Genomic DNA, 143,308 nt, shown 5'->3' on the forward strand with positions numbered 1-143,308 from the left:
ACCAGCACAGACCAAAGGAGGCACGCGATAAATCAGAGGGAACCTTCGAGGGGCCGGAGAGAGAGGACAGTGGGCAGGGCCTCTGCTATTGCACCTCTTCATCCTGGGTTAGCTCTTGAGGTCTCCCTAGAGCTAGGGGGAGTAAACTCTGAGTGCTTCTGGGTGTAGCCCCCTCCCCCAAACAAAACTAATCCCCCAGAGGAACTTTCTAAGCCATGTTTCATGAGGGTCTGTGGAGGTACAGTGACCTCCCCATTACCTGGTTCCGGGCTGCACTTGGATATATGTCTTGGATATATGTCTGTTTGCTGTGTGACCTGGGGCTAGTCACTCTCCCTCTCTGAGGCAGTTTCCTCGCCTGTGGTTTAGGACGCCCCTCTCCCCTTTCTTCACTGTGGCAGGAGAGAGCAGGGCTGAGGGGTGGCGGGGGGGGGGGGGATTTGTCCTAGAGAGGGGGAAGTGGACGCGAATGCAGGGTCCTGGGAGCCCTGGCGTCTGGTCCCCGGCCTCACGGTCTCTGTGGAGGGTCCTGTCTTGTCTTGGCCTTGGTTTCCCCGGCGGGATCCCAACCCCGGGTCTCCGCTCTGGCTGGACCTCGCTTCCTCCCCCATGGCTCCGTGGTGACTCATCCTCGTCAGCGCGCTGTGTGGCCAGGCGGCCGGGGCGGCCTGGGCGGGGGGCCAGCCAGGAGGAGGGGGTGGGCCCAGCTGGCAGGTGGCGTGCGGGCGGGGGCCCTGCCCAGATGCAAGAGTCCAAGCAGGGTCCCCCGAGCCCGACGGCAGCCCGCCAGGCTCAGACCCCAGCGTCCCCACCCCACCCCAAGGATGCTGCACCCACCAGCTTTGGCCGCGGCCCCGGCCGGGAGGGCAGGTCTGGATTCTCTGGCATGTCCACAGCGCGGCAGGGGGCTGCGTGGGAAAGGGGTCTCCCCAGGAGGTGCGGCCCCTGCCCTGCCACCACCGGGGCTGTGTGGCCCAGGGCACTGCCGGGCCCGCCACGTGGGGGCACCGTGAGCTGTCCCGGCCTCCGTGGATGCTGAACCTTCTGGAACCCCAAGGCCTCCCACGAGTGGCCCAGCCGCCCCTCTTCAGCCAGCTTCTCCTGCTGACCGAGTGGTCTCACAGCCAGGAAGGTTCTGGTCCTTCAGGGCTCAGCGCTCTTGCCCTCAGGGGTGGTCCCTCCAGCAGCAATGGTCCCCTCCCCCCAGCACACAGCAGCCAGGGCCGAGGGTCTGCGGCCAACAGGAAGGGGCAGAGAGCAGCCCCCCAGCCCATCACTGAAGCCCCTCTGAGGCTCTGCTCAGCCCCGCGCCCGGCAACGTGTTCCCCTCGCTCTGGGAGGGGCGGCAGGTAGAGACATCCATCCCAGACCCCGTGCCTGCTGTGCTGGGGGGTGTGCCCCCTCGGAGCCTCAGTTTCCCCACGTCAAACAGGAATAGGGATGATAACATCTGCCTGGTGCGTTCAGAGTACCCAGCACGGGAAGCGGGCCCAGCGCTTGGTAACTGCCCGATCCACGCAGACCCACGCTGTGATCTCCTCTGGCCAATGGGGAAACTGAGACACAAGGTGGGGGAGCCCCACCCCGCCCTGCCCCTCAGTGCGGGCCCCGAGGTTGGGTGAGCAAGTCCCACACTGTGCAGAAACCAGCCCCCCTGAAGTGCCCCGTGCCCACCGGGAGACACCCCCCCCCAACCCCTGCACGGGCGCAGAAGGGAAGGGGCCGCGTCAGATCTGTACATTTATTTACAAGGCACAAGCTGAGAGCAGGCTGGGGGCTGCCCCGCCGCCGTCCCGCTCCTCCTGGGCCCGCTGACCCCCACGGTCACCCCGGGAGAAAGGTCCAGAGTGGCTTGGCCCTCGGGCAAGACTGGGGGTGGTCTCCCGAGTCCCCTGGGCCGTCCCCTCCCCACTCCCCCAAGCCCGGGCTGGGCGTCCGTGCTCTCTCACACCGAGTTCCTGTGTGTTGGTGGTCGCGAGGAAGGTGGGCGGGGGCCAGGCCCGGGCCAGATGGTGCTCGCGCGCGGGGGCCTTATCTGCTGGGCGTGGGGCGCGGGCGGGGGCTCGAGGCCCTCCGCACAAAGCCGCCTCTGTCTCCCCTGCCAGCTGGACTCAGGAGGGCCTGGCTGCCTTCCTGCCCTGCCCCGAGTCCTCCTGCCCCGAACCACAGCAGCCCGATGTGCTGAGTGCCCCCGCCACTCCCCCACCCCAGCCGGGAGCGTGCCCAGGCCGGGGCTGGGGTGTCCCCGGGCGCGCCACAGCTGGGGGTCGGAGCGAACATCAGGTCCAGGGCCCCCACCCAGGAGGCTTTAGCGGGATGGATTCGGGCCACATCCGAGGCGTCTCTGTCGGGGGAAGCGGTCCATGCGTGGGGGCGTGGGGAGCCCCGAGCCTCCCAGCCTGGCGCTGCCTTGTCCTGGCCAGGCCGCGCTGGGGATCCGGCCATCCGCTCTGGCCTGCGGGACTGTGTGGCCTCAGCCCCGGGCCCCATGTGGCTGCGTCCAGGCTCCAGCTGCCCCGGGGGGGCTCAGACCCCCAGCGCCATCAGGGCCCCTGAGCTGCTGATCTTCTTGAAGCGGTTGGCAGCGCTGACGGCGATGAAGTTTTTCTGGAGGGGAGCAGGGCGGGGGGGTGGAGGGAGAGGGGGTTGGCAGTGGTGCAGGGACCAGGTCCCCGTCTATCCCCCAGGGCCCAGACAGCAGGAAAGGGGCAGGGCTGTCCCCAGAACAACCACCAGCAGTGCCAGGACACCACCACGATGCCAGGGGCTCCCATTTCAGTACCTCCAAGGAAAAGACAAGCCCCTCCCACGTCTGCCGTGTCTCTCCCCACCCTGTCTCCCCCCCCCCACCCTCCACCCCAGCTTACCCCATCCCAGCCTGTTTCTCAAGCTCCCAGTCCAGCACCTGCCCCAGGGCTTTTGCACTGGCTGGCCACCTTATTTCGAGCACTCCCCCTCCCCTGGACCTAACTGATTTGTTTTGGTCCAGAGCCTTTGTTGATAGCTTTTAATAACTACCCAGCCCCCACCCAGAGAGTCTGAGCCCCTGACCCGTGTGTGTGTGTGTGTGTGTGTGTGTGTGTGTGTGTGTCCTGCTTCCCCCAGGCCTGCAAGCAGTGGAGGGAAGGGAGGCCGCCTGAGAAGGGCCAGAGACCTCGCCCTGAGCCCCCCCCCCCCCCCGCTCTGCGGCCCCCTGGGGCTTGCTGCCAGCCATGGCAGAGACAGAGAGTGAGCCCCGTTTTCCAGTTCCTTGGCCTGCTGGACAGAACCTGCCCAGTGCGTGCTGGTGAGCCTGGGCCAGGACCAGCCACCCTTCTCACCCTGCAGCCCTCCCCCACCCCCGCCCCGAGCCTCCCCCAGGCTGCAGTACCTTCCAGCGCCTTTTCATGAGGTATTTCTTAAGCAAGATCTGGGATTTGAGGCGTCGGTTGCAACGTTTGGCTTTCTCTGCCAGGTTGTTGAGCCACGGGTGGGCCAAGCACTGGGCAGCGCTCATGCGGGCCCTGAGGGAGGGGCATGGCGGGAGGGTGAGCAGTGTGCCAGGGAGCCCCCACCCGCCCCCAGCCGGCATACGCAGGGCTGGCATCCCGGGGCGAGCCTCACCCCTGGTCCTTGACGATCAGGTGGGAGACAAAGTCTTTGGCCTCCTCCGACACGGCCTCGAAGGTCTCCTCGTCAAAGTACCAGTTGGCAGAGAGCACGTTGTTCAGTGTCTCCGTGTCGTCGTCGCCCAGGAAGGGGGACAGGCCACTGAGCCTGCAGGGAGCGGGACAGAGGGCAGAGCGGTGAGGGGGTGACTGGTGGTGGGCACGGATCCTAGGAGGCAGCACCGTGTGCCGAGAAGACCCCCAGCCGCCCGAGTGGGACAGACCTGGCTTTTGAATCTGGCTGGGTGACCTTGGGCAAGTCACTTCCCCTCTCTGAGCCTCACTCTTCTCATCTGTAAAATGGGCGCAAGTATCCCAGCTTCCCAGGGTTACAGTGAAGAAGAGGAATGATGAGTGCAAAAAAAAAAAATCGTCCCTGACCCTCCGTCCTCCCTCCCAGGCTCAGCGGAGATCTGCTGTCCAAGGTCCAGGGCTGCTGGCACGCTCCGCCTTTAGAGGCCTTGATTTCTCCAACTCTAAAATGGGTACAAAGCTCCCCGTTCCTATTTCTCCCTCAGACTCCCAGACCCTTTGCAAAGCCCTGGCTGGAAGAGTGTGAGCTGGTGGGGGGGCATCCACCTCAGCAAGACCCCCAGGCCCAGCTTGGCCTCCCCCCACACCCCCACCTGCCCCAGTCCTCCCCAAGCCCACGACCGCCAGCCCCCGGGGGCTCACAGCATGTAAGTGATGACCCCCATGCTCCACATGTCCGTCTTATCGGAGATTTGGTCGTAGTTCACCACCTCGGGTGACAGGAACTCGGGGGTTCCAAAGTTCACCTTCAGTTTCTCGTTGGGGTTGTACCTGCAGGTGAGAGCCGCCCGCTCAGCTCCGCCGCCGCCCGCCGCGCCTCCCTGCGCCTGCCCACCCCACCCCGACCCCGCCCGGCCCTCCCCACCCACCCAGGGGGTACCTCCGTGCCAGGCCGAAGTCGATGATCTTCACCAAATGGCCCGTGGTGTTGACGCACAGGATGTTCTCTGGCTGAGGAGAAGGGGGTGACCTGGGTTGGCCTCTGACCCGCCTCACCCTCCCCTCCCCGCCAGGTCCACCCGGGCCCGTGCTGGCTGCCAGGGCCGCCTCCCTGACACCGGCAGCACCAGGCTTTTCCGGGCCCATCACAGACAGGGGCTCGGAGGAGGAAGTCTGCGGGAGGGGGGGTGGGGGGGGCGAGCCTGGAGTCCACCCCAGAAGGCAAGGAGGGAAGACCCTGCTTCTGGCCCGCAGAGGAAGCTGGACTCCTTGGACGGTGCTCCCGGTCAGGAAGGACACCCCACTGAGGAGCCTGGGACTCTGTGTCCACACGCCATTTCACAACCGGGGAAACTGAGGCACAGGCACAGAAGTGACAGCTCCGGTGTCCCAACCAGTTGGTGGTGGGGCCAGGACTGATACCAGGACTCTGATCCAGCCCTGGTCCCTTGATGCCACTCTGAGGACCCACAGAACATTCAGGGCTGGGGGCCGGGTCTTCCCAAGCAAGGACCCTCTCCCGCAGCCTTCTTGCTCCTGGCAATGCTCAAGGAAACAGACAGGGTGCCAGGGATTGAGCCCGGGCTGGCTGCCGGCAAGGCAAGCGCTTTTCTCTCTACTATCCCTCGGAGCCCTCCCTTGCCCATGTCTAACAAAGGCACCCACAGGGGCTCAATCCCAGCCCTGGACACAGTGGGTGGCCGGTGGTTGAGCAAACGCCCTGCTGCAAGGTCAGAGAGACTCTCCCACCAGGCCTCCCTCTGCTCTTCACAGATCAGGAACCCGGTCCTAGTCGGACCACGGAAACACTTTACTTACTTATTTATTTATTTTTTGCTTTTTGGGTCACACCTGGCAATGCACAGAGGTTACTCCTGGCTCTGCACTCAGGAATTACTCCTGGCGGTGCTCGGGGGACCATATGGGATGCCAGGAATCAAACACGGGCTGGCCGTGTGCAAGGCAAACGCCCTACCCGCTGTACTATCACTCCAGCCCCTCGGAAGCACTTTAAAATCGCTTCACCATGCTCTAAAGGAAGATTTCATACAAAAATGGCAATTTCCTGATTTTCTGCACCTCCTGAAAAGGCAGGCACCAGGCCACATGGCTTCCCCAGCCCCAGACTTGGGGCCTCAGAGCCCCCATGATCCTGCAATGCCTGTTGGTGGTCTGGCCTGCTGGACCTTTGCCTTGGAATCGTTTGTAAAATACTTTCTAAGGTCCTTTTTGAATTGCTCCATTCACTCAGAGCACGATGCTAGTGGCTGAGGAAAGGAAGGGCACAAAGGCTTGGGGAAACAGGACACACGAGGGTCTCCTCTGAAGGCAGGAGAAGCCCCGCCAGGGACATGGTTCCAGATGGTTCTCCTGGCTCACTGGACCATGCAACCTTCTCTGATGAAAAACAGAGAGCTGTCCTAAATACGGACTCTCTCTCTTTCTCTCTCTCTCCCCTCTCTCTCTATCTCTATTTCTCTCTCTCACACACACACACACACACACAGACTCTCTTCTCTCTCTCTCTCTCTCTCTCTCTCATACACACACAAAAATTCACTCACACACACATTCACACAGGCTCTCTAATACACACATTCACCATATACATTCACACTCACACACCTTTCACTCACACATACATTCACACATGCTCTCTCTCTCATACACACACGTAAAAATTCACACTCTTATACGCACATTCACCCATACACATTCACACTCTCACTCACATTTACACAGTCACACACACACATTCACACACTTTCAACATGCCTTTCATTCTCACGCACACATTCACACACATACTCACATACACATTCACACACTCTCACACACATTCTCTCACCCTCTCTCACATACTCTCTCACACACACACTCACTCACACATGTTCTCTCACACATGCTTGCTCTCTCTCTCTCTCTCTCATGCTCTCTCCTTTCTTACCCATGCTCTCCCTCACACTCACACATACATTCACACAATACATTCACACACACTCTCTCTCACTGTCTCTCTCACACACTCACACTTTAAGATACACTTTAGGTGTTAGTATGACTCCTGCCCCTGGAGTTACATATTTCTCTTTTATTTTATGAGGAGGGTTGGCTCACCCCTGGCAGTGCTCAGGGCTTAATCCTGGCTGTGCGCTCAGGGGACCGTATGCAGAGCCGGGAATTGAAACAGGATTGGGGCCCTGAAAATCAAGCACCCCCCTGTCTCTCTGACCTGCTGGTATTTGTAATTGGGACCCTAAATCCCCCCCCCCCAACAACAACAACAACAAAACAGACTTTTCCAGAGGGCTGGCAGAACTCCACAGATTCAAGCCAGAAACTTAAAATTCAGGGGCTGGAGCGATAGCACAGCGGGTAGGGCGTTTGCCTTGCACGTAGCCGACCCGGGTACAATTCTCAGCATCCCATATGGTCCCCCGAGCACCGCCAGGAGTAATTCCTGAGTGCAGAGCCAGGATTAACCCCTGTGCATTGTCGGGTGTGACCTCCAAAAAGCAACAAAACAAAAAAATCACCTCAACTTTGGGGAGGCCAAGGAAACAGTACAGTAGGTAGGGTGTTTACCTCGGACATGACGGACCCAGGTTTGATCCCTGGCACCCCATATGGTCCCTGAATCCCACTAGGAGTGATCCCTGAGTATCACTGAGTGTGCCCACGCACCTCCCAAAAAAAGTCCCAAGATAAAATAAAAAGTCTTTATCGGGATGAAACACCTGATTTATATACCCATCTTAAACTCCTGTCTCCCGATCACACAGAGAGTGGGAGAGTTGCCGGCGCTGCTCCAGCCTGGCCTGCGCCCTTCGCCTTGTCTCTCCCAGGACTCCCTGTCCTTTGTAACAATGATGACTTCAAACCATCTGGCTGCTCAGTTTCCCCACTGGCCTGTGGAGGCCAGTCCCCCTCCCGACTGGTCTGCTGGCTCCCAGGATGGGGCGGGAGGTCCCTGAGGCTCCGGCACACCTCCGTCCAGGGAAAGCATCTCCATTCTCCCGAGGCCCTGACCCCGGACGCCAACCCCCAAATGCTAACACTTGCCTGGAGGACAGTCTGCCAGCCCCAGCGCTGGCCTCAGCATGGCCCAGACTCGGGCAGATCTGGGGTGCGGCCTGCCGGCTGCAGAGGTGGATTTGCCCGCTCTGACCTGCTGAGTGCAAGGCCAGAGCAGGGTGAGGAATTCACCTTCTCTTCCCTTTCCTTACCCTTCCCTTACCCTTCTCCCTCCCTCCCTTCCTTCCTTCTTTCCTTCCTTCCTTCCTTTCTTCCTCCCTCCCTCCCTCCCTCCCTTCCTCCCTCCCTCCCTCCCTCCCTCCCTCCCTCCCTTTTCTTCTTTTCCTTCCTCCTTCCTTCTTTCTTTTCTTCCTTCCTCTCTCCCTCTTCCTCCCTCCCTTTCTTTCTTCCTTCTTTTCTCGCTCCCTTTCTCCCTTCCTCCCTCTTTTTTTCCTCTTTGGTTTGAGGGCCACACTCACTTGTGTTCAGGGGCCACACCCTCCTGTCAGTACCATGGGGGGGGGTCGGGGACCCAACCCCAGGGCTCTTGCCTGCAACCTGTGCTCCAGCCCCGAAAGCGTCTCTCTGGCCGGACATCATCAATCACTCTTTCCACCCTTTCAGCTGGTGCCCCCACACCCACTGGCTGTGCTACCCGGGGCCTCCAGCAAAGTGTTGAGTAAACAGACAAACATCCCCAGCACCATCCCGGGCTCAGCACTCAGCAAACACTTTCGAACCTCCTCCCTTTTTGGTTTTGGGGTGATACCTGACAGTGCTCAGGGACACACGATGCTGGTCCAGAGAGCAAACTCAGGACATGGGGATGCGCCCCGGCCCTTTGAACAGCCCCCTGGTCCCATTTTCACACCTCCTTGGGTGAGGCGACAGACACGGGCCTCACGGGACCACAGGGACCCCTGGCAAGTGCTTCATGCCAGGCCGGGTGAGCTGGAGGTGGGGGACGGTCTCTGCTTGTAGCCTGGGATGCCTGTGGCGCTCAGTGGCCCCTTTGGGGGTGGGAGAGGAGGAGGGCAGGGAAGAGGAGGGCAGGGGAAGGGCATGGGGAGGAGGGTGGGGGAGGGAGGGGGCGGGGGTCGCCCGGGTACCTTGAGGTCCAGGTGAAGCACGTTCATCTTGTGCATGAAGAGGACCCCGTCGCAGATCTGCCTGACAAACACCATGGTGTCCACCTCAGTCAGCTGGTAGTCCTCGTCCACGATCCTCTCGAAGAGCTCGCCGCCCTCGATGCTGCGTGCACAGAGCCATCTGCGGCCTGCCGGGCCCGGCCCCTGCCCCAACCCCAGGCCCCCAGCACTCACTACTCCAGGAACAGGATGAGGTCGTGGGTCGTCTCCATTGCCGCGTACAGCTGGATCAGGTTGCGGTGGTTCAGCTGGTTCATCACCTCGATCTCCAGCATCACCATCTCCTGGGGGCAGGGACCGGCAGGGGCTGTCCTTGTGTGCTCCCTCCCGTCCGCCCACCGGGCCCCCTGGCCCCCTGGCCCTCAGCAACCCCCTGACAGTCCCGCCGGGCCCCTTCCTCCCATGCCCCGGGATGGGGGACCCCCGGTCTCCCACCTCCTCACTTCCCCCCTCTCTCCTCCAGCCCCCGAACTGATGTGACATGCATCTTACAGGGCAGGGCTCCCAAACGGGCTCCTTCCTGCAACCCCACTCGCCTGCCTCGTGGCCATTCATTCCTAAGGAGCGCCCTGGATGCCTCACACCCCACGTCCCCCTGGGCAGATGGCCCCGACATGCCCATGGGCCAGAGGACATCGCTCTCCCCCAGCGCGGAGGGCAATGTGCTAGGACCCCTGCCCCATGACCCGAGCTTCGTTCCTCAGCCCCACATCCGGTGGCTCCGTCCCAGGACCCAGCCCAGTCCGAACCCCACGCTAGGGGCCACCTCCAGAAAGTGTGGCCCTGGGGTCACTGTGGGACCTTGAAACTGGCTGTGGAGGCGAGATTGGCCCCTACGGTGCTGGGGGCTCCCAGTTAGCATCCCCGGAGCCTGTCGCCCCACAGTGTCTCCCCCTGTCTGCCCGGGAACCGGCCCCCTCCGCCCGGGGCCCTTCCCGTCCTGGTCCTGCTTGCTGGGACCCCTCTCTGCTCACTCGCCCTCTCCCCCGTCCAGACATCGGTGCTGGCGGCTCCCGCCTTCCCCAAGGGACATGGCATGGGACATGGCACGGGACATGGCAGCCTCAGCGTCACTGGCCCCAGAGACGCATCCAGGCCCAAAGGAGGGAAGAGGGCAGGCGGGGTCCCCTGGAAACACGCTGCCTCCCCTTGTGCTGAGCCCACGCTGGACACCAAACAGGTCAGTTGGAGCTCTGGCACGGCCCAGAACATTCGGAGTCTCACTCTGGGCCCTGCACCCCCCTCAGGGGTCTCAGGCCTCTTCCCAGCCCCCACCTGAAGCGCTTTCCTGCCTCAGCTACCAGAAAACTTTCCCTCTTCCTCTTCCTCTTCCTCCTCCTCCTCCTCTTCCTCCTCCTCCTCCTCCTCCTCCTCCTCCCCTCCTTCCCTCCTCCCCTCCTCCTGCTCCGGCCCCATTCCCTGAGCAGAGACGTCCCTGGTAGGGGCCCTCGCCACTCCTCACCCTCACCCCCAGCTCCAAAAACCCAGCCCTACATTGTTTATTCATTTCTTCACTCCTTTCTTTACTCATTTCTTCACTCAGTCCTTTGTTCCTTCTTTCATTGCTTCTTTCGTTTTTTCACTTAGTTATCTGTTTTTTTTTATTATGCTCATTCATTCCCTTGTCCCTTCATCCTTCATCACTCCATTCCTTCATTCTTTCATCACTTCCTTCCTTCCTTCCTTCCTTCCTTCCTTCCTTCCTTCCTTCCTTCCTTCGCTCCTTCATGCCTTAGTTCCTTCATTCCTGCATTTGCTCATCCCTTCGTTGGTTCATTTCTTCATTCGTGTGTTCAGCCCTCTCTTTCATTCACGTGTCTGTCCATCCCTCCCCTGAGCACAGTGGTCTCTCAGCCTCCCGGCAGACAGGCCTGGCGGCTACATGGGACAAGATCTCGGACCAGCCTCCTCTTTGGCGCTTCCCTTTAGGACCCCCCAGCCCCCCAGGCCCCGCAGAGGCCCTGCCTGCACCTCCAGCTTCAGCATCTCATGCGGGGGCAGGGCGAGTCAGTGCCAGGAGGGGAAGTTTCTGGAATCAGCTTCCTACCCAAGGGGTCAGGCTTGGGCGGGACTTGGCCTGCTGTCCATCTGTCCCTCTGCGGCATCTTCCCGTCACAACATTCACCCACCAGCTCCCAGACACGGGGTGGGGGGGCACCATTCTGGGGACCCTCCGACGCACCTTGTCCTTCGGCGTCTGTTTCTTGATGACCTTGGCTGCCAGCTTGAGGCCCGTGGCTTTCTCCACACAGGTACAGACGGCTCCAAACTTGCCGCTGGAGAGAAGCAGGGAGTGGAGGGGCTGCCAGGTGCGGGGGGCGGGGGGCTGTGCTCTGTGAGAGGTGGGGGCTGCAGGGCTGAGGGGCTGTGCACTGTGAGGGGGGGCTGCAGGGCTGAGGGGGGCTGTGCTGATGCCCGCCCCCTCCCTCCTGAAGTTCCGAGCCAGGCGCTGGGTGAAGGGCTGAAGCAGCCAAGCAGGGCACAGGAAGTGGAGGCGTGTGGAAGGGTGACCCCCCTATGACAGCTGTGTGGGCCCAGGAAAGAATTTTAACAGAGCAGGAAACCCCCCAGGGGTGGGGTGAGGGCCGAGGTGCCGGAACTGGGCCAGACAGGAAGACACTGGGGTGTTTCCCACTGGGCTAGTGGAGACAGAGAGGGACAGTGGAGGGACAGTTGGGATGGGCAGGGAGGGACCGGCAGGACCTCAGCAGGCAGGTGACTGCATGACAGGTGTGACGCCCCTGCCCCCCTCCAGACACACAATGGAGTCCGCCTGAGCTGTCAGAGAAAGCGGTCACCTCGTCTGGCCTTCCTTGCAGCAAGGGGTCTGAGGACCGAGGGGCTCAGGGTTCGGCCCGCCCCCCGCCGGCCCAGGGCCCCACGCTCACCCGCCCAGCGCCTCCTTGGAGTTCATGCTGAACTCGCTGCTGACGCTGCCACTCCTCAGCTCCACGATGCGGTGCGGGAAGGGGGCAGGGGGCGGCGGGCAGTCATCTGGGGAGCAGAGCGGGAACAGTCAGCACCAGGCACTGCGGGGGTCCTCCCAGCGGCCCTCTCCAGCCCGGCCTGGGCCCCCTCCAGGGGCTTCCCAAGAGGTCCCTGGGGATCACTCCCTCCTGAGGCCAGGAGTCATTTCCGCTCTGCACACAGGTGTCCACGGGCTCAGCTTCCCCCTCAACAGTGGGGATGGTGGCCGAGAGAGCACAGCGGGGAGGGCATTTGCTTTGCACCCCGCTGACCCGGGTTCAATCCCCGGCCACTCCATGTGTTCCCGTTGGACTGCCAGGGGTGATCCCTGAGTGCAGAACCGGAAGTAAGCCCTGAGCCCCACTGGGTGTCACACACACACACACACACACACACACACACACACAAAATAAATAAATAAATAAATAGGGATGAAGTAATGGACTGCTTGAACCCTCTTATTTCCACCCCTCCCCCACCCCCCTCCACAGGGAAGACTTAACCGCAAACTCTTTGCACGGTCACAAAAGAAAATTATAAAAAGGTCTGGAGAGAGAGCTCTGCAGGGTGAGCACAGCTGCCCAGGCTGGAGCCCCGGGTTCGATCCCCAGCACCAAGTGGTCCCCGGAGCACTGGGCCGGGAGTAGCCCCCAAGCTCTGCCCCAGGTCCAGCTCCAAAACTAAGGACGGGGAAAGAGAAGGAAAGAACAAAAGGAAGGAGGAGGGCAGAACAGAAAGGGAAAAGACGAAAAAGAAAAAGGCGCCAGGGCGGTGGGTGCCAGCCAGCCCGCCGCACTGCACCGCTGGGGGAGCAGCTCGACCACCTCGCGCCAACGCGCCGCCGCCCGCGGCCAGAGGCCGATGCCCGCGCCGGTGGGTGGGGAGAGACTGCCACCCAGTGGCCGCTCTGGGGCAGCGCAGGCTCTGGCGCGCGCCGGGCTGAGTCATCGAGAATGGAAACCTCTTTATAAATAGCCAGGGAAGCCGGCGGGTGATAAATCAGACAGCGCTTGGAGGCGGCTCAGGTCCGTCACCCGCCGGGGATGTGGTTTCTGGGCGGGGCGCGTGGAGGTCTCTGCGCCCGGGGAGAAGACAGGGCGTCTGGCTGCCACCCCGCCGCCGCCAGGCGCTCCCACCCTGTCTGGGTGGCCCCGTGCCGCTCCCCGGGCCGGCTGGGCAGAGGAGAAGGAGGAGGAGGAGGAAGAGGAGGAGGAGGGGTGGGGGGAGGAGGAGGGGGTGGGGGAGGAGGAAGAGGAGGAGGAGGAGCTTCTGACCCCGTCTCACCCCGCCCCCAGCCCCTTCCTCCGGGCCTGTGGTCAAGCGCCCCTCCTCCCCGGGGGGCTCTTCAGCGCAGGCCATGCCAGCCCCAGGTACTGGGTGGGGAGTGCTCCCTAGTCCCCCAGGATGGAGCGAACACCAGAATAATCTGGCTCCAGGCCCTTCTACACACGCAACTCAAACTCAACTGCCCAGAGGGCTGACTTCTTCTATTTTTTTTTGACCCCCATTTTAGCTCAAGAAGAAAGTCAAAAGTGAGCTCTGGGGTCCGGCAGTGCCCACAGGTTCAAATCCTGCCAGGGCTGAGGACTTGGTGATAAGGGAACTTCTCTTCTCCCTTTCTCTCTTCTAAGTCTCCAGTACCCATCTATCAGAAGAGACTAGGAACACAGCTACCCCCCTCCCTTTGAGGGGGGGTCTCTCGTACAGACCAGCCTCTCCTCAGAGCAGTTCCATCCTCCAGATGGGGGACAAGGGGAGCCCCGTCCCCCTCCCTCACCCCAGGGCACCACCTGGCCACCCCGCCTGCCCCGCCTACCCAAAATCTGGAAGCAGTCCTCCTCCCGGGCTGTGAGGGCTTGCCCCACCTCGGATGTCTCCAAGGGGACAGCCTGGGGCGCCGTCCCCCTCGAGGTGTCCCCTTGCGCCTTATCCTGGCCAGCCTGACCCGGGGCCTTCTCTCCTTCCTTAGAGCTGCCTGCAAGGCTCTTCTCTCCCACTGCCTTGGCTGTGCAGGGCTCTGCCGGGCCAGGGGTCACGGGCACCCCTTCGAAGATGAGTTTGGATGCGTCACTCAGGGGCTTCTCCGCCACCAGCTTCTCGGAGCTAGAACATGAGGACACAGAGCTGTCAAGAAGGGCCAGAGCGTCCTCCGTACCTGGAGCTAACTCCAGCCTGCTGCCCGCCAAAGAGCACAGAGTCGTCACCGAACTCTGCAAATCCAAGGCATGTTCTCACAGACACCATGAGAGTCTTTGGGCGCTCACTGGACTCTCACCGCACTAATTACTATTGACTCTGAATGAGGTTTTGGATTTGGTAAATACTATATGGATGCAGGGAGATGATATATATTGCTTTTGATTTCTCAAGACCACGGTGATACAATTGATATTAATGCGTAATTCAAACCAAGAGGGTTAGTATTCTCATCATGGTTCGCCATCGGTCATTAATAACCCCATTCATGCAATTATTGTATTATGGTGATGAAAGCATTAGCAGTAATCTGTCATTCAGGCTGTTAGAAACCTTTCCATATTCTACTGACAATTACGTCATATCGAGACTTCTGGGGAAGAACTTGCTCTTGGCTAGAGTCCAGTTGGTGAAGTTAAGGGGAGCTACAGACTTCAGTGAAGGGCCCCTACCGCAGGCTTCTGAGAATAGCCACAAAGTCTTACTTTCTGCAAAGGGCCGTGGGAAGAGGGAGCCCACACGGCAGCAGCCCAACCTGCATGGAGGGTGATGGCAGACCCTCCGGGAGAGGTGCTTGGGGCCGAGGGAATGTCTGAATGGACTGGGGAGCAAGCTTTGCCCAAGGAAGCCCCAGGCGCCCTCCAAAACACAAGACCCACCCCCATCTCCCACCCTCCGCCATTCCTGGACAGGGCATTCACCTGGACACGATGGCCGGGCAGCTGGGGCTATGCAGAAAGGCAGGGGAGCCCCTCCTGGCTGCGTGGGCCCCTGCCTCCTTCTTCCGGGCACTGGGCTCTCCGGGGCCCTGGGCCGCGGCCGTCGGGGTGCTGGTCTGCTGAGGCAGGGCCGCAGGCTGCCCGGCGCTGCCCTCCGCAGGCTCAGCACTAGGGTCCTTGCTGCCCCCTGAGGGCTGGGCCAGCCCCGGGGCCCCTCTCTTCAGGTTGGGGGTTTGGGCATCTTTCTTCGAGGTATTTGGGTCAGGTTCTTTCTTTGAGGGGCCAGATTCTTTCTTTGGTTCTGGGGCAGAAGATTCTTTCTTTGGTTCTGGGGCAGAAGATTCTTTCTTTGGTTCTGGGGGGCCAGATTCTTTCTTCGGTTCTGGGGGAGACGGTTCTTTCTTTGAGGGGCCAGATTCTTTCTTTGGTTCTGGGGCAGAAGATTCTTTCTTTGGTTCTGGGGGGCCAGGTTCTTTCTTCGGTTCTGGGGGAGACGGTTCTTTCTTTGAGGGGCCAGATTCTTTCTTTGGTTCTGGGGCAGAAGATTCTTTCTTTGGTTCTGGGGGGCCAGGTTCTTTCTTCGGTTCTGGGGGAGACGGTTCTTTCTTTGAGGGGCCAGATTCTTTCTTTGGTTCTGGGGCAGAAGATTCTTTCTTTGGTTCTGGGGGGCCAGATTCTTTCTTCGGTTCTGGGGGAGATGGTTCTTTCTTCGGTTCTAGGGGGGCAGATTCTTTCTTTGCTTCTGGGGGGCCAGATTCCTTCTTCGGTTCTGGGGGAGACGGTTCTTTCTTTGGTTCTGGAGGTCCAAATTCTTTCTTTGGTTCTGGGGGGCCAGATTCTTTCTTTGCTTCTGGGGGGGAAGATTCTTTCTTTGGTTCTGGGGGTGCAGGTTCTTTCTTTGGTTCTGGAGGTCCAGATTCTTTCTTTGGTTCTGGGGGGCCAGATTCTTTCTTTGCTTCTGGGGGGCCAGATTCTTTCTTTTCTTCTGGGGGGGAAGGTTCTTTCTTTGGCTCTGAGGGGGCAGGTTCTTTCTTTGGTTCTAGGGATCCAGGTTCCTTCTCTGCAGTGGGGGCTTGTTCCCCCACTGTCTCTGCGGGGGGCTTTTCTGCCAAAGGAGCAGAGAGGCTGGTAAGTGCAGGCCTGCCCTCCCTCCTTCCCTGAGCCTCCGCAGCACAGGGCCGCAGCCCCGGGCTCATTGGGAAGAGCTTGTCCTGGGGCTGAGCTGGGCTGCCCCCCGCCCCCGCCCGAGGCCCCATAGCTGGTGGGCCTTGCTGCCCCCAGCCCTGGTCCTGGGTGCAGTGCCACCCACCAAGGCATCACATTTCCCCATTTCCCATCTCCCAAGGGGAGCATTATACACTAGCCAGCGCAGCCCTACTAAGTGAGCTTTCTGACCTCGGGGGTCCCCCAGGCACCCTAGGGATGGGGGCACAGACTCCCACTGAGGTCTACCCCCCCCTTCCCGAGCTCCCCTCTCGGGCCGCCCCAGTGTGGCACCTGCCGACTGGCTCGGGCCTCCCAGCGCCACCGCTCCGTGCGCCGCTGCCATGAGGAAGCCTTGAGTGTCCGCTCCTCGAACCCGCTTCTCTTGAGCTGCAGAAAGCAGGCGGGGGGGGTGCCAGGCTGTCCGGCCCGTGCCTGGAGCGAGCGGGATCCTGGAGGCTGCGTGTCCACCGGCCGGCGGCTGCCTGGGCAGTGGTGGGGCCGTGGTACGGAGGCGGGGATGAAGGATCTCTTACACCAGGGGCCGCACAGCCTCTGCCACCACCTGTCACTCTTGGCCCCCGTTCAGAGGACACGGCATTCTTCCATGGAGCGAGGGGGTGGAGAACGGTGTTGCCACAGCAGGAGAGAAAAGGGAGGGGGCGCTGGGACTCTGGAGGGGGAGGCAGCCTTCTCCCCCCCCCCACCCATCACCCCAGCCAGCCCCCTGCTATGCTTCCTGGCCCTGGCAAGGGGGAAAAGCTTGTCTCCGAGCCATTGCTTGGCGTGCTTGTGGGCCAATCACCTTTTCTTCTTCTTCTTCTTCTTTTTTTTTTTTTTTTGCTTTTTGGGTCACACCTGGCGATGCACAGGGGTTACTTCTGGCTTGTGCACTCAGGAATTACTCCTGGTGGTGCTCAGGGGACCCTATGGGAATCAAACCCGGGTCGACCACGTGCAAGGCAAACGTCCTACCACGGTGCTATAATTCCAGCCTCCCACCTTACGCCCAGGGACTACTCCTGGTTCTGTGCTGGGGGGTCACTTCCGGTGGTGCTCACGGCAACTTATTTAGTGCTGGGGATTTGAACCAGGGCTGGTCGCATGCCTTACCTCCTGCGCTCTCTCTGGACCAAACTTTTCTTTCAAAAAAAAATGCCTTTTGCAGAGGCTAGAGAACTAGTACAGTGAGTAGGGTGCACTTGCCTTGCATGCAGCTGACCCGGGTTCTATCCCCGGCATCCCGAGCACTGCCAGGAGTAATTCCTGAGGGCAGAGCCAGGAGTTAAGACCAAAACCAAAAATGCCTTTTGCTCAGGGTCCTAGGGAGATGGGGGCTGCCATATGGCTGAGGGGACCAGTCCATCAGTGCTCCTGGGGCCCCTTCTGAGATCCCATCCACGGCCCTCCAGTGGCCACCTAGAAGGGGGCAAGGGCCCCTCACCATGTGAGCCCTGGGGGTTCTAGCTGAGGAGGAGGAGACATTGGCACGGGCCAGAGGGTCTCCATCCCCAGGGGTTGTCTGTCTCAGGCCCCAGTCCTGGGGCACAGAGCTCCTTGGAAACAGCTGCGGGCATGTCCAGGCTCAGGTGCCCACTGTGGCAGGTCTCCCTCCAGCCATCCCCACCCCTTTCCCTGGCCTGAGTCCTCTCAGTGGAGGAAGCAGCGAGTGAGTGCCTCTGCAGGGAGTCTGCAGGGCCGCTGGGGAGACTGAGGAAGCCTCTGATGGGCTGAGCTGAAGCAGATCCAGGCGGGGGAGCCAGGAGCAGGCGGGGAGTGTGAGAGCATGCATGCGTGGGTCTGCGGGGGCCGGTTCACCCCCAACTCCACGGCTCCCCCAAGCATGTAGCCCCTGACCACTGCCAGGCCTGGACCCCAAAAAAAACAAATGAACAAAAAGTTAGGCTTAGGACTGAATCTAGGGTGTACTCTCATTTGGCAAAAGGGGTTAACATAGATAGTAGTCTGAAGTATAATATACACACTTTGCACACATAAAAATTTCCATGGGAGGGGCTGGAGCAATGGCACAGCGGGGTAGGTGTTTGCCTTGCACATGGTCGACCCAGGTTCGATTCCCAGCATCCCATATGTTCCTCCAAGCACCGCTAGGAGTAATTCCTGAGTGCAGAGCCAGGAGAAACCCCTGAGCATTGCCAGGTGTGACCCAAAGAGAAGAAAAAAAAATTTCCACAGGATAAAGCAAGAAACCAGGACCAGAGGCCAGGGAGAAGTTCAAATAGTTGAAGTGCGAGCACTGCATGTAAGAGTCCCAGGTCTGAGTCCCAGTATCACACAGTCCCCTGAGCAACACCAGAATGCCATGCTGCATGTGGCCCCTGAGCTCACAAGGTCAGAAGGGATGGGAAGGGGAAGGGAGGAGAGGGGAGGGGAAGGGAAGGGGGAGGGAAGAAGGGAGGGCAGGGAAAGGAAGGAAGGAAGGAAGGAAGGAAGGAAGGGAGGGAGGGAGGGAGGGGGGGAGGGGAGAGGGAGGGAGGGTACTGAAGAGAGCGCCATGGACTGGACATAGGCATTGCATATGGGTCTGGGGCACCATCCCCAGTATAGCATTGCGGCCTGAGCACTGTGGAGAGGGACCCCCACATAGCATAGAACGGGGAGCAACCTGCAAGCACTGCCAGGCATGGCCCTGCCCCCCAAAAGGAAGTAGAGGACACTGGGACAGGGATGGAGGGAAATGTCACTCTCTGCCTGTTCATGTTTTAATTTAAACCAGGAACTCTGCGAACAGGTGACTCTTCAAAACGAGACCTTTGTAAAGTGAGCCGGGGCAGGGGCTGCTGGTGGGGGCGGGAGCTGCTTCCTCTCGGAGGGCTTGGCTGGACCTGCTCCGAAACTCATCCTTCTCCGTTCCCCTCCCTCGCAGCTCAGCACCGAGGAGCAGAAGCTGCTGCTACTGCTACTGTCCAGGCTCACCTCACTCTACATGTACCTGTGGAGTCACACGGCTGTGGGTCCGGTCGAGGGGGTAGCTCCAGCTCCCAAGGATGGTGGGGGAGAGGCACGGAGCGCCACTGACTCACACAAAACTCGGGCTGGTAAGCGTCTGTGCTGGCGCCCAACTCTGAGCTCCTAAGGGAGGGGGTGCGCATTTTCTGGAGCCAACTGTTAGGTTTATTTGTCCTGCCTTTCAACCACATCTTGGTAAGGACTATGGGAGACTCATTCTGTTGTCTAGAAAACGCGATCAAAAGAACGACTTGGGATGGGGGAGGTGGGGGTTGGGAGGGATACTGGGATTGGTGGTGGTGGAAAATGGGCACTGGTGGAGGGATGGGTATTTGATTATTGTTCAATTGAAACCCAAGCACAAAAATTTGTAAATCTACAACTGTACCTCATGGTGTTTCACTAACAAAAATTTTTAAAAAATGTAAATGATGGAGAACGGGCACTGGTGGAGGGATGGGTACTGGATCACTGTATAACTGAAACCCAAGCACAAAAATTTGTAAGTCTACAACTGTACCTCATGGTGTTTCACTATTTTTTAAAAGAAATAATAAAAAAAAATTTTTTTTTAAATGAGCAACTTGCCTGAAGTCGGTTCACCAGGCAGGGAACTGAGTCAGAAGTGTCCCTCAAAGCCCAGAGTCTCTTTAAGTTCCTTAACAGCCACAATCCCAGAGACACACAAACGAATCTCAGAACCGAGCAGCTCTTGGCTCAGAAATGCCTCCGGACTTTGCATTAGGCCACCTTCTCCGGGCCACCCCAGACGGGAGCAGGTGCTGTCCCTCCGCCTGTTCCCCAAGAAGCCCAGTGGCCGCCATCTTCTAGAACTCAATGAAAAAACCAAGTACAGGCCAGCAGTGACGACACATGCCGAGCCTCAGGGTATAGGGGAGGAGCTAGTCATTCTCCTCCCCCGCCCCAACGGGACCCTGAGATGATGCCCACGAAGGGCCCCCAGCTACTGATTAAGCTCCTTAACAGGCATGATCCCAGGGACACACAAACGAATCTTGGAAACGAGCGGCTTTCTTTCTGGGTAAACATCCAGCGATGCTCAGGGCTTACTCCTGGCTCTGCACTCAGGAATTACTCCTGGCAGTGCTCAGAGAACCATATGGGATGCTGGCATCAAACCCAGGTTGACTGCGTGCAAGGCAAACACCCTCCCCGTTGTGCTAAGGCTCTGACACCTGTCCCCTGCCCCCAGCCTTCTTTCTTTCCTCAAATGGCCCCATCTCCTGGTCCCCTCTCCCAGAGCCCCACTTTACGGTTCTCTAAAGGGAAAGATAATTCCCGCCCATGCCTATTTGGAGAAATCCCTGGCCCTCTATCTGGCGATCTCCACACCATATCCTGGTTTAGCTTAAAATGTTGACACGAGCCAGATCGAACAGAAAGGGGAAGGCACTTGCCTTGCTCATGGCCAACCGGAGTTCAAGCCCTGGCAACCCAGACAGCCCCCTGACCCTGCTAGGATGATCCCTAGGTAGAGAACCAGGCGTGAGTCCTGAGCATGCCGGGCGTGACCCCAAACAGAATGTTAGACAGCCTCCTCTGGCCGCCTTCCGGGTGGTCGGCCTGTGGTCTACAGGGTCAGAAGGTGAAGAAAGGCTGAAACCACAACATCAGTCACTGCCTTAGTTCTCAGGGCCAGCACACAGGTCGCTGCTGGTCTGCAGCTGTGGAAAGGTTGAAGAGTGCTACTCTAGGCTGTCCCCATCACCGAGTGTCTGGGAGGCCCCTAATGCAGGGCTGGGGACTGCTCACATATCCCCAGCACTAAGTGTCCTCTGCCTTGTTTGTTGAGTAGATAACTGGGTGACCAACGAGGCTCTGGCCTGTGTCTGTGGGATCCCTCCGCCGTGGCCCTGTTGCCATCCTGGTTGGAGTCAGTCTGCTCATCAATGCCTGTGGTGGATGAAGTGACCACGGGCAGTCTGACTCTGCCAAGGCCTTTGCCCATCCTGCCACGGGGGCTGGACCAAGTGTCGGGTCATCCCACAGGGCAGCAGGCAATGCTGAGCGGCTAAGAGGCTCGTCCCTAAAGCCACAGCTCTTGGGGACCGAGAGGTAATACAGCAGGCATGGCGTTTGCCTTGAATGTCGTCAACCCGGGTCTGATCCCTGGCACCCTGAGCCCTGCCAGGAGTTAACCCCAGAGCACAGAGCCAGGAGGAAGTCCTCCATATAGCTGGGTGTGGACCCCAAACAAATAACAACTCCAAAAATAAATTCACATGACGGCTAGAGCGATAGTATGGTGAATAGGCCAATTGCCTTGCCTGCGGTGGACCCGGGTTTGATCTCCAACATCCCATCTGGCTCCCTGAGCACTGCCAGGGGTGATCCCTGAGTTCAGAGCCAGGAGTAACTGCTGAGCATTGCCAGATGTGGCCTCAATGCCAAACATTAATCAATTAAAGTTATGCAGCTCTCGGGCTCCAAAATACTCAGATGCAAAGTCTGAGCGCCCTCCCCAGGGGAGACGTCTGCAGTCCTTTCTTCCCTGCTGTTACCGTACCCAACCCCCCAGTAACCAGTAATGGCAAGCTTTCTCTGCTCACCAAAGGCACCAGCTCTCGGCTGAGCAGCTTCCTGAGCAGCCTCTGTTCCCTCTGACAAGTCCCCTGAGCGCCAGGATGTGGTTCAGTGGGAGAGAACACGCTCCACAGACATGAGGCCTGGGTTCAGTCCCTGGCCCTACCCCTTCCAAAATAGGAAAAAATGGGAGCTGAAGAGGTAGAGGGGGTTCAAAGGACGGTGTGTGTGGTGGGGGTGAGAATATATCACTGTAGTGGTGGACATAGATGGTAGCACTGTACCTGTTCCATATAAACATTCACGATCTTGGAGCCGAAGTGATAGCACAGTGGGGAGGGCATTTGCCTTGCATGTGGCGGACCAGGGTTCGATCCCCAGCATCCTTTATGGGTCCCCCCACCCCAGCACCACCAGGAGTAATTCCTGATTGCAGAGCCAGGAGGAACCCCTGAGCATCACTCGGTGTGACTCAAAAACATAATAATAACAATAATAATAAGAAGAATAAGCATTCACAGTCTTCCAAAGCAGTGCAATCTCAAACACAAACACTGTCCTCCCCTTGTTCATCAATTTGCTCGAGCAGGCCCAGTAAAGTCTCCATTTTGAGACTTGTTGTTACTGTGTTTGGCATATTGAATACGTCCCGGGTACCTTGCCAGGCTTTGCCGTGCAGGCGAGATACTCTCGGTAGCTTGCCAAGCTCTTTGAGAGGGGCAGAGGAATCGAACCCGGCTCAGTGGGCTGGTTGCGCGCAAGGCAAACGCCCTACCGCTGTGCTGTTGCTCCAGCCAGTGCAATCTTAATGAAAATAAAATAACAGAAAAACCCAAAGTTCCCCAGAGTGGCGGTCAGTTAGGAGGGCCAGTGACACGCTGAGGTCCACAGGAGAAGCGCTGGAAGAACACGCCCCTCACTCAAGGGGCGCTGTGGAGCGCTGTGCATGGGGTGCGGTGTCTAGACCACGTACGACAGGGAGTGCAGGGGTACAACCTGGCACAACATGGCACGGGGGTGAGGTGTCAGCCATTGCACCCCCATTTCACAGATGTGGCAGGAAAGCTGAGCCACAAGAGCCAGGCACCGGCTCTGAACTGTCTAGCCCGAGGCTTAACTCCTCAACAGTCTCTGCACCTTGCCTGCCTCCATCCAGGGCGGCCGTGTTAAGTCTGGGCGCGTGTATGCTGAGTGCTTGGCCCCGTACCTGCGGCCCCGTGGGGTCTCAGTCATGGGAGCAGCTTCGCCATGCTCTCCTGCTAGGATGAGGCTGGCCAGCTCCCTGGGGCTTGCCCGCCCTGGCCAGCTGCTCCTGGGAGTCCCAGCTTCTTCTCCAGGCTTCCTTGGAGGCATCAGGGTGGAGCTCGGAGAAACCCTCCTCCACCCAGCTGGGGGCTGCCAGGCCTCTGCCCACCCGGAAGGGGCTTTCCCCGACCTGCACCAGCTGCGCTGCTGCCCTCTGCCTCTAGAGGGGCAGGACAGGAAGTGGGTCCATGCCAGGACCAATTAAAACGGCCAGGGGAATTAAGGTCAGCAGGAGGCAATTGTGCCTGCTGGGTTTAACAAGGCAGGAGGGAAGGTTCCCCGGCCAGAGTTCACGGCTCCTCAGGCCTGTTGCCCTGGGTGGCTCTGCATTCCAGAAGCCCGGGCGGCGGGCTACCCCATGCTGGGGAGGATTCCTTGGCAGTGAAGGGGTTAACCCCTCTGGGGGCGGGGGCGGGGCGGGGGAGGCGGGGTGGCAAGTGCTTCTCTGGCTCCTGGGAGGAAACTGATCTAGCCAAGAGGCTTTAAAAGGACCTGCCTGGAGGAGACATTTCCCAGCCTGACCCTCTCCCTGCTAGGCTGTGATGGAAAATAAGAGTTGAGCAACAGCCTTTCCAAGTCCAGGAGCGGCCAATTCCCCCTCACGACTCTCCCTCCGGCCGGCCCGTCAGGAGCAGCATTTTACCTGCTTCCCAACCGGGCCCCTGTGTCCCCGGTTTTAGCCGGACGGTTCAGACGCCCAGGAAGCCTTACAGCAAGGGGCCAGCACCTCCCTCCAGAGATGGGAGCAGGGATGCATGACGTAAACTCCCGCAAGCCCAAAGACACTGTTCTGTCCAGGCCATGCTGGGCTTTATTATGAAAGTTATTTATTTATTAGTTCCGGAATGTTCTGGTTTGTGGTAAGGATAAAACTGGTTATTTTGGTGACACAGATGACACTGGGAATATAGAATCTTCACATTACACTTTCGTTTAAAATGTGGGCTGGAGAGAGGACAGTGGGTAAGGCCTTGCACACAGTCGACCTGGGTTCGATCCGCCAAGCCCTGTCAAAGGTGATCCCTGAGTACGGTGCCGGGAGTAAGATCTGAATACTGCCACCAAAACCAAAAAATTATAGGGGCTGGAACGATAGCACAGCGGGTAGGGCGCTCACCTTGCATGCGGCCAACCCGGGTTCGATTCCCAGCATCCCATATAGCCCTCCAAGCACCACCAGGAGTAATTCCTGAGTGCATGAGCCAGAAGTAACCCCTGTGCATTGCTGGGTGTGACCCAAAAAGCAAAAAATAAATAAAATGTGACTTAAAAAAACAAAAAATTATAAAATCCTTCATGTAGTGGGATACTTTTTATTAAAAATACTTAGGAGGGTCTGGAACTATAGCACAGCGGGTAGGGAGTTTGCCTTGCACACGGCTGACCCGGGTTCGATTCCCAGCATCCCCTACGGTCCCCCGAGCACCGCCAGGAATAATTCCTGAGTGCAGAGCCAGGAGTAACTCCTGTGCATTGCAGGATGTGACCCAACAAGCAAAACAAAAGAAAACAAAACCCCCCCAAAAAAAAGCTTAGGAGAAAATAAAGGGATATAAATAATGCAGTGACAGGTGTGTGTGGGGAGGTCTAGAGCAACAGTCACGGTCCTCCTGTTGTTCATCGATATGCTCGTATGCTCGAGCGGGCCCAGTAACATCTCCATCGTGAGACTTGTTGTTACTGTGTTTGGCAATAGTACAGAGGGTAAGTTGCATGTCTTGCACATGGCCGACCCGGGTTCAACCCCCAGCATCCGATTTGGTCCCCAGAGTCCACCAGTCAGGAGTGATTCCTGAGTGAAGGGTCAGGAGCAAGGCCTGACAACCACTGGGTATAGGCAAAAATTAAAAAATCAAACTAAAACAAACAAACAAAAAAAGGTGAGTGAGGAAAACTCTTTGGATTTTCTTTTTCTGAAACAACATACAGCAAATAATCATTTGAAATATGTTGACATTGGCCGGGGTCTGATTCCCAGCATTACATGTCTCTGAGCAGAACCTGGGGTAGCCCCTGAGCACCACTGGCTGTGGTCCTCCCACCCCCCAAAAAAAACCCAAAAACCAAATAACAGAAAGTGAACCTTGCTTGGTGGGGAGTCCCAGAAACTATCATCAGCATTTCACGTGGTTTCTATTTTTTGGGTCACATCCAACAATGCTCAGGACTTACTCCTGGCTCTGTACTCAGAAATCACTCCTGGAAGTGCTTGGGGAGCATACGGGGTGCCAGGGATGAACCTAGGTCGGCTCAGCGCAGGGCAAACGCCTTCCCTCCCTTGGGTGGTTTTCATGCACAATTTATAGGGTAAGTTCTGAGCTGCTGCTGAGGCCACGTGTGCCCCGGTGGAAGGCTTCCACGAGTCCCATCCCTGAGCAACCCCGGCTGTGCTTCTATAGCTGGGCACACCTTGGTCTCGCATGCAATCAGAACGGTGGGAACCTGGGGCTTCAAATCTCTCCAGAAGCTTCCGATGTACCATCAGGATCAAGAGCCACTGCTCTGAGGCTTCCCCAGGGCAAGAACATCACCTCGTTTCCCTGAAAGTTCCCCGCAAGTTGGGAGCAAAGTGGTGCATAAGGCAGAAGTGCTGTCCTAGGTGTAGAGGGACCTGGAGGCCAGGTCACAAGAAACAAGGACCGGGCCGGTTAACTTCCTGTCTGTCCCCAGGACTCTAAATCAGAGTGCTGCTGCCATCAGTGTGAATGCTCCTATTTGTACGTTTACCATCTAGCAGACACAATATCCCTCTTATCATCTCAGCAAACTGACAGGTATATACTTGTCGGGGTCCTGGCCAGTCGACCCTGACACACTGGAGTATGATCCCCCTGGTCGCCGGACTTACTCACTATAGGAGAGGGAGTGGGAAGGGGAGAAGCCTCTGCCCTGGCCCTCGTGCACCGTGGACTCCCGCCGCCACCGAGAAAGAACCACGTGGAGGGGGAGAAGCTGGTGGTCAATAGCAATCCGTTTATTAGCTCTCACGCAAGGGTTTTTGTACACACATTTCAGGGGGCAATCCACGTGTATCACATTTAACTCGTCAGGCTCAATACAGATGTTCATGATTCACATCTCCCGCTTTCAGGGCCGGGTGTATTAGCTCGGGCAGAAGGTAACTGTTACATCCCTCATCCTCACATGCGTGGAGTGGTGGAGCAAGCCCCTGGGCCCCTGTAAACAGGGCCGGCTCTTTCTTTCAGGGGCAGGGGATTTAGTCAGTGTCAGGCCGGCTACTGAGACGGCAACATATACTATCATCACTCTCATTTCCAAGGGAAACTGAGGCACCATGGGGCAACCTGCCCAAAGTTTCAGAGGTGATTCCTGAAGGGCCAGAGTTAACTTGAGCTTCCTGGCTCTGCAGCCCTCGCGCTTAATCATCCTCCACAGCACAGAGCAGTTGCCTGCTGGAAAAGCTTCTGGGAGTGGAGAATACATAAACTGTCAGCAACGCTATCCAGCGCGGGAAAATAAATTTCTCCCCTTTGCTGGGGGGGCGGGGGGGGGGGTCCTGAGACAGGAAGCCACACCCGCCCACCCCTTCACTCTTTCTCCCCCACCCCAGCCCAACTTCTGTGCAGCATAAACAGCAAAGCCCAAAATAGCCATCTAATGACGTCAGAGGAACAAGGTCATCTGAAAATTGCCCACAGCCACTGGACACCTCCCTATAGGATCAAGTAGCAAGAGGGTACCCCAGGCTGGTGCAGCTGTTGCAAGAACAGGAAACGTCCCAGGAACAGACTTGGAAGCACCACCTCGGAAGGCAAGCCGGTGGAGGCGGGGGGCAGATGCAAACACAAAACAGAAATCAGACCTACATGCAGAGCACAGAGCTGGAGGTGGAGAGTAGCTAGACTTAATGCAAGGTCACGTGACGCCAGGAATTGCCTAAAAACAAGGCAGGGAAGTGCATGTTTGGTCTTGTTGCACAGGACAGCTTCCTAGCCAATCACCGCGCTATTTATAAAACCTCAGGTATGTTTGTTAAACTGGGTTACCATAAGAACCAGGGGGTGCATGGCAAGCACTGGGAGGTTGCTGGGAGACGGGGCCCCTCCTGGGATGGTGAGCGACACCCAGGTGAAGAGTGGGGAGTGGTCTGGGGCAAAGCAGCTGCTGGCCAGACTGCCTGGCAGCCTGGCCCCCTTGGCTGTCATTCCAGCCTGTGGAAGCCTGTAACGAAACTGACTGGCGGCTGCCACATACCTGCCACAGGATCCCAGCATCCAGCAGTCTGGGAGAAGTCTGCGGCGAGAAGGGGAGGAACAGGGGCTGCCACACAGCCTCTGGAAAGCAGAGTTGTAAACTCCCAGGTCAACAGCTCATAGGCACTTGTTCCGGAAGTCCCGAGTTGCTTGCGGGCCCCCTGATGGTTACAGAACTACATGAGGTTCTACAAGTACAAGAACTAAAGGATGCTCAGGGTCCACTCCTTGTGGTGCTTAGGGGACCATGTGGGGTACTGGGAATCAACCAGGGATCGATTCCATCAAAGCAAGCACCTTACCCGCTGTACTATCCTTCTGAAACCATCTTCTCTTAGTGGGGTTGGGAGGTGCACAGAGGAGAATTTTTGATCAATAGAACTCAATTTTCAAAAGCCAAGGTCCTATTTGCTAGGGTTCCTGGGAACACCCACCCAATAAAGCTGGCTCTACTCAAGGAATGCGAATGGTGTGATGGAACGGACACTCAAGGGCAGATTGACCTGGGGCCAAATCCTGGTTCTGCCACTAATAGTGTCACTTTGGCAAAGTGACCATCTTTGAACCTCAGTTTCCGTATCTGTCATATGACTTATTGGAAGAACAAATGTAAAAACATTCTTCCACCTTCATTTTTGGCTAAGGAGACAAATACCTTCTCAACCAACTCAGCAGCCCTATGTCACATAAACAGACTGCACAAAGGTGACTGCAGGAAACCTGGGGACACGATTCCTGCCCTCCAGGCTAGCTTGTCCGGCCAGGGTACTGAGAGTCACAGATTCTTGGATTCCTAGGGGCCTTCTGAGCTGGGAAATTGTAGATCCCTCTTCTGGGACTGTGTTACTAACTTTTGGGCATGCATGGGTTCTTTGATGTTTGGGCCACACTTCAGACTTTGGCTCAGGGAGTCGGGAGCAGGGCCAGAGAATTTGCATTCCTAGTTTCGGTGATGTCAATCTGCCAGTCTGCAGAACACACACTAAAAACCACTGCCTTGGAAACCAGTCCCCCGGCCCAATCTGCTGAGTCTACCACCTGCCAATTCCTCCTATATTCAAGAGGCCACTGAAGAGTAAGAGTTCGGTTAAGTGTGTGAGAAAAATACAGACCAACTCAGACCCAACCGTCAGCTGAAGTAACGTTTCCAGGAAACAGGAAAGCACAACAAAGCTAAGTCACTTAATGATGGGAGTGGGTGCGCTAGCTGCAAGCTCTTTCTTCCGGTCTTCATTTTCTACTGCTGCGGTAACAATGGCCATAAGACAGAAGAGAGCTAATGTACAAATAAGAATCAGTGGGTTTACAGTGTAGACACCAACCTCTGGCCAGTGAGAGAGATTTCTAGAGTCTCGCTCAAACCCCTAATACCTCGCTTACTTACACTTCCCACCCCCACCCCCGGCCATCCCTATGCTGGCCCTTGACGAGCAGTTGCTGACCGTCTTGGGAGGTTGCTAACTTTGGGTAAAACAGCCGGGGATTCTAGCAACCCCAGGACACTTACCCACTGACGATACTGAATATATGACCCAAAGCCTGATCACGCTGAGTCACACTGGGCAGCAGGGATAAATAAGTATCTGATGTGACAGTCACCATGCATGTCCCAAGTCCCTTTGAATCCTGTTAGAGCCAGGAACAAACTCTCATCTCTAGAGCTGGAAGAATGATCCTTTCAGAAATATATCATATGCACTCTGAGAAGAAAGTGAAGTCCAGGGAACTCAAATGATATATTCAAGAGGGAAAGTCAGGGCCGACAGGTGTGGCTTGAGCGGGAGGTGAGGCTCATGTGCTCTGCATGTTTGAGGTCCTGGGTTTGAGCCCAACATCACTGAGTATGGCCGTGAATATAGTCCTGGTCGCCGAGAGCCATTGTGTGATTGTGTGATTTCCCCACTCCCCAAAAGAGCAAGTTAAAAATCCTTTTCCTACTTTCCAATCTAAATTTGGTCCATTAAATAATCTGGCAAATAGCTAGGTCCCCCTGAGCCCTGTGACAACCCTCCCACACAAGGCAAGTCTCTCTGGCAACGAGTACCACAAGGACTGAATTATGAGGGAGGGAAACCGAGGCACAGCAAGGGTAGTTTGACTGCAGTGTCCTTGAAGTGCCTCCAGCAACAGAACCTCCACCAGATAACCACATCTTGGAAAAACCAAGGATGGGAGCAGTGACTTTCTTGTAGTACTGGGTAAGAATTCAAACGTTCTTGTAGCCTTTCCCCAGTACCAAGGTCAAGTGAAACATCAGAAAATATGCATGTGTGTCTCAGAGAACATTATTCAGGGATTTGTACCCTGGAGAGATCTGGGCTAGATTTCCATTTCCAGAACAACCCTTGGAAAGTGCTCAACGAGACAGTACACTGTCCTCCAACATACTTCATTAAGTTCAAATGGAAATCTGGGGGCAATCAAGTTTGCTAGAGAAGATCTCGTGGTGATTGAGCAGCTGGCCATAAAAAAAAAAAATCATAGTAAATATGGCTGGAATGGTGAAAACAAATCGCCTATACCACCCCCACCAAAAAAGGGAAAATCTTCAAGCTGAAAAAAGCTTATTATCTTTCCAGCTCAACCTCCTCATTTGATAAATAGGAAAAGTGAGGCACAACAAGCAACAAACTTGATGATAAAGGTCACCCAGTGTGTCAGTGACAGAACTGAGATTATAGTCCCCGACTCTACTTCCTGAAAGACACGTGACATTCTCAGTGAGAGTGAAGAGAGACAAAGGGCACTGTCCTCTTAAATCAGAGCTGATGGTTCAGAGACAGCAATCCATGTGTGATTCTACCTGAAAGTGCAGACGTTCAAGACTTTAAAAGAGTTCTCCCTATATAAATGCCAATAAACTTCTCATGGTCATGGGTAACAGTAATGTCAAAAAGCAGCTTTCCAAATTGCAAATGCATATGCCAGAATCTGACTAATTATAAAGACTATTAAAGCACTTCAAGATTAGAGACAGCCCAAGGATGGGTGGCAGCTCTGCTTAGCTCACCCACCAGTCATCCTTCTGCTGCCAGTCACCCCTGAGTTCCTGGTTCATGTCTCTCTCCTCCAGTTTCTGAACAGAGGTTGTGAGATGCCCAAATCCTTCATCCTTCTGTCGTTTTCTTTTTTTGCTTAAAACACAAAATTCTCATGCTAAAAAACAAAACAACAACAAAAAACCCCAAAAAACACCTGAAAACAATGTTGCAAGACCCAGCTGAGACTTTTGTGTGGACAAACTCAGAGTCACTTTCTAGTCACTTCCTTGGCTGTCTAGGTGACAGTGTGTGCAAGAGAACCCTCTCCTTGCCACCAAACCTGACTGCAGCTTCAAACTGATTTTCATATTACAGTTTATGACCACAGTCTATTTAATATCTAGGCCAACGCCATCTCCCACCCTTCTCCTAAATAGCACCCGAGAGCACCATGAATGCCAAAACAAGCTGGGCAACAACTCAGCATAGTCACACACCTGCCCGTAATGCCCCCAGTAAGTGTAAGTGGTGATTGCTTGTCTTTAACACATCAGAAAGGCCAAGTTTTTATTTGCTAATGAACTTGTAAGGAGCAGGACAACTGATTTCTTCAGGCTGAGCATAAAATGTAAGATATTTCTTGATAAAACCTGTTATTTTCCCAATTGCCCCTGCAAGTCTGTTTTTTTTTTCAAGTGAAATATTAGCACTTGCCAAGTCTTTGCAGGAAGCTGATACCTTTAGCACACAAAAGCCATGCTTTGGCCTTCTCCAGTCGTTTCACTTCCTTGCAAGAAAGAGAATACCAAATACTATCAAACATTCTTGTCATTAGGAACCCTCCACCATGTTAGAAAACAGAATGGGGGTGCATGAAAACAAAGGAATGGGAAAAGCATGTTTTTACTCCCAGGCTGCTTTTATTTTTTTTATAGCAAGTGTAACTGGCTTCAGCTGGTTAACAAATTGTCCTGGAATTCTTGGCATTGCAGCAAACATGTCAGCTCCCTGGTTACGCCTTCGTCACTGCTCAAAGGACCACATGCTTTAACCTTCCTGCTCTTTCCATAGGCCTTGGTTTGTCCCGTACCCAGGAAACTTTATATGTTGTCTAAACTGAGAACCCCAGCAGGTCGCAAAGCAGACAGCAGACAGGATTCAGAATGTTGACCCATTCCTACCTGGAGCCACACCATCAAGCTGTAACTCAGCCTGCCTGTGTAGAAATAAAAGAGCCCAGCCACGTGGCTAACAGCTTTTTTAACTGCTACTCTCAGCAATGAGGAACTTCCCAGCAAACAAGACTCAGTGAGACAGCAGTCCTCAAGAGAAGCAACGTCAGTATTTATCAAAAGGATCCGGAGATTTAACCAGATATTCAAGACAATCAGCCCCTAAGGCTCAAGTAAGGTAGGACGAGATTAAAAGCCGGTGCTGCACACCTGTCCGTGGGTCCTCGGTTCACTATGCAGAAATGGAACCCCGCTACAGGTCTCCTCCCATAATACTAGAGACATCACACAGTCAGGAAAGGCACCAGAACATGCCCAACACAGCATCTGACTCAATGCAAAATACATACATAAAAAACGCAAGGCAGAGTATACAGTATGACCCTTCGGTGTAAAATAAAGGATGGATGAAGGAGAAATAGAGTATGCAGAGGCCCTTTCTGCAATGAAACACACTTGGCAGCACTGAGAGGAAGTGTCAGCAATCAAGAGAAAACTTAACCTTCACAGTTTCTGAATTTTAAACCATGTGAATTTATGCTCTTTGAAAAAAAATCTGAAACTTAAACACAGGACACTATGATCTGTTGTTTAAAAGAAAAAAGTCTCTAAACATCTGTGTTGTACATGATAAAACATTCTAGAATAATACATAACTGTCAATGATAGGTTACTCCTGGGAAAAGAAAAGTAGACTTTCTAATTTTATTTTCTATAGTCTATTGTTTCACTTGTTTTCAAAAGACAGTACTACTTGTATAATTTCTACTTTAAAAAAAAATGCAACCTAACCTCCAACAAGAATCCTTAGCAGATTATTGTTTGTATTCAACAAACAATACAAAATAAATTATTTCGGTTCTGCTTTGGGGCAGGGGTTCGGTTCAGTATGGAAACATCCAAATTATGGCGGTGAGAAGGTGTAATGGTGGTGGGACTGATAGCAGGAGCAATAGCACAGCGGGTAGGACATTTGCCTTGTATGTGGCCGACCCAGGTTCGATTCCCAGCATCCCATATGGTCCCCTGAGCACCACTAGGTGTAACTCCTGAGTGCAGAGCCAGGAGTAACCCTTGTGCATCGCCGGTGTGTCCCAAAAAGAAAAAAAAAATGATGGTGGGACTGGTGTTCGAATATTAAATGTAATCAAATATTGTGAACTACTTTATAAAAATAAAATTAAATTTTAAAAAATAAAAAAGTTTCCATAGAAAAAAAAAATCCTTAAACTTCAATGACACATTCATTTAAACTCACCCTATGTTGGGTTAGAAATTTTTGTGTACAGGTTTCATCTTTGGAGCAACTGCAACTTATCTACAATTCTGAATTATAATAATGAAGCTTATCTATAATTCTGCTCCACCTGCCCAGGAAAATAACACTATTAATTGGTAAAGAATAAAACAAAACTTGGGCCTGGAGAGATAGTACAGTGCCTTGCATGCAGCCAATCAGTGTTCAATCTCCAGTATCCCATATGGTCCCCTAAGCATCCTGACCCATAAATAAAAACAAACAGACAAAAAAAGGCTTCAAGATGGCAACAAAACAATTACATAAGAACAAAACCACCAAGCCTCAAAAGTAATCTTATAAGGAAAAGACTGTTAGCCATGGGAATCCATGACCAAGTCAAAACAACATTGAAATTGTGGGAATTCCAACAATCTGCATGCTTGCATGGGCTAGGATTGTTGCAAAATTGCCAAAGTGTAGCAGTCAGATTTCACAGAATTGTAAATTCCTATCAGAGGACATGTTCTTTATTTAGGCAAATTCCAGCATGATCTGAGTGTTTAGAGAGCAATTCCCTTAAGGATATGGCATGAATGGACAAAGAACAGGAATTTCTTTTTAAGTAAAAGCAGAGTTGAATATTAGGGGATCTGGGAAGTTGTGCCTGGGGGTAAAAATGACCATGTGAGGTGGTCCAGGAAAGTGATTCAATATTAGATGAGTCTATGCTAGGAGAAATATGCAGCCATTAAAATTGAGAAGGGACTCCGCGCCAGGCTGTGGAGTGGGTGAGAGCCCTGCCCAGCCCAAGGACCCAGCCCTGGCAGCTGACCTCCACTGCCCAACCACTGTCACACTCCAGGCCACTTTCTGGATGCTCTGGCTGAGCCTCACCCATGAATAAAGTCCCACAGAACCCAGATAATGCGGAACTTTGTGACCTTGGACTCTGGACTCAACAGACCAGAATAGAGATCCTCTGCCTGCTTCCCCCAGTCTCCGGGATCACACCCATAAGCCACACCCTGCTGGCACCAGATAATCTCCTCATCGGTCACCCTCCAGTACTCATGGATGCTCCTCCCAGACGGGAGTATAAAAGGAGGCCCTCAGAACCATGCCACTGGACTCCGCGCCAGGCTGTGGGGCGTGTGAGAGCCCTCCCCACCCCAAGGGACTCAGTCTGTCACATTCCAGGCCACTTTTCGGACTGTGCGGCCGCGCAACACATTTTAAGAATCTTCCTACCCATTTATGCCTCTCGGAGAGCCTGGCAAGCTACCGAGAGTACCCCTGCCCGCACGGGCAGAGCCTGGCAAGCTCCCCATGGCATATTTAATAAACCAAATACAGTAATGACAATAGGTCTCATTCTCTGACCCTGAAAGAACCTCCAATTGGGAAAAGACAAGAAGAGGCTGCTAAAATCTCAGGGCTGGGTGGAATAGAGATGATACTTCCTCCCCCCCCCACCCCCCGCTCAAGTAAATCAAAGATCAATGGGATGACAGTGATACAGTGAAAATTGAGAAATTCGTGGGGTCGGGTAGGGGGGAAGCCATAGAGGTTTGCATCTCAATTTTTAGCTCTGAAGAAATATAATCCCTCTCTGTTGGCTTAAAGAGACTGTCACACATTACTGTCCTGATGTGGTTCTGTCTGAAGGGGGTAATCCAGAATGGAGCAAACAGGGTGGAAAAATGTCAGAGAGTCTACAATGAACCTCCTCAGTAACAACCTTTTCAAAACCTTCATTTCAGAGGATGGATGTATTCCCTCATCTGAAACAAAAACTAAACAAGGAACAAAATGTAAGGGTGAAAAATGAAACCAGATGGAGATAGTGAAATACAACAAACTGTTAGAAGAAAGTGGCTTGATACAAAGTAGGAGGAAAGGCACCTAGGACAGACACAGACAGGGACTCTAAAGATTAAGGGGAAGCTGGGGGGTGGTGGGGAGGAGAGGCAGAGAACAGAAGAGGTAACCAGGAAAATAAAATCAAAACAGAAAGCTCTCCAAGAGTGCAGAATATATGATATACTGGGGAAATCCAGTTCTGCCCAACCAGGTGGGCAGAACTGGAATTCCCCAGTATGAGGGAGAACTTTGTCTCTGATACCTGGTTGCCCTCTTTTACTCCCTTCCTTCTCTTTCCACATTCAATCTGTTAGCAAATCTCAATTATAACTTTGGAACACATCAAGAATTCAGGAATTTCTCACCACCTCCATTGCTACCATCCTAGACCCAGATAATATCTCTTGGGGCCACAATGAGGGCATAGCAGAAAAGTAATTTGCCTCGGATGTGATCAACCCAGGTTTCATCCCCAGCACCATATGGTCTCCAGAACACTGCTAGGAGTGATCCCTAAGCACAGAGCCAAGTGTGGCCCAAACAAAAAAAAACCAAAAAACAAAACTACTTAGGGGTTGGAGCGATAGCACAGTGGGTAGGGAATTTGCCTTGCACGCGGCCGACCTGGGTTTGATTCCCAGCATCCCATATGGTTCCCTGGGCAATGCCAGGAGTAATTCCTGAGTGCAGAGCCAGGAGTAACCCCGTGCATCACCAGGTGTGACCCAAAAAGCAAACAAACAAAAAAAACCCCACACACAAAAAAACTACTTAAACTGTAGCACTGTCCTCCTGTTGTTCATCGATTTGCTTGAGCAGCACCAGTAACACCTCACAACAAATTGTGAGACTTGTTGTTACTGTTTTTGGCATATTGAATACATTACGGGTAGCTTGCCAGGCTTTGCTGTGCAGGCGAGATACTCTCCGTAGCTTGCTGGGCTCTCCGAGAGGTGTGGAGGAATCGAACCTGGGTCGGCAGTGTGCAAGGAAAACGCCCTACCTACTGTGCTAGATATTCTCACCTTGACAACAGTAAGAACATCTCCCCCCACATTCCCATTTCACATGCTCCAATCTCCTCACCTCTCTCTGGGGCAAAGCAACACTGATCACCATATAGAAATATGGTTGTATAATCTGTTGCCAAGCCTAAAGGAGAACTTCACAAAAGCAAGACTCTCGACTCTCTTCTCTCTCTCTCTCCCTCTCTTACCCCTGCCCTTTCTCTCTTGAGTCAGAAAACAATGATGTGTCTTTTTATTCGTTCGGTGTAACTTCAGGTTTACAGAAAGATTGCAAGAATACCTAGATTAGGGTTTCCATGTACCCTTCAGAGGAATTCTCTAAATGTTAATTTTTCAACCATGTTTGCTTTGTCAACTGAACCTCTTCCTGTATATTAGAAGTGCCTCGTCTCGACTAGTTTGTGAATGAGCGAAGAGGTATGGTTCTATTAGAACACTGGTTCTAAAAGAAACACTGGGGAGATGCAAGGAGGAAATGCTTATTCTTACATAAGTAGATTAGGGAGTCAAAACAGGATTGATTTAAAAAAAAAAAAATTCTTTACTTGTGCTGAATACCAGCCGAAGAATTGACCTGATGAAGAAAAAAGGCACATTCAGGGAAGAAGGCCGTCTGTGCGAAGCCATGACAGCTGTCAAGCTGCTCCCTGGAGGGAGTGAACTAAACATGGGAGGAAATTCAGGCCTAAGACGGAGAAAAGTTACAAAGCACTTGCCTCTAATGACAGAGCTTGTACTTTCAGAAGCTCCAGGACCCATTTCTCAATGCTTCCATATTCCCTAAAATATCCTGATTAAAAAAAACTGAAAACATGAAAATACAAAATCAGAGAGTTTGGGGAAGACAAACATTTATTCCAGTCAGGGGCACTGGAGGACTTACAATGCATGCTGCACCATCCCATTTCTTATCAGTGTCAACAAGGAAGGATGGAACATCACAGGAGCTTTGCTTGAAACTGCCAGTAGCTGCTGAGAGGTCACCATTAGTCTATGACATCTTCTTCTTCACTGGTGTGGCTCAAGATTTTCCAGCCTCATTTCCAGTGCTCAGTGAAGACATGCTCTTTAACTCTGTATTTACTTTGTGCAGAGAGAGGGTAGGAATCTGATAGACTAACTAGGCCTCTTCAAGTCATGACTTAAGTTCTATTTTCCTATTTAAGTTTATTTTCTGATTAAAATAGAAAAAGGGGACAGGGTAAGGAGAAATAGAAATTACACTATTGATACAAAGACTTTAAATTCTAGTAGAAATTAAGATCCATATTAAAGGTCAACTCTGAAGGGACCCAGGAGATAGTTCATCAGGTTGAAAACATGCAATGGTCCCTGAGCACAGAGCTGGGAGTTGCCCTCGGAGACTCACCCGGTGTGGCTAAAAAAAAAGAGAAATAACAATAATAAAATAAAGTCAACTGGTGGTTCAAAGCAAATAATGATGTGAGGTCTGATCAAAACAAACGAAGCTGAGTCTCATTCGCCTCAATAATGTAAGCAAACAATTCTCTAATATTGGAGTCCAGAGTTGTCACTGATGCTCCACTGGTCATGCAGGTAAGTTTGTAGAAATGAGCTCTTCACGCAGGGTAATGTTGAAAGCTTCAGATAGGATGTGAAGAGCAGCTCCTGCTTCCAGATAGTGTCTGCAGCTCACAGTGGGTTTAGCACTGGAATCGAGTAGAGAACTTGGGAGACACAGGCACAGTCAGAGGCTGGTCACTTGACTTTATTTCCACACCCTGGTACTTTCGTATTGGATTAGCTTTGTGCACCTGCAGAGTAGAAAAATAAAAAATCACCACTGACCTAGAGTAGTGACATTTTTTTTTTTGTGGGAGAGGCAGGGGGCAGGGGGCAGTGGGAGGATGCTGGATCACACTCAGTGATGTTCAGGGGTTACTCCTGGCTCTGTACTCAGGAATTATTTCTGGCAGCACTCGGGGACCATATGGGATGCTGGAGAAGGAACTTGGGTTGGCCATGTGCAAGGTAAATGGCCCTACCTGCTGTACCCCCAGAGTAGTGATTCTCTCTTTTTTTTTTTTTTGGCTTTTTGGGTCACACTCTGCAATGCTCAGGGGTTATTCCTGGCTCTGCACTCGGGAATTACTCCTGGCAGTGCTCAGGGGTCCACATGGGATGCTGGGAATCGAACCTGGGTCGGCCACGTGCAAGGCAAACGCCCTACCCATGGTACTATTGCTCCAGCCCCCAGAGTAGGGATTTTCAACCTTTTCTACCTACTACTTGTGGTTGCAAACCATTGCACTAGTTTGAACCTGAGAAGTGGCTTTCAAATTTTCACACTATTTTCAACCAGCAGATGAAAAACATGATCTAGAGCCCAGTTTCTTAAACTGTGAGGTACAGTAGTTTGGAAAAGTCGCACTTTTATAAAGATTATCTGAAGTAGAGGGTCATACTTTTTTTCCCTCATCCAAATAGCAGATGGCAAGTAGAATTTTTCCCTTGAACAATTTGTACCTCGACCCACCATCACCTCTGTCAACACATGTATCAGCAGTGAGTCTAAAACTTTTAGACTCTCAAGTACTTCTATATTTCCAAAATCATTCTTTTAATAATCATATGAAGTTTTATTTAAAGCTGTCTTTTTTTTCCTCATTAATGCTCTAAAACAGTTTGTATCCTTCCTACTAATGAAAAAAAATCATTATTAAAAATTAAGCTTCCTGGGACTGGAATGATTTAGGGCGTTTGCCTTGCATGCAGGCAACCTGGGTTCAATTCCCAGCATCCCATATGGTCTCCCGAGCACAGCTGGGAGTAATTTCTGAGTGCAGAGCCAGGAGTAACCCCTGTGCATCGCCAGGTGTGACCCAAAAAGAAAAAAAAAAAATTTAAGCTTCCTGGGGCAAAAGCAATAGTACAATGCATAGGGTATTTGCCTTACACATGGCATATCTGGGTTAGATCCCCAGCATCCCATATGGTTCCCTGAGCACCGCCAGGAGTAATCCTTGAACACCTCCGGGTGTGACCCAAAAGGACAAAAAAAAAAAAAAAAAAAGGAAAAAAAGAATTAAATTTCCTTTTTAATAATACTGGGCCCGCTTGAGCAAATAATATCTAAATTATTACACATGCATTAGCATGTACAATTACCTTGACTGATATGCTCTATAATATTACAGAATTTGCATAGAGTATTAACAAAAATAAAGTTACAAATTCTCATGTCCTTTACTATCTCTATATACTCTGTATACTTGACTAATTGTAAAACACATTGACTTTTTTTTTTTTTTTTGCTTTTTGGGTCACATTCAATGAGGCTCAGGGATTACTCTTGGCTCTGCACTCAGAAATTACTCCTGGAGGTGCTTGGGATGCTGGGGACCAAATCCTGGGGACCATGTGCAAGATAAATGCCGTAGCTTCAGTTCTAATGCATTGATTCTTGACTCCCACAGGAAATACTAAAAGCTAAATTAAAAGAGATCCGAGGAATGCATTATTTTGAAAAGTTAAATCACACAATATCCTCCAGATGAAGACACCTCAAAGAAATTCAATCTGAATCCAATAAGATATTTTTAAACTATTAAAAAAAATTTTGCTTTTGGGTCACACCCAGCAGTGCTCTGGATTCATCTCTCTGATCTCTATGCTCAGGGATCACTCCTGAGATGATGGAGATCAAGCCCGGTCTGCAGACTGCAAAGCAAGCACAGCACCTGCACCTGTTATACTACGGCTCCTGTCCCACAATTTTTTAGATCTTATGAAAATTTTTAGTTTTCTACCTTTGGTTTCTAAAAAGGGCTAAAATCATGATATAAGTAGCAAGTACAACGAGTACAATGTATATACATTTTTAGCCTTATCTGTGGCTCAATTGTCACCATCTTTGGTTTATTGAAGAGAACACCATAAATTTGTGACTTCCCCCTTACACTTGACTTTGATGTGCCTTGATAGGACACATCCTCTCTGGAAAGGGGCAAGAACAGAGAAATTACAACAGAGAATCTTGGGTTAGTCAGTGCTTGGGTGCCCAGTTACCATTGCTCTCCGTATCCTCGCCAGCTCTTCCTTCTCTTGCTCTTCTTCCTGTTGTCTGGCCTCCTCCAACTCCTGGGCTTTTTTGGCTTCGACCTCTGCCATTTTCTTCTCCAGTTCCTGCCACTCCTTAGCTCTCCTCTCAGTGGCCAGCTGAAATGGTTCCTGAACTAGAGAACCAGAAAGGCCCTCTGAGTACAAGAAGAGAGAAAACATTGATACACAAGCAGGATGTGTACAATCCATGCATTAGTGGAAGTAGCAAGTAGCATAGACATGCAGAGCAAGCAACAGAGAAGCTGAGCAGCTAAAGAGTCCCAGTGGGAGACAGGATAAATCACACATAAAAATGCCTAGAATTTCAATAGCTAGGAAGATCTAGTTAGAAAAAAAGCAAGACTTCTCACAGGTTGAACAGCTTGCTCAAAATTACAAGGCTAATTTGAAACAGATGTAGGAGATGCATCCCATTTTCTGATACCTTTATCTGGTATAGAAATGTACTGTATCTAAGGTTTGCTTCTAGATAAACTTCAGAAACAGGTCCTGCCCCCTCCCACCTGACCCCATCCTCCATTTAGGTGCTATTCTTTGGGCAGGAAAACATTTAACTTACTGAAATGCCAGATGTCTATGCCCAGGTTCTTGTTCTATGAATTTGGCACCAATGAATTCTACATTTCAATGTAACTACTGAGTTCAAGAAAAGCAAAAGAATTGTACCAAGGAGATAAAAAATTAGATCCTCTCCTATAAAGGCAAATGTTTCTGTTTAACACAACTGAACCCTATGCACAGCCCTGGGAAGTCTGACAATTCTGTCATAATTCCCTAAGAGTATATATTATAATACCAGAAAGGTTTTTTCTTTCTTTCTTGGGAACAAAGGGCTCCTGGGAGGTGACGTTGTTTGGTCGAGCCTTGAAGCAAGTTGCTTCTTTCTGCTGTTTCAGCTCTTCTTCCAGCTATTAGAAAGAAAGACCAACAGATAAACCACTACAGAATTTCCTCGACTACCACATTAACGACTCGAGTAATGTTTTTGAAATACTTATCAATAAAGATCACTTAATCTAAATTTTCTTTAGATTAGATCTGCAGATGATTTGATTTAAACCTTAGCTAGAAACCTCCTATAGGAGGACATCATGCTGACAAAATCTAAATGCTCTGAGAACTAGAAGATATAAAGACTTATTTTGTATAAAAAGGGGGAATGAGCCTATGCTGATTCAGAGACAATAACATCTCTTGGGTTTCGGCAGCGGGGACAGACCATGCAAAGCTGGGGATCAAATCCAGGCTCCTAAATGCAGAGCGTCTGCTCCAGCCCTTTGAGCCATCTCCCCAGTCCCTTAGGGTGACTCTACAAAGATCTGCTCCAATCTCCAAGATTCAGGGGATTCTTCTTTCTAGATAGGGCACAATTAGATTCCAATTTAACTAGTCAACAACAACCAACCCATTGTCTTTAATTGTCTGGCAGCTATATAAATAGCACACTATATAAACAGCACAATTTATCACAGTATCACATTGAGAATCCTGCATGAGAACCTATTCTCCTATTACTGCTTCTACTTGATCTCAAATAAACCAAACAGGTGAGAGCTTAAATTCCTATGAAGTCAGTTCTCACGTTCCTCAGATGATTATATAAGCAAGGATCAGCAAAGTTCAGCAAATAGATAAAATCCAACTTATAGCCTTTATGCACATTCCTTGAGCTAAGAATGACATTTTTTAAAAATTATCCCCTCTTATTAAAAAAAGTCTTCTCTTTTTCTTCTTTGATTTTTACTTTCTTAAAAAGGTCACACTCTCACACACACACAAACACAGAGAAATATGTGACAGAGACCAAAAGTTACCTAGAAAGTCTAAAATATTTACAGATAAAAACTGCTGACTCAATTTTTAATAAGAACGCCTGACATTATGTAGTGTGTTAACTCCCAGGCAAATTTCAGTGGACTGGGACTACCTAGTGTTAACAACTCAACAATCAAACAATTAATATTAACTATTCTCTTCAACTCCTACCTGATGTTTCCAAGTCTGTGCCTTCAGAGCACCCCTTTTGTCTGTCTCCAGGGAGAAAGGCTCAATCTGGGTCGCGTTCTTCACCTTTTTCTCTGGTAGATTAACAGTGTCAAAATGAGGCACAGGAAGTGCCTTGAACTTGGGCATCTAAAAAGGGGGAAAAAAACCCTTAAATTAAGGCCTCTCTGAAAATAAATCAGTCGATACTCTAGACATCTGAAAGACTAAAAAATAGGATCGGTCAGTTTTCAAAGCAGCATGTTCTAGCAGAAAGAGTAATGCACTCAAAGAAAAATATTTTCTCCTCCCAATATTGTCAATAACTGGCAGCACTGTTATGAGCAAGTCATTTAACCTCTTTGTGCCTGAAGTGATTATTAAAATGAAGAACCCTGATTATACTTTGTAAGGTTACCAAAGGAATCAATGTAGGGTCTAATTTCACATAAAAGATTATCTTTGAGAAATCAAAAAGCAGCTTTTGACTACTTGTAGATATGAAAACACCTACCTCCTCCCCTTTTTGCAATTCTTTAATTTTCTTCTCCTTCTGTAACTGACGTTCCTTGTCTCGAGAATCAAAAGAGAAAGGGCACATTTCCACAGTTCTTGCCTCTGGAATTTGGGGTTTAAAAGGCACCCCATAATGAGGCACAGGTTGAGCTCTTATTACTGGCTCCTCTTCTTCCTAAGAGAAAAATTGTGCTTTAAAACAAACATTCCTGGACTGGGGATATGGATCAGGCCCTCATTGATGGAAGGCCCTGAGTTCAATCCCCAGCACTGCTGATGTGATGCTATACTGGTCCTGGAACCACAGTATAGCCCTATAACAAAAAGAAATCCCTTTTCTTTCTCACCTCCTCAGAATATGAAGTCCAAGGTAATTAAATGAGGCCTGGGAGATAGCCCAAAGGGCAGGAGCACATGCCTTACATGCTAAAGGCTGGGGTTCCATGTCCCCCAAACACTAGTAGTGATCCTTGGCATTGAGCTAGGAGTAGCTACAGGAAACTGCAGGATGGGGTCCCAAAAGACAAAACAAAATTTTTTTTTTTAAAAGACATACAGGCTGGAGCGACAAAAGGTTTATCTTGCAATGGGCTCAATTGCTGGGACTACATATGCTCCTCCAAGCCCACATGAAGTGATCCCTGAGCACAGAGCTAGGAGTAAGCCCTGAGCAATGCTTACTCTGGTGCACCCCTCCCCAAAAAGATTTTTTTAAAGACATTATATGAGAGAAGTCAATCAATGTCTTAGGAATTTAACTTTCTTTTCTACCAAAACAGATAAAATCTAAGCCATCTACTGAATCAAAGGAAGAGACCAATGTAAAGAATGATAAAGGATGACAACAATTACTCTAGGTTTTGTTTTCTGTGTGTGATGGTAGGGGTCTGAACCAAACTGGAGGTGCTCAGAAATACTCCCAGCTGTGTTTAGGGGACAGACCAGGGTCTGCTGCATGTAAAAATAAACACCATAACCACTTTATACTCTCTGGTCCCCATAATAACTCTAAAAGGAGCTGAAGTTTGGGGAGGTTTTTTCTGTTTTAGTTTTTTTTTTTTTTTTTGGCTGCTTGGGTCACACTCAGAGGTGCTTAGGGGTTACTCCCGGCTCTGCACTCAGAAATTACTTCTGGCATTGCTCAGGGGACCACACGGGATGCCAGAGATCGAACCCGGGTTGCCACTTCAAGGCAAATGCCCTCCCCGCTGTGCTATTGCTCCGGCCCGGAGCTAAAGTTTTTAACAAGAAGGTTGTAAGAATCAGTGTGAATAAAATGATGGGCATAAAAGGGTAATACCCAAGCTTGTATCTTAGCCTCTTGTTTGACCTGGCCTCTGACTATGTTAAAACATGTGACTGAGAGACAGAATTGCCAAATCCAGTAAAACAGGATCAAGTTGTTTGGGTTCCAACTGGTAACATGAGAGTACCATGCATTTAGTTTCAAATGAACCTCTAAAAAGGTTTAGGCTTGAGATTTTATATAAAATCACCCAAACTTCGGGTATTTATAGATAAAATGAAAGATGTAACAAGAAGATGGACTGATCAGTGACAGTTTATGTATTCAATTTTCATGACGATCACATCATTAACTTTGCAACCCTTGGGTTAAAGGACCTAGGTCAAGGTGAATCTAACTGCCTGCTAAGAATTTTAAATCCCCTCACAGAGCAGGGAGGTACTTCAGGGGGAAAAAAAAAAAAAAACAAAAAACAGGAAGGGGTTTGACAACTTTTTTTGACTCATGTAACAAAAACACATTTTCAACTCAATAATAACAAGTCTGCAATAAGTCATGATCTGTTACCCCAAAGGCCAGAAGATTCATACTCTTATCAGCTACTCTGTTCTTAGAAGAGCAAAAACAATGATCAAACATTCATACTTTGGCTGAATACAACTCCACACATGATTGCCTTTGGATCCCATTAAAGAAAAACTATGTTCATAGAGTGATTAACAGATAAGAAGTTCTACTATGGACTCACTTCAACTTCTTTAGTGGGCATTCGGATTCTGTTCTTCAGTGAAAAGGCTGGTGACTTGGGAACTGTGATTGGAAGGATTTTCTTTTCAGGAACACCCTGGAAAGAGTAAGCAACTCTATTAGATATCCCAGAACAACATCAGGGTATTTTCAGATTAAATTCCCTTTTTAAAAAGAAGTACCCATAGCACTGTAGCATTGTCCTCCCGCTGCTCATCAATTTGCTCGAGCAGGCACCAGTAACATCTCACAACAAATTGTGAGACTTGTTGTTACTGTGTTTGGCATATTGAATACGCCACAGAGAGCTTGCCAGGCTTTACCATGTGGGCGAGATACTCTCGGTAGCTTGCCGGGCTCTCCGAGAGGGGCAGAAGAATCGAACCCGGGTCAGCAGCGTGCAAGGCAAACGTCCTACCTGCTGTGCTATCGCTCCAGCCCAAAAAGAAGTACCTATATCAGAAAAAAAATGACTAGTAGTATTTAGGACATTGTTGTTTTTATTTTCGGGGGGAGAGAGTAGAAAGAGGGTGCTTGATCTATATCCAGCAGTGCTCAGGAATCACTCCTAGCAGTGCTCATTCAGAGGGCTATACGCAGTGCTGGGACCAAATCAGGGTTAGCAGTATGCAAAGCAAATGCCTTAACCCCTGTACTATCTCTCTGACACCTGGTTTAGCTTTTAGGTTTATTTCAATATAGCTTTTTAAAAATAATGAAACCTGCAATTATTTGTCACGAAAGGATCAATTAAATCCTTTAAATTGTGGTATAACTAAACAGCAGGCTATCAGTAATTTTAAACAGTGTTCACAATATTGAAGGGGGGTAAAGAACAAGTTACTGAAAGAGACTTTTTAAATCTTATGTTTATGGTTTTTGGATCACACGTGGCTGTTCTCAAGACTTATTCCTGGCTCTGTGCTCAGGATTCCCTCCTGGCAGCAATTAGCCAGGGATCGAACCAGGGTCAGCTGCATGCAAGGCAAGCTCTTACTCAATGTACTATCTCACTGCCCCAGAGATTATTTTGAGTTTTACAAATTTATATATAAGGCTAAGGAGACATCAAGTGATAGAACACATGTGTAATCTGGGCTAGGCCCGCAGCGAAACATCTGCACATCCTTTAGCAAGACCATTAGGACCACATTGGGAGGGCAGGCAATATCCAGATTCCCCAGCAACTACTGAAAATTCCTCTAGTAGAAATGCATATTTGGAGACCAGAATATATGAGCTAGAGTGATAGCACAGTGGGTAGGGCGTTTGCCTTGCATATGGCCAACCCGGGTTCGATTCCTTCACCCCTCTTGGAGAGCCTGGCAAGCTACCGAGAGTATCTCACCCGCACAGCAAAGCCTGGCAAGCTACCCGTGACATATTCGATATGCCAAACACAGTAACAACAAGTCTCACAATTTGTTGTGAGACGTTACTGGTGCCCGCTAGAGCAAATCGATGAACAACAGGAGGACAGTGCTACAGTGCTACAGAAATGTATATATAATTAAATAGAAAATAAAATCTGAACCATTTCTTGGCTTTTTGGCTAAAATCAAGTGTAGAAAATACAATCCAGAAAGAACAACAAACAGCTCATCTCTGAGAATGGCTTGAGAGACATTCACTTTCTGTAAGTCTAACAAATAAAACTACTCTGAAAATTTGTCCTTATTCACTTTCTATCTAGCACCAACTTAGAATCCATGTGCCAATACGGTACACACCATTCAAAGTAGTTACAATTTAGGAGAGCTCTCCTTAGAGCACAGATCTTGTCAACACGAGGCCATGAGTTCAATCCCACCTGGCCTCACAGAGCTGACCACACCACAGTTAAGTGTATGCAAGCACTGGGGTATAAAAGCATCACAACTAAAAAAGATATGGAAGCACCGTGGTCAAGAAGTTTGACCTTGGTATCAAGGCAACTTCTGGTGCCCACTACTGAAACGTGCATAAGCGCAAATGTTGCACAGTCCCTAGTGAGCACAGCGGCTGAGTCTGGGCGCAGCCTGATGTTGGAGATGCAGCAAGCAGCACCACTAACTCCTTTTTTATTAACACTTATCCATATGTGTCTGGACCAGTCTTAGGTCCACATTATCTATTGCTCATGACATTTCCTTTATCTCGTCTTCAAAAAGTCTTTCAGTGTCTCATCTTATTTTTCCCATGCATCTTTACAATATAGTTAAAACTACATCTAAGACTTCTCACTTCCTTCTCCTTTGACCCCCTTCAGAGTAGTGAGAGTACAGTGAATAGAATCGTGGCCTTGCATACAGAATCTGGAACTTGAGGAATAGCTTGACACACAGCACAGAAACAAATTCAGTGTGCAGCTGCCCCTAGATGTTCTGCAAAGGCAGCAGAAAAATACACTTTCCATAATTGCTTCCCTTTGGAAAACAGGTCTTTTCCTAAATATGTGTATTAACAAGAAAATGTGCTTTGAAAATGAATTAGAGCAACTTCTTTCTAAGTAGATTAATAGGGGGCTGGAGTGATGATACAGTGGATCTTGCATGCGGCTAATCCGGGTTTGATCCTGGCATCCTATATAGTCCTCAGAGCACCGCCAAGAGTAATTCATGAGTGATTCCTGAGTGGAGAGTCAGGAAAAAGTCCTGAACATCGCTGGGAATGACCCAAAACCAAAACTAACTAAATGAATGAATAGAAGCCAGAGAGAGAGCTCAAATGTATATAAACCTGAGTTCCACTGGGAGAGATTCCCAAGCACAAGAGCCGGGAGCTGCCCCCAAGCACTACCAGGTGTGGTCCAAACACCATTTCTAAATAAATTAACAAAATAATATTAAGTAAATAAAACACATCCAATTGTGGTACTTTCTAAATTTCTCATCTCAATCCTCTGCATGTGTTCTTGCTCTCCGATAAGCTCAAGTGCTCTGAAAGGCCCTAACTCATCTTTTCAAAGTCTCCACTGAAGATCTGCCTTTTAAGAGAGGCTTTCAAAAGATTTCTCCACTCAGAGAACTGATTTCTCTTTTCTGTATAGAACTTTATCACAGTTTATATAAAATTTTATTGTACTTACTTATTTAAATATTCTTCATCTGCTAGCGTGTGTGTGTGCTTCAAGAATAGGGACAGACTTTTATCCCATAAATCCCTAAGCTTGGCAACCCCAGACCTTGGCACGTATAAGGCATTCAGTAAATGTTTGTTGAATAAATATAGTAAGATTGAATAACAGAATTATACCTTGGACTCTTAGGGCTCTTGGTTGGACTCTTTAACTTGGTAGGCTACTTCTTAATCCCAACAATGCAACAACAATGCATGTTTGGAATATCTTCCTGAGAGTGGCTTTTAAAGTCAGTTTTAGGAACTTACAGGTAGTCACTCAATCTTTGAATTAGAAAAAAATTGTTTCCTGTTCTTATTTAACTATTCAGAAGTTTAGTTTCAAAGGATTTTAGATTAGCTTCAAAAAAGCAAATTAATCTTTAAAATATAAAAATCTACCACACTGAAGGAATATAAGACACATGTTTTTTCCAAACTGTCATCAACATTATCAATAATTGGAAATAATTTAACCTCTCCCAAGGTGGTGGATGCTGTGAAAGTTCTTATTTTCTAAAGAAAAGTGTGTTGTGTTTGGGAGTAAGGAGTTGTAGAGGTGGGTCAGTGAGATAGTGAAATCTAACATAGTAGGACTCATAATTAGAAGACATTCGTAATCAGAAAACCCACTTCAGACATTCATAAAATGGGTTTTCAGATCATGTTTACCATAAAACAATAAAAATCTGTTCCCCAGTATACTTGGACAAGTGGACAGTAACCTGTTGACACAGGAGAAGGAACTCTGGGCAACAAGTTGGGGATATGTTCTAGCACAGCTCCTATTCAAGCTGTGTAGCCTTAGGCAATGGTCTCAGAAGTCTTGAATTTTATTATTGTTTTTCCATTAGAAAACAATATTGGGGCTGGAGCGATAGCACAGCGGGTAGGGCGTTCGCCTTGCACGCAGCCAACATGGCCGACCCGAGTTCGATTCCTCCGCCCCTCTCGGAGAGCCCGGCAAGCTACCGAGAGTATTCGATATGCCAGACACAGTAACAACAAAAGTTTCCAATGGAGACGTTACTGGGCTCGCTCGAGCAAATCGATGATCAACGGGAGAGCCTTTACTTTACTTACTTACTTCCATTAGAACAGTAACAATACACATCTAAAGACTCAGTTTTAAAATAATTCCTCCTTTTCTACCCTGTATCCACCTAATAGAAAAATGTGCATTTGACTATTTTGTGGGTGTTTGTGGGGGGGGGGACACTACACCCAGCTATGTTCAGAGATCACTCCTCGTGGTGCTCAGGAAAACAATACGGGGAGCTGGGGATCAAACCCAGGTTGGTCATGGGTAAGCCGGGCTCCCTCCCAAGCAGCACTATCGCTCCAGCCCCCAGAGAAATATGCATTCGAAAAGGGAAGTGCTGGGGAGGAGTGACAGTACAGCAAGGAGGGCATTTGCCTTGCATGCGGCAGACCCAGGTTCGATTCCTGCACCCCACGTGATCCCCCAAGTCCACCAGGAGTGGCCCCTGAGCACTGACAGGTATGGCCAAAAACAAAATTAAAAAATTAATTTAAAAAAACTTTTTATAAAGATCAAAAGACGACCAGAAAGATAGTACAAGAGTTAAGGTGCTTGCCGTACATGTAGCCAACACTAGTCCAATCCCGAAAACCTTATATGGTCGCCCTAGCCTCACCAGGCATGATTCTGAAGTGCAATGCCAGGATTAAGCCCTGAGCACAGTCGGGAGTGGCCTACAACCCAAAAATAAATAGTAGAAATTTCTCAAAAGGTAAGTCATGAGATATTTACAAGTAGGCCCAATCCTAATGAATTGGAAAGTGATTTATGAAAAGCACTTTACAGCTGCTATCCATCCATACTTCATCTCCATTACTATTATGAAGAAGTCATTAAAACATAAAGGAAATTGAGCTCATAGAAACAGAAAAAGCTCCTTGCTTTGCTATTAAGGTTTTTAAATTACAAGAGCTTTAAGGGCAGAAAAAACATTTCCTTGTATTACGCAGAACAACTAAAAAAAGTGTAGTTTTCAAATGTCAATGGACATATTGCTGATTAATATTAGTGTCCCTATTTAATATTAGTATCCCTATTTGTTTAGACATCAATCTGCTCTACCAGACTATAAAAGCTTTGAGCAAATAGGCTACATCTCTTCTCAATTTTAAATTATCAATATAGTGATAGTATAGTGGATAGTACATTAGTACCCCATATGGTCCCACAAGCCAGTCAGGAGTAATTCCTGAGTGCAAAGTCAGAAGTAACCCCGGAGTACCACCACATGTGGCCCAAAATCCAAATAAATCTTAAAACATTAACTACCAATACAGGCTAGAACATAGGCCAGTGCTTTTCAGTTTATACTGTTATCCATTTATCCCATACCACGCCCACACTGTGATTCTAGGTACTAGGGCTACAGAAGGGAACAATAAAGACATACAGCCTCCCTGCTCTCAGGTAACTCACATTCTAATTGGATAGAAAATAAAAAGGCGAAGGCCGGAGCAATAGTACAGCAGGTAGGGTTTGCTTTGCACACAGCTGACCCGGGTTTGATCCCGAGCATCCCATATGGTCCCCTAAAAACACCACCAAAAATAACTCCTGAGTGGAGAGCCAGGAGAAACCCCTGAGCACGGAGCATCACAGGGTATGACCCCAAAAGAAAAATAAAAAGATAAAAAAGGCAATGAATCAATCAAATGTTTCCTGATTTTCACTAGTGCTCTGAAGCAGAACATAGAGCTAAAGAATCATAAAGAATCATGGGGGCTGAGGGAGGGAAACCGGGAAAGATATTAGTAAACAGGTGAAGTGTCCTTAGAAGTGGGAAGTGTGAGTAGACAGGTGATACATTTAAGAAAAGTATCCAAAGGCTTCCTTTTCAAGCCTGTGCTCTCCCTCCAAGGAGTATCTCACTTTCTTGTCTTTATGTTGCTTTGCTATTTCCACTCTGGAGAAACCTGTGTTTTCCTCAACATTACTCCTTCCTCTCCCCTCACATTCTTCTAAATTAGTTTCAATAAAAACATCCTTGCTTCACAGAAATGGAGGGAGGGAGGGAGGAAAGCACCCAAAGCTATGCTGGATAAAACAGTATAATGCGTAGGGTACTTGCCTTATACATGGCCCAACCAGAGTTTGATCCCTGGCACCACAGTCACCTGAGTGATCCTTGAGCACAGAGCTGGGAGTAAGCCTTGAGAACAGGCCCAAAAAACAAAAATAAAGAACTCAACTGGCTGAGTGTCTGTATTCAATCACCAGCACCGCATGGTTCTGACCATAGAGTGGGAGTGGCCCTCAGCACTGCCAGGTGTGGTGAGAGAGAAGAGATTGATGTTGTAAATGTTCTAAATCAGCTGTGATGATGACTTGCCTAGCTACTCTGAAAATACACTTTTAAAAAGCACTAAAGACGACGACCCAAAAGAATCTCAGAACCGAGCACCTTGCTGCCGAGATGCCTCCCGACCTTGCACCAGGCCGATTTCACCAGGGTGCCTCACGTGGAGCAGGCATTGTTGCACCACCTGCCCCCTAGGAATCCCGGCAGCTGCCAACTTCCAGAACCCAATGACAAGTCCAGGTATGCAGGAGCAGTGACTGTAAACTCCGGGTCTCAAGGGATAAGGAACGGGGAGCAGCTTGCTGCAGGGATTTCTCCAGACCCTAATTATCTAAAATTTTAGAATTCTAGGAGTGCGCGGCCGCTCTCATGGCCATGCCACATCTTAAACTATTCATAACAAGCAATACAAAATAAATTATCTAGCATCTGCCTGGTTCAGCAGGTTTGCATGGTGGCAAGTAAGTTCAAAATAATGGTGGGACTGGTGTCAAAATATTGAATGTAATCTATTATTGTGAACTTAATGAAAATAAATTTTTTTAAAAAGCACTAAAGACTAGAAAGATAACAGATAAGGAAATCTGCCTTACATACAACTGACCAAGGATCTATCCCCAGCAACGCTTATGATTGATCCCAAGTGTACAACCAGGAATGATCTCTGAGCACAGAGCCTAAAGTAAGCCCTGATCACAGTTGGGTATGGGGACCCTTCACTGCCCCCCTCCAAAAAGAAAGAAAAAGAAAAGAATGAGAGAGAGAGACAGACAGACAGACAGACAGACCTACAGACAGACAGGGAGAGGGAAAGAGGGAGAGGGAGAAAGAGGGAGGAAGAAGGAGGGGAGGAGAGAGAGAACATAAAAGGAGCCTAAAATAAAGCATGGGAGTGTTAGGGGTGAGTTCCCCAAGGCAACACAGTTCTCAGGTTTATCTCAGAGCTGTTAGGAAAATCACAGTGAAACAAGGTTAACTCAGGGAAGAGAAGAGATGGAGAAAAAGAGGGTAGAGGAAAGGAGAATTAAAAAAGAGAGTGGGGGGTGGGGGAAGGAGAGGGAAGGAAAGACATCACTGATATGCTGATCCCTAAGTCACATCTAAAATATTATTGCTAAAATTACTCACTGGCCTCATGACAGCACCTCTGCCGCTGTGGTGCCCCAGCTCCCCACTAGATGTCGGCATCAGGTTCACATTTCACACCCCTGAGCTCAAAGCTTTCATCACTCCACCTCTGCCCCGTGCATCTTTTTTCATCTACGGCCCACTGCTGCCCAGGCCTGTCTCTCATCAACCCTGCTGTCTCTTCACCATCTATCAACCACAAGTGGATGAGCACAAGAAACACGGTAAGGACGCATGGGATGGAGCTTCGGCATCAGGAGGACAGATGGGGACGAACCTGACACAGGCAAAGCTTCATGTGGGCTCTAGGAGGAAGGCTTTTCTGTCCTGCTGTTAAGAAGTCCAAGACTGGAAACCAAGGCATCAAGTCTCAGGTCTGCCATCAAATTTGAAAAACATTTCTATGGCCAAGCCACAATTCTCCTTTTAAGCTTTCCTTTATGAAACCCTGAGAGGGTAGATGAGAATTCATCTATGTTTTGCTTTTCTAAAACCAAGAGCTAAAGTGAAATCACTAGGAACTTTAGTAGGGAGAGCTGTGAGCAGCTAGCATCAAATTCAAAAACCACAAATACTGATATAAACAATAGCGGCGTAATAGAATAGAATAAAATGATGAAGGAGATGAAAGGTTCAGATCCTTGCTCTGCATACTAAATAATTCTTAATGACTATTTCCACATCTGAAAGGTAGGAATAATATGAGAACCTACCCCTTAAAAGAGTTGTTATCAGAAATTAGGTAGACTACCTACAACCATAATACAAGCGAAAAATGACAGCTACTACTAATATTACCAAGTTGTCTGCTTATTGTGTTCAGGTTGTACACTGAATTCTTCACCAGGTTCACAATAATCTGTGCAGCACCCTACAAATCAGTACTCCAGAGCTGAGGCCCAGTAATCTGTGTATGTGCTAAAATCCCCAGAGGATCTGAGAACGACTTGGATTTGGCACATAACTTCCCGACAGCATACCACATCATATTTAACACACCTGACTTACCCACTACTTTGTTGTAGATCTGTTCACCCATAAGTCTCTATAAGCATAGGTTTTGTTTGAGCAACTTCTGGCTGTACTCAGAGCTTACTCCTGGTTCTGCAGCCAGGGATCATTCCTGTGATGCTCAGGGGACCATAAGGGATGCTGGGGATTTAACCTGGGTAGGCAACAGTCCCTCAAAAAGGCATAATCTAAGATCTTACTTTACTCATCTTTTTCCCTTTCTTCATTTCTTTCTTTTTCCCTTCTGCCCTGCCAACCTCCTAATTTTTTTTTAGCAGCACTAGGAATCAAACCCAGATCCTATCTGAACCATCTACCTCAACATTCACTCCTGTTACAGAAGGTTCGCCATGCTCTCCACCTTTCAGAATTTTGTTATTTTATTCCCACCGCCTGGACTGTTAAACTACTACATTTCATTGTATTTCTAAAAGTTCAAACCCTACCATATAATGGAAAAGCACACATACCATCTACCACCCCCTTAAGCTCCTCACAGCTCTCTCACAGACCTCTGCAATCAAAGTGCCTGAATTCTTGCTCGATCAATTACTAGCTTAATGCCCCAGGAATTCTTTTTTTTTTTTTTTTTTTGCTTCTTTGGGTCACACCCGGCAATGCACAGGGGTTACTCCTGGCTCTGCACTCAGGAGTTACTCCTGGCGGTGCTCAGAAGACCATATGGGATGCTGGGAATTGAACCCTAGTTGGCCGCGTGCAAGGCAAGCGCCCTACCCGCTGTGCTCTCTCCAGCCCCCCAGGAATGTTATTTAACCCATCTGTGCCTCATTTGCCTCCTAGAAATCGTCTGATAATGAAAGTGACCACCTGAAGGATTATGGTCAAAATCAATGAGCCATAGTGCTGGGATGTTGTTCAGTGGTACAGTCCTTTCCTTGCATGTGTAAAAGCCTTGGGTTCAAGTCCTGGCACCACCGAAAAATAAATATTAACAAGCAAATTAACAGAAAAGGGTTAGGCACTTATTAAATCTCAGCTATTATCATGACAATTTCACTACACCTTGGGAGGATCAAATGTTTCCTCTTCCATCAAGCATTCCCTGTTTTTTTTTTTTCTTGCTTTTTGAGTATACCCAGCGATGCTCAGGGGTTATTCCTGGCTCTACACTCAGGAATCACTCCTGGCGGTGCTCGGGGGACCATATGGGATGCCAGGGATAGAACCCAGGTCGGCTGCGTGCAAGGCAAACGCCCTACCCGCTGTGCTATTGCTCCGGCTCGCATTCCCTGATTGGTTTGTTCATTTGTCTGTATTCAAGTTTTATTTTACTTGGTTGGAAAGTACTCACTCTACTAATTTTTGTCTATGGGTGTTGAGTCACCAATCCGCAGGCACAGGGCCAGAAACTAAGGTTCTAGCGAAAGGGCACCTGCAACTGGAAAAACTCATTACCTCCTTTAAAGTACTGTTTTTCTTGCTTTTTGGGTCACACCTGGTGATACACAGGGGTTACTCCTGGCTCTGCACTCAGTAATCACTCCTGGCAGTGCTCTGGGGACCATATGGGATGCTGGGGATCGAACCCAGGGCGGCCACGTGCAAGGCAAACGCTGTACTACAGATCTAGATTGCCTTTAAAGTACTTTTAACCATGAACCTCAGAACATTTTATCACTTAATCACTTAATCACTTAACTTCCCGTTAGTCGTCGATTTGCTCGAGCGGGCGCCAGTAACGTCTCCATTTGTCCCTGTCGCGTGCTAGTGTAGCCCAATGGCATCTGTTCGCTCCGGGAACATGAAGGGCCTCAAACCGATCGTTCATGATCTTGACGAAGAAGTCTGACCATCTGGTAGGTGGGCGGCCACGCGGTCTTTTGACATCCCGTGGAATCCAATCAGTAACAGCTCTAGTCCAACGGTCGTCTTTAAATCTCATTACGTGACCAGCCCATCTGATTTTCGACACCTTGGCAAATGAGACAGCGTCCCTGATCCTTGATCGTCGACGGATGTCAGAACTCCGGATTCGTTCTCTCATTTGAGTGAAACGTGATATTCCAAGCATAGCTCTTTCTATTCTTCTTTGGGAGACCTGAATAGCGTTCTCATCTTGTTTGCGTAGGGCCCAGGTCTCTGAGGCATATGTTAATGCAGGAAGAACAGTGGAATCAAAGAGATGTGCCCGGAGCCGGAGGTTCTTCGTCCTCTTAGCTATTTCTTCGACGTTCTTGAAGGCGTTCCAAGCCGCTCTCTTCCTCCTGCGCAGCTCGGGTGCCAGGTCATTTGTCATGTTGATCTCTCGACCTAGGTAGACATAGCTGTTGCATTCGGAGATGGTCGTTCCATTGAGAGCGAATGGGGCGTCAGGAACAAGGCTGTTTCTCATAAACATTGTCTTCGTAAGATTCAGCTGTAGTCCTACCTTTCCACACTCACGGTCAAAGTCGGCCAGCATTTGTGCTGCTTGGCTGATGTTTGGTGTTATTAAAACAATGTCATCAGCAAAGCGGAGGTGGTGTAGTTGCCGACCATCTATCTTCACTCCCATTCCTTCCCATTCCAGTCGTCGCATGATGTTCTCGAGGGTGGCACTGAAGAGTTTTGGTGAAATGGTATCACCCTGCCGCACCCCTCTCTTGACATCAACGATCACTTCTTTGTAGAATGGTGAGATCCTGGTAGTGAATCCGCAATAGAGCTCACGGAGGATCCTGATGTATTGGGCTTGAATGCCCTGATTGGCTAGGGCTTCAATGACCGCTTCCGTCTCAACAGAATCAAAGGCCTTCTTTAAATCAATGAACGTTAAGCAGAGCGGCATCTTGAACTCCCGAGAAACCTCAATGAGCTTGGTTATCGTGTGGATATGGTCGATGGTGCTGAATCCTTTGCGGAACCCTGCTTGCTCGCATGGTTGTCCTTCATCTAATGTTCTGCCAATCCTATTCAGGATGACTCGAGTGAACAACTTGTAGATGACAGACAATAGGCAGATCGGGCAATAGTTGCCAATGTCATGGATGTCTCCCTTCTTGAACAGTAGTACGGTCCTGCTGGTTTTCCATTGGGACGGAACCTTGCATTCAGACAGGTAGCGAGTGAAGAGCCGAGCCAGTGTATTGATGAGTACTGACGGCAGGTTCTTCAGGTGTTCAGGTCTGACCTTGTCTGGGCCGGGTGCTGTTTGTTTCTTTACCAACGAAATGGCGTGTCGGATTTCGGAGGGGAGAACGTTGGGAACAACATACCCATCCTGTGGAATTTGGTATGTTGGCAAGTGGACATGGCTATCGAAGAGATTTGAGTAGAAGTCATGGATAATCTTCTCCATTGCCGTTCTGGAGGATGTGATGGATCCATCAGGACGTCGGAGGGCAGTCATCTTGCTCTTATAGTTGGCGAAGGACAGGCAGGCCTTACGAATACTTTTCCCGGCTTCTGCCGCATCTACCAGTACTTCTGCTCTTCTCTCTTTGAGGTCTTCCTTGATAGCATCTCTGCACTGCTTTGCAAGCTCGGACATTAGCTTGCGGTTGCCTGAGGCATGCGCCAAACCACGCTGGCGAATTAGCTCAAGAGTTTTCGAAGATAGGCGACTTTTTGTGGCTATCTCTCTCTTGGCGTTCCTCGCACATTCATGGAGGTGCTGAACCAGTCGATCGTATTCCTCGTCAATGTTGTCAACAATGGCATCTTCCCATGTTGCCGCAATAGTACCAAAGAGTTCCCAGTTGGTGGTCATTCTGGGAGTTCTCTTTTTGAACTTTGCAGCCCTTTCTCCCTGCTCTGTGAAGTAGAATTTTGCACGAAGGAGACGGTGGTCCGATCCCGTTCGAAATTTTGGGACAACAGCGACATCAGTCAGGCAAAACCGTCGATTGAATATGATGTGGTCTATTTCGTTGTGGAATCGTCCACTGGGAGACTCCCATGTCCATCGTTTAGATTCTGCCTTCTGGAACTGTGAGTTACCATGGATGGTCTTGGTCGACATGATGAACTCTGACAGTCTCTCACCCTGTTCGTTCCATTCTAGGCCATGGGTCCCGATGTGAAGTTCTTCAGCTGATCTTCTCGGTCCTATCTTGGCATTAAAATCACCCACAATGATCTTGTAGAAGGTGTGGTCTTCTTTATAGAACTTCTCTAGCTCCATGTAGAACTTCTCGATTTCTCTTTCATCATAATGAGATGTTGGTTCGTAGACAACGAAGATAGAAACTGCAGGCAGTGAGCCACATCTATTCAAATGTAAACGTCCGATTCGGGTTGTTAGGCATTCGAATGAATCAATGCTCTTGGCCAAGTTTGTGTTGACAAGGACACCGACGCCTCCAACACCTCTTTTATCGCATGTTCCGAGGAACAATTCTTCTCCAGTGTCGAAAACGGCATGGTGAGATTCGTGCCTTCTTGTCTCGGTCAGACCAATGATGTCGTACTTGATCATTCGCGCTTGTACCATCAGGTCCTCAATGGATGCATCTGATGCTAGCGTACGTGCATTGAAAGTACAGACGATCATTTTTGTCTTCCTTCGTTGTGGCAGCCTAGGTCGGCCTTGAGATTTTGTCGGCCTCTCCTTTCTCATCCTTCTCAGTGCTGCCATGTCGGTGAAGCCTTCAGGGTCAGGTGAATGAGACCAGTTGTAGTTACTGGTTTTGGCATATCGAATACACAGCGGATAGCTTGCCAGGCTCTTCCGTGCGGGCGGAATACTCTTGGTAGCTTGCCAGTCTTTCCGAGAGGGATAGAGGCTTTTGGGGTGACCTCTAATCACCCTTGTAGGTGTTACCATATTTGAACTCTATCAAATATGGTACGACAATTCCAGAAGATGGGTATTTAGTGTCTTATGATGTGAAAATCAATCAAAAACAAAGTAGGTCAAAAACAAAAGTATAATAATCATTGGTTACCGATCAGAAAATTCCCAAAACAACATTTCAGCTCTTACCATAGCTATGAACTTATCTCTGTTTCCAGAGAACATTTTATAGTTTCTAGATAATGCTGTTTTCTTTACTAGATTACAGGGTCCTGGCAGCAAAATTCACCTATTATGTCTCTTTATTACCTACAGCTCCTAATATGATGCCTTACAGTGTCTGTCTACCCCAACATTTGTGACCAGTGGATATTTGATGATGCAGTGTTACAGCACACATCAACTGTTCTTACCACAACATCTTCCAAAATCTTAGAGGGGCATGGTCTGGAATGAAATTCAAAATGTTCATCCTCTGATTTCTTCTTTGACTCTCGTTCCTGGATTCTTTTCTCAATTTCTAAATCAAAGCCAATAGGCTGGGTGGGTGGTTTCACCGGTGGCTTTTTAGGCAAGATGGGCCCACTTTCAAGAATCCTGGGATCAAGTTCCCGTGCTTTGAATTTATATCTGTGAGTTCAAATAACAACAACATTTTTTTTTTACTGAAAATCAATCAAAAACAAAGTAGGTCAAAAACAAAAGTATAATAATCATTGGTTACCGATCAGAAAATTCCCAAAACAACATTTCAGCTCTTACCATAGCTATGAACTTATCTCTGTTTCCAGAGCAAAGAATAAACAATAGACCTAACATTTCCATCACTTTAAAAAAGAACAATTCTCTCACAAAGGAAGTTCCCTTTTCAAAAGGACAGAAAAAGGAATAGAAGAGCATTGAAGAGAAAGCCCAGAGCAATTCACAACTAGACTAGAAAGGACATGAGCGCTCTGGTGTTGGTGAAGATGCATTAACTTTGGACACCAAAATCAAAAAACGTTAATACAATTGTAACCATGTTACCTAAACTATTAAAAAACATTTTTTAAAACAAAACAAGGAGAGCTCAATGTGCTAGGTGCATGCTTTACCCACGAGACCTGGATGTGATACCTGGAGTGACTCCCAAACACAATGCTGGGGGTAGCCACTGAACACTGCTGTATGTGGCCTAAAAAATAACCAACCAAATAAATAAACCAAACACAAACTACATCCTCTGGGTATCTATAAATGGGTGGAATCTCCTAAACAAACTTCAGAGGACACCCCTTCAATAGAATCATAAATTCCTCCACTTCTGCATTAGTTTTCCATCAGTTTACGCAGTAGGCCATTTCCATATACAGAGGCCAGGACACGGCTTTGAGTCTATAGCTATTCGGTGCCATTAATCCCTTAGCAACTCCCTCTTATAAAACTAAAAAGAATATAGGTTCTTCCTCAAATAATAACAGTGGGGACTTACTGTTGTAGTTTCTCAAGTTCCTCAGCCTCCTGATCTGCTGCGCTTTTGTAGGTCACAGGCCTTGCACGATGTTTAGTTTGCAGTACGGGGGTCTGTGGGTCTCTGGAGATCTTGGCCACAGCAGGTTTAGAAGGCAACAGAACTACAAACCAAGACTATAGGTATTCACCTTGTTCACAAAAACCTCACGAATCAGTGCAGAGATGCCAAACCACAGAATGGCTGGCCTACCACACTCAGCTCAGATCAGCTGCCAGCCTGAGAAGCAAGCATTCAGTCCCCTTTTCCCAACCAGGCAATAAGGAGTGCGATGAAGGTAGACTTTAATAAACTCTACCTACTGAAAGCAAAACCTATTTGTATCTGACGAACTCTTTATCATAGCCCCTATTTTCTTTCTATTGGAAATGCCAACTTTCTTAAAAAATAAGGCTTGCTTATTCCAGCTTCAAAATTTCTTCTTGGGGCTAGCAAGAGCGATCACTCAAACGCTAGAGCACATGGTTTTCATGCAGGAGGCCAGACTGGATCCCCTACACGACAGTGAATAGCATCAAGTTGGGAGCATCAAGTTGGGAGCAATCCCTTAGTGGTGTGGGATATGGCTACAAAACCATAAATAAACAAATACAGAGATTATGAATAAAACCTTTCTAAAGACCAAGCACTAATTCTCAACTTTAGGAATTCCCTAAAAGCATTCTATCAAATTATCAAGCAAATCTCTCAAAAAATCAAATCAAATACAAAAGTATACTAATAGAAAACAAACAAACAAAAAAAAAACACCACACACCAAAGCATAAATATCAAGATAATTACAGTTGGTCAGGAATTTTCCTGGCTAGGCAAATTCAAAAGTTTATTAATTACATAGAATAAGTTTTCTAAGTTACAAGAGTGGGAGATAGAAACCAAACGTTTTTTCCAAACCTAATTTTTAGAAAAACATCAGACTTCTGGGACCAGACAGTGGGTTCAGTCATTGGGGGGGGAAAAAGAAAAAGCATAAAACCTTGAATGTAAAATGCCTTCTTTTTATTTCTTTTGGTTTTTGGGCCACACTTGGCTGTACTCAGGGTTTATTCCTGGCTCTGTGCACAGGGATCACTTCTGGCAGGCTCAAGGTACTGTAAGAGAAGCCGGGGATCAAACCCAGGTCAGCCATGTACCGGTGTACTATTGCTCCGGCCCCATATCATTTATGGATAATTAAAAGAATTAAACATTGACACAAGCCCAAGATTTTCTTATTACATAAGGATATCTTGGGTTACTTTGATTCCCTATAGCCAATTATTGACCAGCAGGGAAGACGATTGATGCATCTAAATGCACAGAGAGCTGGGTGGTTCAGAAAAACTATATTGTTCGCATATAAGTACATGCCATGGTTAATTTCAAAAGGCAGGATTTCAATTACAGGAAAATTTGTGTATGATACATAGTGAAAGAGAATTCCAGGGGTGTCTCCAGACAGCTATTATATTGATCTCAAACTTACCAATATCTTCCTTTTTGCTCCTTAAGTGGTATCTGTTAATGGTTCCTTTACAGAAGGCTTCAACCTGCTGTGCAAGGGGCACATATGTAGAAGCTGTTTCATCAAATGTTCTTTTCTTTCCATGGGACAGGTTGAAAGGCTTAATTATGGTGCATCCTCTGGATACTTGAGCCTGTGAAGAAATTGTTCACCAAATGAAGTACTATGAAAGAGTTCAAATCTAGCATAGCCACATACTCAGCACGAAAGATCAAAAGAGTCTATGTAAAGCTTTTTCATTCCTTGAAGAAAGATTATATCCAACTTCTCCCCAATTCTTTGTAGGGGATGAGGGAGTGGAAGTGCCAGGAACGAAACTCAGGTCTCACACAAGACATTGAGTCACATTCACAACTCCATCTTTCAAAAGCAGAAGAAAAGGGGACAAGGATGAGGCTCAGTGTTAAGTGCTGATCTTGCATGCATCTTGCATGTATAAGGCCCAGGGTTCAATTTCTGGCAGTATAGTAAAAAGAAGGAATTCGGAGAGCCCGGCAAGCTACCGAGAGTATTCGATATGCCAGACACAGTAACAACAAAGTCTCCAATGGAGACGTTACTGGGCCCGCTCGAGCAAATCGACGATCAACGGGAGGGCCTTTACCTTTACCTTATAGTAAAAAGAAAAGAGGAAAAAAGATGTAGCACTTAAGAAGTCATGCAAAATCAATTAAGATGGCTTTTCACATTAATGTTTGCTTTGGTTTGGGAGCGCCACTCGTCTCAGAACTCACTGTTCACTTCAGGCTCAGGCAGGGATCAGGGACCATAAGCAGAGCTGAGCTAGAACCCACCAAGTGGTCTGTGTGCTAGGAAGTGTCTTATCTGCTGTACTCTATTTCTGGCCCCAGAATATCTTTATTTTGAAATCATCAAGAACAAGATTTATTAGATTTAAAGGAGGGGTAGGGAAAGTTGCAACAAGCATCTCATCCCCAATTCCATTTTTTAAAAAGTCCTTTAATTTTTTCTAGAGGAGGGAGCTAGGGGGGCCTCCTCAGTGGGCTCAGGGGCCACTTTCCTGGCAATACATGGCCTACTGGTCCAAACACAACAACTGGTTCGGTGCTTCGCACAGTGATGCTGTGTTACTCTAAGGCCACCCCACTGGTTTCAGGAGCCATCAGAGCTGTATCTGGCAACACTTGAGGGCTACCAGAACTATATCCCATGGTATTTGAGGGGTCATATGGTGCTGGGGATCTAACTTTGATCTCAGTGAATAAGCCATGTACTCTAGTTTACTGAATTACCTGCCCTCCCCAGTCTTTTTTGATTGGGCTTCTGGGTCTGGATCAGTAAAGTAGCTCCCAAATGATAATCTCTCCACCTATTTCCCCAAACTGATGAAGAAGCCTACTCCCTGAATCATTAATTTTTATGAAAGTAGTCTCTGACCAGAAACAAAGCTTTTCGAGGACCTACCCCTCAAAAAAAAAAAAACCACCAAAATTTTAAAGACCACCTTGGATTTAAAACTTAAGAGGTGAGAGTACAGGGATTAAAGTGCTTGCCCTAGGGGATAGGAGGGAGGGGGAAAAAATAAGTCGAGAAAGTGCTTGCCCTACATGCAGCCAACTCCATCTGCAGCAGTGTATATGGTTCCCTAAGCAACACCAGGAGTGATTCCTGAGGGACTAGTCAGGAGTAAGCCCTGAGCACCACCAGGTATGGCCCAAAAACCACAAAGAAGAGAGAGAGAGAGAGAGAGAGAGAGAGAGAGAGAGAGAGAGAGAGAGAGAAGAGTTGACTTCAGTAAATAATGATAATACAAGTAGAGTACTAGAATTTTTGTTAATGTTCTGCCTCTACATGGGATTTGAGTAGTCTGTCCCAACCTCATTTTCCCTATAAAGTATATTTTATTTTGTACCATCTTTACAGACACAAGATATCATCAAGAATAACATTAACTTTTATAAACTGTAGTGTGTACCTATAATTAAACACACATAATTCTATGTGTTTTATGCACATTTCAAACTCAGTTTTACAACAACTTGGTAAGATGGGTTCCCAGAAAGATACAGAAATTTACCAAAGGTCACAAAGCAAATGCAAATTGAGGATCTTTATTGTTTGGCTGTCAAGCCACTCTCTGGATTGCTCAGGAGCTGTGTGTCTGGTGGGGACCACACTACAGTGATCAGGAGGGATGCAGTCCTGGGGATCAAACCTGGGTAAGTTACACGCAAGGCAAGCACTTAACCCCTGTACAATCTCTCTAGTCCAGACACAGATCTATTTTAAGTCAAAATATACTTCTCTCAATTATATCAGATCAGAATACTACATCTAAAATCCTAATCGAATTAGTAACAGGAATATTCATTCAATCCATAAGCTTACAGGAGACGAAGGATGCTTTCGTAGCTCCGATGTAAAGTTTATTTCCTTATATTCTTCCTGGTTCTTGGGACGCTGTTTAATTCGCTCATCTGTGCGAAAATGGAAGTCTACTACTTTGGTTACTTGGCTCACTGACTTCTTCAAGGAATGTCCTGGGTGAGAAGCAAAGTAAACACATAGGTAACACTGAAAATAGGGAACAGTATGACCTTTTTATTCCACTCCTATTGATACGTTTATAACCATGGATCATATAACTTCAATTCACAATCACAACCGATCAAGACCATCTTGTTAATCGTCGATTGCCTCGAGCAGGCCCCAGTAACGTCTCCTTCGTCCTAGCCCTGAGATTTTTTTAAAAAGTGCCATATTCAAGGCTCTTTCAAAGTTAGGAGAATGAGACCCATCATTGTTACTGGTATTTGGCACATTGGGTACGCCATGGGGAGTTTGCCAGACTCTGCCTTGTGGGCAGGTTATGTGTGGGCAGGTTATATTCGGTAGCATGCCAGTTTGTCCAAAGTAGGACTGAGATAATAAGATGTCGCTTGGCTGCGAATGTGGCCGCGCGCTTTCGGGAGCTGGGTTTTATAGTCTCTGAGTCTTGGCCGTTGATGGGATTACATGGCGCCAGGGGGCCAGTTGGTGGGTGTGACCCCGGCCTACTGGAATTTGGAGGATCTGGGTGGAGGATGCTCAGCCCCGATCCGCGTAGGCTGGGAGATCTCAGTCCCGGGACCCGCATGTCTTTGTTTTGTTCCTCTGCCGGTACCTTCATGTGTGCGGAGAGTGGTCTCAGTATAGTGGTGGCTGGTTCTGGAGGTCTTCGGCTGCCAGAGCCCTGGTCGGGGCAGGGAGGAGAACTCAACCCGCTACCCTCCAAGGGGCCCCGCAGAGTCTCCTGGCCCCTCGCCTGGCTGTCCTCGCCGGGGCCCCTTGGAGGGGAGCAGGTTGAGTTCTCCTCCCCGCCCCGACCAGGGCTCTGGCAGACAAAGACCTCAAGAACCTGCCACCACCATACTGAGACCACTCTCCGCACACATGAAGGTACCGGCAGAGGAACAAAGGCATGCGGGTCCCGGGACTGAGATCTCCCAGCCTACTCGGATCGGGGCTGAGCATCCTCCACCCAGATCTTCCAAATTCCAGTAGGCCGGGGTCACACCCACCAACTGGCCCCCTGGCGCCATGTAATCCCATCAACGGCCAAGACTCAGAGACTATAAAACCCAGCTCCCGGAAGAGAACAGCGCACAGTCTCCTTCAATTCACTTTCTACAAAAAAACCTAATACTTTAAACAACCCTTGGGATAATAGTCTTATTTACTAAGAAATGCTGAGTCAGAGGCCAGGCCCTTCCATCAGATGCACTATCAAAAGGAGCACATGCACTGTCAGACCATCTGACACCTGTGGTGTCAGATGCACTGTTCAAAGGATTAGAGCACCTCATCTCTCAGGTGTGATGATTTTCTGAAGACAGAGAATAACTGGGATACTTTTCATAAGAGTTCAGTATCTGATTTTTAAAGCATCTCTAAGAGGAAAAACCCTATAAACTTCATGGATATTTTTTTCAACATACTACTACTGGACATTATGGCTATGATTCCACCAATAACTATTTGATGCAGAGCAAAGCACAATGTAGACTCTTTCAGTTCCCTTAGTCATACTGTTTCTCCATGGCTACAACTAGATGTAACTTATAACCCTTTTCCTCTGCCTGGGATAAATCAGAAAAATAAATAAACAACCTAACTTGCCAATTGCTTTTTCTTTTTTTTAAACTTTTTAAATTTTTGGCAGGGCTGAAGCGATAGCACAGCGGGTAGGGCGTTTACCTTGCAAGCGGCCAACATGGTGACCTGAGTTGATTCCTCCACCCCTCTTGGAGAGCCCAGCAAGCTACTGAGAGTATCTCGCCCGCAAGGCAAAGCCTGGCAAGCTACCTGTGACATATTCAATATGCCAAAACACAATAACAACAAATCTCATGATGGAGACGTTACTGGGCCCACTCAAGCAAATCGATGAATAATGGGAGGACTGTGACCATGACCGTGAATTTTTGGCCACACCAGTGATGCTCAGGGGTTACTCCTGGCTGTGCACTCAGAAATTATTCCTGGTGGTGCTTGGGAATGCCAGGCATCGAACCCAGGCTGGCTACATGCAAGGCAAGCACCTTACCTGCTGTTCTATTTCTCTGGCCCCTGCTCTTTTATTTCAATCCCAGTTCCTTCTTTTTCTAATACAAAGAAAAATAATTTGGAGGGGAAAGGAACAATTCTACTTTAAAATGAGAGAAATTTTCATGGAAATGGGCTTCAAAAGATAGAAAAAGGGTTAATTAAGCATGTTAATTAATTAAGCAGTAGAACACTTGCCTTGAATATGTAAGTCTCTGGGTTCAATCCCCAGCACCACTTTAAAAAACAAAAAAAAAAGGAATGACATCTATAGCTAGAGATGCTCAAAGAAAGAAGTTGGATATGTAAAACGAACCGGAGAGTGATCACGGGACTATAATGAAATCCATATCCAAAAAAACCCATAGTCCTTCAAAATAAACATCTTATGCTATTGACCAAAATACTTTTTTCTTCAGAAACTTAAGAAAAAAAAAACAAAAAACACCAACACTGAGAACCACCTCCTCATAAATTAGATTCAACTAGAACCAAGCTAACCTGTTCCCGCAAGAGCAATTTTCTTGAATTCTTCATTCTTTTTCCGCATCTCCATCACCTCCTGCTGCATCTTCATTCTCTTCTCCAACTCTTGCTCCTCAGTACTTTTTAGAATTTTCTGCCTGAAGGGCAAAATAATACAGGAGATAGGAGAAAAGAAAGGGGATCAATGATTCAAAATAATCTAATGGCACTTTATAGATTGTTTTCGTCTGAAAACAAACAAACAATTAGAACAAAACAAAACAAAACAAAAAGGTACTGGAGCAATAGTAGAATGGGTAGGGCACTTGCCTTGCATGGAGCTGCCCCAGGTTGGATCCTCCACGCCCTACATGGTCCCCACACTCTATATGGTTCCTGAGCCCCACCAGTCGTGATGCTTGAGCATGAAGCCAGGAGTAAACCCTGAGCATCACTGAATCTGGCCCCCAAACAAAACAAACAAATAAAAACCTATTTACTCAGATTAAGACCAGAAGGGAGCTTGTCATAATTAAAATGTTTAGGTATTAAATTTCACAGACTTTTTTTCTCTTATTCTTTACATTTGCTTTGAAAATAAATTTTTTTCAAGACTTTAAGAGGAATACCTACTAAGAAAGATTTCACCTTTTGAGAGTTACAACTTTAGGACTTTGGCAAATTCCACATGCACCATAGTGACTTCAGATGTACTATTTGCAATTTTACTCTACTGGTTCTCATTTAAATTCAGGGGGGAAAAATAAATTTAGAAGAGAAAACATACCTTCCTGGCACATTATGTCTGCCCTTCGCTTTTTCTGGGGAAGACTCATTCTTTTCTTGTTGAGCACTGCCTTCTTCCTCTTCCTCTGGCTTCTTTTTGCTATTAGAACTTAAATTCAAAAGAACAAAAAAGTATTTTCTCTATTCCCTAAATGAGGTTTCTACACAAACCTCCTACCATTCATGGCACGAAAATTTCCTCATTTCTAGCTTGCTCTTCAAACCCTTGAACACATATCTTGCTTGTCTGCTTGCTTCTTTGCTCATTTCCACTCTGGAGAAGCCTGTTTTCTATCCCTTTCCCTATCCTCACATCTTTCTAAATAAATTTTAATACAAACAACTTTGTTTTACTAAAAAAGTAAAAAATAAAATTTTCTCATTTCTGGGCTGGAAAAGTAGTCCAGCAAATAGAGCATTTGCCTTGCACACAGCCAACCCATGTTCAATTCCCAGCACCACATACGGTCCCCATGAGCCCTACAAGGAGTGATCCCTAATCACTGCCAAAAGTGACTCCTGAGCTCATTGTCAGGATTAAGCTCTGAGTATCACTGAATGTGGCCTAAACCCTTTACCCCCTCCCACAAGAAAAAGACTCAGAGATACTGTTCTGGCATTATTCAAACTTGGAACCAAGGGAAAAGACTTTTAGAATTCTGCGAAGCAAATAAATCACTATTTTCTAAACCTCTGGCTGAATAGGCTATTCAAGCAAAAAAAAAAAAAAATCCCTAACTAATAAAAATCAAAACAAACATCATGTATTCTGTTTGCTATTAAACACTATATCAATGGGTTAAACCTATGCCCACTGACAAAAGCTGGAGCTACTTACACTCTCATTTTCTTGGAGGGTGGAATTTCATGGATTACAGGAGTAGCACATCTCTTGGCTTTCATTTTAACATCTTGCTTTTCTTTCTGCTCCAAATTCTTCTGAGCAGAGAGTCTAATAGATCTTCTATGATAGAGGAATTGACAAAATTTATCTGTGACAAATGTATCTACTACAGACAGGAAAATGTTCTAAGAAACATGAAACTATAATTAAATTACATATGTCAAAAAGTCTAATAATGGATCGAAGACATGTAGCCCCCAAAAAAACAAAACAAAAAATTTTAACCATTCTCAAAATTTAGCATTTGTTTATATTTTAGCATCAACTTAGTACCTCAAAATAAAAACCCCTTAAAATACTGAATCCATAGATTAATTAAGGAGAACTTAATTAATTATAATATTGGGTATCCCAATCCATTAACATGATGTAGTGTTACCAATATTTTTGTTTGTTTGGGTTCTCTGTTTTGTTTCTGGGCCATACCTGGCTGTGCTCAGAGCTTAATCCTGGCTCTGCTCAGGGATCATTCCTGGTGGTGCTCGGGCAAGTGTTTGGGGTGTCAGGGGTCAAACCTGGACTGACTGTGTGCAAGCAAATGCCCGACACACTGCACTATCGCTCCGGCCTCTGTATATAAAAGTGTCTTTGCTTTGACTCAGAGTACCTAATTTTCAAATCTTCATTATGAAAATTTTTTAAGTATTTAAAAGTAAACAATTATATAATGAGGAGCTGGAGCGATAGCACAGTGGGTAGGGTGTTTGCCTTGCACGCGGCCAACTTGGGTTCGATTCCCAGCATCCCATATGGTCCCCCAAGTACCACCAGGAGTAATTCCTGAGTGCAGGAGCCAGGCGTAACCCCTGTGCAACGTTGGGTGTGACCCAAAAAGGAAAAAAAAAAAGAATTATACAATGAACCGATAGGGTGCTCTTTCTGTTTCAAAATGTTTCAACACAGGGCTGAAAGATAGTACAGTGTATAATGTACTTGTCTTGTACCCCCTGACCAACCCCCTGGACTCAGAAGTAATCCCTGAGCACAGATGGATAAGTCCAATCCCCCTTTCTCAAAATAAAAGGAATTATGGGGGACCAGAGATGGTACAGGGGGTAAGGCACTCATTAGCCTTGCATACAACCAACCCTAGTTGTATGTCACACATCACCTATGAAGTCACACATCATAGCCAGGAAAGATCCTAGAGTACAGAGCCAGGAGTTGGCAAGCACCTCCAGATGTGGACCAACCAACCCCCCACCCCAATAATAAACATAACTAAGGGTTAGAGAAAGTTCAATGCGCTGAGTACATGCTTTACAAGCAGGTAAATCTCATCCCCAGAACCATAGGATCCCCAAGCACTGCTGGGAGCAACTCCAGACCACACAGCCAGGCGGAGCCCAAAAGCCTAAATAAGTATGTAAATAAAATATAATAAACTATCATTGGGGCTGGAGTGATAGCGTAGCGGGTAGGGCGTTTGCCTTGCATGCGGCCGACCTGGGTTCGATCCCCGGCATCCCATATGGTCCCCCAAGCACCGCCAGGAGTAATTCCTGAGTGCAGAGCCAGGAATAACCCCTGAGCATCATTGGATGTGACCCAAAAAGTAAAAATAAATAAACTACAATTAAAGAGACTGAGAATACCAAGGGGTTAACTAGGATGTGAAGCAACTTGAACTCTCATATAGCGCTAGTGGGAATAGAAAGTGGTAGTCACTTTGGAAAATATTCTGGCTGCTTCTTATGAAGACACACTTAACAAGATGGCCTAGTAATTCTATCAGGATAAACTCTTGCCCTCACAAAGACCTACAGGCATGTATTCATATCAGCTTTAATCATAATGGTCCAAAAATGGAAACAACTCAAATATAGCTCTACTGGAGAATGAATAATGAGATATAAAAGAACATTATAGACAATTCCAATTTTTTTCTTTTTTCTTGCGTCACATCTGGTGATGCACAGGGATTACTTCTGGTTCACGCACTCAGAAATTAGTCCTGGCGGTGCTCAGGGGACCATATGGGATGCTGGGAATCGAACCCGGGTCAGTTGCACGCAAGGCAAACGCCCTACCCGCTGTGCTATCACTCCAGCCCCAATTCCAATTTTTAAAACATACAACAGTTAAGACTGATCTATGAAAAACTGTTAAAGTAAATGTAAAATTGTAAACATGTTAATGGTAGACAAAGCAAAGTTTTGAAATCGAATCGATTGGGTGAATCATAGCTCTGAAATAAAACTTACCTTGAATGAGCAATTTAGTACCCCTTAGTCCTTACATAAAAATTTCAGCTTATTACCTAAAACTCACATTATAACTATCAAATAAGAGAACACAGTCTTACACAGAATCTTATACATAATAGTGCTCTGTCAAGTAACCATTCTTTAAGTATTATTCATCTAACCTCCACATTCAAGCCCTGAAAGTCTTACCTCTGAGGTTGGTTTGGAGTACTTCTAGTCTTAGTTCCCTTGACTTCTGGGAAAGAACGAGAATTTAATGAAATGGACTGTTCCACCAGATTTTCTTTTTCAGTCTCTTTGTAAGTATTGTCAACTGCAAAAGAACATGTACTAGTCAGCATTAAAATGCCAAGCGAGGGGGCCAGAGCACGTAGGGCGTTTGCCCTGCACACAGCTGACCTGGGTTCGATCCCTGGCATCTCATATGGTCCCCCAAGCACCGCCAGGAGTGATTCCTGAGTGCAAAGCCAGCAGTAATCCCTTAGCATTGCTGGGTGTGACCCAAAAAGCCATAAATAAATAAATATGTCAAGTGAATGAATTAGAAAAAGCACGCGTGCATACACACACACACACACACACACACACACACACACACACACACACACCCCTTAATACAGTATCCCAGGTTGAAAAATTACCCTCAGCAACAGAACTTAGTTGCAGAGAAATCTTAAGGAGAAGGCCAATTTGTAAAAAGGTTCTTTAGTTGAAGCAGAAACGAAGTATCAAGATATCACCTTAGGAATAAAGCATCCCAAACACATCCTCATATCATATCCGAAGATAAACAGAGATAGAATTCTGGAAGTTTCCTTGCAAAACACAGGACCCAAAAGAAGAGAGAGAGAACAAGGGGGAATGCCCTGCCACAGAGGCAGGGTGGGATGGGGGGGATGAGGGGTGGGAGGGATGCTGGGACCCGTGGTGGTGGAGGATGGGCGCTGGTAGAGGGATGGGTACTTGATCATTGTATAACTGAAACCCAAGCACAAAAATTTTTAAGTCTATAACTGTACCTCATGGTGTTTCACTAATTAAAAAAAAATTTTTTTAAATTCTGTAAGTTTCTAAAGATAAATAGAAACACCTAAGAATCAACTAATGTGATAAGCAATTAATCCCTCATCAGCAATACAGTATCATTAAAAATCTGGGGCCAGAGCAATAGTACAGCAGATACAACACTTGCCTGGCACGTGACCGACCTAGTTTCGATTCCCCAGCATCCCATATGGTCCCTTGAGCACCGCCAAGAGTGATTCCTCAGTGCAGAGCCAGAAGTAACCCCTGAGCAATACTAGGTGTGGCCCAAAAGCCAAATAATAGCAACAATAACAATAATAGGCTTGATCTCTCAGCAGGAGTTCTCCCCTGAACATGTTTATCACTTGCTCGTCTGTCTCTTTCTGCTTTTTTCTACCGTGGAGCCCATGTTCCCGCTTGAGCATATTTCCTCTCTTTCTCTTAGTCATGTCTAAGTAAATTTGTTCAATTAAAAACCATCCTGTTTCACTAAATATTAATAATAGGGGTCGGAGTGATAGTACGGGGGTAGGGCACTTGCCTTCCACACAGCTGACCTGAGTTTGATCCCCAGAACCCCACATGGTCCCCCAAGCCTTGAGGAGTGATCCCTAAGTGCAGAGCGAGGAGTAAGCCCTGAACACAGCTGTATGGCCCAGAACCCAAAATAATAATGTCTTTTTCTTCTATCATTCTACATTGATGATGAAATAAACTTGGCCTGAATAAGCAAAGCAAATCATCTTTATGTGGCCAGGGGTTGGACGTGGAATTTAAGGAATCAAGGAATGCAACTGCATCAAACTAACTAGCCTGAAATCAAACAGAACTTGTAAATCAAACTGCAAATAGTGCTGATATAATTACATTAGTGTGTATAATGCCAACAGTTCAGTTTAAAATAGTATGAAGACCAGAGAAATGGATCAAAGGACTAAACAGAATGATTTGCAGCCTAGAGATCCAGGTTTCACTGGCACTACATAGTCCCCTGAACACTGCCAGGTGTGGCAAACAAATAAAACAGTATGAGCTGGAGCTGGAAATGTGGTTCAACTTGAGCACAAAACTAACACATGCAAAGCACTGGGTTTCATCTCCTGCACCACATGCCCTCAGCCCCTACCACCACCAGGAGCGCCACAGAGGCTGGCCAAGAGGTGAAGTACCAGCCTCCAAATGTGAGGCTCTAATGGCTCTGGAGCATTGCTATCGGAGTTCCCACCACAATTGCAACAACAAAATAAAAAATGTTAAAAAAGAATGCAGGGGCTGGAGAGATAGCACAGCAGGTAGGGCATTTGCCTTGCATGCGGCTGACCCGGGTTCGATTCCCAGCATCCCATATGGTCCCCTGAGCACCACCAGGAGTAATTCCTGAGTGAAAAGCCAGGAGTAACCCCTATGCATCTCCGGGTATGACCCAAAAATAAAAAAAATAAAAATAAAAAAGGATGCAACACTTGGGGGCTGAAGAGACAGTACAGCAGGTAGGACACGCTTGCCCTACACATGACCAACCCCAGGTTCAATCCCTGGCACTCCATTTGGTCCCCCAAGCCCTGCCAGGGATGATTCCAGAGTGCAGAGCCAGGAACAAGCCCTGAACACTGCCAGCCAAAAAACAAAACAAAACAAAAAAGATACACAACATTCAAGAAAAGGTATACTGCAATAGGAAAAAGGAGATATTTTATCGCAAAGAATTCTGATATTACCAAAGTCATATATCCCTGACACTACATATGGTTCCCCAAACCCCACCAGGAGTGTCAAGTTCAGAAGCAGTAGTAGTCCACTGGGTATGGCCCAAAATATCCACAAAAAAACAAAACAAAAAAAAAATCCGAAAGAAAAGTTGTTAGGCCAGAGATAATACAGGAAACTGACACTGGTTTAATATCCAGCATTGCATATGGTTCCCCAAAACTGCTAGAAGGGACCCTTGAGCATGAAGTCAGGAATATCCCCTGACCACTTCCAGGCATGGCCCAAATCCCACTACCACAAATACAAAAAAAAAAAAAAAAAAACAGACCTAAATACATGAGGGGGTAAATCAAGGTATATAGCATTTAGGTAATTTCCTCAGATCCCTCAAACTCCTAATACACTGTCCTATGATTCTCCCAGGGAGCATTTTTAAAAGATGCTCTTTCTTACCTGTTCTCAAAGGAGTAACAATAGCTTGCTGGAGATTAGTCTTTCTCAAAGGAGTTTTCTGAGGAAATCCTGTTGGACAATTCTTCCCCGGAAACTTATTCTCCAAATTGGCCTTCTCATCTGTGAAAACATAAGATTACTCTCATCCACACATTCAATAAGGAAGCAAAATAAATCAGAAATGTACTTAAAAGACAGTGGTAAGCCCCTTCTAGCTCATTTGGCAAACTTCAAGTGATCCAAAGTAAAAGAAAAACAAATGACATATCAGAGACAGAAATTTAAAAAAAAAAAAAAACCTAATATACTGACAATACTGAACAATGTATTAGAGAAAAAAAGAAGTGCAGGCTCTCCAATGCAAATAGCGCCTTATCTTTGCTTAAACACATTTAAGATTATCCAACCATAAATTGGCTTTAGCCCCACGTTAATACATCATTTTCATTTTAAAGAACACTATGACCACTGAGATCTGTGTGGCTTACAAGAGACATAATGGTTGGACTTCTTAAATTCTGGGAAATTTGAGATATGTAAGGCTGGAATGGAGCTAATCTCTCATAAGGAATTTTATCTTAGATTTTGCTGTACCCAAATATCAGTGCAAAGAAGTCAAGGCTTTGTTCTTCCCATACTTTAATAGAAACTTTAGGAATACAGTGAGCCTCACAAATAAATGTAATACTCTGACTGCAACTATGTTTTTTAAAAGTGATTATTTAGAAGAAAATTACAAAGTAATATATTAGAATTAAGGTCATTTTTAGAAAGTAGGCTTAATTTTAAATGCAATATTAGTTGGAAGAAAGAAACTAACAGAACTTAGGTAATTTTGGAAAACAATGGAATTTTAAACTGATTTTTTTAATTAATTCTTTAGATTATATTTGATAGTGTTATTAGCTAATATCTTTCTTGTAAAAAAAAAATTGACAGCCATTCCTCAGGAACTTGTAAAACAGAAACAAAGAGACTCTGAGTGGCGGCTGTATCTCAGTGGTAGAGCACTTACCTTGCACCCGTAAGGTACAGGGTTTGATCCCCAGCACCATACATGTGAGAAAGAGAGAGTTGGTCAGGGAGAGAGAATAAACCAATAGGGCTGCTGAGTCACAGATGGTCATCTTATCCATTCTTCCAACCACACTGCTTCCAATAAGACACTCCCTTTTCAGGGTCTGAGAAGCTATCCCCACTGAATATCATTAAGTCCTTTTCCAGGCAAATGATACATGCCATCACTGCATTATAAGTGACAAATGCAGCTTATAATTAACTCATTTTTGTCCCCTATTATGAGTTCTCCTAACAAAGAAGATAAGAATTTGAGGGGCTGGAGCAGTAACAGCGGGTAGAGTGCTTGCCTTGCACACAGCTGACCTGAGTTCACTCCTCACTACATATACATATAGGAGCATGTATATGGTCCCCTGAGACCTTAGGAGTGCTCCCTGAGCTCAGAGCCAGCAGTAAGCCCTGCGTACCAAAAGGTGTGACCCCAAAACAAAACAAAACAAAATTTTAGGAAACTGAGGCCCCATACTGGGCCAATTTCATCAGGGCACTCCAGATGAAGCAGGTGCCGTCTCCCTGCTTACTACAGATGGAATCCCGGTGACCAAAAGCTTCCACAAGCAAGGCCCAAGTATGTGGGTTCCAGGACTGAATCTCCAGGCCACACGGGCTGTCCTGGGTTGTCCCTTCCCACGTTCCCGCCCACCCAGCAGACTGGCTGTCACTCCCACAATTTGCCTCCAGGCACCATCGTAGTGCACCAACAGTTCTGGCCCAGAGACACAGCAGCAAGTCGCAGAAGACACCACAGCACCGGAGATCTCTCCAGGTGATTTTAAAACTACTATCTTGACTGTGGTAGTAGCTATACCGAGCCAATTTCACCGGGGTACCCCAGATGGAGCAGGTGCAGTCTCCCCGTCTACTCCAGATGGAATCCCAGTGACCAAGAGCTTCCACAAGCAATTATGCGGGTTCCAGGACTGAATCTCCAGGCTGAATGGCAGCAGAGGACCTGGGCTGTCCCTCCCTGGGTCCCTGCCCGCCCAGCAGACTGGTTGTCACGCCCACAATCTGCCTCTGGGCTCCATCTTAGTGCACCAACCGCCCTGGCCCAGAGACTCCCAAGTGAATCCCAAAATGTATTAGTGCCATACATACAGAGATGTCTCTGGAACCAAATCATTTACAATCTAGAAATTTACATTTACAATCGTGGTCGTGCGAGCTCTCATGATACTAAAATTGAGCAATGGAGAATAAGTTATCTAGCGTCTTCCCCTGGCAGGTAGACTTGAATGGTGGTAGGAAATTTCGAGCAAAACATACTGCTCAAAATGAGAGAGACTACTGGGGAAATTGTGCCATAGAGGCAGGGTGAGGACTGGGATGCGGGTGGTAGAAAATGTGCAATGGTGGAGGGAGTTCCATCCAAATGTGCAAGGGTGTGCCATCATTGTATGGCTGAGTCTCAAATATGAAAGCTTTTTAACTCATCTCACAATGATACAATTAAAAAAAAAAGTAATGTGGAGTTCATGCCCAATTCAGTCAGCTTAATCAATGGCTGAACAAACAGCAGTACTCCTACATTATTTAAAAAAAAAAAAAAGACAAAAAACTAAAATGAAGATATTCCATCAATTATTACCTTGCTAGCACTGATCTCACTTTATAGTATTATCCTAAAGTATTACAAACAACCAAACCATATTCTTATTCATTCTTAGCCCAGTATTATGGTTTGTGTCATATCACACAACCCAACATCAGTCCATCCTAGCTCTGTCTGGGGACTGGGTTATATTTGGAAAAGTGATCTATAATCCCTCCACTTAAAAATGAACTGAAGAAGGGAGTGGGAGGGTGTCAAAGAGATAGCTCAATAGGCTAGAGCACCTGTTTTGCATGCAAGAGGCCTGGTTTCAATTCCTGGCACGTCATGGTATCCCAAGCACTGCCAGAAGTGACTCCCAAGCACCGAGCCAAGAACAGGCCCCAAATATGGTCAATGTAGACCAAAACCAAAACAAACAAAAAGCCAATACAAGGATTCTTGTGATTTTAAAACTATCTTGACTGTGGTAGTAGCTATAACAAAACTACACAGGTGATAGTAATTATATAGAATGTAATATCCTTAAGCAAAAATTAGAAGAGAGAAAGCCTAAAGACACCTGAAAAAGTCTAGGACTGTCTCAACACCAAGACCCTATTTGTATATTGTACTGTACCTGTGCCCAATGGCAACAGAGCACATTTTATGTGGCAGCTACCACCACAGACATGTTTTGAGTGTAGAGTTTCACGAAACTAATCTGTTATTCCCCTCCTCCCCCCGTGTCCCCAGTTTATTTTATTTATTTACTTTTGCTTTTTGGGTCACATCTGGCGATGCTCAGGGGTTACTCCTGGCTCTGCACTCAGGAATTACTCCTGGCGGTGCTCAGGGGACCATATGGGATGCTGGGAATCAAACCCGGGTTGGCCGTGTGCAAGACAAACACCCTACCCACTGTGCTATCGCTCCAGCCCCCTTTGTCCCCGCTTTTTTTTCTGTTTTGGGGCCACACCTTGCAATGCTCAGGAAATTACTCTTGGCTCCATACTCTGGGATTATTTTCAGGGTGTTCAATCAGGAGACCATGTGGCACCCAGGATGAATCCAGAGATTCTGCATGCAAAGCATGTCCTCCAGCTCTCTGAGCCATCTCACTGGCCTGAAATATGTCCCAACAGAAAAATAATATTGATTTTTACTAAAAGTTCATCATTTCCATGATAACAAAGCATCTTGGTGTGGGGGTGGGATAGTACAGCAGGGAGGGTGCTTGCCATGCATGTAGCCAACTCCCCAGGTTTGGTCTCCAGCATCCCATATGGAACCATGAGCACCACCAGGAATATTTTCCGAGTGCAAAGCCAGGAGACTCTCATGAACATCTCCAGCTGTGGCCCCAAAATGAAACAAACAAGAAAGCATCTTGGTGCACAAAAAAAAAAAATTTTAGTTTTGTGTTCATCCATTTCTTTTCACTAACCTAAAAATGAAGAGAAAGCAGATACTTACCAAACCAAGAATCTATGTTTTCTGTATCTTCTTCATCAACCAAAGATGTAAAATTAATGAAGTCCGAGGGAGCATCATAGGAATAAGAGGTTTTTAGTTGCGACATTGTCTCCCACTGTCCCACAGAACAAGTTTCTGCCAGTTTTCGTTGTCACTCTTCCAAACAAGTCGCCTTCTAAAGAAAGAAATTATCCAGAAAATTATTTTACAATACTCTGATACATTAACACCCTAGCAATTACTTTGCTTTTACTACCACATTTGCACTTCTAGAATTCACCTCAATAACAAACTTACTTTTCAAATCAAACTAAAGTTAACTTTGCTTTTCTGGTAACTTGAAGACACTCTGAGTTAGAATCAAAAAATTACAAAGTTTAATTGAGTATCTTCACTATGTCACTGATTGTGCTGGTGGGTGTTTTATATTATTTTTTATTCTCCCTTTATCTGTTATTTTCTCATTTCTAGTCTCAGTCACATCTAATTTGCTTGTTCTGCCCTCAATAACCCCATTTCTAGGGGCTGGAGTGATAGCACAGCGGGTAGGGCGTTTGCCTTGCACGCGGCCGGCCCAGGTTCAATTCCCAGCATCCCATATGGTCCCCCGGGCACCGACAGGAGTCATTCCTGAGTGCAGAGCCAGAAGTAACCCCTGAGCATCGCCAGGTGTGACCCAAAAAAAAAAAAAAAATCCAATTTCTAAAACATACCATTAACTTTTATTACCCTACCAACCAAAATCTTACTCATCAAAGTCCAATTCAATTACCTAGTATTTTATTTCAATTTTCCTCTCTCTATATAATCATTGCTCTCCAAACCATCATGCTTTGTTGACCCCCAATTTTCTATTATTTAAATATGAAAATCACTCTTTGTAGACTATAAGTTCCTAAAGAGAAGTATGGTTTTACAACTTTATTTAGATACTGCATCCAGCAGGTGTTTAGAAATTTGTATAAAGGCTCAATGTAACTTTGCCAATTGAAGATTTTCATTCTTCAGAAATATTTTCTTGTATTAAGAGCTGGGGAAATATCTCAAAGGTGTAGAGCACACACCTTGCATGCTTGGGACCCCCCCAAGTTTGATCCCCACTACCACCTGGCCCCTAATACTACTGGGTGGTGCACAATGCCAGGCCAAACATCACCAAGACCAGTCATCAGGTCTATGAGGCCTACTGTTGGACAGCTTACCACCAAAAATTCAATTAAAATACTTAAACTGAGGGGCCAGAACGATAGCAAAGTGAGTAGGGTGCTCCCCTTGAGTGCAATCGACATGGGTTTAATCTTCAGCATCTCATGACCCCCGAGCCTTGCCAGACTGATACCTGAGTGCAGAGCCAGGAGTAAGTTCTGAGCACCACCAGGTATCATCCAAAAAAACAAAAGAAAAATATTTCCTTAAATTTAGGAGCTGGAGAAATAAGAGAGTGGTAAGGTGTTTGCATGTATAAGGCCCCAAGTTTGATGCCTGGCATCCCATATGGTCCCCCGAGCCTACCAGGAGTGAGTCCTAAGTGCAGAGTCAGGAGAAAGCCCTGAGCACAACCAGATTGTGGCCCAAAAAAACAAAGAACCAACTTGACAAAAAAAACCCTAAAATTTAAAACACCATCCTAAGCAAAAGAATATGTCCTAGCAAAGTTCATAAAATGGGGTTAGAACGTGGCTCAAGAGCTTTACAGAACATGATTCACATGTATACTCCAGGACAGCCATTATTGAGGAAGTCTCCTGGATGGAAACTCTCTAAGTTTGGAGGAATCACAGGCAGTTCTGGACAATAAGAATGAAGTAGGTGAAAACAAAAACAAAAAAGAATGAAATAGGAACCCACTAAGAAATTCACAGGAAAAACTCTTACTTTCTTGATAGTTATTGCCCTTGCTCCTGCCCCTCTCCCTTGTCTATTTGCCTTTCGTTGAAGGTAGACGTAACAGCAGAGCTTTAGCACTAATTGTATATAAATAAGTGGATCATCAAGAAAATAAGATGTTATATCTGACATCATCAAACATTAATGATTAATTTTTTGATTTTTAAATGATTAAAAATTAACAACCTATCTGCAAATGTTTCATGTGATAATAATTTTCTTTTTTAAGTCATTAGTCACATTTTTCTGTCACTTATAGCCAAAAATAAACCCAGCTAAAAAGTCCAAAATTCTTTTTTTTAAAAAAAAAAAGCTTTTTGGGTCACACCCGGCAATGCTCAGGGGTTACTCCTGGCTCTGCACTCAGAAATTTCTCCTGGCAGTGCTCAGGGGACCATATGGGATGCGGGGAATTGAACCCGGGTCAGCCGCGTGCAAGGCAAACGCCCTACCCGCTGTGTTATCACTCCAGCCCCAAAAGTCCAAAATTCTTGACTTATCTCTGACACTCATTCAATGTATATAACAACACACAAGTCTACCTACCTCTATCTGCTTCTCATAAACAAAAAGGAAGAGGTATTTCAAGTGGTATTAACACTGCTTTTTCATCTACTGATTCTTGTCCTTTCCCTCACCACACTTCTACTCAAAATCTTTAATGAAAGATTTCCCAGCAACTAATGATTTAAATTTCCTTGTTGGAGGCCTAGAACAATGGATCAATGGTAAGAAGTGCCTGTTTATAAGCATGGAACCTCAAGTTTTCTCCCTGGTACCCCCACACTTGCCAAGCACAATACCAGAGGCTCTGCTGAACGGGACCCCCAAGCCACAAGAGAGCGTGCACGTGGTATAAGGTAAGCATATGTAAGTACTACAAGCAAAGTACTGAACCCCAACAAGTGCTGTAACTGAAAAATGTACAAGCACTGCAGTCAGGAGTGCTTGTACTCCCGCTCTAAAAGATCAAGTGTGTGAGCATCACAGATCAGGGCCAGCACTTCAACCAGAAAGTACACAGGCACCAAAACTTAATGAATGTGACCCCTGGAGAGCAATGTGTCCAAAAGCCACAGTGAAAATGTGCAGTCCCCAGCAAGCACCTTGGGGGTCACAACTAAAGCATGTGACCCCCAAGGAGTCCCAAAGGCCAAGTGTGTGAGCACCACAACCTCATGTGTGTGTACAGCCCCTAGTCATCAACAAAGAGGAGGCTAAATAAGTAAATAAATAAATAAAATTCCCGTGCTGTGAACAAACATGCTTGAAGACATGGGAAAATCCTGGATTCCCATGATCTCAATTCCTAACCCAGGTCACTGGGAACACTTCCCAGGCAGGAATGTAACGAAGACAACTAAAACTGGGGGAGGGCAAAGGCAGGAATGTAATATAGAGCAATCTACTTAGCCTCCTAAAAACCATAATTGCACCAAAACATGCTGCTGAAAACCACTGGAAAGTATTCAAATTTAATACCTCACACCCTTTCCCGCCCCTTCTCAATTATATAACTATACTTCTAGCTCATCCAAATGCCAATTTGCATTTTTACTTTTGTGTGTGTGTGTGTGTGTCACACCCGGCATTGCACAGGGGTTACTCCTGGCTTGTGCACTCAGGAATTACTCCTGGCAGTGCTCGGGGGATCATATGGGATGCTGGGAATCGAACCCAGGTTGGCCAGGTGCAAGGCAAATGCCCTACCCACTGTGCTATTGCTCCAGCCCCTGCATTTTTCCTTTTGATAGATATTGTCAAACACAGAAATTTACCTTAGTTATTTATGCATATGTAAGTAAAAGAAAGTTCACTATAGCACATTTCCATTTGTGTTAAAAAGAAACAGACAGTGGGCGAGAGATAGTACAATACACAGACAGCACAGATTTGATCCCCAAGGCACCAACCAGATGATCCCAAATGCCTGCCAAGAATGATCCCTGAGCGCAGAGCCAGGCCTGAACCCTGAGCACAACGGGGTATGGCCCAAAAACAAAACAAAAAAGAAACAGAGATAGTACCAGGAGATAAAACACCCTTGCAGGCCTGATTTGATCCCCAGCACTTCAGATAATTATTTCTCTGAACACTGCCTGGGGTCACTACAGCCAAAAGTCAAGAGCTAGGAACAGGTCTCAGTACTTCAGGATGTGGCCCAAACCACACTCCAGAGAGAGAGGGAGCTGGGGAGATAGCTCAGGTGGCTGGAATATAAGAGCCGTATGTCCAAGAATCCAAGTCTAGTACCACCTACCCCTAGTACTGCCAGGTGTAGTTCAGAGGCCCCCTGAGAACTGCTGGGGTAGCCCTGGTAGATCCAAGTGCCACCAGGCTAGAGCCACAATGCCAAACCTTAGCACTGAGCAGTCTGGCACAGGTGGGCAGTATTCCCAGGAGTGGCCCCAAAAGCCCCTGTACTCTGCCTAGGAACCACCGACCCGAAACTTATATATTTTTTCAAAAGAGGGGGAAAAAGCCAACATACGTACCTTCGCACAGCGGGTAGGGCGTTTGCCTTACAAGCGGCCAACATGGCCGACCCGAGTTCGATTCCTCCGCCCCTCTCGGAGAGCCCGGCAAGCTACCGAGAGTATTCGATATGCCAGACACAGTAACAACAAAGTCTCCAATGGAGACGTTACTGGGCCCGCTCGAGGAAATCGACGATCAACGGGAGGGCCTTTACCTTTACCTTTACCTTACGTACCTTCATACATACATAATCACAAAGAAGACACAAAAATATTAATAGTATATGGGTTGAGAAATATGAGAAGCCTAAGTCAGGCATTTTTTCCTACATGAAATTTTATATTATGTTTTAATGCCTGAATGCATAACTTTCAATTTTTATTTATTTAGAGCTTGGGGCCACACTCCGTAGCTCAGGGCTTACTCCCAGCTCTGTGCTCAGGGATCACTCCTGGTGGTGCTTGCTGGGACCATATGTGATGCTGGGCATAAAACCCAGGTCAGTCACATGTAAGGCAAGCACCTTACTAGCTGTACCATCTCTCTCCAGTCCACGTACCTTTCAATTTAAAGAACTAGTTAAGCAGTTACTTATTTTTCTATAAATCTGTGGGCAGCCTAAGAGGAGCATATGGTCTGTCCTGTCATACACCAGAGTCAGACCATGTGATAACCACTGAAAAGTTCAGACTAACATCCATTATACATATAGCAAAACATAGAAAAAGAAATTGAAGGTTCTTTTACTTTATCTACCACTTAAAGGTGGTAAATTTCCTGGGGATGCTAAATAATGCTTTTCTGAAGAGAGGACTGTAGACCAGGTATGTTAGAGAACTCCTATGCTAGAATAAATGATTATATAACATGGCATTCAGGCATCAGCAGGAAGGATGGATAGTCTCTGTGATCTAGGTCTACAGGATTGTAGTGGTTAGAAGGCTCAGAGTCCTGGGGCTGGAGGAATAGTATAGTGAGTACTGTTCTTGTCTTGTATGCGACTTACCTAAGTTCATCCCTGGAATCACATTATGGTCCCACAAGCCCTGCCATGAGTGATCCCTGAGCACTCCTGGGTGTAGTACAAACCCACTCCATCCTCCCAAAAAAATGAAAGGTGAAGAGCCCAAACATAAATAAATATAGGTTATCTTTATTTAGGTGAATTTTTAAATCCATTTCTATTTCTCCAAGATGATCTTTTGGTTAAAATAGCTTCATCGGAAGCCAGAGAGATAGTATAGCAGACAGGGCATTTGCCTTACGAACGGCTGATCCAGATTCGATTGCTGGCATCCCATATAGTCCCCCAGGTTCCGAGGAGTAATCCCTGAGCACAGAGCCAGAAGCCCGGAGCACTGCTATGTGCAGCCTAACAACCAGAAAATAGTAGTAGTAAAATAAAATAAGAACAAAAGAGACAGTACAGTGGGTAGGGTGCTCACATTGCATGTGGCTGACTTGGGTTCGATCCCAGCTTCAATCCTTAGCATCCCCCCACATAGTCCCGAGCACCACCAAGAGTGATTCCTTAAGTGCAGAGCCAGGAGTAACCCTGAGCATTGCTGGGTGTGGCCCAAAACCAAAAACAACAACAATAATAATAAAATCACTTCATCTGAGCTATGGTTTAGCATGGTTAATAAAGTATCACCCATTCCAACACTTCAAAAGGGAAATGATAATAAACATTCACTGAGAAGTCGAATTCTCTTCAATAAAGGGTGACAGCACAAGTACATGAATAAAATCAGAAGTAACTTCTGAATTTTGCCATTTTTAACACATGGCCTCTTTCACAATAATGAATTTCAGAAAACAAAATGAAAAGTGCACAAGTCCTAGTGGAAATGGAACAGGGCCCAAGCCAACTGTTTAAATGAGAACCCCAGGCACGGTGGGAACTGGATGCCTTCCTGCACCCCTTAATCAAGATAGAATTTCTGTCAACAAGTCACACTGAGAAAAAAAAAAAAAAGCACATGCGTCAACCACATTCCCCCAAACAAATCAAGCTGCCAAGTCAGAGAACCAGCTTCACATTTCAGAATTATCTAAATCTACCATAGCTTCAGACTCCTACAAAACTAAAAGCATTCCGAGAATATATCTAATTCTGAGCAGTAATCCAATAACCCTGAGGAAAAGATTCTCCCATGTGTTATCAACTGGTCCTTTCCCAACTTCCTACTACAGGGGTTCCGAGACAGGCTTAATGAGAGAGCACCTATCCTGCATGTGTGAGACTGTGAGTTCAATTTCTGGCACTGCCCCACATCACTGCAAGCAAGTGCAACCCCAGTGCACCACCACCACCACCACCCCGGGGAAGGGAAACAACAACAAATAAAATTGTGAGACTTCCTAATTTTCTAATTGTCACTTATGAGAGTCCATTTTTTGTTTTTATTTTGAGGGCATACCCAGGGGTACTCAGGAGCTCGTCGCAGCATGGTGCTTAGGCTCACTCCTGGCAGTGCTCAGGAAGTCCTGGGGTGCCACGGATCTCTAGACCTGGACCTCCTGCATACAGAATTACCTCTCCAGCCCCCAAGTCCCTATCTGTTCTCCAAAGCGAAGACCAAGCTGAGGACCAAGCTCAAAGGACTGGTATACAAGCAGTCCTGAGTTTGACCCCCATCAAGGCATGCCCTTCTCCCCAGTCCCACAGGGAATGGCAAATCTACTGTCCACCACCCTGATCCATCTGGCCTACACAACTGGGTCACATATTACTTGGGCCGCAATGGGTCGTAGTTTCTAGCTGAGTCCCTAAAATCTGTTTGGAAGGGTCCCAGAGAAAAGACCGAAAGGATTTAGTCATCGTTTCTCTTACAGAACCCACAACAAATGCAGGAAAACTACACAATTCAGGAAGACTGCAGTACCATCTATATAACCAGTTTCCACATTTATCTGAAATTAACTCCAGTGCTCCCCCTCTCCTCACTATCAAACTAAAAATCACTAGCCTTCACAAGATCTATAAATCAAAAGGTGGAGGTTCATGGGAAAGCTACAGATGGGTACATTGTAAGCAAAGTACATTCTATCTAAAAAAGGCAGATCAGGGACTTACGGTTTAAGCAAAACAAAGATTTTGGGGCAGCAGATAGTCTCAATAATTTCTCACTATCCAGCTTGAGGGTTTTGTTTTCCCTACTTGTATTAGAGAAAATATTATGAATACAACTAGTAACAGAACAGATTAAAACGGATGTGTTCAAAATTTCACTAGAAGTATAGTTAGTTAAGATGATCCTATCCCATGAAGTGATGTTTCCCCAGGAACACTTTCCCTAACTTTCACATGGGGTGTGCGATCCTATTACAGTACTACAAGTTAAACAGTTATTTTCATCTTACCCAGGGAGAAAACACCTACATATTTTTTTTGTACTTAAGGATTAACAGGAGTCAGTAAAGGGCAACATAATCCAGCATGCAATTTTAACTGTTAATCAAAGTCACAAACTAAATCTGAAAGAAGGTAATGGACTTTGTGTTTCCACATTTATGTTTGCTAACTTCTATGCTGAAATAGGATCTGTTTACAGAAACAGATCTATGAAGCTTCCAAAATTGGGTCAATTCAAAATCCAATGACAATCCTCCCAGTCCAAGCACTCAGAAGTCAGCACAGGACACATGGACACTTGTTCTAATTCATCACTGTCCAGAAACCTCCAGCAAATGTACTTCCCTATCCTTTCTCTGTGAGTTTCAAATTGCTCTTTTTCAAGGAGCACAAACTCAAGTTTGTTTTATTTATCCATAGAACTCTATAAGCCAGATCCATTTTTTACAAGAGGATTCAGATAAGTATATATGAAACGGCACACCTCTAGGTCAAATAAAGACATGAATTTCTGCGAAATAGTAAGAGGAATTTCTGTAGAATACCAACAGGTTCTGATGTTGTAATATCAAGAAGTTACAATTTGAAGCTGACCTTGGGACTGCAGGTTACAATCCCAGGATTTTGTGTATGCATACAAATAAAAATAAAGTCTTTCTTGGTGTGTTGGGGTGAAAGTGAGAAGGGGGTTCTTGGGTCATACAGTGCAGGGGGACATGTGGTTTAAACCCAAGGCTCACACATGCAAAGCATGAATTCCAGCCTACTGATTCAACGCCATGGCCCAATTACTCAATTTTTTTAGAGATTTGTATCCTTCAAAAGGTAGGACTAGAGCAATAGCTCAAAGGGGTGGTGAACATGCCTGATACTCTAGAGACCTGTCCCTTTATAGTCCCCAGAGCATAACCATGGGAGGGCCTAGCATGGCTGGGCCAGAACAGCAATGGGTCAAGTATAGTCAGAGTAGGAACCCTGAGGGCTGCTTGATAAAACCTGTCAGCAAATAAATAAATAAAAAACTGATTTGTAATATAAATATACACAAACCCACAAACCTAAAAAAGTAGTTACCTATAGGTGGCAGGAAGTGAAGCATTACATAATATAAACATTTTTGACCAGAGAGAGAGAGAGAAAGAGGGGTGGGAGAGAGAGACAGAGGGAGAGGGGAGATCTTCCATGTGGAAAACAGTTTAAGCGAACAAAAAATGGTCAGCCGTCAGAACAGAAGACTGTCTACAGAATGAAATTGGGGTTAGGGGGATTTGACGGGGTTGCTTAGAACAGTGGTAGAGGGAACTAGGCTCTCTTGTGGTGGGTGTGGTGTTAAATGATGTATACAAGAAAAATATGATTAATATTAACGAAAGGGCTGGAGCAATAGTACAGTGGGTAGGGTACTTGCCTTGAACTCAGCCAACCTAGGTTCAATTCCCAGCAAGACTGGTTCCCTGAATCCTACCAGGAGTGATCCCTGAACACAACCAGAAATAAGTCATGAGTGCAGCCAAGTGTGGCCAAAAAACAACAACAACAACACAACAAAAACCCAGTATTGTAAATCCCAGTACCTCAATAAAAATGATTTTGGTAAACATTTTTTGTAATATTTTGATTTCTACAACTTGTGAACATATTAAATTTTTATTAAGTATTTTAAAATTACATATTTGTTTCCAGATGAATACACACTATTTGTAGAGTAAAACAGCATACTTTTCTTAAGGTGATCTGAAATCATATTTGGGAGTATGCCTTCTTTTTGACCAATTAATTTTGAGGAACGGTAACAGAGTTTCCATGCCAGATCTCATGTATGCCATGAATATACTTTTACCATAGTCACATCCCTAGTTCCTCGACCAATAATTTCACTATGAAAAATATTATAGTGTAACTATATAACACTATAGTCATTAAAAGTATATTATAGAAAAGCTTAATGACATGGGCCAGAGATAAAGTACAATGCAGTGACTAAGGTACTTGCCTTCCATGTGGCCATCCCGAATTCAATCCCCAGAACTCCATATGGTCCCCTCAAGTAGCCCCATCAGGAGTGATCCTCGAACTCAGAGCCAAGAGTAGACCCTGAGCACCACTGGGTGTGGTCCCTCAACCAAAAAATTTAACAAAGTTGTTTAATGACTTAAAAATCACGTATAACCCTTTCTTCCCCAGGCTTCAACTGTGGAAAAACATGTTCTCTACCACTACACATATTGTAATTAAGGAGGGAAAAAATAATGTAGGCCCTTAGTGTATTATTTTAAGCAAAATATACAAAGAAAAGGAAAGCAATCTATCAAAATGTTGGCCATAGGTGCCAGAGAGATAGTACATCAGATAAGCCACTTGTCTTGCATACAGGAGATCAGGATTCAACTGTCAGCATACCACATATGGTTCCCCAAGCCCTGTCAGGAATGATCCCTGAGCTCAGAGGCAGGAATGAGCTCTGAACACTACCATGTATGGCCCAAGCCCCTCTCCTAAAGGATAAGCCAAATATAAGTATTATTATTTTGCTTATCCATGTTAAATTTTCTTCTAAAATTTATGTCTCACCCTGGCAATACTCAAGCTCGTTCCTAGTAGTGCTCAGGGGACAATGAGATACTGTGGTTCAAACCTTGAGCACCTGGAGTTAGAGACATAGTACAAAGGGGAGTTTGTCTTGCATGTGGCCAACCAGGGTTTAATCCCTAGCACCCCATATGGTTCCCAGAGCACCACTAGGAGTGATTCCTGAGTGCAGAGCAAGGAGTAAACCCTGAGCATTGCCAGGTGTGCACTCAGAGAAAGAAAAAAAAAAAAAAACCACCTAGATTTCCTATATGAAAAGTATGCAGTTCAACCTTTTAAGACATTTTCCTGGGCCTCACTCTTTTCTTTTCTTGTGGTGTGGGAGTTAGGAAGGATTTGGGGACCTGGAAGTACTCAAGGTACTAGTCATGGTAGTGCTCAGGAGTATCCCTGGTGGTAGTAGAGAGATTATATGCAGCGCTGCGGATTTGAACCACAGTGACAGTCACATGCAAGCCGTTGCTGTGCATCCTGTACCATCTCTACAGTCCCAATCTTATTTCCTTTTACCATTACCCACTGTGGATATAGGCTCACCTATAGTTGAAAGTGTAAGCCCAACTGCCTGCCTATAGGTTTGACTCTAATGCAATCTATTCTTTCACCTCGTCTGAAATTTTTTTTTTTTTTGGCTTTTTGGGTCATACCCAATGATGCATGATGCTCAGGGATTACTCCTGGCTCTGCACTTAGGAATTATTCCTGGCAGTGCTTGGAGACCATATGGGATGCCCAAGATCAAACCCGGTTGGCCGCATGTAAGACAAAACCCCATCCAACTCTACTATCACTCCAGCCCCCCATCTGAAATCTTGAAGTCTAATTAATATTTCCTATTAAGAACCTGAAAGGCAGAAGAGACAGGAAACAGATTCAACTACCTGTAATTAAAATTTAAAAAAGGAAGGGATCAAGGATACCTATTCTTAAAGACCAAGTGTGTGTTCTGATAACCAAGGTCTAAACAGCATAGTCCCCCACAAAATATCAACATTCTTAATACATTCTTATTTTATCCACATAAGATTTTGATCTTAAGATTTTCAGTGTACCTCTGCTGTTTTCTATAGTCTTGATAGTGTGTACTCCTACTTTAAAATAGTTCCAAAACCTACCATTTAAAAACACTGACATCAAAAGTAAATGATGTGCACTCACATCCCATTTAAACATCAAAACAAGTATCAATTCACTAAAAATCTAGGGGGAGGAGGGAAATATTTACTATCTTTAATTTTTAAAGTAGAAAATGCACCTTTTAAGGGGGCAAAAGTGATAGTACAGTGGATGAGGCACTAGCCTTGTACACTGCTGACCCAGATTCTAACCCTGCACCCTTCCAGGAGTGATCCCTGGAGCAGAGAGCCAGGAGTAAGCCCTAACAACCACCAGGTGCCAAAAAGAGACCAAAAAAACTCTAGGTCTGAGAGATAATACAGTTAGTTAAGGTGCTTACCTTGCAAGTAGCAAGTTCAAACCCCATAAAGTCCCCCTGAGTCCTACCAGGAATGATTCCTGAGATTTGCAGGTACAGTCCAAAAACAAATAAACCTGTACATGAGCCTGAGCATAGCCAGATGTGACCCAACCAGCTTCCCTCCATCGGTCATGATGGAACCCAGGGGATAATTCAGTGTCTCAGACTGCCAACTTTTATAACTAGGCTTGCAGTCTAAGGCTGAGGTCACCAGTTCAAACCCTAATGCTGTCATCTGCATGGTGCACAATCCAGACATCTCTGCTATCTGTGATCCCTGCCAGCTGACTTCCAGCTGCATCACAGTCAGATGCATGTGAGCACAACTAAGAGACCTGAGCCCCAATGAACACCACAGTCAGGGAGTACAAATCCCTGGCAAGTATGTTAGGTGAGCATCACAGCTACCTCCATCAAGCACTTGAGCCCAAATATGAATGAGCACAACTAGACTATGGATCCAAGTAAGCACATTTTTAAGCACCAAAATTAAAGAAGCACAACCCTCAGCATGTGAACAAAGAGCATGTGAGCACCACCCCGCGTTATGTGAACCCTGATGAGAATTACAACTAAAATGTGTGAGCATCTCAGCCAGGCATGTGATAACCCAGGTCATCAATTCAACAATGACAAACAAAGAAATTTTAAAAAATAGTTTATGTTTCCAGGGTGGTAGCTATGGTATGGTAGCCTATACTTTGAAAGGTGTGAAGCTGTAGGTCTGAAACACTAAATGTCATGTAAACTTTTTATAAGACTCCATGAGCAGACTTAAGCATAAGACTGACCAAAATAACTTTTAAATGATATTGAAGTTCAAAACAGATTTGCCACCTAATTGAAAACATTCAATTTTCCATACCTGCAAGTTTATTTCATTTAGATCATCTCAGCCCATCTGCCCAAGTCAACAGCTCTAAAGTGGAGCCCAAGATGAAAAATACTCATGTTAAATTCTGATTTATGTGTACCAGAGCAGTGCTAATCTTGGTCTAACCAAACTCTGCAGTCAGTCAAGAGCCAGGCTGTGTCCAATGGCTTCACAAAGTGAACCGGTCTGATCCGCAGGGGTCTCCTTCACTTCTAAACTGAAAGGGCATTGGCAGTCTAGAACAGCTGAGATGGGCTGGCAACAGTACAGCAGGTAACGCCTTGCAACACAGTGCATCAGGGTTCAATCTTTGGGCACCCCATAAGGTCCCTACCCAACCAAGAGGCCCAAACTCATCCCTCTCCCACGAAAAAAAAAAAAATTCTTTGAACTCAAATGATTGCTTTGTCTAGTCTCAAAATGTCATTGATCAACCTGAATCAGTCCTTTGTCCTCAAATATACCAGAGAGCATCACACATCACATCATACCAGTCGATCCACAGCACCTAACCCTGATCATGCAAAGAATCCCAAGGTCAATCAGTTCTCAACATTAATGACTCTCGCATCTTGATCCCCAAGAGTGACGACTTCTACCCTGAGTATGGACCAACCCAACAGTACTCCCAAACCACCCAGGGTGGTTGGACACCCTCAGGCCCTAAGACTGTCCTTTATTCCAGCAGTCAACAGTTCGTTTTTGACATCCGACAGATGAGTCCAAACCCAAAGGCTGAGTCCAAACCCAAAGGCTGTCCAGATGCTGTCCAGAGGCTCCAAGGAACTAGAATTGGGGGGGGGGGGGAGAGCCCCCGCACAATGTCAAGGAAGTGGGGGGAGGGGAAAAAAAGAAAATGGGGGCAGGGAAGGTGAACAAATCCTTCAGTATTAAAGCCAGACTCAAACCCTCAAGCCCCCACCCCCCATCTGTGACTGCTCTGGGACAGGGTAACGGAAAGGTCCTAACGGGGAGGGGCCAGGACAGACACAGGTGCCAGGCGAGATTTTAAACCCTAAACAACCTCCAAGGGGAATTCAAATCGCCCGGAATGTACTTGTTTGTTTTCTTAAGCTTTTTTTTTTTTTTTTGCCTTTCCCCCTCCCCAATCAAGTAACGCCCCTGCCCTCTTTGAAACCCGGGACCCTAAGACAGTTGCTCCAGCACCGCGAGGAAAGACTCAGTTTCCCGGAAGATTTCCACCCTGGGTTTAGATGCTAAAGGCGGCGGGTCGGGGACCCACCTCTGTGGCCCCCTCCCACCTCCATCCCCCTCCAGAGGCTGCAGGCGGGTCGCCCCCCTCCTCCCCGGAACATTTCTCGCGATTCTGGGCCCGAATTTCCTTCTGAGGCGAGGGGGGGGGAAGTGGCGCCGAGGGATCCGCCCGGCCGACGCGGCTTCGACCGCCGAGAAACCAGCCAGCGCCCCCCACCTCAGGCCGCCGTTTCCCAAGGCGCTTCCCGCTCCCGGCGCCGAGAAGGCCTGTCACCAAGGGAAGCGGGACCCGAGGCCCGGCTCCGGCCCGGCTCCGGCCCGATCCCGCCGGCCCGGCGCGCCCCCGCTCTGCGCCGCCCGCTCCCCGGCCCCACACACCGCCTGAGAACCCGGGGCCGAGGGCGGCCGGGACGGCGCTCGGAGTCCGCAGGAGACAGAGACCTCCAGCCGCTCGGAGGGCCCGCGGGGGAAAGGCCGCTCCGCGCCCGCGGCTCACCTCGCCTCTGACAACGCAGCGCCAGCGCGACTCGCCTGCGGACCCGCTCCGTTCAGTTGAAAATTTGAACCAAGGGTCCGGGCGAATGCGCCAATCAGAGCGCCGGGAGCCAGAGGACGCCCGCCTTCCGATTGGCCGCGGGGAGCGCGGCGGCGCCGGAAGTCGGGATGGGAGCGAACCAAGGACCTGCCGAGAGGCTTCTGGGAAATGTAGTCCCGCGCTGCTGCTCGCGCCCTTTAGAGGGTAAGGAAATGAGTTGCTAAGCCCAGAGTGCTCCATGATTTGACAAAGGGGGGTACCTACTGAGGTAGGGAACCTATTTACTTAGGTACCAGAGTGGTCCGCAGACCTCCCCAAAACTTTCACGGGAGGAAATTTTTCGTTTATTTTTCTCCCTGAACAATGAACATTGTTCCCTGACTGTAGGAATTCACTTTTTTTTTTTTAATGTAGAAATACTGCTATTTATTCAGCCACTGATTAGCTGATTGAATTGGGCATGAACTCCACAGTAGGAAATCACTTTAAAGGTGGCATTCCCCGCCTGGAACTTAACACTCCACAGTTGTGGAGTCTCAAAACTCCTTATCCTGTCCACGCACTGATACTTCTGGCTTAAAGTCATGATGTACTAAGTGTTTGAGACTTCTAAATTTAATTCAGTTTTTAAATATTACTAGGAACCCCGAGCCCGCCAGGAGTACTGCTGGGTAGGGGGTAAAAAATGAACAACCACAAAAACATCAAGTAAATTAAAATTACTAGGACCAGACAAATAGTAAGCTAGAAGGTGTTTCTCTTGGAGCGGCTGACCTGAGTTCAATCCCCAGCATCCTATACAGTCACCGAGCCTGGCAAAGAGTAGCACAGAGCAAGAAGTAAGCCCTGAGCACCACTGCTGTAGCTCCAAAACAAACAGCAAGGGAAACCGAAAAAAAATTACTATAAGCAACATGGTTACAATACTCTCCGAATTTATGGTTTTGAAGTGCACAATTACTGCACTGGACTTACCAAAGGGGCCCAAGACCCTCCCACAAATAACCTTTGTGTTATTTCTAGCCCATGTCTTCATTGGCCCCATTTGGTATTCAGAGTTTTTGTAATCTAAGTTCAAATGTTTGTCATCAGTTGATACTGTCTATTCTCTTGTTTCGTTTCTCTATATCAGTTGAGCAAAATTATCAGGTATTTGACCTTTTCCTTTTGACTTATTTCATTTAATAGGATATCCTCTGTTCCATCGGGGCTGCAGCAAACTGTGAGATTTCATCTTTTCTTTTAGTTGCATAGTATTCCACTGTGTTTGGTTTAATTTTTAATTCTAACAACATCACTTTTTTTCATCCTCCCTGTAGAAGAAGGAAATTCAGAGAAATGAAACTTGTCTAAAATCACATAGTAAGTGGAGAAGATGGGTTATGAACTAACACCTGGTCCTACGCGGAGAGGTAGTACAAGGAATAAGGCTCCTGCCTTGCAGTCGCCTGACCTCTGTTCAATCCATGGCTCTGCATGTAATCCCCTGAACTGCTTCATAAGTGATCTGGACCACAGAGCCAGAAATAAGCCCTGAGCACTGCAATATGTGGCCCAAAAAACAAAACAAAACAAAACAACAACAACAATTAATTAGAAAACAGTAGCAATAAAAGTCAGGGTGTCAATTCAGAGGTTAAGGTGTTGCCTGAATATATAGTCCATCTGGTTTGAGTACCACAAGGAGCAGCCCCCAAGCACTGCTAGATGCAACCTAAAAGACAAAACTTTTAAATTTTTAAAGAAAAAGAAGAAAAATAGCAATACCAGAATAAAAAGTTGGTTTTCATAATAACCAAAACATTATTTTTTAAAAATTAACCTTATACATTTTAGGAAAATTGAAAACTAGTTGAGGGTTGAAGAGAGAGTACAGTGGGAAAGACATTTGCCTTGCATATGCTGGACCTGGTTTGGATACCCATCACAACATATGGTCTTCTAAACACCACCAGGAGTGGTCCCTGAGTGCAGAGTCAAAAATAAGACCTGAGCACTGCCAGGTGTGGCTCAAAAACCAAAGAAGAAAAAATATATATGTTCAAAGCAATTCTAATAAAGATACCAATGAGTTTTATCATAGAACTTGTCATGTTAATTCTAAAATTTAGATGGAGGAGAAAATACACAAAAACTAGACTCTGGGGCTACAGTGATAGTACTGTGGGTAGGGGGTTTGCCTACATGAGCCAACCCAGGTTCAATCCTCGGCATCCTATATGGTCCCCTAAGCAGTGCCAGAAGTATGTCCTGAGTGCAGAGCCAAGAACCCCTGAGTATCACTGGGTGTGACCCAAAAAAGAAAAAAAAACCTAGAATCTGATAGAAATATTAGACTTATCAGGGGATATGGCTCAGTGATAGAGCACATGTCTTGTATGTGTGAGATCCTGTGTTCAGTAAATGAAAAAAGTTATATATAGTATGTCTTTCATATAAGATCTTAAATATTAACATATTATGAGATTATAATACTTTTTTTTAGTTTTTGGACCACACCCAGTAGTGCTCAGGAGTTACTCTTAGCTTTCCACTCAGGAATCACTCCTGGTAGTGCTTGGGAGACAATATGGGGTGCTGGGGATCAAACCCTGGTTGGCCACATGTGAGGCAAGCACCCTACCTGCTGTACTATCTCTCTGGCCCCAAGATTACAATACATTTTATTAGAATATGGTTCATTAATTCCATTAGGATACTATCAGTTAAAACTGGACAAGGGGGGGCGGGGGGAACCCAGGGCAAAAGATTTCGTTTCTTCAAATAATAAACTGCAAAGTGTTTGGTTGAAACATAAAAATGGTAGTAGGCTTGAAATTAGATTTCGCTTCAAAATAGTCAGGACTATACAAGGTAGGGAAATAAGAGGGAATACAGATGAAACAAGATTAGCCACAAATTAATTGTTGAAGTTTCGTGACGGGTCCACTATACAAAGATACACTTATATTATTTTTCATTTTGTTTTGTTTTGTTTTATTTTGTTTGACCTACCAAGCAGTGCTCAGGGATCCAGAGATCACTTCTGCCATACCTGGCCAACTGGGTCTGTGACTCAATGCTAGGGCCTAAGCATCCGGTGCTCCTCAGGCCCCGCAGTGCTTGGGGAATTCCCGGGCTACACTCAGCGATGCTCTAGAAGCCATGTGGTGCCTGCGATTGAACCCAGTGTGGCACATAGCTCTAGCAGACCATAAGAATCTGTCAAGCAGGAAATTAGAAAGGCTGATGATCATTTAAGGGACCTTATGTGCTACTTGGCATAAACGGTAGGAGAAAAACTGCCAATTTCCCATGTTAGGGTGAATCTTACCATACTGAACTGGGATTCCCAGAAATGGGAACCCACTGAGAACTCTTTATCCTCAAAGGTGGAGGAGAGATATAAAAGGGGCGGGAGTGATAGTACAGCGGGTAAGGCGCTTGCCTTGCACACAGCCAATCTGGGTTTGATCCCTGGCATCCCATACAGTCCCCAAGCACTGCCAAGGTTTGTTTCTTGAGCGCAGAGTCAGGAGTAACTCCTGAGCACCGCTTGATGTCACACACACACACACAAACACAAGCACACACACACAGACACAAATGAAAAGAGTGAAAAAGTAAAACTAAAGAGGGAAATGGAGACAGACTGCTCTGTTGTGCAAAATTAAAGTGCAGCAGAACAGTGAAAGGGTACACCTTGGCTTGTTGGCACCTTCATTAAAGTCCGTATGTTACGTATGACTGTGTAGTCATATGAGCATACTACCGTGCAAAATTATTGAGACACCATTCACGTGTGAGCCAGAAAATAGGGAAGGCAATCAGAGAACATTTGACTTTCAGACTAGACAGGGAGCTGGAGCAATAATACAGCATGCCCTGCATGTCATCAACCCAGTTTCAATCCCTGGCACCCCATTTGGTCCCATGAGCCCCACTGGGGTGGTTCCTGATTGCAGAGTCAGGAGTAAGACCCGAGCACCACCGCATATGGCCCAAAAAACAAAATCTAAAAGAAAATGCGGGGGAAGAAGAGAATACAGTGGGTAAAGCACCAGCCTTGCATATAGCAAGTCCCTTCAATCCCCATCTCCACAAATGGCTTCCTGAGACATTCCAGGAGTGATCCCTGAGTGCAGAGCCAGGAGTAAGCATTGAGCATCACCAGGGTGGTCCCAAATCCCCCCAAAATTAAAAATAAATTATGGGGTCTGGGATGACTTAGTGGTAGCATATCTGCCTCGCAGGCATGAGGCCCGAGTTCTATCTCTTGCTTTCTCACACATGCCAAGTGCCTTCCTGCCATTTAGGATTTCCAACACCACAACAAAGTATGTGACCTCTGGTGCTCCATAACCAGGTGTCAGCAAGTATCACATTATTCCTCAAGGTCTGCAGGGTGTGTCTCTGGAGGCTTCTGAACACCACATAGATGCCCAGGTAATCCTCCGCACTGCAGAGCTGGTAATCCCTAACACCATTCATTATTGGGTTTTGGCATTGAATCATAAGCCAAGTTGGCCAAGAATTGCCAGAAGGGGTCCCTGAGCCTCCTGAGGACTGCTTAGGAGAATCCCTTCAAAGAGATGAAAAGAAAAGAATAGTAAGGAGAACCGAAGGGAAGGGAACGGGAAGGGATGGGAAGCAAAAAGATAGGAGAGAAGGAAGGTGAAGTATAAGACTTAAGGGCCAGAAAGATAGATCAAGCTGGTAGGTACTTGTCTTGCATGCAGCCAACCTGGGTTCAATCCCTGACACCCCATATGTTCCCCAACCACCACCAGGATTGATCTGTGAGTGCAGAAATAGGAGTAAGCCCTGAGCATCACTAGGGAAGAAGGAAGAAAAAGAAGGAGGAGGAGGAGAAGGAGGAGGAGGAGGAGGAGGAGGAGGAAGGAGGAAGAAGGAGGAGAAGGAGGAAGAAGAAGAAGAAGAAAAAGAAGGAGGAGGAGGAGGAGGAGGAGGAAGAAGAAGAAGAAGGAGAAGGAGAAGGAGAAGGAGAAGGAGAAAGAAGAAGAAACAACTATGAATGCAACTCCAGAAGCAAAACCCTGAGCACAGTTGTATGTGGTTAAAAATAAAAATAAATGAAAAGGAAAGAAAAGACAGCCCAAGGGGCTGGAGCACATGCTAGACGAGCAGGAGCCTGAGGTTGATGCCTAGCACCACCGGCCCCCATGCATCGTGAGAAAGGAATCTCAAGCTCAACAAAGGGGAAGAAGGACTGGTCCTTATTATGGCATGGATGGATTAGAAATGCTATATTAAGTAAAAGAAATCTGGCTACTAAAGGCAAAGGTTGGGCTGAAAACAAACAGTACTTTTCACGCTGGAAGCCTGAGTGTAATCCCTAGCATACACAAATCCTGAGCACAGAGCCAGGAACACTCCCAAAGCCATAATTTAAATAGGTAAGATAAAAATAATTTTCCAGGGGCTGGAGCGATAGCACAGTGGGTAGGGCGCTTGCCTTGCACGCGGCCAACTAGGGTTCGATTCCCAGCATCCCATATGGTCCCCTGAGTACCGCCAGGGGTGATTCCTGAGTGCAGAGCCGGGAGTAACCCCTGTGCATCGCCAGGTGTGACCCAAAAAAGCAAAAAAAAAATAATAATAATCATTTTCCAAATGGCAAATTAGGGAGTTGGAGAGATAAGAGACATTTGTCTTGTGCACTGCTGACCCCTCTGTTCCCTGGCACTGCATAGGGTCCTCTGAGCATCTCCAGGAATGGTGCTTGAGCAGAGAGTCAAGAGTAAGCCCTGAATACTACCAGGTGTGGCCCAAAACCCAAAATTTATACCACTAAAGGCAAATATTATAGGATTTCACCTATAAGACATTTTTAGAATAGGCAAATCTATAGAGACAGAGAGTTGAACAGGGCCAAAAGGACTCATGCATTGAATGCTGCTGACCCAGAGTTTCATCTTGCACTACTTGGTCCTCTAAAAACCATTGGGTGTGACCCCCAGAGAACTGCTCAGTGTATCTCCTGAGTACTGCCTCAGAGTCTGAACCTGCAGCCGTGGTTCAGGCCATGTCAGCTCAGAATTGCTGGAATGGGCACCATGGCCTCCTGAGCACCACTTAGGACTCTTACATGTAGCGAAAAAGGTAGAGTTGTGGTTTCCAGGACTCGGGAAGGGGAACATGGAGAATGTCCCAGAGTTTCCTTTAGCAAGTTCAGGCAGGATTAACAGCACCCGGGCTCAAGTTTTGTCTTCTGGGAGTAGCTTGAAGGAAAGCGGTGAAATTTCATCCTCTTCATTTGTGGTGGGCACTGACTTAGTACTTACACCAAGGTACTTTATTATTTGAGGGTTTTTTTCTGTGTATTTAAAAATACTAGTGCTGAAGCAGGTAGGATGCTTTTCTTGCAAGTGGCTGACCTGGGTTCGACTCCCAGTACCTCATGTGGTCCCCTGAACACCTCCAGGAGAAAATTCCTGAGTACAGAGCCAGAAGTAATCCCTGAGCATCACCGAGTGTGGCCAAAAAAAAAAAAAAAAAACTGGGTAGGGCACTTTCCTTACGTGCAGCAGACCTATGTTCAGTCCCGAGCACCACACAGGGTCCCCAAACCCCACCAAGAGTAAGTCCTGAGCATCACCCAATGTGGCCCCAAAACAAAACCAAAAAAGTGCATATATCTTTCAGCAATCTTCTGATTCAAAAGTGAAACCTTAATATCTATATCTATAAATAGATTCGATATGTGTTGTGTACTTTTAAATTTTTTCACTTCAAAAGAAATGTTTTCTTCTTTTCTGGGGGATCAGTGGGGGAGGCACACCTGGTGGTGCTCAGGGGTTGTTCCTGGCAGTGTTCTGGGGACCATATGGAAATGCAGGAATTGAACCCAGGTCAGCCACGTGCAAGGCAAGCACCCTACCTGCTCTACCATCTCTCTGGCCCAAAGAAATGCTTTCTTATCTATAATATTTGGAAAAAGGAGGAAATGTTGAAGAAGTGAAAAGATAACTATGAAGGGCTGGAGAGATAGCACAGTGGGTAGGGCGTTTGCCTTGCACACAGCCGACCCGGATTCGATTCCCAGCATCCCATATGGTCCCCTGAGCATCGCCAGGGGTGATTCCTGAGTGCAGAGCCAGAAAGTAACCCCTGTGCATCACCAGGTGTGACCCAAAAAGAAAAAAAAAAGATAACTATGAGGCTACAGCGGGTGTTTGCCTTGCCTTGCACATGGCCAACCTTGGTTGGATTCCCAGCATCCTATATGGTCCCCTGAGCACCACCAGGAGTAATTTCTGAGTGCAGAGCCAGGAGTAATCGCTGTGCATTGCCGGGTGTGACCCCAAAGGCAAATACTAATAAATAATAGTAATAATAATTATAAACTATAACTGTTATTTTAGATGCAGCATCTCCCCTATTAGCATTTTAGTGCATTTCCTTCCAGTTTTTGTTCGTTTGTTTTGGGTCATACCTGGCAATGCTCAGGGCTCAAGAGAACACACAGGGTTCTGGGGATCAAACCCAGCCTGATTGGCTATGTGTACATGGAAAATCCCCCCCCCCCCCCCCCCCCCCCGCTGTATTGTTGCACAGGCAGCTTTTCTTGTGGGTTATGCCCAGGCAGATTTTTCTGGAGAGATGGAGCTCTTTGCTGAGTCACACACATTATGGCTGTAGGGCTGGGGTAGTTACTCACATGCTGGTCAGGGTTGCACTGAGTGGCTGTGTCATCTACATACCTTTGTAGTTACAGGCTCACTAGGAGTCACGCCCTTTTGTGATACACTCACAGACTGGGCTGTGGAGTGACCAGAAATGGCTAGCAGCACCAAGGGTCACAGACCTCAGAGCTGCCAGGGTCACACTCGGCATATGTGGGACACCAAGATTTGAACTGTGACCATAAGCTTGCACAGCAGGTGCTTGAAGTCTCTCGGCTATTTCCCCAGGTCTGAGTAAATACAAATATAAATATGGATATGCATCTATATGGAAAATGGATGGAAAGTATAAAGAATAATAGAACTACAGTTCTGTGTGCCTAGATACGATTCAAGTTAATAAGAAAAATGTTTTTTTATGTGGGGGGGGCACAACTAACTGCTCCGGGGCTACTCCTGGCTCTGTGCTCAGGAAACCACATCAGGGAGAGGGGACACCTGGCAGGTTGCCCAGGGCTTACCCGGAGCTCCCTCTTGCAAACCAGGTGCTCTAACCCTTTGAGGTATTTAATCAGTCCCCTGACAAATTTTCTTTTTGTGTTTCGCTTGCTTGTTTGGGGGCCACACCTAGAAGTGCTCAGGGCTGACCCCTTGACTCCTGGCTCTGTGCTCAGGGATCACTCTAGGCAGGACTCAAGGGACCATTTGGGATGCTGAGAATCAACCTGGGTCAGCTGCATGCAAGGTTAGCACCCTACCTGCTGTACTATCTGTCCAGCCCCAACATTCATTATCATTTTACCACATAGGTATCTATCTCTGTATTACTATGGCTGCAGAACAGATTACTCCGTGCAGTGTAGCTTAAAATGACAAACATTTGGTGTCTCATACATATATCTGAGGACCAGGAATCCGGCAGAACGGAATGGTTCTGCACCCGGTTCTGCTCTCACGTCATCATGAGTGGGAGTTGTGGCAGTCATCTGCAGGTCTGACTGCAGCAGAAGGAGCCTCGTGTGACAGGGCCATATGTGACAGTCACCACACTTGGCCTCTCCTTGGGGCTTCTCCCAACACAGGCAGTTGGCTACCTGGGAGTGAGGGGTGAGAGAAACTGAGCTTGGGAGGAAAGTACACTAGCCTTAGAAGTGACACACCATCACCTGTATCATTTGCTAACAGTCACCCAGAATAATCCTACACTGTGAGTGAGGACATCCCCAGGATAATGAAAATCAGGAGCTGGAGCTACTGGGAACTATCTTGGAAGAGTTTAACTAGCACAAACCCTAAACAGTCTGTTGATTAAGTGTGGCGTGTTTTCAAACTCTCTATAAATGGAACATACAATATTATTCCATAGCAAATTTTTCCATACAATATGTTTCTGAGATTTTTTTCATACTGTATCTTGCGCAATCCTCTTATTTTCTCAGTGTATCATATTGCAATGTATAAACATATCACTATTTGTTTATACATGCTTTTATTTAATTGCTTTTGCTATAATGGACATGGATAATTTCCAGGTTTTTGCTATCACAAATAGTGTTGCTAGAAACATTTGGGTGAAGGTGTTGGGGCCATACTTGGCTGTGATCAGGGTTTACTCCTTTTGTTCTCTCTCTTTCTACATATACATATATACATATATATGTATATATGTATATATATATTCCTTCTGTGGAGAAATCACTCCTGGAAGTGCTCCAGAGACTGCATGTGGTGCTGAGGATTGAACTGGGATCACCTGCATGCAAAGCAAGCACCTTAATCCCTGTATTTTCTCTCTGGCCTCTATTCCATATTCTTGAATCAAACTTGATTCCTTGGTTAGATGAGATTTCTCCCCTCTTATGGAGAGTAAGGGTGAGGAGGGATCTTGGAGGCTCAGGCAATGCTCAGGGGTTATTCTTGGTAATGTGATCAGGAGTCAAACCCTGATGGTGCTCAAGGGACCATAATCGATGCCAGGGATGGAACCATGGTCATCTACATCAAGGTAAGCATCCTAACACCTGCACTATTTTGGTGCCAGGGTGACAGTACAGCAGGTAGGGCATTTGCTCTGCACATGGTCGACTTGGGTTTGATTCCCAGCACCCCATATGGTCCCCCAAGCACCGCCAGGAGTAATTCCTGAATGCAGACCCAGGAGTAACCCCTGAGCATTGCTGGGTGTGACCCTCTCAAAAAAAAAAGTAAAAACAAAACACCGGTACTATTTTTCCAACCCCAAATTTTCTTGTTTTTGCTAATCTGCTGGGCATAGAACAGTATCGCAAAGAAGCTTCCATTTGCATTTCTCTGATTACAAGTGAAGCTGAGCATCTTCCCAGTTTTATCTGTCACTCTCTTTCCATCCTCTTTCATAATTATGTAAGGGTTTTCTGTTTTACCTTTGCCTCTTTATCATATTGATTTCCCAGCCTTTTTCACATGCATGGTATTTAGAGTTGAGATCATGTCACACATCTAATTTTGTATGCTTCTATTTTCACTTAACATTACACCATAAGCATGTCCTCATCATTTAAATCTCGGCAAATGTGTTTTTAAAATAGTGTTTTTCAACTAAAAAAGAACAGTCATATTTGGATAATACAAAAACGTATTAAAAGGAAAACAAAGTCATCCACAATTGGACTACTCAGCAAGAATTACCTTTTTGTCATCATCTATATTTTCCATGCAATGTACATTTTTTGTAACTTAGAATGATTGTGAGTGTAGTTTTGAAAACTTATTTTTACAAAGTGTTGTGTTTTGAGCATTTTCCCACATTATTCTTCTTCAAATACACTTTTAATGTGTAAATTGAACCCATGTAGACCAACACCCTACTTCCTGAAGTCAGCATTTAATTCTTCTCCCTGTATTATTAAGATTTGCATAAATATTTCGGTGAATAAATCTTTGGTGGCATTTCGCTTCTTTTCTCAAGTTACATTTCAATCAACGATCACTTGTCAGTGATCTTTCCAGAGCTATTTTAAAGCTCCTGATAAACACTGCAAAGTTTCTTTCCCAAAGGCCTTTAACCATCTCTTTGTTTTTATTTGTTTGGGGGTTACACCCAGCAGTGCTCAGGGCTTACTTTTGGCTCTACACTCAGGAATCATTTCTGGTGGTGCTGAAAGACCATATGGAATTCTAGGAATCAAATCTGGGTCAGTCACATATAAGGCAAACACCGTGCCTGCTATACTGTCTCTCCAGCCCGTTTTCATGTTCTTTTACTTGAAAGCCTGGTGACTGACTATTCTGTGCCCTGCACACACAGACGCACATTTGCATTCATTCTCCTCCAGCATTACTACCCTCTCAGCTATCCCAATTGTGTGTGTGTGTGTGTGTGTGTGTGTGTGTGGGCGGGGGGGGGGTGGTTAGGGATGGACCGATAGCACAGCAGTAGAGTGTTTGCCTTGCATGCAGCCAGTCCGGCCGAGCCGGGTTTAATTCCTCCGCCCCTCTCGGACAGCCCAGCAAGCTACCGAGAGTATCTCGCCCGCATGGCAAAGTCGCCAAGCTCCCCGTGACGTATTAGATATGCCAAACACAGTAACAGCAAATGTCACAATGGAGACGTTACTGGGTCTGCTCGTGCAAATCGATGAACAACGGGAGGACAGTGCTACAGTGCTACAGTGCTTTTTGGGCCACACCTGGCATCACACAGGGGTTACTCCTGGCTCTGCACTCAGGAATTTCTCCTGGCAGTGCTCAGGGGACCATATGGGACGCTGGGAATCATCCCCGGGTCAGCGGTGTGCAAGGCAAACGCCCTACCCGCTGTGCTTTTGCTCCAGCCCAGACACAGTACAAGGTCTCATGGCAGAACACCAACCCTTTCCTCAGGCGGTGCCTCCTGCCTAAAATGCCCTCTCCCAGGCAAAATTCTTTTCTCCTTCACTTACAATTTTTTTTTTAATGTCTCACACCTGGAGGTACTCAGGATTTATTCCTGACTCTGCACTCAGGAATTATTCCTGGCGGTGCTCAGGGGACCATATGGGATGTCAGGAATTGAACCCGGATCGGCCACGTGCAAGGCAAATGGCTTACTATCGCTCCAACGCCCTAGTCTCCTTTTCAGGGACAGTTCAATGAGCCCGTAAATACAGGTAGAGTTGATCTGCCCTCTGCTGGGCTCCAAAAGCACAATATAAATTTGCATAGTGACAAATACTAAATTGATATAATTTAATACCACAGGATTTTTTTTCATTTTTTATAATTTTATTTATTGAATCACCGTGAGAGCAGTCACAAAGCTTTCGGGTTTAAGTCTCAGTCATACAATGAAACACCCGTACCTTCACCAGTGCTCATTCTCTACCACTACACCCACCCTCTACCTGTGGGGCAGATGATTTCCACATTACTCTCTCTCTACTTTGATTACATTCAATATTCTGACACCAGACCCACCCTTATTATTTGGGATTTGACGCCAACACTCAGATCTGCTGAAAAGGCAACAGTAGACAATTTGTTTTCTATTGCTGGTTATGAATAACATATGATGTTGCGTAGCTGCAGTAGTGGCCACGCGATTTTGAAATTCTGAAATTTTAACACTTAAATCCGGAGGGATTTCTGCCAAAACCTGCTGGGTTCCAAGATTTGTTCCTGAGTCTCTGGGATCATGGCCTTAAATTAAGCAGCTTGATCAGGAGCCAGAAATGGGTGGCGACTTGGGATCTCATTGGGATGGAGAGGAAAGGGCCGGCTCCACCTCCATCCCACGAGACCCCGTGTGTCTTGTTACTGAGGACCCAAACCTGACTGCCCAATGGCCTCTGGCAGATGGCGGCCACCAAGCTGCCTAGGGGAGCAGGTAACCTACTGTGGGGTCCAGACACATTTCTGCCAAAAGCCAGAATTTGTTAGTTTGTTTTTAAATTCAGGGACTAGAAAGATAGTACAGGTTGAGTGCTTTCCTTGTATGATGCTGGCCTGGGGTTTGATCCCTAGCAATCTATGTGGTTCCCTAAGCATTGTTCATCGATTTGCTCGAGTGGGCCCAGTAACGTCTCCATTGTGAGACTTCTTGTTACTGTGTTTGGCATATTGAATACTCTCCGTAGCCTGCCAGGCTCTCCGAGAGGGGTGGAGGAATCGAACCCGGCACGGCCGGGCTGACTGCACGCAAGGCAAACGTCCTACTGCTGTGCTATCACTCTATGGCCGTACCACCCTGAATGCGCCCTATCCCTAAGCATTGCCAGGAGTTAATTCCTATGCACAGAGCCAGGAATAATCCCTGAGCTTCTCTGGGTGTGTCCCCAAAACAATGACAACAGAAAATTTAGATCATGCTATGTTAAGACCCTCCCCTGAGGGCCTGGAACTATAGTTTGCATTTGACTTGCATGCAGCTGACCCAGATTCAAATCCCAGCATCCCATATGGTCCCCTGAGCATTGCCAGGTGTGATTCCTGAGTGCAGAGCCAGGAATAACCTCTGAATATCGTCAAGTGTGACCCCAAAAGTAAAAGCAAAAGCAAAAAAAAAAAAATGAAAAAGACCCTCTCCTGAGAGGTCTGGGAAATTGCTCAATGGGCTGAGCATGCTCGAGCCCCCAAGTCCAATTCCTGGCACCCCATGGTCCCCTGAACACTCCCTGGAGTAACCCCAGCACTGAGCCCTGTGCTCCATCAAGTATGGCTCCTCCTCAAAAATTAAATACAAATAAAATAAAACAAAAACCTTTTCCTAGAACATCATAGAAAGTTCAGAAATTAGGGTTGGAGAGATAGTGAAGTGGGTAAGGCACTTGCCTCGCATATGGACAACCCAAGTTTGATTCCCTGACATCCCAAATGTTCTCCGGAGCACTGCTAAGAGTGATTCCTGAATACAGAGCCAGGAGTACCCCCTGAGCTTTACCAGGTGTGGCCCAACAACCAGAGAAAGAAATCAAACTAAATACTCTTGTCTTGTAGGCAGAGAGATAGGGCGACCTGGAAAAATGTAGTGAGAAAAACACCTTCTGGAAACTACACTAGCCCAAAGATAAGAATCTTATTCACGGTCACGGTAACGTCTCCATCGTGAAACTTGTTACTGTGTTTGGCATATTGAATACGTCATGGGTAGCTTGCCAGGCTTTGCCACGCGGGCGAGATACTCTCGGTAGCTTGCCGGGCTCTCCGAGAGGGGCAGAGGAATCGAACCCGGCTCAGCAGGGCTGGCTGCGTGCAAGGCAAACGCCCTACCGCTCTGCTATCGCTCCAGCAGAATCTTATTATGAAGGCTTTATTGTTTATTACTATTTACTATTATGAAGGCCTTTGAAAAGCAGGACCCATTTGAGAAGCCAAAGTCTTTGTGATTCAGAATTCCAGATCCAGAGTATGGCTGGACCCCCAAGGAGGAAACACGCCAGCATGGCAGGGGCAAAGGCTGTAAAAAATTTTTGAATTGTTACCTCACACCTTATACCAAAGTGAATTGATTCAGTCCCTGTAACTCTGATCTCCTGAGCATCACATGGAGGAGCAAGGCCCAAGCACAGAGCCGAAAGTAGACCCTAAGCAGTGCTTGCCCACTGCAGCCCCTCACCAAGAAATTGCCTTAAAGTGAATTTATGATTGGGGGATGGAGTGAAAGGATTGCAGGTAGGACTCTTATCTTGCACACAACCAACCAGGGTTCAATCCCCAGCACCCCATATGGTCCCCCAAGTCCCTTAGAGTAATCCCTGAGCACTACTGGGTATAGTCCCACCCCACCCCCTCAAAAAAATATATACATATATACATATATATATATATATATATATATTGGGCCGAAGCGATAGTATAGCAGGTAGGGCATTTGTCTTGCACACAGCTGACCCGGGTTCAATTCCTGGCACCCCATATGGTCCCCTGAGCACCGCCAGGAGTGATTCCTGATTGCAGAGCCAGGAGTAACTTCTGAGCATTGCCAAGTGTGACCCAAAAAGAAAAAGAAATCTATGATGGGACAAGGATTTAAATGTCAACAGTGAAACCATGTGAAGACTAAATGGAACATTTTATGTGTGTGGTTGAGGGGTGGGGCTCCTAAGGCAGTATTCTAGAAGCCCAGGGCCACTTCCTGGGATACTCAGGGACCACTAGGGCCACTCCAAGGCCACTCCCTAGATGCTAGTCTGGGGTGGGACTGGGGTACTGTGATGCTGTGGTTAAAGTCAGGTTCCAAAGAATGAAAACCATGCTCTCCTGACCATTAATCTATCTCCCTGGCTCAACATGATTGTTTTTAAGTATTGAGGAGAAGATCTTTTGAAGTATGACACAGACTACAGATGGCACAAAAGAAAAGATTGACGAATTTAGAAAGTGATATTAAACAGTAAGTCGGAAAGAGATTTGCACCCTATATATTTAAAAACAAAATGAATGGAAAACCCTCATAAACTAGGCTGGAGAGATAGAACAGGAGGTAAGGTGCTTGCCTTGACACTGTTTCATCATTGGCAACTCTGGTTTGAATCCCTGATACCATCTGTGATCACCAGAGAACCATCAGGGGTCACTCATGAGTACAGAGACAGGAATACCCTGAGCACGGACAGTGTGATCCCAACTCACTCCCCTCCCTCCTTCCCCTTGTCGAATTTTCTACAAATCAATCAAAGACTAAGTGCATGATTTGCACATGGAATGGTTTGGTCCTTGGCACCACATTAATCCCTCAGCTTGGAGCCAAGAGTAGCCTCTGAGCGCTGCTGGGTCTGGCCCCAAACACTTTTCAGTGTTTCCGTTCAAGTCCAACTTACTTCCATGAGTCAACTTCCCAGTTCCTCTTCTGCCAGAATTACTCTCCCGCACTACTTCCCCTCACACCCTCACATCTTTCAGCTTCTGAAATATGCACAGCATTAGTTGTCCCTCCTTCTGTCTCATTGATCCAAGTTGGCTATTTCTTCCTTTTTTTTTTTTTTTTGTCTTTACAGTGTCAGGATGACACTTGTGGCCGCCCACATGTGGGGCATGCACTCTGCCACTGAGCCATAGCTCCAACCCTGTTTTTTGTTTGTTTGTTTGTTTCTGGGCGACACCTTGCTCTGCTCTGCTCAGGACTTACTCCTGACTCTGCACTCATGGGTCACTCCTGGTGGTGCTAGGGACCATTTGCAGTATGAAAAGATGAACCAGGGTCAGCTGCATTCTGGGCAAGCATCTTACCCCATGTACTATCTCTCTGGCCCCACGGCTTTTTCTTACCCTTCAAGACCTGGGTTCTATGTCATCTTTACAAAGAGATCATCCCTGGGCCTGAGTGTAAGGCACTTGCACTGCCTGCAGCCAACCTGGGTTCAATCCTGAGTACCATGTATGGTCTCCCAAACCCTGCCAGGAGCGATCCCTGAGCACAGAACCAAGAGTAAGCCCTGAGCACTTCCAGGGGTGATCCCAAAACAAAAACCAAAACCGAAGAGACCATATCTGGCCAATGTACATAATTGTTGAAAGAAAACCTCTTTCCTTTACTGGAGAAAAGGGTAGCATTTGCACATTTTTAAAGCTTTTTAAAAAAAAATTTACTCATTGTGGCTTTTTGGGTTACAGCTGGGGTTATTCCTGGCTCTGTACTCAGGAATTACTCTTGATGATGCTCAGGTAACCATATGGGATGCCGGGAATTGAACCCGGGTCAACCAGGTGCAAGGCAAAGGCCCTCCCCCCTGTACTATCGGTCTGGCCCCAGCATTCGCATTTTTGATCACCCAGTCTAAACTAGCTCCTTGCCCTTCACCCTCTCTACAACATCACTTCTTCATATTAGCCACTCTTTAGAATTACCTGGCTTGTGCATTTTCTTAGTTATCTCTTTCTCTCTCTTTTTCTTAATGGAATCCAGGGCCTCACATGCAAGACCAGTGCTCTGGCACTGAGTTGAGTCTATTCCACTAAGTCTCCAGGAAAGCAGGGCTGGATCTTGTTTCTAACTATTTTCAGCAATCCAAACGATCAGCATATATTGAATAAATTTATGCTGCATATAGTATGGGCCATACGCATTTGCATACATTTTTCGCTCCTAACAATTCTCACAGTAACTCCGCCAAGGAAAGTGGGCTTCATCCATTTTACAGTTAAGCACGCTGAGGTAGAGAGCAATTGAATTACCTACCCCTCTGGAAAAGAACTGAAACTCTAAGGTTCTTACAAAGCAACGCCTTTATATGAAAGTGAGGAATGGACGAAAAGCAGAGTGGAAATGGCAAGGTAAAAACCTCCTCTTGGGGTTGGGGGCAGCTTTTACATCTCCGAATTCCCCCCCGCTGTCGCAAGGGGGCGCGCCCTCCCAAGCCTTGACGCCCGTCCTCAAGGCGCGCACTCCCTTTGCGTCTCGGGCTCGCGCGCGCTGCAGCGGCACCGGAAGTGACTGAGCTTGCAAGTTCCCCCGGTCTCTTTCAGGGGAAACTGAGGCCAGCTCGTTCGGAAGAGAAAGGCGCGAGCCGTCCGCCGGGGAGGCCGGCCGGAGGGCGCGGCGCGGAATTCGGCACGAAGAGCCCTCGCGTCTGGACACCACCTGGCCGATGAAGGGGGGATGTGGCCCCCCACGGCTCGCGGGGCTTGCAGGTGAGAGTCCCGCCTCGCCCGTGCGTGGCAGGCGCCGCGCCCAATGGGAGCCCTCGCCGTCCCGCTTCCGTGCCGACCGGGCCCGCTGATTGGCTGCGCCGGGGCGGGCCGCCGGGGGCGAGACCCCTCCTCCCAGAAAGGTCTAGGGGGCGCCCCTGAGGGAGAAGGGTTGCCTAGCAACGGGGCGGTGGCCCGGCGGGTACCCGGGCGGGCGCGCCGGAGAAGCCGCGAGGCCGCAGCCCACCGGCCCGGGGCGTCGGAGCGGTGCAGCCCCCGGGCCCCCGAGCCCGCCCGTGGGCGCCAGGCAGCCGCCCGGGGCCCGTCCCCAGGCAAACGTGGTCTCCGCGGTGGGGGGCCTCGACCCCCGCCCCCTCCCACCTTGACCCGGGGAGCGGCCCGGCCCTCACCCCCTCTTTGTGCGGGGCGCCGGCGGCCATTGTGTCCGTGCTGAGGGGAATGGAGGAGCCGGCCGGCCGCCTGCGCCACGGCCGGGGCCTCGGGGGGACCCAGAGAACGCGGGCGGCGGCGATTCTGGGGTGTCCCCGGCCCGCGGCCTCCCGGGAAGGCCCGGGGATGGCCGTCCCGAAGTCCCACGGCAGGCCCGCCCTCCGCCCCCCGGCGAAACCTTGAGCCCCGCCGGGAAAGAAGCGGCTCCCGGGTGTCGGAAGCCTCACCCTGGGCGGGTCCCGCGATTAGCAAAAAAAAAAAAAAAAAAGGCGCCCGAAGCAAACAAACAAACAAGCCCCGGAGCCCGCGGCCGCGCCGCCGGCGGGAGCGTCCTCCCGGCTCCCAGTAGGAGGCGGAGAGCCAAGGGGCGTGCAGGAGCGAGGGGGCTGGGCTCCCGGGTGGCAGGGAGGCCGTGGCTCGGAGCGGCCGCCCTGGATCCGGGCAATGGGAGAGGAAACCGGCCAGGGGGCCGGCTCCCGAGCTTCGTAATTCCTGTGTCGCCTTCTGGGCTCCCAGCCTGCCGGGTCGCATGATCCCTCCAGCCGGAGTTGCTTTTTTGTGCCAGCCGCCGCAGGCCGGCGGAGTTACCGGCATCCCCTCTGCCACCTCCTTTCCCGACCCAGGATACAAAAGATCTTCCGGGGGCTGCACCTGCCCGCGGTCGCCCGAGACGGCTTTGAATGTAGGTGGTTGCGGGGGTGGGGGGAGATGGCTGGGGAGGGGGGTGGCTTTGCGAGGAGAAGGCGTTTAGGAGGCCAGGAGGAGGCGGTTTTTTTCTTTCTTTTTTTTTTTTTTTTTTAAAAAAAAAGAAGGCCGGTCGTGATGATTCAGAGCCCGCTGGTGCTTTCAATTTGACTTCATTGAAGGGCTCTTGGAAGCTAGACTCAGACCTTTCAAAGAGCCACAAAGGAACCAGTTCCGGTACCTGAAGGGGGAATGGGATGTTGTAGGGTAAATGGCATGCATATTCATCATTTTTCTTTTCCCCTGAAGCTCTTTCTCTCCCTTCAGAACCTTCTCTTGCCTTGGGATCACAGAAGAGAACCAATAAGCAGATACCAGACTCGGCAAGTGAGCAGGTGTTTTGGACAATGGACTGGTCGAGCCCATCCCTATTATAAAAATGTCTCAGAGTAACCGGGAGCTGGTGGTTGACTTTCTCTCCTACAAGCTTTCCCAGAAAGGATACAGCTGGAGTCAATTTAGTGATGTGGAAGAGAACAGAACTGAGGCCTCCGAAGGGACTGAATCGGAGATGGAGACCCCCAGTGCCATCAATGGCAACCCATCTTGGCACCTGGCGGACAGCCCCGCGTTGAATGGAGCCACCGGCCACAGCGGCAGCAGTTTGGATGCCCGGGAGGTGATCCCCCTGGCAGCAGTGAAGCAAGCGCTGAGGGAGGCGGGTGATGAGTTTGAACTAAGGTACCGGCGGGCATTCAGCGACCTGACGTCCCAGCTCCACATCACCCTAGGGACAGCATATCAGAGTTTTGAGCAGGTAGTGAATGAACTCTTCCGGGATGGGGTGAACTGGGGTCGCATCGTGGCCTTTTTCTCCTTCGGTGGGGCACTGTGCGTGGAGAGCGTAGACAAGGAGATGCAGGTATTGGTGAGTCGGATTGCAACTTGGATGGCCACTTACCTGAATGACCACCTAGAGCCTTGGATCCAGGAGAACGGCGGCTGGGTAAGCAAACCCCCTTATTTTGTTCCTTTTCTTTGGCCTCTAGTTTGAGAGATTCTTCCTCTCCCCCCGCCCCACCCCCTCCCCTCGAACCCCGAACACACCCCCCTTGCTCCATATCTTTGTGGTGCTGGGTAATTATTGGGGATATATTGATAGCTAAAGAGATGTGACTGGCCTCATGCACCGCAGCAGCTGAACTTCTGAAACGTAGATGGTCCTAGTTCTTGAAGGACCAGGCATCCTGCCCTTCTGTACGTGTGTTCCAGTTTCTCAGCAGAGGAGAACAACCTGTATGTTCACGTCCCTTTGAACCAGGGCGAGCAAGAAGTGGGTCCTGTTTTCCCCTTACACTGAAAAGAATGGCCCCTGATGCAAAGTGGGGTCATTCATGCAACACCTGGAGAAGGTAGAGAGCTTCAGTGACCCACAAGCCCCTCCATTTGGACTCCCCAGGGATGCAGGGATGGCAGTCCTGTAATCCAGTCTTCCCCAAACCAGGCTTCCTTTCAGAGAATTGGTGTCTGTGTTACTAAAGCAGTGTATGGTCAGGCAGGAATGAATAGCTGGCTGAATTGGCTGCCTGGCAATTCTGGCTTCAGGGTAGTGTCAGTGGGCCAGTATGCTTGTCCTGTGCCCCTGTACACATCTGCTCTCGAGGGTGCAACCAACTTTCTGTAAGGTTGGATTGTTTGTGGAGAGCCCTTGCTGTGTCACACATTAAGCCCCGGGACTTTGCACCTCACTGCCTGGGGTCGGTTGGGGAGCTCCAGCTGTTCGGCCTGTTGCTTTCCGGCCAGAGCCCCGGGGCCTCTTCATCAAGCACTGTTTGTTGGCAAAGCAAGAACCCAGTTTGTGGGGGCCTTGGCACCTGGCTACAGAAACAAACCGACATGGGTGCAAGTTCCAGCCCTGACACTTAACTAGCTGTGTGCCCTTGTAAGCAAGGCCAGTTTACCTGCACCTCTGTTTCATTCAAGCGGGGGATGGGGGGGGGGATGTGGCAAGTTCTCCTAGCCTTGCAGAGTCTTGTAATTCTTGGAGATAACATGGACACAGTGCAAACTTAGTCTGCTGCTAGAATAAGTTTGCTGTAGTCGTTGTTACTGGTCCCAGACACACAGTGGGCCCAGGGAGTCAAGCCTCATTTCTTTCCCAGCGTGGGAGAATTCTGACCATCACCAGTTGAGATGATTTCCCCTTGGCCACCATAGGCAATTTTTGCTCTTCTGCAGTAAACTCAGTCATATTTCCTCCTCAACACCCTGCTTTAATGGGAGGTGCAGGGCTTATGAGAGGTGTTCTGTTCTCTCAAGGCCCAGAAAAAAATGAACAGGCTGTAGAAAATAAGTCATCTATTGAAGGAGCTGAGGTGGAAGGGGCCATGCACCATGGACTCAGGAATGGCTGGAATGCAATTATCCGTAGGCTGGGCCTAGGGCGTGGCAGGCACTTCAGTTCAAACCACTGAGCTAGTTTGTCCTGGGACTCCACCCCCTGCCTTATTTCCCATTTCTTTGCAACTTCATCGGGTCTTCCCTGCTGCCAGAACTTGTAGGAGGCAGCGGGGTCAAGTCAGTAGAGGTCAGATGACTGGGGAGGTAAAGGTGGAGGGCTCTCAAGTGAAGGCTGACCAGACTTGAAAGTCATTCTGTAAATGAACTCCCCAGGGGGATAAATGATTAAATAGTTCCTGTAGGTTTGTGCCGTGACCTCTCTTATTCCCTCCTGCTTTGAATCTCTTTGGGGGCAAATATTTGTTCAGCTGATTACAGGAGGGACAGGATTCCAGGGCTTCAGACACACCCTCTAAGGCATCTCCAAGTAGTCTTGGGCCATTTGCCCACTCTGCCTGACTATTGTCTTTGGCCGGTGGTCATGATATCAAAGTGGTTGTTGCCAGCTCTTAGCAAAAGGCAGTCTGAGAGAGGTGCCTGGTCTGCCAGCCAGCCTCTGCAGAGGGCGGCACCCAGACCAGAGGCCTGCCAGCCACTTGGTATTGTGTGTGGAAAGCGGTTTCTGACACAGGAAAGCTTGGCAACTTCTTCAGATTGCATGAGATTGAAATTCCATCTTCTGTGTCTTTGCCGAAGAATTATCCGAGCCCGTTGGACAACATACCGAATGTTACTTCCTCTTGGTGAACAGAGGGGATGTGTGCAGAAGAGCCAGTTATATCAGAACCATTTCTGGGCACTCATTCTCCCTGAAGCCAGGAGGTAAAAGACATTTGACCAGGGATCCTTTGGGTAACAGTGACCTGCCCACTTCCTTTTCGGGTGCCATCCTGTTTGAGCTGCACACAAACTGGCGACTGGAGTGGTATCTCCTAACCTTCCTGGAGGCTCTGCTTGGGGATCGATGAGTGTAGGAGTTATGAGCCATCCCACCCTAGGGAATGCTCTAAATTTAGCATCCCAGTAGGAAGGGGAAAGGAAATTAGCTTTTATGGAGTACGTCTTAGATGTTAGGCATTGTGTTAGGTCTTTTATTTAAGCAGACAAAATTTATTTGCACATCTAACTATGAGGCAGGCGCTGTGCTAGGTGCTAGCCATAAGCCAGACGTGGTGTCTTCCTTCACAGAAGTGACTTGCTACTTCCTGTCTTCCACACACACACTCCTACAGTAGATTCCCAGTTGACAAGTGAAACTCCTAGTAGCTAAGTGGCTGACCCCCAGGGGTCCCTCAGCCTGTAATGAAGTGAGAATTTATGTCTAGATTGGCCTACCTCAAAGCCTATACTCTTTCCATTAGTATCAGGTTGTCCGAGGAGGAATAAAGTGACCTTGACATATGGCCATGGAAAGCCAGGGATGCTCTGGGACCAAGGAGGACATGACTTGTGGATTTGCCCCCTCTGGGCTGTGGTCCTGTAGTTGCAGGAAGAATTGTACCTTTTGCCATCAGTAGCAGGTTTCCAAAGATGTGTGGACAGCCTCTGAATCTGATTCTGGCAAAACTCAAGTTGGTACCAGGGTTTTACACAGTCATAGTAGGCTTTTTTGCTAGGGCTTATTTTTTTAATTTTAATTTTAATTGTTAATAACCCTCTCAGATCTTTCCAATAGATGAGGATGGCGTGCGTGTGGGAAAAGGTAGCGTGACCCAGGTATGCCTACTTCACCATAGGTGATACCCCCAAGACTCATAGTTCCAGACTCATAGCCACACTGCCGCCTGCCTGGAGTCACCTGGCAACATGCTGAACCTGTTTCTCTCTCTTGTCAGTCAGTCTTTCCTACCTATAAAGTGGAATAATGGCAGCCAGCTGCCATGGTTGAACTCTAGTAAAGGATCTAGAACAAAAACTCTTCTTGTGCCTTAATTGTAGGGTGCAACTACCTTTTTTAATAAATGAGCGACCTGCCTCTGGAAACTGAACTTTGCCCCCAGAGTATCTCAAGACACAACTCCTCTAAGATAGTCACCTAGAATGGTGTCTGGTGTGTCCTTCCTCACAGGGAGAGAGTGATTCTGGGGCTTTCTGCTGGGAATGTGGACAATCCAAGAACCCAGGTTGGCCAAGCCACTTGGAAAAAATTGCCCCTGGGAACCCCCCTGAGCTTGATGGAAACACCATGGTTGAGAGCAATGAAGAGAAAACATAAATTTCCAGCTTGCATGGTTCTGTGGTCTTCTAGTTTCTGTTGGTTTCATTCTACCTACTCTGGCACCTTGGGTATAGAGATGTGCTTAGCTCAAGCATCTCACCGACCTTTGCAGATTTAAGCAGCTGTTGGCAATTCTGTGGTTTTCTTGGGGAAACCCCATTAGAAACCCCAAACGTGGAAATTTTTAGTATTCTCATTCAGGTCCCAAATGAAGTACAAGTGTTTCAGGGGCTCCCCCTCAAAACACCCGGTTCTTCTGGATGAACATTTGAGGTTGCTCTTAAAGCACTATTGCCAATCACTGGGTTTTCTAGACTTTCTAGGGCTGAGTTCCCCAGGAGTGCCATGAAGCCCTTTAGCTTCTGTTTGAAAATTACCCGGGTAGTTTTTCAGGGGTGCCGGCAGCACCCAGAGGGACTTCTTGACTTTCGTGTGGGCAGCCACCGGATTTGTTTGGGCCGTAGGAAGCAGCACTTGTCAGCTGTCCCTGCCCCAACAGGGATTTGTCCTGAGGCCGGTGGGCGGACTTGCACATCCTCTTGTGCTTGGCCGCCCTCTCATTGCAGCATGCTGAACCTTCCAACTTTGAGCTTGCTTTAGCAGTCATGATTTTCTCAGGTTTTAGAGTAATTCCCAGTGAGCCACTGTTGTACGGAAACGTAATCTCCTACTTTAATTAGCAGGGCCCCAGGCCCCCGCCCCAGCCTGATTCCATGGAGTCCTCCCGAAGGACACTCTTCTTTGAAGGAGTCACTCTGCTCCTGGATCTTCTCTGTCCCTCCAAGCCCACATTCTGTCTTCCCCGTTCCCAGTTGGCCAACCGGAGCCAGACAATCCCACTGGGTCCTTTTGTTTTAGCCTGGGGAAGAGAAGACTCAGGAGAATATGATCACTGGCTTCAAATATCTGAGGGAAGAGGGGCTAAGCCTTTTTGTTGGCATAGTACCTGGAAGAACCGGACTAGGTGATTGGACAGTAACAGTGGTAGAGTTCAAATTGGTGTAAAGAAGACATTTCTAGCACTGCCGTATCTCTGCCAGCTTTCTGGGCACTGAGCTTGGGCATAGGTTCCTAAGGAAACAGATGCCCACTAAATTTCTTTCTTTATTTTTGTTTTTGTTTTTGTGTCACACCTGGCAGTGTTTTGGGCTTACTCCAAGCTCTGTGCACAGGGGTCACTCCTGGCAATGCCCACTAAATATCTGAAGAAATACATGAAGCAAGCGAGAAAAATAATAATGGGAATTGCCCTTTTTCTAATCAGTTATTCATAAATTCAAGTGATGCTTTGAAGTTTTCACTGTGTGCCAGTTTGTCCTAGCTACTAGGGGTACAGCTATAAAGAGAACAGCCATAAAGAAAATAAAGTTTCTCAATTAAGGAGTAGCTCAATGGGCCGGGGCACATATTTTGTATGCAGGAAGCCTGGATTTGATCATCAGCTCTGTATGATCCTCTGTGTACTAGTGTTGCACCCACCATCATCACCACGCCCCTTCCCCGAGAAAATCCTAAGTTTCTGTCCTTAGAGAGCTCATAGTCTAATGGGGAAAAACAATAAGCATCTAATTATATGTACAGACAGTTAACAGATACATCTATGAAGGAAATAGAGTGGGTTGAGACATAGTGCATGCCCAGCAAGGGAAATGGGGCTGCACCAAAAAATAATATTCCAGCCTGGACTTTGAAGGAACTGAGGAGGCAAATGATGTGGGACCTGTGGAAAGAGAATTTAAAGTAGAGGCAACAGACTCGGGTCTGCTTAATGTGTTTAACAGTGAGCAAGGCCAGTGTGGATGGAGAGGGAGAGTGGGGAAAGGGAAGAGGCTTCCAAGGACCAGTTCACATAAGGTGTTACTAATCATGAGGAGCACTTGGCTTTGGTTGAAGCCATGAGAGAGGGGGCGCCAGGAAAAGATTTAGAACAGGGGAGGATGGCATCAGGGAACCCAGAAAAGATGCTGGTGCAAACTCCAGGTAAGAAAGGGTAGAGACTTGGATCGGGAGGCAGAGGTGGCAGTGGTGCAGAGACTATGGAATGAAACTTGGCTTTTATATGGCTTATGGATGTGTCTACCCATCTCAGAAGCCAGACATTTTTTTGGTTTGTTTTTCTGGTTTTATTTTATTTTTTGGGGGGGGGTCACACCCGACGATGCTTAGGGCTTATTCCTGGCTCTGTACTCAGGGATCACTCCTGGAGGAGCTCGGAGACCATATGGGATGCTGGCAATGGAACCTGGGTCGGCCGCATGCAAGGCAAATGCCCCACCCTGCTATCCTATCTCTCGGGCCCCAGAAACCACACTATTTTTTTTTCAAACTTACAACTTTTGTGATTCTGTTTCAGTCATACAATGATCGAGTACCCATCCCTCCACCAGTGCCCATTCTCCACCACCAGTATTCCCAGTATTTCTCCCGCCACCCCCTTCCCCATTACCCTGTTCCACCCCCTCCCCGCCCCCATGGCAGGCACATTCCCTTTTACTTTCTCTCTCCTTTTGGGTGTTATGGTTTTCAATATAGGTATTAAGGAAGTCACACTTTTTAACCCCTGTGAGATCATAGATCAGGTTGAAATAAAAATAGATATTCTTCAGGAAGCATTCTCTCTCTCCTTCAGTGATGTCCACTATAAGTAGTATTTCTGCCTGAAGAACTGCTGCATGTCTGAGTTCCAGTCCCTGCGTCTAGTCCCTGTGGCTGACCTGTGCCAGCTCCTCAGCCTTGGGGGCAACATGGCAAATACCCAGTGAGGCATCCTGGGATGCATAGATCTGGTGCCATGCTTCTTGCATAAGTTTTAACTCTTCACCACATAACTCACACCAGAGGCCCACTCACAGACCCTTCAGCAGCCTTTCTCCTTTTTCTTTTTTGCTTTTTGGGTCACACCCAGCAACGCTCAGGGCTTACTCCTGGCCCTGCGCTCAGGAATTACTCCTGGCGGTGCTTGGGGAACCATATGGGATGCTGGGGATTTAACTTGGGTGGGCCACGTGCAAGGCAAACGCCCTACCCACTTTACCATCGCTCTGGCCCTCTCCTTTTCTTATCTCTCCCTTTCTCATATCCTTGGGGCGAGTAAACCCTAACTGTGCTCCTGTCTTGCCCCCCCCACTCCCCCCTCCCCTGCCGCCAACCATGTTGGTATTAACTCTGGTCTTGGATGGAAAACAGAATCCCAGGTTTACTCTCAAGCTTGCGGGGTGGAGCTGTGCACTGCCTGCCTACATCCCCCTCTGTGAGAATGGAGGGTTTGTGTGGACAGGAATCCTGCCTCTCACCAGGCTTCCGGCAGATTCCACCCCTGGGATGGGTATCACATGAGGTATGTTTCAGGGTCGCTCTTTCCCGTCAAAAACCTCAGCCCTAAGAGCGTTCCAGTGTCAAGGTAGGGTGAGACGCTGGAATGACCAATGACCCCACAATCCTATTCCACGTCTATGTAGTACTGTACCTGCTGTCGACCCTGGCTGAATTGGAGGTAAGCAGGAAGGGTGTTGTCTCCGCCTCACTGGAGGGAAATGGGTTGAGAAAGATGAACTGACTTGCCCAAGGTTATATCAGAAAGACAATGCAGGATTTGAGTTTCCAAATCTAGACCTATTACTTGCTGTGTGACCTTGGGCAAGTCTTTCTCTTGTAAAAGGCTATAATAATAGCTCCACACTCTGATCCTCCTTTTCCTGAAGATTTAGTGAGCAAATTCTTGTCTTCGGGCTTTCGGACAGGTAACTCATCAGCCTCAAACAGCCACCGCGTCCTAGGTCTCCTTCAGTCACATGGACTGGCTTCCCATTTATTATATATTGATTTTTGCGAATAGCGTTTTTGTAGAAAGAAACGGCCTTTGGGACCTTCTCGGACTTGGTTTTATCCCTGATCAGACTCTCGGCCAAGCTGGAGCCTTCCAGCGAGTTCCAAGCTACAGGGTTTTTTGGGCAGACTCCAGAGCTCCCCTCGGAACTAGAGGTTTTTCTCTGGCTCTTCAGGAAATACCATTGCAATGACTTCCATGGACTGCTTCCTGTCCCAGCTCTGTAGCCGGATTCCTGCTGGCGAGAGTGTGGAAACTGGAAAGTAATGTCCCTAGAGGCTCCCAGCCACCCCCACTCGCTACTTTTTTTCCCTACATGCCCTGCCTTTTTCTCTGTCATTTCTTTCTTCACACCCTCACCCTTCACCTAGCCTTTTTTATTTTTTTAATCAGCTCACAAGAAAATGCATTTCCACTTAGTTCTGTCAGACCTTTCCCAGAAGCCCCACGATTGAAGGCTTGGTTTGAAATCATGGGTTCTCTCCATGGCTCCCGTGCTCGGTAGCAGTTTCAGTCCCAGTGTCCCCTTTAGAAGGACATGACGCAGGTTACTTCACTGCCTTTTGCCATCTATTAACCCGTTTTCTCCCAGGTGTCCCAGCCACTACTGCGCCTGACGGATACCTCAAGCCTTCTTCAGGTTAGGCACACACAGATCCTGCCTCTGGGCACTGGATGACCAAGGGTGGAGCGAAGCCGGTCTGCCTCCCTTCCCCCCAGTCACCTTTGAGGAGGAAACTAGAAGGTTGAAAACCTTGCTGGACAATCATCTGAGGAATGGGAGCTGGCCTGGGAGGGGATTGGAACGCACTCAACTATGCCTCAGATCCTTTGTTCCGCTCTTGAAAGGGAAACATTCCCCTCCCTCCTCCCTGGCCACACACACGTGCCTTTGTTCCCCCGAGTCAGGCGGGGCTGGGAACACTGTGTCCCTTCCAGGGAGCCTGACTTGCCTCCCCAGAGGCTGGTCTCCTGGTCAGCAGGACAGGGATTTTGTCAGGAGCCCCTGGCCTCCTCTCTGCTCCATAGTAGGCTTTCAGGGACAGGACGAGAACTTGCCTGCAAACAGCTGTCCAGGGACTTCCCTGGAATTATTCCATGGGATGCCCATGTCCCAGGATTAAACAGTCCCTCCCTCTGATTCCACTTGGTGATTAGTATTATTGTTAACATTACTATTAATAGCACCTAACATTTATCAAGTGCTTACTCTGTGCCAGGCATTGTTCAGAGTGCTTTATATGTATTAATTTATTCCATTCTCGCAGAAACAGTCTGAAGTAGATACTATTATTATCCCCATTTTGTAAATGAGGAAACTGAGGTACAGAGAGGTTAAAGCAGTTTTTGCAGGGGGCTGCGGATGTTAGCTCAGAGGTTGATCATTTGCCTTGCATTGTATGATTACTGACACTGGCAGTGCAAAAAATAAGTCAATAAAAATCAATATAAATAAAGCTCAGCAGCTTGTGCAAGGTGGCACAGTCAGTCAGTGGCAGAGCCTGGAAAGGGAGCTTCCAAGCTCCCCCTTTAAACACTGCTGTGCTCCCCTCCTCCAACTGCCCCAGTGTCTGGATGATGTTGGCACTTCTCCAATGCTCAGTATGTGACAGGCCTTTTACCAAACGTCATTTATAACACCAACAACCTTATCATTAAGGACACAGATTTGGGAGGGCTCAGTTAACCGAGGCAGAGTCAGGGTTTGAAACCAAGTCTGCCTGAAACCAAAGCTGTTCTTTATCTCTAACGCTTCTTAAAAACTCACGAGGTGGGGATCTGGGGAGGTCGATAGGGGTTACCGTGTGCCTTGCATGAGGCCGACCCATTTCAATCCCTGCCACCCTGTATGGCTTTTGAGTTCTGGCAGGATTGATCCCTGAGCACCACTGACTGTGACCCCAAGACCAAATAAAGAAAAGAAACAATTCACAAGATGTAGTAGGTGTCATCTTCAAGTTCTGGTGAGAGAACCAAGGCTGAGAAAAAAGGTGGCATGTTCACTTAGGCCTCATGCTAATACCCAAAGGGCCTGGAATTCAAACTATTGGGATATTTGACTTCCTAACTGACTTTCCTTTGTATCTGTCATTCCATGGTTGTGGGTGTGCTGAGACCCAGTACGGGAGGAAATTTAGCCAGGAGGGCTTCTCCCCCAGTCAGGTGCAAGGTCAGACTGAGAATCTTTCAGTTGTTTGTTTGGGGAACACACACGGCGGGCGATACTCAGGGATCACTCCTAGCTCTGCACTCAGGAATCATTCCGGGCGGGCCTGGGGGACCACGTGAGATGCCGGAATTGAACTCGGGTCAGCTGTGTGCAAGGAAAGTGTCCTCACTGTACAGTCTGTCCGGCTCCTCTGTTTCAGTGTTTAACCCAATGTGATCAGTATTCCCTGCCTCCTTGCTTGAAACTGTCCTCGGATCTTTGGTTGGTTTGTTGACTCCTTAAGTGCCGTTGAGGGTTTTGTGCATGCTAAGTGATGGGGGTTGGGGGCAGGAGCGACTGTGGATACTGTGGTGAGTGGGACAGGGTCCCAGCTCTTACACACTTGAGTCAGGTTGTGGTAGCCTCTGTCCATTCAGTGTTAGCCTCCCAGGTACACCAGGCAGGTTCATGATAGCGTGTATTGATGCTCCTCAGCACACCCATAAGGAAGACTCCGGGCACAAATTTGCTGTATAACTTGATCTCTTGCTGGTGGTATAGCACTAGGCAAATGGACTGCAAATTCTCAATAAATCTAGGAGAGTAATTCTAACCTACCAGGATAAGCCTGGCTTTAAGGAGAGACTAGAATGCAAAGAGGGGTTGCTTTTGGTAATAATGACATATTCTGTGTGTGTGGAGTGTTGCTGTGTCAGGTGCTTTATTTATCCCTTGACATAATTATCTTGTCTGGTTCTTAGAATTCTGGTGTGAAGAAGGAGAATCCAGACCTTGAAGAAGCTCCAGAATAACACTCCTTGTAAGAGACAGAGCGGGGTTTGGCATCGAGTATCTGTTGCCAAAGTCTCCCCTCGTGCCACTGTGTCCTGGCTTTGCTGGGGCCTGAACTGTCTTCTTACATCCTGACTACATAGCACAGGCCCAGCCTTGGTCAGGGCTCGGGCAGGTCTCTGTGAACTTGGAGGGAAGGGGAGATGATACTAGATTCAGGTTAAGCTACAGAAATACCTTTTAGGAAAATACTTAAAGTGGTAGGAAGAGACCCCCAAAACTTGGTGAATGGCTCCAGGAACACTGACAAATCTATAGGGTTCAACAGTGGAAGAGATCAGGGCCCCAACCATAGTACAGAAGGGTGGGCGTTTCTCTTGCATGCTGCTGACCCGGGTTCGATCCTTGAGTGCAGAGCCAGGAATAACCCCTAAGCATCCCTGGGTGTGCCTCCCCACCAGAAAAAAAGTGGAAGAGATGAGAGCCACTGACTTCCTTCCCCAGGTGGGTCCCAGGCCTCTGTCAGGTAGGCTTCTTCCACCACAGCTCGTCAGTTGACTTGATCCAGAAGCTTCTAGTCTCAGCCTCTATCATCAATATCTCTCCTTTGGCCAGTGCATATCCAACCCAGAGCCTCCTCTGCGCCCTTTGTGAGTGGGAAGTATCTAGAAGAGGAGAGGTTATTGGAGATTGGAATATTAGTGTTCTGTGTGGCTTTGTGTCTTGGACCCCAAGACCTCGGTTTCTTTCTTTCTTTTTTTTTTTTTTTCTTTTTTGGGTCACACCCAGAGGGCTGGAGCGATAGCACAGCGGTAGGGCGTTTGCCTTGCACGCAGCCAACATGGCCGACCCGAGTTCGATTCCTCCACCCCTCTCAGAGAGCCCGGCAAGCTACCAAGAGTATCTCGCCCGCACGGCAGAGCCTGGCAAGCTCCCCGTGATTTATTCAATATGCCAGACACAGTAACAACAAAGTCTCCAATGGAGATGTTACTGGGCCCGCTCGAGCAAATCGATGATCAATGGGAGGGCCTTTACTTTACTTTTTGGGTCACACCCGGACATTGCACAGGGGTTACTCCTGGGTCTGCACTCAGGAATCACTCCAGACGGTGCTCGGGGGACCATATGGGATGCTGGGAATCAAACATGGGTCGGCCGCATGCAAGGCAAACGCCCTACCCGCTGTGCTATCACTCCAGTCCCCAGACCTCCGTTTCTTAAACTGAAGATAATAGCGGTCTCTTCCTCTAGACTTCAGTGTTTCTTCTGCCTTGATCACTCTTTCCCTGGATCCAACCATGTCTTGTCATGTAGGTTAACAGTGTTCACTGGCTGGTCTGTAGATTGGTACCAGCCACAAGATAAAAAAGGTTGAAAACCACTAGTCTACTGCAGTGTCGTCTGCAGACTGGTGCTCAGATAAGGCCCGTCCTCAGTTACAAAGAGGGTTGAAGACCACTGATTTAAGCCCCCTCTCTAGAGATCATGCGTGTTTACATGTTCTGTCTGTTCAGCCCGTGGTAGACATTGTTGCCTATTAGGAGGATGTGGAGCATAAGTACTCTCAGTCAGTGAAAAGACTTGGGCAAGGTCAGGCTTGGTAACTAAGAAGCCCGGCGGACAGACCTGGAGGATAAAATGTTTATTAAGCATTTGGGAAACAGGAGACAGACTAGCTCGCGCTGAAGAGGGTCTAGGCTGGCAGTAAAGAGAGGGATGATGGATGTGGAGAGAGGCATCTGTGCAGAGTGGGCTGGGCTGCAGGGGAGAGGTGGAGGGCACCAGTGAGTTGCACCCGGGCCTCCAGGAACCGGGAGAGAGAACCCTTTGCCGTCCAGGGCACTGCTCGCTGATCTGCAGGGAGATTAAAAAGCCAGAGGCACCTGCGACCTGTGGCTCAGGTGAGCTGCCCTGGTTGTTATTTTGGGGCTTCAGTCCAGGTGCAGATTCAAAGACTTGATTGAAGCCTTTTGGCAGCTCTGGACTGGGCAGGGTAAACATCACCTGTCTCTCCTGCCACCTGCAGCAACAATGCCAGGAGGGTGCCCTAGGCAGACCCACGGGGACCCAGTTCCTTGCCGCCCTTGTGGAGCCCCCAGGAGAGGCCACTCCTTCCCTGCCCCACAGCTCGGAAGGGCTCAGGTAGCTGTAAGGTGCCTGTGCCCACGAGGGCCCTGGTGGGGGTAGGGGAGGAGCACTGGGAGCCGTTGACAGCTGGGCCCAGCTGGGGGGAGGGGTCAGCTTGGGAGCAGGTGCAGATTTCGGGGAGGGCGGTGCCTTAAGGGAAGTAGGGATCTTGGTAGGCTGCAGAATTTCCCTCCCCCATCCCCCAGCCACAGCTGGCTTCTCCAGGAACCTGATGACCTAGTTACAGTGCTTAGAAATCGTTAGCTTAGCTTGCAGTTCAGAGCCCTGCCAGTCTCTCGTCTGAAGTTTCTTGGGTCCAAAAGGTACCGAGACATTCCCCTGAGGGAAGAATACACGCCATAGCCAGTGTGCAGGCTGCTTGCCCAACAGAGGAAAGGACCAATCAGGTTTCTCCTCTTCCTCCCTCGTGGGTTCCGCCTCTGTCCCCTTCTGTCTCTCTCAAGAGGGTTAGTGGGTGGCAGATCGAGTTCACAAGCTTCTTCCCTGGAGATTCAGGGGAAAGAGAGAGGGAGGGAGGAGAGAGAGAGAGAGAGGGAGGGGAGAGAGAGAGAGAGAGAGAGAGAGAGAGAGAGGAGTCCTATTGCCCTAGGGAGAGCCTGAGCATACCTAACCATTCCCTCCTCCTCACCTTCCCATAACCGTGTGATATAAAGAGACGGTGGGAGGGGAGGAAGAAGGAGGAAGAATCTGTTGGGTGTTTGGGAGGCCCCAGTCCTCCCAGGCAGCAGCTGCTGCTGGTATTTCTGGTGTCTCCTTGGGAGAAATTCCATCACTATTAAAGAATCAGGTACAGAATTTGACAAACCAGTGCTGAGTCCTTCTTGCCCTATAGTTATCCTCGGGCAAATTACTTAATCTCCCCCAGCCTTAGTTTCCTCATCTATAAAAAGGGGATAATAATATATGGTGCTTTTCTTGACTTTTGTGAGCATGAAAATAACTAGTAAGCTATGTGGAGCATTTAGCATGGAGCCTGGCATATAGTAATTACCCAGTATGACAGCTACTATTACTGCTATTATTATCAGAGTGCCTTCACAGGTGATCAAGTTGCTGTGATTGCTATTGGAGCTACTCTCTGAGAACAGACTTTTAGGCTGGCAAAGTACGTGGTTATTCTTCGAACCAGGAGCTTGGCGGTTTTAAGATTTCTGAAGCTGGGGACCTTGGCTCATCACCTTGTTCCCCTCTTCCACCATAGGGGCCTCTCCTCGTGCTTTGTACACAGTAGGAGTTTGGCTAATGTTTCTGACAAGGCACTTGGCACGGGGACGTGGTTGGTTTTTTTTTTTTTCTTTTTTCAGTCTTTGCCAAGTGCCTCCAAGAAGTCGGGGCCCTTCTTTCTCTGCTCAGTTCACCACTGCATCTCTGAATCCGGCCACAGCACCTAGAAGGCACACAGTTCTTCTCCACGGAGTGAAAACTCGATGAGTTGAATATTTAAAGTGCGTAGGCGCATGCCTGCCACACAGTAGGTGCTTGACATGTGTTTGAATGATTAAGCAAGGTGTTGTGGGGACTCTGGAGTTGTGCCAGGACGGTCCCACTCCTTGTTTGCTACATGGCCATAAGCCTCTTGCCCACGCTCTGCCTGTCGCCTCATCTGTTGAAGAAAGATAACACTGCCTTCCCTTCCTCGTGGACTGGCAGTGAGGCCCAAGAAGATGATAGATGAAAAAGCACTTTGAGAACTAGAAATTTTTGGTCTTGCTGCTGCTCCTGGACTGAAGTCACAGTTATAACTTTGTCTTTCTTCATTTATCCAACAACAAGCATTTGGCCTTTTTTTTTTTTTTAATTAAGGTGGTGTCGATTTACAATGTTATAAATAGGAGTGTCAGGAGTGCTTTTTTGCACCTCTTCAAAAGTAAGTTGCCACGCCATGCCCGCCTCCAAAGTGCCAAAATCTCTCTTGGAATCTCTCCGCCTTTTGCACCCCTTCCCACTCCAGCAGCCTCTGTTTTGTAGTCTGAATTCAAGGATTAGCTTTGGATTGCTTTTTTTGTATTCTCTTGCCAACAAGCCTCTCCCTCACCCCCTTTAAGTTCTGTGATAGTTTTCTCACTTATATTGTTTCATGAATTTGGGCAAGTTGCTGTACTTCTCTAAGACTGGACATTTATAAGATGGGAATAGTCATTTTATAGGATTGTTGGGAGAAAAGCTAATTCAGCTTGTTGAGGGTAGAAACTGTATCCTTCTCACTATTTGGTATAGCACTTGAAGCCTAAGTGTTTAGTAACTGAGGTATTGAACATGAACATGCAAGGGTGCCCCTGCAGTGTTTGGTGTGGAGTGAAAACTCACCAAGGGGCTGGAGTACAGTGGGGAGGGCGCTTGCCTTGTACACGGCCAACCCAGGTACGATCCCTGGCACCTGTATGCTCCTTTGAGCACCGCTGGGGTAACTCCTGAGTGCAGAGCCAGGAGAAACTCCTGAGCACCACTGGGTATGGTCCCAAAACAACAGAAAACTCATTAAGTGTTGGGTCCTTCCTTCCCTTCTCTGGAAATTTGGTTATTCAGTGATTCAGCCATTAGTTGCTTTGTGCAGCCAAAATTACCAGGCAGGATCAGACCTTTGAGTGTGACTCAGATAGGAAGTGGGAGAGATGGGAAGTAGAATTGTTAACTCCAAAGCCAGACTCTCCGCGCCCCTGTAGGCTGGACGCCGAGTGGCAGCTCTGAGCCAGCCAGGATCAATGCTGCTCATGTATAAAACTGAGGCACAGTGAGCCGCACCCTGTGTTTACCTCTGATTCAGAACAAGAACAACCACCCCTTGTTCTACCCACTGTCTGGCTGCTGCACTTTGAAAAGAATTTCCCTGTGCTCATAGGACCCACATTCATGTGGAACCCTAGGGGTTACCATACCAAGGAAGTCCCCAGGGTGTCACTTAGAAATGGCTCAATGGGGCAGGGTCCAGGGAAGGAGCCCAAGACTAAGCTCAGGGTCTCCTGGGACCAGAACAAGCAGCAGGTGCAGGCACAAGGCCCCAGGCTGGTGCCTGGGTGATGAAACGAAGAGATGTGTAGAAGCAGACAAGAAAGAAGTCAACCCAGGGGCAACTGCCTTTCTGTCCAGGGAAGCCGAGTTTCCAGAGGACCCTAAGCCTCGTAAGAGGAACCTGTGGAATTCTAGAGCAAAGCCTGCAGTTGGCATGCAGCTCAGCATCTTTTCTCAGGTCCCTTTTGGCGAAAGATACTCTTCTGGGCTCCTGCCTAGGGAAGAGCTTCAGGAACATGGCGATATAAACAATAAACTCCCTTTCCTGGACCCCTACTACGTGTTAGATGCGGGCTGAGGGCTTATTAAAGAGAATGGAGTCATTTATTGCTGCAGCTTGGAGCTCTGGGGTCAGACAAAGCCGAATTTGAATCTGGCCTCTGTCACTAGCTATTTGATCTTAGACACATTTCTTCCCCTTTCTGAGCCTCAGTTCCCCTATATGAAGAAAAAAAAAGATATTAATAATTACTGTCTCATAGGGTTTTTTGAAAGATGAAATGAGATCATGCATGTCAAGCTTAGAAGAGCTGTCATAGTAATTTTAATAATAGCTAACATTTATTGGGGCACTTACATTTAAGTAATGTGTTAATTCATTGAATTCTCAAAACAGTAGCATTGAGGTAGGTAGTCTTACTATTCTCATTTACAGAGGATAAAAGTAAGACATCGTGAAGTTCAAGAATTTGTCCCCAAGTGCACAGTTAGTAAGGGGTGTAGAAATGACTTGAGCCCAGGCAGGCTCATTCTCCAACTTGCATGTCTTACCTATGGGCAAGGCAGGCTGGAAACCACTGTTGCTGTTACTTTTGTGTGCAGCATGGTAGCTGTTTGTGGTTGTTGGTCTCTCTGCTGAATTCTGATCTCAGCGAAAGCAAGAAACCCATCTTAATCACCTTGCATCCCCAGAGAGCAACGTAGTACTCATAGTACTCATTAATATTTGCTTAATGGCTGAAAAATTCCCTCTCTTCATTAATCAATCAGTAGCTCTTTATCGACCATTTCCTGTAGGCTAGATTTGAGCTAAATCCTGGGAGGAATGCAGAGTACAACCATGCCTCTGTAAACGGAAGATTGGGTGTGGTGGGGGGGGAGGAGGAGCATTCCAGAGCACTGTGTCATTGGTAGAAACTTCCACACGGGAGGCAGAAACAATACAGGTGGCCTGGGGATGTTTTCTGAGCTGGGATTCCCACCCCACCCGATTGGGCAACTCCCTGCATCTCCGAAATCCCAGCCCAGTCCAGACCACTCTTCTCTCCTAGTAGGGAGGATGCTTCTTTGATGCTGTCATAACTTACTCCAGGGAGTCCAGAATGATTCCCACAGCCAGTGGGGGCAAAGCCAGAAATTTGGAGCTGGGAAGGGATATTTTTTAAAAATCACCCTTGGGGTCCAGAGAGATAATACAGCAGGTAGGGCTCTTGTCTTGCACACAGCTGACCTTGTTTTATCCCTGACATGCCGGGTTGTCCTCCAAGCTCCTTCAGGAATGACCCATGAGCACAGAACCCAGGAGTAAGCCCTGAGCATCACAGGGTGTGTACCCCCCCATCCAAAAAAAAAAAATCACTCTTGCCCCAGTACAGCAGCCAGAGTGATCTTTTAATTTTTTCCCCCTAGTTTCTGGCAGAACTTTATTACTATAGCTTTAAAGTCCAGGGAAAACATCTGGTCTATAATGTCATTAATAAAATTAATTTAGAAGAACATTTTGGAAGGAAAGTATACTAATTTCCTAATTTTCTCATGCTAGGATTGAAAACAAAAGACTAACCTAACAATATTAATGATATTTGTGTGATATTAATGAAAAAATATAGATGTGTGTGTGTTTACTAGTATAGACACCTTGAAGAGAACGCAAGGTTCAAGTGTGTATCATCATAAATAGCAAATATAAGAAAAGCCAGTTGTCTTCAGAGTGATCTTTTAAAACACCAAGTTTAGGGGTTTTGTTTGTTTGGGTGCCATACCTAGAGATACTCAGGGTTTGTTCCTGGTATTTGCTTAGGAGTGACTCGTGATAGTGCTGGGGATTCGATCAGGGTCAGCAGGATGCAAGACAAGTGCTTAACCCTTGTGCTATCTTATCTCTCCAGCCCTTGGTGGGTTTTTTTTTTAGTTGTTTTTGTTATGTTTTGGTTTTGGTTTTTTGAAACATACCCTGCCTCACTCAGAGCTTACTCCTGGCTCTGTACTCAGGGATCACTCCCGAAGGGGTTTGGGGGGACCAAATGGATCGAACCTGGGTTGAACACACACAGGGCAGCAAAGCGAAAGCACTCTACTGGCTGTACTATCACTGAGGACCTTGTTTGTTTGTTGTTTAATAGGGTCATTCCTCAAGATTCTTCAAGAGGGTTATGGGATGCAAAGGATTGAATTAAGGTTTGGTTTTTTTGGGGGGGTGGGTCACACCTGGAGATACACAGGGGTTACTCCTGGCTCTGCACTCAGGAATTACTCCTGACGGTGCTCAGGGGACCTTATGGGATGCTGGGAATTGAACCGGGGTTGGCTGCATGCAAGGCAAACACCCTACCTGCTGTGTTATCGTTCCAGCCCCTGAACTAAGGTTCTTCCACAGGCTAAACATGTTCTCCACCGCCGCCATGCTTGGAAGAGCTTACAGTGCTAGGGATTGAACCTGGGGCTCCAGCCCTCTGAGCCATCTCCACAGGCCCTTGGAGTCTACACACTTTTGCCTACAACCTCTGCATGCTTGGAGTAAAAGCTAGAGTTCTTACCAAGGTCTCTGATGCCTGCACCACCTGGAACTTGCTGCCCCTCCACCCCTGCTCATCCCTCTCCGGACTCAAGCCTCAGGGGTTCTTGCTGTTCCTGCTTCCTGGAATGCTTGTCCCTGCCTGAGAGACTTTGTAGTTACTAGTCCCTCTCCCACGGGGAGTGTAACGGCCCTCCTGCTTGCTTAGCTCTTCTCTCCATCCATCCTCTCACAGGTCATGTCCTCCAGAAGTCCTCTTTGATCTTTGGTTCTAAAGTAGCCAAGCTACTTTTAAATCATGGTCTGTGAATATAAGACTTTTTATTTATTTAAAGTTTTTTTTTTTTTTAAAAAACACTGTGAGATAGGGGACTGGAGCAATAGCACAGTGGGTAGTGTGTTCGCGGGCAACCCAGGTTCGATTCCCAGCATCCCATATGGTCCCCTGAGTGAGCACCTCCAGGGGTAATTCCTGCCATGCAGCGCCAGGAGTAACCCCTGTGCATCGCCAGGTGTGACCCAAAAAACAAAAAAATAACAATAATAAATAAAAAATGTTTCAAAAATCACTGTGAGATAGACCTTTATAAAGCTGTTCATGATTAGGTTGCAGTCATACAGTGTTCCAACACTGTGCATTTCCCAGCACCAGTGTCTCCATTTTCCCCTCCCATTACTCCTACCTTCCCCCGCAACCTACCTCTCTGCAGGCACTTCTCTCTCTCTCTCTCTCTCTCTCTCTCTCTCTCTCTCTCTCTCTCTCTCTCTCTCCCCCCACTCCCCCCTTCTCTCCCCCCCATCTCTCCCCCCATCTCTCTCTCTTCCCTTTGGGGAATTGTGGTTTGCAATACAGATACTGAAAGGTTATCGTGTATATCCTTTTACTTGTAGAACTCACTTTTACTATCTTTTTGTTGTTATTGTTGTTTTTGTTTGGGGCCCACTCCTAGCACTGCTCAAGGTTTACTCCTGGCTCTGCACTGACTCTTGGCAGTATTCAGGGAACCATATGGGATGCCGGCTATCAAGCCTGGGTCAGCAGCGTGCAAGCATCCTACCTGCTGTACTCTTGCTCCGGCAGTTTTTTACCAGCTTGTATTTTCCTTCTAGTACCAACTTTTGTCTGAAATGGTTTTTTGTTTTTTTCCTTCTTTGGGGGGGGAATAACAGGGACTCTTAGGCCACACCCAGCAGTGCTCAGCATTTACTCAAGGCCTTGTGCTCCAGGGCATTATATACCTTGCTGGGGATCTATGCCAGGTTGGCCCTGTGTCTTAACCCACTGTACTATCTCTTCAGCTTTGTTGTTGTTGTTGCTGTCTTTTCTGTTCTGCTAGGATATAAGCCCCATGATTATAAGAACTTGGGTTTTTTCATTATTTTATCTCCAGGACCTAAAAATGCTCCTTGCAGGTTGTAAATATTCAGTGTATTATCTTGTTAATTATTTTTGGGATCTTCCAGGCAGTGCTCAGACCCCAGTCACCTCTTCCAGCTGGACTAGTGGTTCAGTGTCCCAGCATGCGGTGTAGTGCTGTGAGGCCCTGCTGTGTCAGGGATGACAGGTCACTCCAAAGGTTTTCATTTCATACATGTGGAAACTGAGGCCCAGAAAAGAGAAACTAACGAGAATTGAGTGTTCTTTTAATTTACCTTTTAAACACTTATTAAATGCTGAGCCACTGTACTTAGTAATTTATGTACAGTAACAAGTCTGACAATGGAGACGTTACTGGTGCCCGCTGGAGCAAATTGACAAACAAAGAGGACAGTGCTACAGTGATCCCTGTTACAATGAATTATTTGAAACTTCATTTTTTTGTTTTGGGGGGGTGAGAAGTGTTGGCCATGTCCTGTGGTGCTCAGGACTTACTTCTGGCTCTGTGCTCAGGGGACTGGAATGCAGTGCCTGAGGATCAAACTGGGGTCTACTACATGTATGCCACTATCAACATTTAAGAGAAAACTGGAACAACTCATGTTTTAAAAATTGAAACCTCTGTTTTATAGAGTAGGAGGCAACTTAGGAAAGTACATGTAACCAGAAGGATAAAATTGTTGGACTGTCAAGTGGGAGGAAATGTGGATTGAACAAGAGCCAGCTCTAAGGTTAGTTCACATAAATGGTCCTTTGTTTGACCTGAGCAAAAGTTTTTGGACTTCTCTCTCTGTGTCTCTATCTCTCTCTCTCCTTCCTTCCTTCCTTCCTTTCTTTTCTTTCTCTTCCCCCGTTTTTTAATCTTTTCAATTTTTTGGTTTATGATAACAGCTAAATTATTCATATTATTGAAAATAATGGTTTCTTAAAATGAGTTATAGGGGCCAGAGCAATAGTACAGAGAATAGGATGTTTGGCATGCAGCTGGCCTAGGTTCAATCCTTGGACCCTCTATGGTCTCCCAAGCCCACCAGGAGTGATCTTTGAGCACAGAGCCAGAAATAAGTCTTGAACACCTCTGGGTGTGGCTCCCTTCCCAGCCCCCCACGTTTTTTTAGTTATATACACAACCTTGGGATTTTTCAGGACTGCACTTGATAATTGAGAATTGGCTGGTTTCCTCCCTGCATATGAGCTTGGATCTTGGACTGAGGCAGAACAATCTCTTCTGCCCTTTCATTTACCAGAGGGGCCAGTTCAGCAGGTAGCCCAGCCCTTGGCCCAACCCTTTCTGGTCCAGCCATCTCTGTTTCAGTGAAAGTGTTTTCCTCAGAACTATTGCAAACCCAGTTCTGCTCTAAAGACACTTCCAGCTGAATCAAAGCAAAGAGACACCCCAGTCCCACCCCGCCCCCCACTGTCTTAAAAATAGAGCATTCCTTTTTGGTATGGTTATTGGGCTGGGGGTGTCTGGCAGCACTCAAAAATGAATACATAGAAATCAGTGATAATAAAGACAGGGTGGTTTTTTTGTTTGTTTTTGTTGTTTGTTTATTTTGGGCCACACCCAGCGATGCTCAGGGATTCTCTTGTCTCTGCACTCAGGAATCCACTCCTAGTGGTGCTCAGGGGACCATATGGGGTGCTGGGGATCGAACTCAGGTCAGCCACATGCAAGGCAAGTGTCTTAACCTCTGTACTATCTCTCCAACACAGTGATACTCAACTTTCACAAGACACAGGATCTTGGGGAAAACCACCAGTAAATGCTAGATGCCATATAAGAGAAGCACTTTATAGAAGAGGTGGGATTTGTGCTGCTGGGACAGAGGGCGAGGGCTGGCGCTTCCATGGTGGGGAGGCCGCGTCCACGTGAGCTGACTGTGAAGGCTGCATCCAACTCTCAAGAAAACCCATAAGCAGCAGAGGTCTAGTTTGGAGTGTCAGAGGGACTCTGTTATCAGGTAATAAAGCCGAAAAGATTGACTGGAGTCAGGTGTGTGGGGACTCGAGTGCCAGAGGAGGATTCCTAGTCTCTCCTCAGCAGCCCTGCTTATCCCAGGAAATGAGTCATTCATTGCCAGGCATGGCCCACTCAGGACCAGCTGTCAGCCCACTGATTCCCAGGTAGCAAGCCGTGCTCGTGGTGGAAGCCAGATCTTGAGCAGACAGTGGACGCAAGAGCCAAGGTTGGGCTTCTAACCATGAATGCATCCCACGTGCATTCTTGCAGATGTTCATTGAGCACTAACTATGCCAGGGCCTGTGCTAAGGGCTGGAGGCATATCATGAAAAAGATAGTCAAGGAGGCCCAGGGAGATGGTCCCACAGGTAGGGTGCTTGCCCTGCATGCTTATGAGCACTACCAGGAGTGATCCCCGAACACTGAGCCAGAAGTCAGCCCTCAGCACCGCTGGGTGTGGCCCACCAACAGACCAAGATAGTCTGAGGAAATTGCTCATACTCCTTAAAATGACTACACCTCGAAATGAGCAAAAGATGATTTCCGATGGAGGAGTTGATATGGTGAAGAAAGTAAAAAAGTGAAACTGAATAATGGAGTATCTGAAAAATCAATTTCATGCTGGGAGGTCAAGGAAGTGATGCTCATACTGAGATCAAGGAGGAAGAGCCAGCCTGGAGGACGTTAAGCAAAGGTGTTGCACATGGAGAAGCAGGCGGGATTGAACGTGGCTCTTAGAGTTTAGGGGTCTCCCAGATTTTCAGCTCTGATATTGGCGGGCTTCTTCTGGGTTTAGTTTTCCTTTGCCGCAGGTGAAGGTGATCTTTCCCACCTCTCTCACAGAGCTACAAAGGGAACATAAAGATGGGTACCAATCCCCAGTCAGGGACTCCGCATGCATTTTCTCATCGAGTTCTCCCCCGCTGTCTAGGTGGTAATTGGTCTGTTGACCTCAGTTTTGTTGGCAATGCAGAAATTGAGGTTTGGTGAGAGGCAGTTGAATGTCCAGGGTCCTGCAGTTCTGACATCTTAGAACCTGCATTCAGACCCAGGTCGGTCTGGCTCCAAAGCCTCTGTCCCACCCTTGGGATAAATGAAGCATTGTTAGTTTGGAATTCGCAGAAAGCTGCTTAACAAAATTAGAGATAAGGCAGTATCTTGGAATGGGGGTCTTCCCGGATACCTACTAACTTCTGCTCATCTGCAGGAAAATGCCCCCAAAGCCTGGGGCTACTGTTCGCCTTTGCCAGAGGCATGTTTGAATTTAGCCAGCTAAGTAGCCCCCAGCTTCCTGCTTTTACCATCTCAGCTGCTGGTCAGGAGGTTTGGGAAGGTGACATCATCTAGCTGAATCAGCTGCAGCTTCTAGACACATTAACGGGAACTGAAAGTCATTGCCCCTTCCTTCCCGCTCCGTACGTCTCTCTGTACATCAAGGTTGGGGTACGGGTACTTCACCTGTTCTTGCCTCTTGACTCTAAGAGTGCTCCTTGCTTTTAAGAGCCAGAAGGTGTATTTTTTCAGAGAAAACTGTCAGTGAGGCTTCTCAGGCTAAGGGAGTGCACCCTTGGTATAGAAGGGTCTTGGCAGGCTCTCACGGCAAGAACTCCTTGTCATTTTAATTTTCATCACCTGAGTCTAGGTAGGGTGGCAAAGGAACTGTTCTTTGCGGACTTTGACCTTAAGACTCTTAGAATCTGGTCAAGGGGACAAAATGATACAGAGCAGAGGGGTCAGAGTGATAGACTGGGGGTAGGGCACTTGCCTTGTACGTGGCAAACCCGGGTTCAATTCCTGGCACCACATATGGTTCCCTGAGCACAGAGCCAGGAGTGAGCCCTGAGCCAGGTGTGGGCCAAAAACAACAACAAAAAACGAACAAAGAAAAGAAATCAAAAGAAGGTAATAAGATGGCTTAATGCTTGTCATGTAGGCTATCAGACGGCACCTTACTCTTTGATCTTTGTCTCTCTCAGCTTTACTATGTTTGGCAATTTTGGGTTTGGGGGCTACTCCCAGCTTGGCATTGGGGTCATTCCTCGCAGTGCTTGGGGACCATGTGACACCCAGGACAAGCCGGGGCCCCCTCCTCACCATGCATAGTGTGTGTTTCAGACCACCCCCCAGTTGACTGTTTTTATGTATAAAATGACTTCACCAGAGTCTTACTCCGGGGGTCCTCAGATTGTTTCATAGTACACATACGCCACTCAAGGAGGCTCCTGAGTGTTAGCCCTTTAGGTTCTCCAGAGAGAGCGCCTTGGGGAAGGTGGGGGAAAGCTTGGAGCTGGACTTTAGAGTCTAGATAAGCTGTGAATGGATGCTAGGAAGAGCGGCCTGTTGAGTTGAAAAGACACTTCACATCTCTGTCATCTTCACCAGGTGACTACCTCTCGGAGTTTCTGTTACTCTGTGGAATGTGCATACTCCAGACTGGTGGCGTGATGGGGGTGCAGTGTTTGTCCTGGACACCTCTGAGCAGAGTCCTTGGCACTCGCTGTTGCTGTTTTGTGTTGGTCGGGGAAGTAGCCTGGTAAAAGGCTACAGAGTAAACCGAGAGTGGATAGCTGCTGTTCGTTCCCTGTTTCTCATCTACCTTCTTTCCTCACTTGGTCATCGATAGCAGCTTTCTCCCTGTTCTGTCCTTGCCCCTTCTGATCTCATTTCCTTGCAAGAACTGTCACTGTCACTGTCCCCCTGTTGTTCATTGATTTTTCTCGAGCAGGCCCAGTAACGTCTCCATTGTGAGACTTTGTTGTGACTGTGTTTGGCATATCGAATACAACACGGGTGGTTTGCCAGGCTTTGCCATGGGGGTGAGATACTCTCGGTAGCTTGCCGGGCTCTCCGAGAGGGGCAAAGGAATTGAACTTGGGTCGGCCGTGTTGGCTGCGTGCAAGGCAAACGCCCTACCCGCTCTGCTATCGCTCCAGCCCTCGCAAGAGCTGTGCTGCTTCTAAAATAGAAATCAGCAATGAGGCCTGTAGCAGAATGGTACAGTGTCTGCCCTGCATAACTGAAGCCCTGGGTTCAGTCCCCAGCATTGCAAAAGGGGACGCGGGGGGAGTTTTTCCTGAAGTAAAAGTCACATTCTGCCATTCAGTGTAAGACCTTCCAACAACTCCAGAATACTTGCTGAAGTGTTTATGTTGCGTGGATAAGAGGGGACAGTTACTCGAAACATGTACCCAAGAATTTGCCAAACCTGGGCTCTGGCTGCCCGGGCTGATTCCTTCTCTAAATCAACCCCGCACCAGTTCCCCAGCCCACGTGTGTGCATGAGTGCAGGAACAAGTGGATGACACAGTGGTGATGCTATGTACCCAGGATATTTCATAATAGGGAAGGACATTGACCCCTCCCTCGGGGCTACCGAAGGTCATCAGGACTGAGAAATACCAAGGGCACTCAGGCAGGCCTTCCTCCCCTTTGAGTCATTTCCTGAGAGACGCTGGTCATTCATTCATTTGTTCATTAACAAATATTTATTGAGCGCCTGCCATGTGTCAGGCCCTGGGCTCTGGGTTGGGCATACAGTGTTAACAAACCAAAGTTCCTGTTCTTGCGGTATAAGCAAGAGCAGGAGACCAGTGAGAAACTGGGCACTGATGTTGGCAGTTTTTATCAGGGTGGAGGTGTGGCTGAAGGAGTGAGCGGTGGTTTGTGGGGAAGCTCAAACCAACTGGATTTGCTCATGGTAGTCTGAAGTGTGTGTGCAGGTGAGCGTGTGTCAGAGAGACACAGAAAGGAGATTTGGTCTGAGCAGTTGGAAGGAGCCTGCTGACATTTCACGAGAAGAGAAAAAACCTAAGCAGTAATGGTTTCCTTCAAGGGCTCCGGAATCTAAATGCCTCTCCTGTTCAAGATGGCTCGACTCTGGACCTTGTCAGCGGTCAACCTTACCGAGCCTGGGTTTGCTCGATTGTAAGCCTGCTGTCTAGGCCAGAGGCAGTTGGATGCTGTCAGTGCTGCGTGGGCGTTTCCGCATGATGATTTAAGGATTGCCTGGCCCAGGCCCATAGTAAGCCCCAGTAAGAAGAGACGGTTCTGCTCATTGTTACTATCATGGAAGGCTGGGGATTCCGTGACCAAGTAACTCCACCTCCCCCGTATCCTCCAAGAGACCACTCTCTAAGAGGGGACTCAGACACCATCTGTCTGGCAGAGAAAAGCCACAGGGAGACAGTTGGGGGGGGAGCAGTAGATGGATGAGCCCTTCCCAAGAAACTTAATCTCGTTCTCCGCAGGTGCTAATCCCAGCAGCTTCCCTTGGTATCTGAGCCCAGCCCACCCACCTCCTTCCCTGGCTCCGCCCCACCCTGTCCCTCCTCTCACCAGCTCCAATCTGCCCCTAGCTCGCTTCCGACAGGCGAAGGAGCTCCAGTGGGGGGTCCAGTCTCCTGTGTGTAAGGTCAGCGGGGCTGCAGGTGCCACCTGTCCCTAGGCCCCCCTCCCAGGTGCCAGTTCCTGGGCGTGGTGCTTGATTCAGGCGGAGCCAGGCTAGAGCCAGCTGGAGCCGGGGACTCCCACTGTGCCCCAGCTGCTGCCTGCCCTCCCTCCCACCGGCCGCGAGGGATGCTTAACCCTTCGGACACCATACATGTCGCCACCGTTAGTGGCTACACTTCTCCTGGCATGTATTACAGTGTTCCCACCCCTTTTTGGAAAGGAATTTGCCATGAACACGGCAGAATTCCGCATGTGAATGCAGACCTTGAAGAAAAGAAATCCTCTGCAAGCTCATCGCCCACATGGAGAAATGAAATGTTTATGAATATTTACGAGTACCTTTGAGCCCCCATGTGCCTCTCCAATCACAGACACCACCTACTCATTCTCCTGAGTGTTATGTCGATCGTTCCCTTGCCTTTAAAATTTTTTTTTAATTTGATGCCAGCGATCAAGCTCAGAGCTTGATGCATACCAAGTATTTTGCTCTACTTTTTCCAAACAGGAGGAAGAATGCCTGGGTACGGACTCCAAGGGCTAGAATGCCTACTTCGCATGTAGGAGCCCCAGTCTTGATCCCCAGCCCCACATGTCCCCAGAGCAAACCTAGGCCCTGAGCCAAGAAAAGCAGTGGAGCACTGCTGGAGTAGCCCGAAACCCTAAATAAATGAAAACAAATCCTTTTAGGGGACCGAAGAGATGGTCCAGGGCCAAGGCACATGCCCTGCCCTCCCCAGCACCATGTGATTCCTCCTAGAATTGCAGAGTATCTCCCTGGGTACTGCCGGCTGGAGCCGCAGGGCCTGTATGACACCACATCCTTAGACCAAGGATCAACGGATGTGGCCCCTGCACCCCTAAGCATTACTTGGGAGGCCCCCCAAAACAGTTGTACATTATTTTCTGCATGTTTTTAAATTTCAGTAAAGCCCTTCAACATGGAGGGGGCCAGAGTGAGGACAGAGGGAAGGCATTTGCCTTGCACGTGCTCGGCCCTGATTTAATCCCTGGCACCCCATAGGGTCTTCCTAACTTTCTAGGAGTGATCCCTGAGTGCAGAGCCAGGAGTAAGCCCTCAGCATAGCTGAGTGTTACACCCCCCCCCCCCCCAAAAAAAATACAACATGGAGATCTATTTTTTAAAAAACTAAGGGCCAGAAAGATAGTACAGTAAGTAAAGTGCTTGCCTTGCATGCAGCCAACCCAGGTTCAATCCCTGGCATCCCATATGGTTCCCTGAGCACCGCTAAGAGTGATTCAAATATCATTTTGAGTGCAGAGCCAGACAGAATCCCTGAGCATCACCAGGTGTGCTTCCCCCCCCCAAATATAAATACAACTACCATATGACCCAGTGATACTACTTCTTGGCATCTCTCTCCCTGAAACACAGAATGTTAATTTGAAAGGACTTTGTATGATAGCCAGGATACAGAAACAACCCAGGTGAAAGGGTCAAGAAGTTGTGAGATGCATGCACATGCACACACAGTGGAATACTATGCAGTTGGCAGAAAGGACAAAATCATGCAATTTGTAGCAATGTGAATGGAACTAGAGGCTGTCATGCTGAAATGAAGTTGAAATGGAAGTTGGAGGGGGTCCTTAGGAAGGTGGGTACACTGGTGATGGGTGTGGTGTTGAAATTATGCTCCTGAGGAACTCATTGATAGTATTGTAATCACAGAATCTCAATCCTAAAAGCTTTAAATAACATGTTTTCATAGTGTGTTATTATTTTTTATCCAACACTGAAATCCATCAGTGTTACGGTTATAGCTGTAGTTTGCTCGTTTTCATATCCCTGTCTATGATTGTACTTAAGAGTTACAAATTCATTCTAGTTTCAGTAGAAAATCCTTATTTTCACTATTTCAAACAATGCGGTTTTGTCAATTTTGTTCTGTTTTGTTTTCACCATACCTGGTGGTGGTCAAGGGTTGTCCCCAAGCTTTGAACATTGTCTTCTGTGCTTGCACAAGTTCGAGAGTTTCTCCAGAGCAGTTGTTTCAAAAGACTTTAGCTGGTTGTCAGAATCTTCTTCCTTGATTGCTTATTAAACCGCCAAGCTTCTCTTATACAATGTCTGATTCCCTAAGTCTGAGTTAGTGCCCTGCCCTTAGCAGTTGTATTTCACAGGACCAGAGCAGAAGTATAGCAGGAAGGCGCTATGCCTTGCACACAGCAGACCCGGGTCCAATCCCTAGCTTCCCATGGGACCCCCCCCCCCCCCCCCCGAGCACTGCCAGAAGTAATTCCTGAGTGCAGAGGAGGAATACCATGCTGAGTGAAGTCAGAAGGAAAGAGATAATACAGAATGATCTATGTATCATACCCACACACTGACCGGATGTGGCCCAAAAACCAGAAAAGGAAAAAGAATTTGCAGTTCTCACAAGTTCCCAGATACAGGTCCTGGGACCACAGGTCCTGAGACTCCTTGCTGGAGAATATGTACACCAGCAGTAGAACTGCTTGGTGGGAGGTAACACCCAGGTTGTTTACCTGTGTCTTTGTGAGCGTTTATGCTGCTAGCAGCAGATGAGTTTCCGTTGCTTTATATCTTTGTTGATACTTGATATGGTCAGACTTTTAAATTTTTATAGCACATCGGATGTAAGATGGTATCTTGTAGTTTTATTTGCATTTCTCAGATTACGTGTAGGGTTGAGACTCTTTCCTTACATCCTGGATCATTCATGTTTACTCTTTCATAAAACGCCTATTAAAGTTTTTGCTTTTTGATTTGGCTTTTTCTGATGGATTTATAGGAATTTGTATCTTTGTGTTTCTTAAATACTAATCTTTGCATATGTTTTAGGTATATGTATTCTCACTTTGTAGTATCTTTTCACATTTTTCATGATTAATGACTAGAATTTTTTTTATTTCAATGCAGTTGTGTTTTCTGTAATATACATTTTTATGTTTTATTGAAGAAATTATTTTTTTCAGTGGCCCTAAAGACATTTGTCTATATTTTCCCTTAAAAGTTTTTAAGTATTGGGGCTGGAGAGATAGTACAATGAGTAAGGTGTTCGCTTTGCATGTGACTAACCCACATTTTACCCCTGGGACCACCTAAGGTCCCCCAAGTCCCACTGAGCACTGTTACATTTGAACCCACAAAAAGTTTATAAGTCTTGCTTTTTATATTTAAGTCCTTAATAAATCTGGAATTGACTTCTGTGTCAACCTTGGTATTGTTGGTGGAATATCTTTTACTTCCGATGATTTTAAAAGTCTGCAGATCTAAATAAATTATTTATGACTTGAATTGTACCTCGAGCTTATTATATAAACCAAATTAATATTTCATACTGAACAAAGGTACTATCTTTCAGTGAAGAGTTTTGATCATGTTAAAACCCTTCCTAGTTTTTGTTAAATTTTTCACATTTTTTATAGGATAACGGTAGTACAGGTTTTTATTTTTGAGATTCTTTATTTAAAAATATACATTGAACTACATCTGGAATTTGCATCAAAGTAATACAGATGCTGGGCTGGGGAGATAATGGATTTAATGCGTGCTTTGCATACAGGAGGCCTGGAATCAATTCCCAGCACCAAATGGTTCTCCTAAGCACAGAACTGGGAGCAACCCCAGATTACAGAGCCCCAGTAGCTCCTAAGAACTGCTGAGTATGACCCAAAAATAAAAACGAAGACAATCATAATACAGGGCTGGAGGAAAGTTATTAGATTGGTACTGAGTTGATAATTACTGAAGCTAAGTGTTGGTACAGAGTCGTCCATTTTATCACACTGTCTACTTTTGTTTGTTTAAATATCATAATTAAAAATTAGAATATCTCAGGCATGCTTATGCAATAAGGCAGGTTTCTAATATTACATTAGTTGTTTTTGCTTCCTTATTTCCAGAGGTTCTGTGATAGATTAGAATGCAGGCAGGAATTAACTGTTAAGGAAAACGAGGAGGATTGGCACTTAAAGTGGGTATAGGGGCTGGAGCAATAGCACAGCGGGCAGGGCATTTGCCTTGCACGCGGCCAACCCAGGTTTGATTCCCAGCATCCCATATGGTCCCCCGAGCACCGCCAGGAGTAATCCTGAGTACATGAGCCAGGAGTAACCCCTGTGCATCACCGGGTGTGACCCCCCCAAAAAAAAATAAAATGGGTATAGGGGGATTACCCCCACTCTGTCCAGTACTAGGTTCCTCCTTTTCTTCCCTCTGCCCCAGACTATTGTCATTTGTTTTGTTTAGGAGCTGCTTGGGTGCCAGGGATCAAACCCAAGGTCAGCCATATGCGAGGCAAACTGTCCTGCCCGCTGTCCTACCTCTCTGGCCCCCTCTGTTTTCAGTTTTCACCTGTACTGACTTAAACTAGAGGATGGAGGAATTTCACGGAGCCTGGTCATCCTCTAGCTTAATAGCACCCTGGGACAAAGGGTCAGAGATGATAACAAATCATCGTACAGTTAGTCACAATTGTACTTTAATGTCACAGGATGCAAATATTTTTTTTTCTAGGACAGCATAATAACTTACCAAAGAATCTGTCTTTGGGGAGTCCCAATTTTATAGGAGAATGTCTTTCTTGTGTATGGCCCCGGTGTTTTAAAGTTTTGTTTTCTTGGAATGGGTTATATATTCATGTTCAAAAGTTGGAAAGGACCAAGTATCTCTCACCCCTAGTTCATACCAAACATATACATTTCCCCCAATATTTTCACAAATTGGTTGTGTCCTACTACAATTACTATCTAGGTTCTTCCCTGTCAACAGTACCCCTTAGAGATCGTTCCATATCAGTCTATCAAAAGATTAATTAATATGAAGCTTTTTAAAATCATTCTTAACAGCTGCATAGTATTCTGTGATCCTGTTCACTGTTTAACTAGCTCCCATTGGTAGGTACTTTTGCCCACTCTTTCACAATTATAATACTAATACATAACATGTCATTCAGTCTTGTGGAAATCTGGCCAGTAAATCCTGTAGAAGGGGCTAAATCCTTCGAAGTACAATTGCAGTGGCCAAGGGGGATACATTGCGATCTTTATGGACAGGGCCAGGTTTACATGAGCATCGTGTCTCGCACTCCATCCCACAGGATTAGGGTTTGATTCAGCACATTTATGAGTACCGTTTCGTGCCAGATCCTGGATACAAATATAATGCCTTCAGGTAGCAAGTGGAATCGTTGCTCTGTGTCCGCACACTGGCATTTTTTCAGGTAACAATTACGGCTACTCAGCAAGACAGGTATGCGGATGAGAAAGTTGAAACTCAGCAAACTTAAAATTGTATGGTCCTGACCCACCCTCCCAAGTGTCTGAACTGGGATTTAAGTCTAAGTTTGAGTCATCTTATGCCTGTACTCTTTTTGTTTGTCTTGATTTTTTGTTTTGTTTTGTTTGTTTTTGTTTTGGGCCACTCTGCAATGTTCAGGGGTTTCTCTTGGCGCTGCACTCAGGAATCACTCCTGGCGATTGCTCAGGGGATCATATGGGGTGTTGGGGATCAAATCCAGGTCGACCTCATGCAAGGCAATCGCCCTACTCACCATACTATTGCTCCAGCGCCTATGCCGCCTATGCCTCTGCTCTTAAATACCCTTGACTGGAGTAGAGTGATAGTACAGCAGGCAGGGTACTTGCCTTGCATTCAGCCAGCCCGGGTTCAATCCCCGGAATCCCATATGGTCCCCCAAGCACTGCCAGGAGTTCTGCATTGCAGAGCCAGGAGTAACCCCTGTGCATCGCCGGGTGTGACCCAAAAACAAAAACAGCCTTGGCTGCCTCTCTGAGAAATAAGATGCTCTTAGAGTCCAGCAGAGATGAGGAGTCAGGCTCTCAGCAAGTGACTGGCCAGAAGAGCACACTGCCAGGAAGCTGCCTCTATCTGACCGAAGGCCCATGCACTGGACTGAGCTGCCTCCTCAGTCTGGGATGGTGCTGTTACCATTGTCATTGTCATCAGTTTCATTGTTTTGGGACTTGGGTCGTACTCAGCAGTGTTGGGGCCCATATGTAGTGCTGGGGGATTGTAACAGGTCAGCTGTGTGCAGGGCTAGCACCTTAAACCCTGTGCTAGCTCTCTGGCCTGTAAGAATCTTATCAAAAGAATGTTTTTCATTCAGAGCTTCAGTCATTTAGAGAACTATAAATCACTGGTTCTTGGTGTGCATCTATTGACTGTCAGAGGGCCCCAAGACATACTTCACTGTGATTGAATGTACTACCAACCCTGTAGTCACTGCCATTTATTTTGTACCTGATTTTTGGTTTTGTTTCTTTGTTTCTGTGACTGTTCAGAGAGTCACGACTGACTTGGGGCATGGGATGCAGTGCCAGGGATATGGCAGACGGCAAGCGCCTTACCTTCTGTACTGTCTCTCTGGTCCCTGTTAATTTTTTTTTTCCTTTTTGGGTCAGACCTGGTGATATACCATGGTTACTCCTGGCTCTGTAATCACTCCTGCTGGTGCTCGGGGGAATCATATGGGATGCTGGGAATCGAACCCAGGTCGGCTGCGTGCAAGGCAAATGCCCTCCCCATTGTACTAACACGCCAGCCCCCATGTTAACGTCTTTTTAACCCTCTTAATAATCCTGCTTGGGAAACTTTCTTGTCCCCGTTGCCCAGATCAGAATGTGTGCAAGGCAAAGGCCCTACCCGCTGTACTAGGGCTGTACTGTCGCTCTGGCTCCAAAGAGCTAAGAGTAAAACCATTTAAATAATAGTCCCAAGGTCAAATGCTAGTAAGGACAGACTCTAAATCCAATTTGTTGGATGCAGAAACTCTTATTCACTCCAGAGTCTGTGGGTGCTCCTGGCTCTCTGCCTCATCCACTTGTTTGTATTATTTGGTTCCCTCATTAGAGAGCGAGTCTGGCTTCTCCATTTCACACCGTATTAGGGAAGAGTGTGGGCCGCTTCTATTTACTTCGTGCTCCTCTCCATCTCTCCCTCTCAGTGCTTAGCACCGGGTAGCCGAAGAGAGGGCTGTCACGTAATGCCTGAGAATTGGTGGCTGCCTGTTGGCAGTTGCCCCCACGGATAATGCCTCAGGAAGAACCCATCTCCCACTCTCTACCATGCTCTTTGAACACCTGTCATGCACTTACCGCTCCAGTGGGAGAGGAGAGAAACAGATCTGGGCCTCGCTCTCAGCAACTTAGCTAAATGGA

The 143,308-nt window shown here is 47.6% G+C and overlaps 3 protein-coding genes across 6 annotated transcripts in view; 1 reads left to right on the forward strand and 2 right to left on the reverse strand.

Moving 5' to 3' along the window:
- Positions 1-1,861: 1,861 nt before the first annotated feature.
- On the reverse strand, positions 1,862-25,755 carry LOC130017169 (myosin light chain kinase 2, skeletal/cardiac muscle-like). Its single transcript, XM_056107880.1, has 14 exons — positions 25,539-25,755; positions 16,162-16,257; positions 15,485-15,541; positions 14,647-14,941; positions 13,566-13,852; positions 11,671-11,776; positions 10,965-11,058; positions 8,957-9,066; positions 8,744-8,885; positions 4,561-4,631; positions 4,323-4,451; positions 3,604-3,756; positions 3,371-3,503; positions 1,862-2,607 (listed from the first exon to the last, which is right to left on the reverse strand). The coding sequence occupies exons 1-14, from the start codon at positions 25,753-25,755 to the stop codon at positions 2,527-2,529; spliced, it is 1,971 nt and encodes a 656-aa protein (XP_055963855.1). The 3' UTR covers positions 1,862-2,526.
- An 11,089-nt stretch (positions 25,756-36,844) lies between these two features.
- On the reverse strand, positions 36,845-76,489 carry LOC130017188 (targeting protein for Xklp2-like). The gene is made up of 16 exons (XM_056107894.1): positions 76,325-76,489; positions 72,238-72,357; positions 69,238-69,361; positions 66,776-66,901; positions 65,939-66,046; positions 65,188-65,309; positions 62,491-62,642; positions 60,103-60,274; positions 58,599-58,740; positions 57,541-57,757; positions 43,818-43,913; positions 41,822-41,998; positions 41,311-41,457; positions 40,121-40,232; positions 39,271-39,458; positions 36,845-37,016 (listed from the first exon to the last, which is right to left on the reverse strand). Exons 1-16 carry the CDS (start codon positions 76,428-76,430, stop codon positions 36,906-36,908), a joined length of 2,220 nt encoding a protein of 739 aa, XP_055963869.1. The 5' UTR covers positions 76,431-76,489; the 3' UTR covers positions 36,845-36,905.
- Positions 76,490-107,744: 31,255 nt separating this feature from the next.
- Positions 107,745-143,308, forward strand: part of LOC130017139 (bcl-2-like protein 1) — a 52,121-nt gene continuing 16,557 nt past the window's right edge. The window contains exons 1-2 of one of the 4 annotated variants that reach the window (XM_056107840.1): positions 107,745-107,947; positions 109,388-110,084. In XM_056107840.1, coding sequence (XP_055963815.1) covers positions 109,518-110,084 — 567 coding nt within the window. In that variant the 5' untranslated portion in view covers positions 107,745-107,947; positions 109,388-109,517. Of the gene's footprint in view, positions 107,948-108,626; positions 109,077-109,387; positions 110,085-143,308 lie in introns of those variants that run through there. The other 3 variants (XM_056107842.1, XM_056107839.1, XM_056107841.1) reach the window with 3 other exon arrangements.

The sequence above is a fragment of the Sorex fumeus genome, unplaced genomic scaffold, assembly GCF_029834395.1.
Source record: "Sorex fumeus unplaced genomic scaffold, SorFum_2.1 ptg000178l, whole genome shotgun sequence".
Classification (NCBI taxonomy): Eukaryota; Metazoa; Chordata; class Mammalia; order Eulipotyphla; family Soricidae; genus Sorex; species Sorex fumeus.

Bases quoted from the DNA above. Each gene is read 5' to 3' on its own strand.
- LOC130017169 (XM_056107880.1), bottom strand. From the start codon at position 25,755: ATGAACATCTGTATTGAGCCTGACGAGTTAAATGTGATACACGTGGAT. The intron at 16,258-25,538 runs GTGAGTAAGTCC...TGCTTTCTGCAG, and splicing joins TTCCCACTCCCTCTCCTATA to CTCAAGAGAAGCGGGTTCGA. The intron at 2,608-3,370 runs GTACTGCAGCCT...GCTCCCCTCCAG, and splicing joins TCATGAAAAGGCGCTGGAAG to AAAAACTTCATCGCCGTCAG.
- LOC130017188 (XM_056107894.1), bottom strand. From the start codon at position 76,430: ATGTCGCAACTAAAAACCTCTTATTCCTATGATGCTCCCTCGGACTTC. The intron at 66,047-66,775 runs GTAAGTAGCTCC...TTTGAATTTAAG, and splicing joins CCCTCCAAGAAAATGAGAGT to TTCTAATAGCAAAAAGAAGC. The intron at 57,758-58,598 runs GTAAGTCCCCAC...TTGAACTCACAG, and splicing joins GAACTTGAGAAACTACAACA to ATATAAATTCAAAGCACGGG.